Source organism: Magallana gigas, chromosome 2 (assembly GCF_963853765.1).
Source record: "Magallana gigas chromosome 2, xbMagGiga1.1, whole genome shotgun sequence".
Classification (NCBI taxonomy): domain Eukaryota; kingdom Metazoa; phylum Mollusca; class Bivalvia; order Ostreida; family Ostreidae; genus Magallana; species Magallana gigas.
In genome coordinates, this window is record NC_088854.1 from 1,443,939 (window position 1) to 1,588,117 (window position 144,179).

Genomic DNA, 144,179 nt, shown 5'->3' on the forward strand with positions numbered 1-144,179 from the left:
CATGTGTTACGTAATTAAGGATTTTTAGGGGTCAAAAGTCCAAAACTTTGCTCACCTATATCTCAAAAAGAAAAAATATTTTGAAATGCAGTATAAAAGAAAAGATGCTCAAAATGATGTCCTTAACAACATGCAGCCTAAAAAATTTGGTTCAGCGGCCCCAATAAGGAGATAAGGGACCTGCCCCTAAAACATTCTTTCTCAGATATCTCAAGAATGGTAACGGATTTCTGAACACTTGTTGAACAAAATGTCTTTATAATCATATGAACTTTCATTTGATACCATGAAAAAGGGGCTGGCCCCTAATATTAGGGACCTAGAGGGCTCTAAAGTCTTTTTCCTATAGTTCTTTACCGAGGGGTATTTCGTAATAGATTATAGAAGCAAATATGTTTATCTAACAGTTATGTAGCCTAACATTATAATGATTTTTCTCATGTGTTACGTAATTAAGGATTTTTAGGGGCAAAAGTCCAAAAATTTGATAACCTATACCTCAAAAAGAAAAAATATTTTGAAATGCAGTATAAAAGAAAAGATGCTCAAAATAATAAATTTTTACCTAATAACATGCAACCTTACAATTTTTGTTCAGCGGCCCCAATAAGGAGATAAGGTCCGGCCCCTAAAATATTCTTTCTGAAATATCTCAAGAACGGTGACGAATTTCTAAACACCTGAAACAAAATAGTATCAGGCACTTAAAATGAAGATCCTCTTTTCCTGTTTTAAATCATGTATAGCTGTTAAATAGCAAAATCAAGATCGAACATAAATCTCCATTTCTAAAATCAGACGGAAGACCTCCTCGTTGCTCGCAACGAGATCGTGTCTAGTTACATAATATTTTCCTTAATACCCAGTACAGGTACCAGTATGTATGTCTTTTCATACAGGTATGGTTATACATTGGAATTGTACACTGTAGTTTAGGGACCAAATATACCTTAAAATAACAAATCTCATATTACTTGTAAAAGATATTTCTTGATTTGCAAGCAAGTAGGATTTTTTACATTCTTTTAAATTATTACGTTCACGATATGTAAACTTTTTTCAATGACACATTTTTTTTTCTACCATAAACTGTCTCTAATATACATGTACAAAAATTAGTAGCTGCATATTAATGAATATGTTTTTATTATACATATGAATTTCATTTAAAGAAAACTTGGCAATTTCATAATTAAGCATTGATTCAGCAGGTCCTCATTACAAATGTAAGTGATATTTTTTGGACATTCTTTAAATATGTGCGCTTTGCTTGCCTTAGAACAAACTCTGAATTATTAAACATGCTTTTATTGTTTTGATTTAAAAACAAATTGTTTGCATTTTGTAATGATTTGTATTCATCTTATTTTTGTAAACAACCTTAAACTGTTGTCTTTGTACTGAGAAAAAAAAAGGTTGTATTGAAAACAAGGGAGTTAATGTAATTCAATAGAATGCAGGTTACACTTGGTTATTTGCTTATTACTCTAGTATAATTTTATTAGAATTAAAGAGTATTAATTTTGTATTAAGTTATCCACTACACAATTTTCTTGGACATGTATTTGTACCATACCTTATGTTTAGTTTTTTTTTTTGTTTTTTGTTTTGGGAGGGGGGGTTGTATCAGCCTTTCCCGTATTTTACATATATAATTGGGCACCAGACATCAGTATTCATATGTCCCCAGGTTTACATCAGATTTTTACATGGTGGTCCTGTTAAACTACTTCTCGATGTATGCATTTGGAACCTGATCTAGGTACAAATTTCCACAAGAATACCAATGTTATACTACAGTTGAACTTCAGTATCTCGAACACCGATATTTCGAATACAATGGATATGTCGAACTGATTTGTAAGTCCCAACCACTTAAACTTTAAGAAATTTACCCTCGATATCTCGAATACTTGGATATCTCGAAGTTTTTAACCTCTCCAATCTAGTTGGAGATAACGAGGTTTGACTGTATATGTTCTGATTTCTCAAACAGCTTTGATCAATTTAAAATCTTTTTTGTGATAGTTATACAGAGTTTTAAAATGATCAGGTTTAATGACAGGTTTACCATGTTAGCTTTTGTACAAACCATTTGATCTAAAATGTGATACTCTTATGTAGATGCGTATTTTCTACTAATAAAATTTATCAGCAATTAGAGTTTGTCTACCAGTTATTGATACATGAAAGAAAACTTATCATAATTGGATCAACAATTTTTGTAGCTTTCTTTGAGGTTTGATATATTTTTTTCATTTTTAACCAAAATAACCAGTACCTTTTCCCAAGACAACAGTACTATACTTAGAAAGTACTGCTGTGTCCGACACATGTCCGTGCATTTATTTTACATGTACATGTATCAAGATCAATTCTTGAATAGGACTTCATAGAATGAACGACAACAAAATTTGAGTTTGTGAAATATAATTATAAGAAACTACATTTGATCAGTCACAATTTATGAACAAATGCAGACATGCAGAAATTAAAAACAGAATTATTAGCATTAATAACAAAAAAATAGATTAAAATATTGAAGCATCAATATTTCACCACATCTTCAGGGTTGTCTCTAAAAATTGAAGTAGAGGGAAGAAATAAAAAGGAGGAGGGGTCTAGCGTATGGCTACATTGTGTTTGAAATGCAATAATAGCTGCGTAATTGCGTCATTTTACACGGGGGAATTCCACCTCCCACCCACCCCGGGTCTTGGAGACAACCCTGCATCTTTAATCATAACACATTTGCATGTTGAGTGGTTCAAGTGAACAATGTCTAGGTATCTCATGCAGACTGGAGAATTTTTCAGATGTTGCATGTTTCAGAGAAGTGTTTAGATGTTGCATGTTTCTGAGATGTGTTCAGATGTTGCATTTGTCTGAGAAGTGTTTAGATGTTGCATGTTTCTGAGAAGTGTTTAGATGTTGCATGTTTCTGAGATGTGTTCAGATGTTACATGTTTCTGAGAAGTGTTTAGATGTTGCATGTTTCTGAGATGTGTTTAGATGTTGCATGTTTCTGAGAAGTGTGTAGATGTTGCATGTTTCTGAGAAGTGTTTAGATGTTGCATGTTTCTGAGAAGTGTTTAGATGTTGCATGTTTCTGAGAAGTGTTTAGATGTTGCATGTGTCTGAAGCTCTTCCATGCTGGAAAATTCTTCAGTGCAGTGATCTACAAGACATCGCCATGGCAACCTGAGTCCTGAGTGTTGAGCCATATGCATTTGAAGAAAACTGTTTACACTGAAATGTCTTTGGCAAATATGACATGAGAATTTCTTGTCATGACATTTTATATGGTTGTTTAAGGTAGCCTCGCTTCCAAACTGTTTCTTGCAAATAAAACAAATAGGTGATGAATTTGCATGGTGCCTATGGATCTTCACATGCTCTTGGAATTTTACAGCTTTACTAAAACTAACACTGCACATCTGACACTGGTATTCACAGTGAATGTTTTTCTTGTGGTTAAGTTCATGTTTTGCCAACAGCTCCCTTGAGCGGTATGTCCGAGAACAAGTGGAGCACATAAATTTCTCCCTCTTTATAGAATGTGATTTTTTATGAAGATTTAAATTAGAGCAGGCAGAAAATGTTCTTGCACATTCATCACATTTGTAAGGTTTTTCCCCAGAATGAACTCTCATGTGAGTGTACAAATGGTCGCTGAATTTGTAGGTTTTCCCACAAGTGGGACACGTGTAGGGCCGGTCACTGGAGTGGGATCTCATGTGGCGACTCAGCTGGCTTTTCTGGATGAAACTCCTGTCACATTTCTGACAGACGTATTCTTTTTCACCTAAAACATTTGGACAGTTAAGTTAAATCTGAAACCAATAGGCTAGATTTATCTATACATCAATTCATTTTTTTATCAATTAAGTTTTCATGAAGCTATAAAAAGACATATTTTCATCTTGAAAGCATAAAAACTAAGACAATTCTGTTTAATTCATAGTGTAAAAATAACAGTATGACAATAGGTTCTGCTATACCTGTGTGTGATTTGTAGTGGGTGTCCAGGTGCGCCATCTGGGTGAAGGTCTTTCTACACTCAGTACACTGATAGGGTCTGACTCCTACAAGGAAACATGAATCATTTAATCTAATGCCCTTGAGTATCCAAAGAAGAATCTGATACAACTTTACCACTGCAAACGATGAGTCTCAATGAGATCACAATTCACCATTAATTACCTGTATGTATTCTTATGTGTCTCTTGAGATGACAGACTTGAGTAAATCCTTTTCCGCAGTCTTTACAGATGTGCTTTTTTTCGCCATGACAACGAACATGAAGATACAATGATCTAGGGTCTAGAAAACTCTTTGTACAATGCGGACAATTATATGCAGGATCTACTTCTGAAAGGTCTGCGACACTGCCAGAGGGGTCTGCCATGCTTCTACTGTAATACAGCATAACACTGGTATATCATAACATGTAAAAAGAGAGTATACATTACCTTGAGTTCAGCTCTAAATGTACATGAAAACACAGAAATAAACAGCATGTTAAAAGTTCACAAGGATATGAATTTTTTTTGAAATAGGAAACTGTCCGCAGCCATCGCTCACAATGAAATTCACATTAGGCCTATAACTGTGTCATGTGATATCACATAAAATATATGAATTTTGTTGTGAGCGAAAACTTTTTTAATTAAGGGCATATATTGAGACTTTGCAATCTTCTTAAGTTTAAATTAAAAACTTTATTTAGATAAAGAAAAATATCTTGAATGGTCGGTCATAATATGGTCCACACACCGGGCCCAGACTCTTGTGATTTAGAGTACCAGTTCAGTTTTCACGCAACTTCCCAACTTAAATTAATTCATATCGTAATCTTAATTCTATTCACATAACATTGTACCTTTGGTCAACTTTATACATATAACCATCACCATGCACATAAAATGCAACCACGTTCTGGATCTGTCAAAATGCCAACAATCAAAGTAACTTTTAGGCTTTTATTTTTCTACATGGTTACTCGTGTTCTAAAACGTTTTACAGATGGATGTAATTCTTGCAGTTCGATCCCGATATTAAAACGAGAGAGAGAAAGAGAAAGAGAGAGAGAGAGATTTAACTGTTAACTTTTATTAGACCTACCTGCATTGTTTATTTTTTATTTAAGACAGAAATCAGATTAAGGCTGTGGGGACGTTTTTATTCATAGCAAGTAACACAAAGTTAGAAAAAGTTGGTTTACACAAAAATAATAAATAGCGAGTAAGATTAAATTTCCCAACGTGACACTTTTTGATTGTTGGCAAAATCCTGAAGCACATTTTCTTTATATTTAAAATCAGATTTTAAAATCCATATCTATATGACTCAATATCAGCTGACCCAGATGATATTCAAATATATCAGCAATATTATATGAAAGGACACTTAATTTTTATATCTTAACATTTCTATATGTCTAATTCATTAAAATATTTGAAATCCGGTATTAGAAATATTAATTATAATGCATGTTATTTTGGTTTGATTGTTTAATCATGTACAGTACCGATCAGGCCCAACCGAACACCAGAGTAAACCCCAACACCGGGTTTACTTTTGGGGTTTACTCTGGGTTAAAAATTTACTTTTGAAAATTTGGGTCCACAGGCACTCGGGGTTTACTTTGGGTTTACTTGGAAAGTGCTTTTGAGGTCAACTGTACGGTGTGCAGCAGACGTACCCGTCTTTTATCTTAACATCCTTCTTGCCTGTATTTCCTGCCCCTTGTATATTCCGATTACACAGGTAGCGTCTGCTTTCAGGGGGGTGTGTGTGTGTGTGTGTGTGTGTGTATATATATATATATATATATATATATATATATATATATATATATATATATATATATATATATATATATATATATATATATATATATATATATATATATATATATATATATCTCTCTGACTGGGTTTACTCTCTGTGTCCACTCTGGGTTTACTTTTGGTTTACTCTGGGTCCTCTCTAGTAAACCCAGGGTTAAGTTGGGGTTTACTTTCTGTTAGGTTGGGTCCAATCGGCACTGTATATATATATGACTATGCATTTTATGTCCTCACGAATATCGACATTATTTTCATATAAACACGCCATGTAGCAGATGCAGTTCCTAATGTCATGTCCAGACCCAGGCTCTAGAAGCAAAGACACACTCCCACCCGCATCCATTTCAAAATTTCTAGTTTGTTGTAAATTTTTAAAATCTGAGGCTGACTTGCACTCATGCACTCTCTTCCTGTGAACATATGAAAATGAATGATACATTTTTAATTCTGCGATATTTTTTTTAAAATAGCATTTTTCGACTGAAATATATATATTTAAAAAAAAAAAAGAGAAGTTCCAGTACCCAAAAAACCAAAACGTCAAATATTAAAACGAGCTTTAAAATACGAATAAGTGTTAATTATGCACATTAAAAAACATTAACAAGAAATAAGTGTGCTAATGTGCCCTGGATTTTTTTTTTAAATATCTTTAATAGATAAAGATGGGGGATAAATATGTCCCAAGTGCCTGTGGGCAAAAAATGGGCACTCGTAAAAAATGATGCTTTGGAAAATGAGGAAATTTCCTCTACAAACACATTGTGTTTGCATTTTATTATGTTTTAATTTTTTTCAATTCCATTGACACATCTACCGAGGAGTTGGCGCGGGCAGTAAATATATGACTCAAAGATTACTCGATCATAGTTCGTCGATTCCATGGAGCACGGTGGTTAAAGTGTCTGCAAGTCTTTATAAAAAAAATTCCGTCGGTAAAAGGGAGATGAAATAGGATGTTTCAATAATTTCCTAATAGTCCTCGTATATAGATGTGAATTTTATTTTAAATAGGGCCTGATCAGGAAATGCATAATCGTATATGCGATAATATTGAAAAATTAAAGTGAGGAAAGGTATATTTTTCGACCTTTCCGTGTAACGTTGGTGATGTGTCATTTAAACTGGAGTCGAAAGTGGTGATTTATGATGCATGCATGTGTCTTTTGCGAACCGGGTGTTATGAATAACAATATATAAATGATCGTGTTATGTTATATTTAACAAAACACGTCTTATTGTGTCATCAACACACACTTGTAGTAATCTTGTACTTCATCGTGTGTGTGTGTGTGAGAGAGAGAGAGAGAGAGAGAGAGAGAGAGAGAAATAGATGAATGAATATCACTATCTCTTTAATCTTTTCTTAAAATTCAAAATTTTCCGTCAATTGTAATTGTGACTTTATTTTCTTATATATATAGCTGCATGATCGTCAAACCAGTTTTTATTTTTTTTTCTCCTAAATAATCATAATTAATCGCACATATAAACCTGTTTTGTTTAAAAAAGATCTTGTAATTCTTATGTTGGTGTTTAAGGGCATTTCCTTCATTCGTTAAAATGAATTCAAAGGAAATTTATTCATGTTAGTTCAATGCCCTTGGGGGCAACACAGACCGCTTCCGGAAACAAACATCTAAAATAGTTTAGGTATTATGTTATCATCCGGGATCTTCTGTGTCAAAGGTTACATATTCAAGATGTCGGCCTATGTCAACGAAGTGGAGAGGGTGTGTGTTGTTTTCTTTCTTTTATGCTGTTTATTTACAATATGATATAGAATTATGTGCATCTGTATGAAAGACAAATAAGAAATTCAACGATTTCCTCCGATTTCACTCGATGCTTCCTCTTTATGTTGAAATATTATCGAGTTAGTTTCGGGAGCGCCAGGCAGGTTTTCATTCGGCTCAGCAGGGATTATCAGAAGATTTCAGCTTTTGTATTTAGGTTCCTCGGACCAATTACGTAATGTACTGTTTGAGTTGCAAGTATTTAAGATTTTTACCCAGAGAGAGATACGTCTTTTAATGATATTATGGTACAGAGCGTTTTTCCTTCTGTAACAACACTCCTAGTTTTGACACCGTTAGATAAATGATGGTCTGATTTTTGTTTATATGACGTTGTATTCATTGATCAGTAGCTGAGTAATTCTGTAGACATTCAGCAAATTACACTATCAGACAGTCAGGGACTGATTTATCCACAATTTAAAATCTAGCAGTTATAAATAGCATGCATTTTATATCAATCAAATCTTGGCCATCAGATATTCCGAAAATCCTGCAGAATTCAGGTTTGGATAATTCTTGATAAAATTGTACAGAATGTCTTAGATATAATTATTATAGGTTTGAATATTCTTTGGATCAAGTACACACACACATATATATATATATATATATATATATATATATATATATATATATATATATATATATATATATATATATATATAATATATATATATATATATATATATATATATATATATATATATATATATATATATATATATATATATATATATATATATATATATATATATATATATATATATATATATATATATATATATATATATATATATATATATATATATATATATATAGTTTGTACATACAGTTTAAATCATCAAAACCCAATGTGTAAATTTAAGGATTTTCATTATTTCTATTCTTGACAAGAAATAGACAGGTACCATTAAACAGACTTAAACTCTAGTTCACTTAACAATTCCGTTTTGAATGTGGGCAAACAAAACCACAATTTTAATAATTAGCTTGTTGAGGTCATTTGTGTAATATACACATTCATGACAAAATAGCTTTTAAATGAAATAAGACATACTTGTAAATAGTTTGTTAAGTCAGCACATTTTTCTTTGCTGGACATCAGATGAACATGTCACTTTTAAAAGCTGCACTCTTAGATAAACAAATTTAAAATACATTTTAGAAACACTATCTAGTGGTTGCAGAATAAAAACATATCAGTACAATCAGAGACATACTATGCATGTATGTTAAATACAGTAATTCTGCTTTTCTCTATGAAAAGCTTAGTTAAATAAAAAAAAAACAGTCTCATATACAGCTGTATCCCCCCTCCCCCCAAATGAATGACAAGAAAGTAAAGAATAGCTATCAATTGAAGAACTGAAGCCACATTTTTATTTTTAGGGGTTTTTGATTTTTTTTTATCAGATAAAAATTCACACTTTGATAAAAGAAAGTATATGTACATATATTTCCAGCATAAATATGATAAAAGTCAAAGCTGCCCATTTTAAATGAATTGATGAATGTATATTATATATATTAGTTTTAGGTTGCCACATATCTAGATTAATATTTGATTTGTTGGAAGTTCTCTGAATGTAATTGCTTCCTCTATTTCATGGGAATATTAATTTTATACCAGGACAGACCTAAGAGAGCTTGGATATTTGTTCTGTAGTATGTGTGTTATGTCCTCTCAGTGTGGATAGGGAACTTAGATTTCCCTGTACATTTTACCTCCTTTTACTTTCAAACTGATCAACTTTGTACATTCAGTAGGATGATAGTCAATGATGTCAGGCTAGGCCAAGCTTACAGTATTCTCTGATTAGAGCAGTCATTTATATTTACATACCAATGATTAATCAATAACTTTCAAGTGTTTGATAAGTTAGTAATAGGTATTACACTCAGTACTTTAACAATCAACATGATACCATGATACACGTGTAAAGAGTGTAAATACTTAAAAAACGCTGCAGATAAGTACATGATACAATGACAGGGGAATTGTTCTCAATACTATACTCAAATGGTACTAGTAAAAATTACATTTTAGATAAGTAAGTTTAAGTAATGGGTCAATTGTGTTTTGTGCGTTCATTGTTTTTATTTTGACATATATATTCCAACATAAGTACCTTATAGAAAATACCAAAGTACGTAATCTTTACTTCTATATGAGATTGCTGTACTTACCATGAGCTATATTTTACACTGCATTGTAAGATTTGATTTTCTTTGTTTTGAAGGTTCACCATGTTCTTGGATTGTGATGGGTAACCTCATCAGGTGTGGGTGACAGGTGCCCCTATCCAGGGGGTCCTCTACATGTCTGTATATTTCAATTCTCTGTGATATAAAACTGTCCTCCTCAATGATGTCGTGCCATGACCTCATATAGAAGTCCGCGAGCTGAAATACTAGCAGGAAGTCGAGTTCGAAGTGGAAGCATTCTCTCTGATGAAGGATCACAGAAGGACAGCCCATCCTCTTCCAGAACATCCTCAGTAAACTCTTCCTCCTCCTCCTCTAACATGGAGGGATACTCCACTGCAGATTCTGCACTTAGAGGGAGATTGAATGTGTACGGGTCCAAAGTGAGTAAGATGAAGGAAAGATTCCAACAAGAGTCCAGGAAACCAGAAGAACCGAGATCCCTCTCCGCAGGCCGAGTCTCTGAGTCAGACCACTCGCCCGAGATCAAGCGCAAGAAGACAAGTGAGATGCAGTCCAGTGGGAGCCTGCAGGGAGAAAACAGCCAGCCAAGTCTACATGATGCTGCCAACCATGTCCAGAGGTTTATGTACACAAGGGCACTGTTCGCTAGAATGGAGGAGAAGAATCGTCCGCCTGTGGAACCGGTACAACTTACTAAGCCAAGGAAACTGTCCCCATCTCCTGCCGGCCCCCTATCTCCAGCCCTGTCCCCAGATCACAGTAAAAGTAGTTCCTCCAAGGATAACAACTGGCCCGCCCCGGATAAAAGTAGCAAGGAGGAACCTGGCCATGAAGTGGCAGCCACTGGTGTCAAGTCCAGGATTGAGCCCAAGAGTTCCTATTCAGCATTCAGTAATATGGCAGGTGGACTGCTGTGGAAACGTAGGCAGTATGAAAGTAGAGCCAATCCAGACTATGGAAAGAAAGACGACTCTGGGAGACAGAATGGAGAAACATTAAATGTGTTAAGTCGAGGATATGATAGAAATATGGATTCAAGAAAAATTATGTCTGAAGAAAACTTGTTGTCAAGTAGTTCAAAACAGGAGTTAAATGAAACAAGCACTCGTCGATCAAGATCAGATTCCCTGGAAACGGCCAACACATCCGAGCATTCTTCCTACGAAGGAGATAAAAGACCCGTAACCCTTCCCCGCAATTATAAACCTTCTGAAAGTGTTGTTATGAGACAGAAAAAGTTTGACAATGATACCAGAACGGACAGTGCCAAAAGACTAAGCAAAGAGGAGATTCAGGCTGCAATAAACAAAGCAGATTCCTACTTAACCCACAAAAAAGATTCAAACAATGACTTTCAGTCCAAGAGGCGGTCCTGGGAGCTGCGAGAACAGATGTCAGATATTTCTGAAGGAAGTCTGTATGGCTGGACCAAAAGCAAGAATCAGCGTTTGTCTAGGTCCACTGACTGTCTAGACAACAGGACCAGTGAACCTTCAGCTAGACACTCCGACTCAGAGAGAGGTCGTAGTTCAAAGTCTGCAGATCCTGTAACACGGGACAGGTCCTTGGATCTAGGGGACAGAGTTCCCGGTCTGACCTCTCCCTCCAGACAAATTCCAGGTGTGAAGCCCCCCATACCTAGCAAGCCAAGTGTGTTACTTACCGACGGCTCAGGTAGTGATTCATCTACTGGTGCTTCTACAGGTAGAAGACAGTCCCCTGTGCCCAAACGAACAGCCCCTCCCCCACCAAACAAAGCCCCACCATCCCTTCCCAGAACAACCCCAGCCTCATTGTCATCCTCTAGTGATAATGTGAGGGACTTGAAAAATCAAAAGAGTGAACCTGACAAGCCTTCCCCTGTCAGTGAAAGTTTTGAGATGATATCTGCAAATGAAACAAATTTAGATCCCCAAAGTGTGAATGACATTAGTGTACCCCATGTCAGTGACACAGACGGTGAGAGACCTTACCAAAATGTTGCCAGTTCAAAGTCAGGTCTTCTTGAATCTACATCTCAGCATAAATCAGAGAGAGAACAAAGGACTTTGTTGCCAAAAGACTCTGACCGAGAGATAGTGCCAAAAGAGGCGATGGTCGCTGAATCTGCCCAGTCACCATCTTCTGTGATATCAAGCAAAGGTGTAGACAGTGAGTCCGATCTCTATGAACCTGTGATTCCAAAGTGCCACTTGCCACCCCCTCCCCCCTATCCCAATCCCCCACCCCCACCATATCAGAGCCATGTGTCGCCACCTAATTCCTCCCCTCTCCCTTCAATGGTGGACCAGATCCCTGCATCGCATCACTACGAGAATGTGAAATCCTCCACCTACGCCAACGATGAGAATTCTCAGGAAGTAAGAAATGGGGAGACAACTCCGCCAGTCCAGAAGAGAACAGCTGAAGGATTAACAAACAACTCGGATAAATACACTAAAACAAGGTGAGTAACTCCATTACACACACATTTTAGGTTTGTCTTTTATCAGTGAAAGTTCTGAGCTATGCACAAAGCTCGTAGTGTAAGCCAGTTAAGTACGATGCTGACATAACTTATCAGTGGTTATATATTTTGTTAAACCTGTGCTTTTCAAGATAAATTGTTTATTTATTGGATGTGAAGTAGTACAGGGACAGACAAGATATTTGGATTGATTAAAATTATAGAAAAACAGAAATCTCATGAATACGCTTCTACTCACTAGAGAAATTGTTAAATCTAAGACTTCTTAGTCACATCAGAAAAGGTTTTCAAAGCAATGTTTTTCCTGGGTGAAAACTATTTTGTAACATGGGATTCGATGAAGGTGTTTTATTCTTGAGCACTTGTTTTAAACCTAATTGGTGATTAATAGTCTTTAATCAGACACTTGAACCCAAACACTTAGAGCAGCATTTCCCTCAGTCAGAACTTAGAGACCTATGGTTTTATTGGTTTGTTCCCGTTTTGCACACATTTGAAAATTAGGTGTCGAAAAAATGTGTGAGAAACGGGAATTTTACCATGTGAGTTAATTGCTTAATTGCTATAGTCTATATCACAGTTCCAGTGAGGGCAATTGACAATAAAATAAATAAAGCATATCTACTCGCAATTGATATTTACTTTTATTACATGTTACAATATAACTTGCATAAAAACACATTTACATATAATTGACATCCATCTTCTTGAATTTAATTTCAGACTTCAATTTGGTCACGAACAATTTCATTAATTTATTTCAAACTATTGTATATGTAGTGCTTTTCTTTATCTTGCTGTCTATATGAAGTACATGTACATGTAACAAGCTTGAAGAGAAAATGTATTTTAATGTTCAATTATTGCTTTTGCTGACATAAATGGAGGAAATGTGTTTGGTGAAAACGCTGTTAAATATTTTTCAGTTATGCTATGGCTTTAATAATCGAAGAAAATAGACAAATTGTATGATGATAAATCGGCAATTTTTAATGCTTCAAAAACTGTAAAGATATTTTCACAAAATCTATCAAATGTAGACCTACATGTAATTCATGCATGGTCAACCTTCTTCATTTTGAAGTTTATCGAATCCATATTAAAATTATTATTTTAGTCGGAATTTTTTGTGCTTCATGTATTTAGCTACTGATTTGAAAAACCAGAAAGTGACCCGCAATATATACTAAAGCGGTGGTGTCATAAGAACTACTGTCAAGTTGTAAAAAGAGACACGGAGTACCCCATGACTGTACGTGTAGTTTTCCCCTTCATCATTTAATTATACATCATATATATAATTATCCATTGAATCAGCTTCCAGTTGGCTTGGAACCAGAATTTTCCCTCAATATTCATTTAATTTTATATTTAAGATAAATGGACAAAAATGTAAAAGTAAAATCATCTAATCATTATCAGTGAGCAGAAATTAAAGACTAAAAATATCATTTTATTTATTTTATCAAATGAAAAAAATGCATGGTGAGTTATTAGTAATCAGACATAAAACACAACAAAATATCTATATTCTTTTTGCTAATTCATTGTAAGGCACTGATAAAACACAGGTTAAAGATCCAGGTAAATGCTTTGATTGGAAGCAGACTATAATTGCTATCACAACACAAATCACACCTATTGTTCTATACCCAATTATCAAATGTGTGCAAAATGGGAACACACTGTTTTACATGTATTGTGGCAATTAGGGGTCATAAGAAACTCTAGTTCAAACACATGGGTCAAATGATTGGCTGATCTGTTACCCTAGCAATAGGATAACCTGGGCTTTGTTCCAGTGTGATGTATGTACACACAGCAGGTTTATAGTACTAGTCTTATCACTTGTTTTACTCACGGCATTGTAATGGATGAGATTTTTATTTTCATCTTCCAAAAACAACATCCCAGGAACCGTCTGTGACTGGAAAGTTTATCGACTTCATCAGGTCGATTTTTGCTGATCGCTTATCTCTGTAGATATGTTCTTTTGTGATGACTAGATTTGTTTATCTGCTGGTTGGTGCAGTGTTCTTACAATGAACATGAAAAGGCAGTGTTGAATTTCATAAGGAAGATTTAGAGAGTGAAGATTGTACAATTTTTATGTAACAGTATGGCCCGCTATTGTATTGAAGACAGATGTGAACCCATCGAAGTCTGCTGCCAGGTTTGCAGTGTATCCGAATTCCTGGGGATCTTTGTTTTTACTTGACAGCATTCATTCATAAGTGCTGGAAAATTTGGTTAGAATTCACAGCTTGTAGTGTTGGAGGAAAGGGTTAGTGATGCAAGGGGAGTGTCGGGGTGATATCAAGAGGTGGTCTAAATGAGCAGGACTAACAGTAATATGATTATAATTGATAAACCAACTAGACTGACTTTGCTTCATATTCAGGAAAGAAAACGAAAGTAAGTGTCATCATGTGAGTCGCATACATTTCTTTTATGTATGTTAAAACAATTTCTGAATAATGTGTTAATTTTCTCTTAGCAACAATCGTTTTAATTGATGACAAATGAGAGGTGAATGAAATGTCTAATCTGGGTTAAAACTATGGTGTTCAAGGATCTCCAAGATTAACATGGCCTTTTTAAGGAAATTTTTCATACATGTACTTTTATCTGCGTAAGAACAAGACTTTATTTTTTGGTTAGCCTCTCTTGATTTTAGTCCCTGGTAAATCTTTACATGTTATTCTTTTTCTGTGACAGCTCAAGAAGTGGAGCCTATGTCGACCCCAAGACAGAGATTCCACCGCGAGAGGCGGGCGACGGACACGAAGAGCCGGACACTGTCCACTCCGACAGCCACGCTGGTCAGTATTCTCTCAGAGATCCCTGGTAAGCCAAGGGAAATCACTCAGACACAGGTTTATGTAAAGAGGAAAAATGTTACCTTTTTATTTTTGCCCCAAGTGTTTTTTTTATTCAATGTCAGTGAGTGGATTTAATATGAGGCTAAGTTAAAATAATCAGACTCTGATTTCCAGGGTATAAGAGGGAGGAAACGTTTTACATTTGTGATAAGTGAAAAATAACAGTTGAGTTTAAATAAGACTGTATACAGTATTACAAGGACTTTGTTATCGGAAAATAAAAGTCGATGTTTGCAGTGGAACCTCTGAATGATTGGTTTGGGAAGGGATTATGTAAGATTTGATCTGTAAAGTTTAGCAGAATAGTGCAATAAAGTTGAGCTTTTATTTACATAACATGCAATTACAAAGTGTATTCACTGGTTTGGGTGTTGAACTAAGGGGGTTGACCATAAACAATAAACATCATAAAACAAGTCGGGTCAGAGGCCCCCATGTGTGTTCACCTGTGTACCTCTGAGGGTCAGGTAATTAAGATTCTAGGTACACACATTCCTGGCCCAGCCATCAGCCATTTGTAATGATATACTTTGAACTGAATACAGGAACCGGCCTTCAGGTCTGCTACATGTACCGGCACTTAAGATAATTGATTACTGGATTTGTATGATATACCGGTGCCAGGACAGTTAACACATGTTCATATTAAAAGAATATCTGCTACATGGTTTTTAGTTTTCACTAAGAAGCAATGCAAAATATGATAGCCATGCACAGATAGAAGTAATTGACTCTTCACAAGGAACAGTTACAAACAACCTTCTCCTAATTGGTTTTAATTTGAAACTGTTTTGATGTTGTGGACTATTTCGTTTGTAGAATTCCATGAGTATGTGAGTGTTGCCCATGAGTTTATTGAAATCGAAGGATTGGACAGCACTGATGAATCCTCAGACGAAGAGCCTGTCTCTCATAAGAAAGCCACGCGAGTCAAGTTCAGCAGGGCACCCATCAAGGTACCAGTTAACAGCACTGACTCACAACGGAGTCTGCTGAGACAAAAAAAAGATTGACTCAAGCGCAGAGTTTTCTTGTGGAAAACTGTGTCAAAGTGTCAAACTTTTCTATTCAGTACTGAGATTATAAACTTGTGTTGAAAGAAAGGGAAATGAGGTCTATTGCCAGGTTCTAAAAACTTCAAGGCTGTGAATTTGTGGATATAAATTGTTCACTGCATCTTGAATGTGTTAAGCTTTTCAATTACTGTTAATATAAATTATTGATGTTTCCGTAATCTTAATGGTAGTGCAGATGTACAGATATCTTAAAGCCCTAAAATCTCAGAAGCAGGGAAATAGAATGAAGTCTGATTTACATATAGTAATAATTTTTTACTCATTTTCATTAGCTTTATGTAGCTATTGCACACTTTTTTCACAGAGATTGAAGTTCTCTGTTTACTCCTTTACATAAGCTACATGTATCACTGTTGTAGCTTTACATAAGCTACATGTATCACTGTTGTAGCTTTACATAAGCTACATGTATCACTGTTGTAGCTTTACATAAGCTACATGTATCACTGTTGTAGCTTTACATAAGCTACATGTATCACTGTTGTAGCTTTACATAAGCTACATGTCTCACTGTTGTAGCTTTTCCACACCTTTTCCACGGACGACTATGACCGTCGCAATGAGGATGTGGATCCAGTGGCAGCATCCGCGGAATATGAACTAGAGAAGCGTGTGGAAAAGATGGACGTTTTTCCTGTGGATCTCCTCAAAGGTAAATATGATTTTTCTCTTATTTTAACAATGTCTTTTCATTTAGACTGGAAAATAGTGCAAATTATGTTGGTCATAATGGGCTTTGTATATTAAAAATTCTCAGTGTTACTCATGTTTAAAATGTATTAGGTATTAATCAACTTGAGGTAATAATGACATTCAATATGTCAAATAAATTACAGAAATTTGTGAGGGCCACTCATATTGCTTTTGTGTAAAACGTTAGGAGAAAGAGTGATGATATATTAATTAAACAGCTTATTCTTTACAGCAAGGAATTGAAGTTTAATATGTTCATTATCAGATTATAAAGAGAATTTGAGTTAGAATAATGAAATAATATAGGGATACATGTACTTAAAATGTTAGACAAGATGAAGATTTGTCAAAAGCTTTAGAAATCAATTTGATAGTCAAAGAAACCGTAACTCAGACAAAGATCAGTGCTCTGGGAGGGAGAAATCTGTCGCTTAAATAGACACCTGATTTGTTTTACTTGATTATAAACTGCTCATTAAACAGACAGTTTGGCCTGATTTTTCTTGATCTTTGAATGTGTTAATCAGATAATTGACCTGTGTAAAGTTTCAGTCCAGGAAACTTCAAAAGTTCTGCTCTGTTTGATCAGGGTAACACAGGAAACAAGACCTAGAATTTATGTGTGTTGATAAAATCACAATATGTTAATGTAGTGTTTTGTTGATATTTTTAGATAACACTTGACATTAAAAATCTGATTCATTTATTGTAAATTTTAAATCAATGATTGAGATAAATTTAGATAGATTTCCAGTATTTTTCATGAAATATTTTCTCTACTCATAGTCTCTTGATGTGAACTTAATACACAGGTGTGTGTTCACATTTGTGGATGGTACTAATCCCATTATAAGGATTGTTTACCAAGGAAAAAATAAAATGTTTCCTGTTGTTTTGTGATGAATGAAGACTGTTATGTATCTTTAAATCAGAATTTAAGTAAAACAGACAGGCTTACTATATTATACTTTTTATACAAATGGATCAGTGTGTTGAGAATTAAAACCGAATGCTGGTATTGTGAATTAACAGGACCCGAGGGACTCGGCCTCAGCATCATTGGTATGGGAGTGGGGGCAGACGCTGGGCTGGAGAAACTAGGGATCTTCATCAAGACCCTGACCGAGGGAGGAGCCGCTCAGAGAGACAAAAGGTAGGGCATTTATTTACAGTACTGAGAGTGGGTGGGGGTGCTTGACCATGACCTTCTATAACGTTTATACATGGAGAAACAGAAAGTAGGGCGTTGATTTACAGTCTTAAAAGTTTAATTTATGGGGGGAGGGGATGGTCGACCTTGTGGTTACTGACAGTTGTATGGAGGGGTGTGTTTGTCCCTGACCTTGACCTTTTATGACCCTTTTACTGAAGAACAATGTTTTACTTCAAAACAGACTTGGTCTGTAGTTTATTGGTTTGTGAATATAAGACAGTCACGAGTATAGTGTTATGTCATGGAATATTGGATGGAAGTCTAGTTTCTAATGGATGGTGATGCTTACGTGAGAACTATAAACAGAAGGATGGTTACATATTACTGCAGAGTTGATGGATCTTATGCCATAGAGAAAGGAATTCACTTTGAGGATATTGTAAATATTCTGTAAACTCTGTGAGGTTTCATTCTTTTCTGAGGGAGATTTCCTCTCTCTCCCCATTATGTGCAAATATCTCGACTTTTCTTTGACATACTGTACATAACTTTCCTCCTCTATAGGTAGGGGGGTCTACTGTTCTCCAGTGAACCTTTCTTTGATAAATTGATATACATGTACTTCACATCAGATGAGATGAAAGACTCACTGTGTATAGCATGAAGGCCTATCTGAGGGCCAGTGTTTGTTTATCTAGGGAGATAGTTTTGATGGTGGAAATCATGACTAGATAATTCAGCAGCATTTAGCAGGGTAGTAGGAAGTATCTTGTTCTGCTCCGGGGGGAGCCAAGATATCATGCTACAGAACTAACATGATGTCCACATGTCTGTGTATTGAGACTAGTCAGAGATTTCAGTTTTCTCCGGGGGAGCCGTGATACGCTACAGAACTAACATGATGTCCACATGTCTGTGTATTGAGATTAGTCAGAGATTTCAGTTTTTACATTCCTATATAACTCTATAATAACCTATCAATACCAGTCAATTTCTTTTGTTTTATAAAGCAGTCAGTCTAGAATTTCTTGGATTGCATTCAACATATTTTTTTTGATCGGCTTCGGCCGATCACAGTTGTGTCTGTATGAGGCATCTGGCAAATTTTACTATTTGCGCACGCATTGCGCCTTGCACTACTTTATTTACTATACAATGACAGCTCCATGTAAATCTTTAAACACATGTAGATTACTGAAAATGTTATTCAAATGCGTTTGCCATTCAAATCATGTTTTTTTTTATATATGTGTTAGAATATTAATCGGAAGTGTAATTCGGCTACTAAAAGTAAAGTTTATTCATGTCGTGCTATTTCGGATATCAAAAAATTGTTGGGATATATCTTTTTTATCATGTTTATTGCATGAACCATAATCATATTACTGTGGAGTCATTAGATTTCGTGGTGGCTCAATTTTCGTGGAATTTGTGGTATCTCTTATCCACGAATTAACATCTTCCAAGAATTAATAGATTAGTGTATTAAAGTCAGATTTCCCTTTTCAAGTATAAGAGAATACAAGAAATTACCTCCCCAGGAATTTAAGCAATCCACGAAAATTGGCCCCCACAAATTTTATTGATTCCACAGTATGCTTTCGCATTACAGTAATGGAGCTGACCAATGATGCTACTTTAAAAGGATACATGGTTTGCTTTAGTGTATAAAAGAAATATGCGCATAGGAAAGTTTATAAAAGTTTAAGTTTGCAAAACTTTTGCAAGGGTTTATGATAAATATTTGATACCAAATTGCAACCTTTAGAGATCTTTAATCTGCATCACACCAGCTTCTGCCTGGGTGAGATTTATCAGCTGGGGGTGTCTCTCCTCATCAAATCACTGACATTACTGACCCATATTTTAGGCCTGCAGCACCAAGTTATGAACTTTTTATTTCCTCTGTAAGTAAACATTATTTTCTTCGTTAAGACCTGTTACAAACCAGTGAATTTATCACACGATAAATCACCTGAGGTATTTGTGCAGGTTGAATGATTGGGTAATTGGGAAGCTTTTATACCTAGTGTTTTCTATTCTTAGAATCATCAGGCGAATTATTGTCAGGAAATTCTATTTCTGTACTGTGCAATTTTTTAAAAGAAATATTCAACATACTTTTGGTGATTTTACCATGAATTTCAAATATGCTGGTATTTGAATGCAACAGAAGAAAAAAAAAGGTGTATCTTGCCATAAAAATCACTCGGGCTACTTTCTCATTTTGCTTGGTTATTTTTCTTCTTTGTTGAGTGCAGCTATTTGAAGTAGAGTGTTGAGGGAAGAAGTTTGTGATAATTCACACGATATGTAAACTTAGATTTGAACAGTGACTCAGAAATTAATGAATTTGCTGAAGGGCTGGGCAGGGTGGGCAATTAATGGCAGAACTTTGACTACTGCCTGTGTATAAGTTAGACAGCGTAGACATTCAGTACATGAACAAGGGTAAAAAAGATGAGATCTGTTGTCGGAGGGAAACATCCATGGCAGCTGTTTATCTGTGTATAAAGGGTTTCATCTGTTGGTACTAGAAGTGTGTGAGAGTTTTTAATGAGTTCCCAGGACACAATATTTCTGTCTGTCTGTAAGACATTCCTGATTATTACAAGCATCTGTGATTAACATGGACCCTACAAGATCCACATGTCTGTCGGGGCGACCAGGGGTTCCCCTATCCCTGTACTGCCATGTCTGACCGGCTCAGGGAGGGAAGCATTCTGTGTTATTTATGGGATGTTCCTGTAGCAGAGGAGTCTGTGTTTTCAGGAACTTATTCTCTATGTAAGTATAGAAAGATCAAATCTATTGACTGAATATTGTTGGTAAGGTTGCTTTGTTTAAAAAAAAGAAGAAGAGAATTTACAGGTGTTACAGTTGGTGAATTGTTGTGAAAGCTGGAATTTAATTATAGGACATACGTCTCAACAAATTCCTTTTTCAGTCTTCTCTTGCCAGGCAAATATTTCTTTTCCATTGAGAAAAGAACTTTTGTTTGAAGTGCTTCAAGATGTTAAAATGCATTGCAGAAGATAGATAAAAAGATGATATGGTTGTGTGCCACTAGTGGCACAATGCAAGGATCAGATATATGGAAAATAAATCTCTCTCTCAGCAGATGTTTCTGACTGCTGAAATTCTGACTTTGGAGGAGACTTAATCCTCTAGATGTTGGAATCTGTCTGAAACATTCCAGAAGGTGAATTTGTGTCTTATCTGTGTGTAACCGGCTTTATTTACCATTGCAGATTTCTCTGAGCAATGTGAATCCATACACTAGAATTTAGCATTGTTGTGTCCTTGATTTGACTGGGGCATGTAGAGTGGTTCCATTTCCTGACCCTTTGTCAAACAATTCTAAACTGTTTTTACAATATATGCAGATGCTGACAGCAATTTGTTGTAACTGAACTTGAGTTTTGATTTACACGTACCGGTACTAACCCCTCTTTTGCAATTCTGCATCACTTGATCCATGGCAACAGACAATGATTTAGAGATGGAATTCAGACCTTTGATTATAAATTTATCTCATGAAGTGAGTTTTTTTGGTAATGAGCTGCTTCTTGATAGCTAGACTTCTGTCTGCAGTGTTTGTTGTGACTGACTTGGTGACTGAATTGAAGATGACCTTCACCTTTTCATGTTTCATATCATACTTATATATTTACATTAAAAAAGTTTGTTGATCAATTTTACATTTACCAGTATGTAGGACACGTTTTAACTACAGTATTACCATGGTCAGGTTATTCACAGAGTAACTACATGTATCTGGTATTTGTATTGCACCACCTCCACTGCTTTACACTTGATTGTTGTTGCTTATTTTTAGAATCCAGGTAAACGACCAGATTATCGAGGTGGACGGGAAGAGTTTGGTGGGGGTGACCCAGGCCTACGCAGCCTCCGTACTCAGGAACACCAGCGGAAAAGTGCAGTAAGTTTCCTTCCTCGTAATCACCCACAGTCGCATGTCCTCGCTCTTAATCACCCACAGACTTGGCTCTTTAATTAGGCTAGGCACAATGCCCTATAGATGCACACTCCATGCTGATGAATTAATCAGTACCAGAACATTTTATTTGCAGTCCAACATACATTTCATTTTTTTGGCTTTGTTATCAATTGAAAGCTGCTGTCATTTGCTGTCATGTACTGACATGTAAGATTGCCAAAGGAATAATTAGATGTGAAAGAACATTGCAATATTTTGTATATTGCTAAAAAATCAAAATCACATGATGGGAATGAAAACATAGTGATGGAAGTAGGCGAATTGTGTGCAAAGCCTTCCACATGCATAAAAAATTAACAAACAAAAATCTGGCAGGAAAATGATGTTCCAATTGATTAATGCAGATAACATTATGCAATGCTGTATGAAGCATGTCCTAATTTTGTAAAACTCCTTTGATATGTGAAGTTTTATATTTCTTGTTCAACATGATTATGATGATTACAATTTCGTAAAAGTTGGTTAATATCAAAGGGGCATACTTCAGAACATGTTGTATCTGGTGATGAAGAGAATGCTAGTTTCAATAAGCCTGCTTAGTTTTAAAAAACTTCAACATCAGCATCAGTTCTCTGTGCCAGTAGAATCCTGTTTGGGGTTTTACCAGTGAACGGCTCTGTTATCGTGGTTTTGTTGTCTTTGAATCAGTAGTTGCACTGTCTTGGCTTACAGCTTTATCATTATATATCAAATAGTATGTGATTTCAAATTTAGAAAGCTTCTAAATTTAAAAAAATAAGAGATTTTTAACTATTGTATTGACTACTAATGCTCAGTTGTTAAATAGTTTTATTTCTAATTGAAGATTTATGATTGGACGAGAAAAAGATCCAAGTAGAAGTGAAGTGGCTCGCCTCATCCAGCAATCGTTAGAGCAGGATCGCAAGAGGGAGGAAATGAAGAAGATGGAACAGCAGAGACTCCATCGACAGCTGGAGGAACAGTTCCATCCCCGGGACGAGATCATGGAACACGACCACATGCGTCGAATGTCCGAGACCGAAACGGGGCGCGAGCTGGATGAGACGGATGAGGAGGATGAAGAAGAAGATGAGGACCAGGGTGTGGATGATGATAAGGTTTGATTATTAAATGTAGTTCGTGGATATGATAGAGACTGTAGTTTGTAGATGATGATGGAGACTGTATTTAGTGGATGACGAAAAAGATTTATAGCAAGTGGATGATAAGACCTGTAGTATGTGGATGATGGTGAGGTCTATAGTTAGTGGATGATGTTAAAGTGTGTAATAGGTGGATGATGATAAGGGTTGTATATATTTTATGATAAGGTCTGAAGTAAGTGGATGATACAGTTTGTTGCTGGTGGACAGTAATACATGAACCTATTGTCATTGGATGATTATAACTTTAGTGAGTAGAAGACGATAAGGTTTGTAGTTAGTGGATGAGGATATGGTCTTTAGTTTATTGGTGATAAAGACTGTATATGAATGATTATGATAAGTGGATGTTGATAAGGTCTGTAGTTACTAGATGGCTTTGCCAATAAGATCCACAGTAATAGATGAAAATATTATGCATAGTTTATTGAGAATGATATATCTACTGTTTATGGAAAATGTTGTCAGCATTGGATTTCAGTTTATCTTTGAAAATCAAAACAGTATTGTATATTGAATTTTGGAAATGAGAATCATGTTTTTGTAGAGTGTAAGGTGAAGGATTTGTAAATAAAAATGAAAATGGAACGTGAAAAAATCACATCTGATGCCACCACAATTTATAATGTAAAATACATAAACAATAAAACAATTTCTCTATACTTACATCAGGACATAGATGAATCGGAGAATGCGGACGATGACAATCAGAACAGCCAATCAGAGCAGGAGAATCTGGCAATGGACACCCTGGAGACAGCAGCAGGGGACAGCACTCCTGTGTTACTGCCCCCCGACCTGGAGGGTGAGAGTCCCACAGAGTCCCCGGACGAGAAGCCGCCCATGGAGGTGTTCGACCTCCAGGAGAGTAGCAGTGAGTCCATCTCCCCGGACATGGAGTCACACGCTCTGTTCATCAAACTCAAAGAGGTCAGTTCACTTTCTTGCTAGAAAACCTTACTTAAGGAGGTGCGTTTATGTCCGGGCTAGACAAACTCAAAAAGAGGTTATATCCTAAACACTGACCATCCACCTGTTCTGGGGTTGTTTTTTTTGGTTGACTGAATGGCATTAAGACTTGCACCTTCATCTTACATTCCCTTCTTTTCCTCTTGCTCTTGAAAAGTGATATAATCTCAGAAGTGTTAGATAGAAAGTTTTTTATTTTCTTAATGTTAACCATATGACTCTCTCTCTTCTATCACAATTAGGCTCAGTATAAGAACGCTGTTCATGAAGCGGAGTTGGCCAAAGTGAAAGCGCGGGTGATCTTGTTGGAGTCTGCCGAGAATCAGAAGAAGGAGACGGACAAGAAATGCGAGCAGATGGCCCACCGCCTGAGGGAGATGGAGAAGAAGTTGGAGAGTAATCGCAAGGAGATCAATCATTATCAGGTAAAGAACAGACCTAGGAATGCTCCTGTGTAGCTTTCTATTTTTTATCCATAACATAGAGTTATCTCTCTTTAAAATTACATGAAAGGTGTAAGATTATATGCTTTTGAAATATAATGTATTTTAGTCAACTTTTTTTTATTTAAGTATTACATAAATGTTTTTAAAGTTTATCATAAGTATATGATCATTCACTCTGTTTTTTAATTTCCATTGTAGGATTTGTTAGAAGGATCCCAAGGCCAGTACATAGCATTAGAACGCAAAATGAAGGTTGAATTTTCAGGTCTGGAGAAAAAGTATCACAAGGCCAAGAAATTGATAAAAGACTATCAACAGAGGTAAATTTCATTAAATGTCACATAAGAAATATTTATATTGCTTTGAAGATTCATGTATATTTTAACTATGTTTTGCAAATTAACTAAATCAAATTTTATAAATGATTGATAAAAATTCAAGTACCCTTACCTAGTCAAATGTTCACATGTATAAATCATTTTTACATTTGTCACTTCCTCCTTAATATATTTGACCTATCGGTAATTATTTATCAGAGAAAAAGACTTCATCCAGGAGAGAGAGTCGCTGTTACAGCAGCAGGCGGAGAAGGACCAGCAGTATGATGACCTGGTCCGCTCCCTCAAGGACCGGGTAAGTTCATCCACTACAATGTGTAGTGTGTACCCTACATTCCTTGTTTAATGCCAGTACAGAAAAACACAGTTATAGCGAACACAATTATAATGAATTGACGCTTTCAGCAAAGCGATATTCATTTACATTACTATATAATATGTACTGAACTTGATGGATATAATGAATTTCGCTTATAACAAAGTAAAATCACCCGTCCCTGGCACTTCGTTTCTGCAATTCCACATGTTTGTATCAAATCACGAGAATATGACATCCAACTTTTGTTATACATTCATAGTTCACAACTATAAGAAAAATGTTAGGAATATTTTAAACTCTGTAGTTCTCTAGATTTTACATTTATAAGAATTCCTCAAATGAAATTAAGAATCTTCAGTTATCAGTTGTAAGTTGAAAGACTATCTTTAAACCTCAAATATTTACTGGCACAGAATTATTTGCTGATATTTTTATTACATGTATGTACTGCATTCATTTAGATATACATTTGTGTTTATACCTGTTACAGATCTTTGAGCTGGAGATTTAGATATACATGTGTTTATACCTGTTACAGATCTTTGAGTTGGAGAAGGAGCTGGGGGAGGTACAGAGGGTGGCCGGTCTACCTGTCAACGTCCCCAGCAGTCATCACCCCCTCCCTTCCCCACCCCTACAGCCAAAACTCGTCCAAAGTACGTAGTTATAACACTCCATCACATTGTTCTGTTTCCTCTCTCCGTTGGCTTTGTGTATCTATATATGACATGGCTGTATCTATATATATGACATGGCTGTATCTTTTACAGAAGTTGAAGCCTCCCCATTAAACGAATCCATCTCTTCCTGTTCAGATACATCACCCACCAATAAGACAGGTAGCAAGGGGTTCTTATTATGATGTTAGGGCAAAAAATGGATATTTTTGAGGCATGCAAGGCTTATGAACTTTATTTCAGATATTCATTTGTATACCTCAGTCCTGTGTATGTTTAACAGTTGTCATTATAAGAGACAGTGTTGATAAGTCCTATGTATCTTTGTGTACAGAGAACGGCTTGGAGGATGATGATTCCTCTGTTGACAGCTTCAGAGGCGCGGTCCCCCAAACCTCACTGCTGGACACCTCGGCCAATCGCGACAAAGGTCAACTGGTCAGCTCGGCCAACAGAAACCGGCGACCTCCCACAAAACGTAACATCAAGGTAACTAGACAAATATATCTACCTGGAGCTCTAACAAAAATTAGGGGGTCTCTTTGCTCGTCATATTATGGCAATTTTATTGTTCTTCATGTGTAGACTTTATCTGATTGATTGGGGGCTTAGTTTTACTGATGTTGACTTGTGTGTTTGTAGCCTGGTGCTGAGGGAGAGCCCGTGGAAGAGGAGGCGAACGAGAGCGGTCTGGAGACGTGGATCAAGCATGACAGGTCAGTACTGTACCATACTGAAAGTGTCTAATATAGGTTATCTATAGTAATACATGTATATCTACATCACGTGAAAAAAGGTGTTAGAAATCTGTACAAATAATTGACCAAATTTTATGTAGGGTTCATTGTACATTTGTAAAACATCAAAATGACCTGTATCATCACCTGTATCATCACCTCAACATATTATTTCATGTTTACATTGTTTGTTGCTGGTCTATACCAGGACAATCAAATAATCAGATATTCCAGATTTAGTTAATGTTGATGAAGCTCATTTAGCATACTGGAAAGTAAAAGAAATCATGTGACTTAAAATAAGATAGCATGTCAAAAGTTTAGATTGAATCAGAAAACACCCACAGCATGTTGCCTGCTCTGCTACATGACATACACGCTGTATATTACATCAACTCTATACAGTCGGCATTTGATTCACCTTATACTATTAGATGATATACACATGAACGGAGATAGAGATTGTTGCTTTTGATATAATTTGATTTTCAGCATGTTAATTAGTTTTGATTCCAACATTTGCCTGCTGTTTCCGATATAAGCTGTTTTATTTATTGATTTATGTTTGCGAGATGTTGATTTCTATTTGCGAGATGTTGATTTATTTGCGAGATGTTGATTTATTTATGAGATGTTGATTTTGCTTTCAGTTTCAGTAGTAGTGAGGATGAGTTTTTGTAAGGCTTTCTGTATCTTTTATTTAGTGTATACTTATCACTCTGTACTCAATCAGTGGTGCCTAACGATTTCCTTTCTTCTCCGTCGTATAAATAAGTCTTTTTCTACATAAATTCTCTTCTAATCTTGTATCTGAGACTTCAACTTTGACAAACCAAAAGATGGATCTTTTCCTATATCAAAGACTTAATGATCTATTTTCTTGAATCTTCTATTGATATTGACCTTTTAGATGAAGTCATAATCTTAGTAAGATGTCTTCTTTTAACTGTTACGCACCACTGAACTTGTCTCAACTGGACAATGAAGTCTTACCTTACAGTAAATGCAAAGGACTAGTTTGGATCTTTAGACTCAGTTGAATTACAACCTTTACCCCCTGATTTCTGTCCAGTTGAGACCTGCCTGCTGTGAACTGGTTTTACTTTGTACGATTCTCACCCTAGTGGACTAGCTACATCAAGGCTAATGTGCATCCTCTGGTGCATGTGTTTTTATATGCATGAGAGTGATGGAAATGTTGACGTAAACTTTGAAATGTGTGATATAAATCGTAACATTTTAATGATATGCAGTGTCCTTAATTTTGATTGTGCATGATAAATATCATCTTGTCATTGTCATGCTTTTAGATAAGTCATTATACCCACTGTATCATTCACAAATACAAATCATTCTCACATCATTAATATTCATTCATACAAAAATGTATTGACCAAATGAACATCATTTAATATAATTGAAGCATAATTCTGGAGATTTTTGAAAAGCCAATATTCATCCTTGCTTTGATCAGTCCAGACTAGACTCTGTCATCAGCCATTTGTTTTATAGCGACAGCACAGTCAAGAAAAGTGACGCGAAAAAGAGAAAAGCTCAGCAGAAGAATTTATTACAGCCCCCCAATATCCCGCCCCCTCCTCCCCCTCCCCAGGGGCCAGACAGTGACTCGGTCAGTGACCAGTCCCACTCCAGGTAGGTCACCGCACGTGCCCACTGCCACATCACCGGCTTAGAACTGATGTCCCTCAGGAAATCTAATGGCCACCTGTAGTGCATTAATTGACAGTATGATAGTCAGTATCCCTAACACAGTGTATACCCAGCCTGTGTGTAGTGCAGTTATACTAATTAATAGTTCCCTGATTATTGATGACTAACAAGTGATTAATACACCTGTCTATGTAATTACCTGAGTGCAGACCTGTACAAATTATATTTGCAGTAGTTGTCATTAATTAACAGTAGTTGTGTCTGATTGGTTAAGACAGCCATCCACTCCTTTGGCACTTTTGTGCAGATGTTTAACGTTGATCTCCAATGTCATTCTCCATCAGACACTAATCAGAATGTATCTATCATATTTCATATTTATATGTATATCATACTTTTTTTCATCATACTGCTGTACTCATCACATTTATTTGTATATTACATGATATGTAGTTAGTATTTGTACTCCTCAGTGGATATTGTCAGTATACCTACGTACTGTGCTCTGTATATTCAGGATCGACCATCACTGTAACTTTATAGTGTGTATCATATACAACCTGTAGATGTTTACTGTATATCTGGCTTGTTACAGACTTCTGTATCTTATCTTGTTAGCATACATGTACCTAGCATGACAGAGTCCATCATTTACCATTCTAGCACATTAATTCCTCAACTTTATATTCAGCATTTTGTACTGGTATTATACATGTGTATTGAATATAATTGAACTTATTGTTTGTGACTCACTTTTCAAAATCATGCTATAAATAAGATCTAAGGCTTTGTCATTCCTTCTATAAGTTGTTCCATGTTAAGGGTATGCTGGTCATTCGGTATTCAGATGCGCTATTGTTTTATAGGCAGGACAGCGAGAATGACGACTCGTCCTCCACAGTATCTCAGACATCCTACGATCCGTCTCAGCCCATGTTTAAAAACATGCACTCAGAAATCCCCGACTCGGTGCCCGAGATGGTTGAGACGCCGTCCATAGGGAGCACCGGGAAGAGTAAAGGTGAGAGGGGTAACGTTAGGACTGGGTCACGCTTACCTGTGTGTTTTTGTACCTGTACTAAGGCATGTGTCAAACGAGCTGCAGCATTGTAGCTCTTTTTCATTCTTTTTTATTGGAAGTTTCCAGTTAACGTTAGCCAAAGAAAGTAAAAAATGGAATAAGGCTACAATTTTGCAGCTATTGTCAAGTTATTCTTTTGAATATCAATTTAAAGATCTTTTAACAAAGTGTAAGATGTAATGGTAATCAATGGATCTATATAATTATCTTCATACTGATTAAGATTACTATGAATGAATTCAGTGCATGACAGTGCATTATAATCCTTGGATGACTGTTATTATCAGCACAGCACACCTTTTTGTTGCTCTAATGCATGCTGTGTGACAATCAGTAAAACTGTAAAAGAGGTAAAAACAAAATTGAACATCTCAGATCCATCAACATTTTATCTAAACAAATTTCTTAAAATCATTTGCTCATCAATTTATTCATATGAGTTAGATCCAGAATTGTTTCACCAATAATCCACACTTTTACAGTAACTTATTAACATGTTTGATATTTTGTTCTTTTCTTTGCATGAACAGTTTTGTACACGTATGGGTTGGCATGCCTATTTTTATTTATTTCAATTCTTTGTTGCTTTGGAATTGTTTGGTTTCAATATATTTTGATAATAACTTCCCAAAAAGAAAAAAGTTGAAAAAACTTCAAACTTAAGATAAAAATATTCAGTAGATAATAATAGTAATAATAATAGTTTATTTCCAATTTTGGGCTCAAAGGGCATACAAGATTACAGATATTAGATAGAAATGCCCTTAAATAATAGATTCAACATATAAAAATAGTCCATACACATACATGAACTTGTAACAGCCGGGCAAATGTACATCAGTATGTCAAAACATATGAACAGTGTGCATATAATATAAAGTCATAAAGGTAATTTATACAAATATAAAGATAGTATCATGATTTGTATAAGTAATTCACCGGTCATTTAGATCTCAAAGTATTCTGTCTTTTTTTGAAAGCATTGATCAGAAATTCACTTAACTTTGTAATTATTATTTTGTCTTCATTCAACATTAACCAGATAAATTCAATAGATAACCTATAGATTTGAATATGGCCTCACAAAAAAATAACACTTTTTATTTCCAAAATTCTAATGTCAAATATCAAACTAAACTTGTTACCTTTCTAAATTTTAACCAATAATATTATTATGATTGAACATTTGGCTATTTCATGTAAATTTTACCTTTAAATGCATATATAAATTACATATTTGGGGTCAAAATGTGCATGGTTCCCCGGGGTTTGATACCATCCCTCACCAGTTTGCATGAAGAATGAAATGGCATGCCTGATATAACATGAACCAGTGGTTGATGAGAGGAAGGTTAACAGAATGCATTAAGTGGGTCACGGCGTGTTGATTGGTCCCGTGACAGGGGTCACACAGTAGTAACAGGATGATGTGGGAGGGGCAGCTATACATCTCAGTGTATGTCTCTTTCACTAGGACTAGGCTTGTCCAAACTGTTAAAATTTGGTAAGACGGGAGGTAGTGCTGACAACTCAGGTGTGGTTTTGTTGTCCAATCGTTCACTTAATAAGGATCATGTGACCTCAGGAGATGAAGGGGGCATAACTCTGATATCTAAACGTCCCCTGGACATGTCAACAGATTCATTGGATGGTAAGTTCTATAGATTCCTTGTGAGAGAGAGAGAGAGAGAGAGAGAGAGAGAGAGAGAGAGAGAGAGAGAGAGAAGAACTTGTGAATTGTGAACTATTTGAGGTGTGTTGTTTTGATAGCACTGTTTTGGTGTGTCTTGTGTATGCAGTAATGTATATGTACTGTGTCTTATTTTTCTTTGCTGGCTAACAGTGAGGAGCCCGTCTCCCAAATCTGTACCAGGTAGGCTCCAACATGCACACCCCTCACCACCCACCCCCTCCTTATTCAATGTCAATGTGTCCACTTTACCCTGAATTACACTAACCTGTCACCATATTGAGTAGCAGTTTTGTTCAGAGCATAGCGTATTGGGTGCATTAATTTGTATCAGTGTTACATGTGTAAAGCTGTATCTCAATGCATGAACATAAACTGTAGGCTTAAATTTATACTGTCTAATAGAAACAGGTTTGTGATACGTACAATATCAATGTATTCTTACTAACACGCGTGTTAGAAATAATCTTACAGAGGGGAGAGGGGTTTTTTGTTCAGTACCAAGAACAGTAAGTATAGACTTCAGAGACTTCAGGAGAAATGGGATTCTTTAAATAATTATCACTCTAACACCTACAACTTTTAAATTTCCTCAACATAAACATTTCATGAAATCCCAGGGGCTTATTAGCAATGAAAAATTGTTTGCCCATAAAGTGTGAATAAGGCTTCATTTCACTTTCCCCATGTAAAGGAATCAGTTTTAGAGATTTTGATACATTGACACTTTTTTGCAAGACTGACGTAGAAAGCCGTGTTTCAGGTGCTAGCACAACCAGCGAGATTTCTTCCTCCTACATGGTGCAAGAATACGATGATGAAGACGGGAAAAAGACTTTCTTTTCTCTGAACATCACGGGAACTCCGGCCAACGATGTATGTATTTGTAAATGACTGCTCAGTGCTATAAATAGCAAGTATAATTCTGCTCGAATGTAACACTTCAGGGTCAATACTTATGAGATTTTCGTTCATCTCTATACCAATGTAGAAGCTAACTAAATGAAACTTTAAGAATGTTAATCAAGATTAATTAATTTGTTAGATATTGTAGATTGGCTATAAATGTATACCTTTTATGTGGTTGTTTAGGTAAATGTTTAATATAAACTTGGATGGAAGGATTGGATCAATTATATATTTATGTCCTGTTTTCCAATAATATTCCTGGGCATCAATTTTCATGGACTTACTGAAAATCAGTTAAAGGATACATAATTTTATGGCCAATAATCCCATCAATATTAGACATTAAGTTTTAATGAACATATGATTTTGACATGGATTAAGTCGACACAATCCACAATAATTGTATTTAACAAATATTAATGAAACCACAGTAATTAATTAAAGTTTAATGTTCATATAACTAACCTTGCTCAATGCTGTGATGTAGGAGAAGCCGTCCAGTCGACGACCGGTCAACCAGTTCCAGTCCGGATCCATCACAGAGTGGTCCGTGGAGAACGTGGCCCACTGGCTGATGATCTTGGAGCTGGAGAAGTACATCCCGCTGTTTGCCGAGAAAAACATTACAGGACCACAACTCATCCAACTGGACGGAACCAAGTTAAAGGTATAGGCCTCATTTGCCATTAAGTTCTTTATTGAAGTCAAGTGTTTTACTGAACTGAGTGTCTAAAATGCGGTCCTAAATACAGATTTTGTTGTTTTTTTTTCCCCGAATTTGCAAGCACACTTTTATTTTATTCATTTACTGATAAAAAATTAGCAATGTGCAATGTTAAATGAGATGCGCGAGGCCTGAGAACCATGGAATTAATTTTTGATGGCCTAACTAATCTTGGATTTAAAACTTTTCTTTGAAATGTTGCTTATTATGGCTTGTTTAAGCAGCCTTAATCGTTGACATTTTATCCTCATTGCAGACTATGGGCATTGCAAATGGTAAAGATAGAGACTTGTTGAAAAAGAAAATCAAAGAAATCAAGACAGGAGTGGAGAAAGAAAAGAAAATTCAGGAGAAAGAGAGGAAAGCCAAAGAAAAAGAACAGAAGAAACAACTCCTGAAGAAGAAGTGAGGGCAGCCCCTCAGGGACTGAGTGACTGTGTCCAACATTGACAGTGACCGGGCGTTCTACACAGTAGGTGTGTGGTATTACATTGACAGTGACCGGGCGTTCTACACAGTAGGTGTGTGGTATTCCAGCAGAAGCTATGTATAGGAGACTGGTTTATTTTGTCAAATTTACAAACATTTACATTGTAAGGTTGGTACTCCAAGAGGATAGAGTGTTCATGGGGGCTATAGGTCAGTTTACAGTCATCTATCCTGTGTACTATGTTAATAGTTGATTTTTTTTACAAACTACAAGCCTGTCGGGGTTTGTGTGTGACAGAACGTTGTTTATGCCGTCACAAAATGTCTGCTCAGCCAGAGAGCCAGAGATACATACGAGGGTTGTTGTTGATGTTTTATTGTTGTGATTCTAAGAATGAAATTTTATGTAGAGTTTACTTTGTATTATATTACTGGTTGAAATATTATCATTTTATTTCCATATAAACATGTATCGTATATACAGTAGGATGGTAGCGCTGTATCATTTTTTTCTGTCATGTATTTTATGATAACTGCCATCCCGATTGTCTCCCTTGTTTTTAAAGTGTCACATGACTACAGGAAGCTGTGAGGTTTCCTGCCTGGTTGTAGCAGGGTATATGTCTATACATGCATGTTGTGTCAGAACATTTGTCTCAAGAGCTGAAAGGGCCCTATCCTGTGTGATTCAATTATCTTTACTGGTACCATATCACCTAGGCCTAACCCCCGTAGTTCTAGAAGATATATACCCCATGGTTGTTACCACATATACACGTTTACCCCACCATATCCCCCTGTATGCCAGAGGTTGTTTTGTGTATCAGATGTGTCCACTATATACAATCTATTTGTATCAGATATCTATATTATATTATCATATTGTCACAGACAATACCAAATAAACATTCCAGAAACACACTAGCTCCAGCCATCCTCTCAGCTATTGTCAATGCAATGCTACACAAGGATTTTATCTGTTTGCAAAATTCATTCTACACACCTGAATTACAAGTCTTCAGCATTATTGCAATGTTTACATTGAAGAGAAAAGGGGAGACACTGACTCATTGTAAGTTTCTTTTACTATTGGGAATAGGCCGCAAAGATAGAATTATTATCAAAAATTGTCATAAAAAACAAACTCAATTTTTTTCAAATTTGTTTTCCATATCTTTAGTTTGTGATCCTTATTTTTATTTCAATTACTGTTTGTTTACATGTGTTTAATCCTTTATGTTGTGAATCATTTGTCATTTTCGTTTATTTTATTTTTGTGAAGGAAACTTAAGAGTTGTCCTTCCATTACTCAGTTATTTTGAGTTCTGACAAATGGTTTGCTCCGTCATATTAGGGTTACATTTTGCCATATTTTCATTGAGAAGGACATTTTTGGGACCATGTTTTGAGGAAGTTGAAGTAAGAAAGACATTATAAAAGTTTAAATGCTGTATCAAAGATTTGAAGTATACTGAAGTGCTCCCACATTTCTGTTAACAAGTGATGGACATTCATTCAACTGGATATTAACACTGAGCAAGTATTGTAACATTGAGGACCATGTGAAGTTAAATGGCTTTTTTTATTCTGCATTACAAGTTAATGAGAAAAGTGTTCAGAATATTACTGTGTAGTGAGGGTGACTTTGTTGTAAGAGTCGCCAAACTTTTCCAATCCGTGTCTTCATCCAGACAAATGTCTCGGTTCATTGAAGCAGGTCGCCCCGATCGGTGCTTCTCCTAGACTTATTGGTGCATACAATTGTCGCTGGAAATTTATTTTGGTAGATTATGATATTTATATACACTGTGTTTATACACCATACTTATTATACATTGTATTCATTTTCTTTTCTACTGATGGTTGTGTATTATCATGTATTTCACATTTTTTTAAGCAGTTAAGATGATATCGGTTTTGCTTTCCCTACAATTTATAATGCTAATGAGAGAGTATAGTCTTTCTAAGATCGAAGTAAGGAGTTTGTGAGCTACACTCAGTAAGAGAATCGTGTTTTGGTGTATATTCTTATTCAATTATCTACTCAGTAGTGCTTTATCTTTGAAGTGATCTTTCAGTTTATTTTTGTGTATAAAATTTATTCTCGTTTAGAGATGATACTAACTTAAAAGCTTGGACACACAAGCTATATACTGTGTATGTATACTCAATCTGAAATTTCTAACATCAAATACCTAGGCTCTGATTATCTACTGCTTTAAAGTTTAGATTGTCACAAAAGTAAACCATGTCTATACTTCACCAAATTAAACAACTTATTATGTACATGTATATATATTTTCTGTTATCAAAGCCACCTGAAATACATTTATCCATATTTTCTTCTCACTTGAGTTTCTCTGAATCTGACCGGTGTGTTTATAATACAGCACTGTGAGAACAATGCTTTATTTGGAATTATTTTATTAAGTGTTTCGGTTGTTAGATGTTGCCTGACGGCCTGGAAGAGTTTAAAACAGAAAGTACCTTAAGATAACTGAAAAAAAAGTTTTTGAAAATTTTAAAGATATCTGACTTTAATAATAAATTTTTTTTTTCAAAAAGTAGGAAATAATTAAATTAGGTGAACGAATTATTTTGCATTGGTGTGATGTGAGTGACAGTGCTGTATTGTGAACATGCTGGCAAGTTTCTGACTCTATATAGACCTCTGTGATTATCACTTTGTATCATCGTAGTGAAGAGCACATGTATTAACACTCGTATCATTCACTTCTTGTTGTTACAAGTCATCGGGGGAATCTGTCGTTACTGTAAAACTAAAGAACAAAAAAAATATTCTCAAGCAGGATTCGTCGTTTGTCCAAACTGTTGTTGATATGTACGAGATGCAATATACAATCCTTTAATTCATGGAGAGATTTTTTTTTTCTATTTCATAAACATTTTGTCAGCTTGGTAATTCTGTGAACAAAAAAAATCTGTGCAATTTCATTAGTTCTTTTTTTTAATGAATCATTCTGAATTCGACAACAAAACTAGTTTTATAAATGTCTGACGTATGAGAGGTGTCATTTAATGTGATGAAGAATAAATATATTTATACAAGTACACACAATGCTTGTGTTGTTTTCTAACATAAATGGCCGATTCTTGGTCTTCACCAAGTGGTCATCAGCAGGTGTTATATTTGAGCAGACCGCCATTGCAGTAAAAAGTATAAGACGATGTCGGATATACTGTGAAATCATTAAAATTTGTGGAGACTAACTTTGAAGGATTGACAATTTTTCAAAGGTTCATAGAAAACTAATGTGTCTATATTTATATGATTTAATGAGTTAATACTGCTTGTCTTAATTCACCATGTAAATGATTGGAAGATAGGGCCCTCAAAATCCACAAAAAAAACTTAGCCACCAAGAACTGTAATGATTGGTCAGTATTTATAGCTCATAAAATCAAAACCTAGTCTATTCAAGGAAAAAGAAATATCTACAATGTATGAATGCACTTATCAGTATTTCTCTCTTCAAAATTTAAAGTGTTGTTTGTAAAGTAACAAGATTCCGACAGACAGTTTTATTGAATAAAGTTACTACATCAAAGAAGGCAAGATTATGAGATCAAATTTATTTTCAATGTACAAAGTAATGCATTTAGAACATGCAGGTAAATGTACCTGAACATTTTTGCATACAAAAATTTCTTCTAGTACATTCATGTTTATTGATTTAATAAAGGAATTGTCAAAATTGCATTTAAGTATTAACTTGCACATACAGTCATACTTCATTATCTCGAACTAGATGGGACTGTTTAAAAACTTTGAGATATCTGAGTATTTGAGATATCAAGGGTAATATACTTAAAAACAAGTGGTTGGGACTTAAAAATAACTTCGACATATCCATTGTATTCGAGATATCAGTGTTCGAGATATCAAAGTTCAACTGTACATGTAAAATTTTAGAATTCAAATCAACACATTTTATTGCATAATAAATCATGATAAACCTGTTGAGCGATGATTACAGGTATAAACACAACTCTTGGTTCCACTGGACTGACTGACTAGTACTATATCAACCTGACTATAAATTGCTCTTACATGTATGTTATACATAATGTACAATTAACTCAAAGCTTGGCTTCTTAAAACTTACAAATAAACTACAATAAACAAAATCTTGTTAACAAAATATCGCTGATGATCAGAACATAGCTAAACCCATCAGCTGGGACACAAGGTCTCATTTAAAGAGGGCGTACAGCACCCAGTAACTGTTCTCCAACGTTTTGGTGATCTGACTAGGAGAGGTAATTGCGTTCTTGTCCTCGTTGAGTTGGAACCCGAGGGATTCCGCCAGGTCTCTACCCACAGTGCCTTTTGTGAGGACCTTGGGGAAGTCGGGAAGCACTATGGCAGTCTCTCCACTGATGGCCTGGGAACACTGAAAAGTTATCACCAAGTGAAATCAATAAGCACCTGTAATCATGATTCTTAGTTATTTACATTTTCAACTGTCTTTGTCTGTGATAACATTACAAATCAATTTTAAAGTCCAATATATTTCATCAAAGATGAGCGACATAAAATGGGCGTGTCTTAGAGCATAACTCAAAAACAGTATTGGCTGTGCTGCATAGTAATACATAGCATGTGCTACACGAAAAATTTGGTTTTGAAATGTTGTTTTAAAGGGTAGAAATTGTAAATAATGTAAATATAAGTAATAAGGAATCATTCTTTGAGTATTATGAGGTGATAATTTCATTCGCAGCATGGTCAAATCTATCATAAAGCCATTCCGGATCTATTGAATTTAATGTTCTAAATTTAATGTTTTAAGTACTAACACTTACCATGTTATAAATAATTCCTTATTCCTTAAGTACTAACTCTTACCACGTTATAAAAACGGATACATAAGTATTGCAGAACATATTAAAATGTCCTGCATTAGATTACTAAATAATTTTTCTAATTTTGATAATCAAATACCGGTATTAAGAATTGGATGTTTTCTGCTTGGACTTGTTCTGTACTTTAGAAAGGAAATTAATTTATTGTACGTTTCTTTCAAGATATTGAAGGAAAACTCACAATTTCTACTAGGGATATCCCAGCCTCTTTGTCACATGACAGAAGTTGCTGTAGTTCTCGTTTGTCAAATTCGTCCAGTGCACCAAATACATAGGCACAGGCTGTTAGAACACTGCTGGGGGCCAGTGGGTACTGTAGCTTGTCATCCTACAGGGAGAACCACACACAGGTTATAAACATAATAGGATCCAGAACACGGCTTCATTTGATGTTTAAAATAACATTTGTAAATGAAGAAAAAATCCTGATTTACCTTAATGACAAATCCACAAGGTGTGAGAATTGTTCTGTAAACTGTTTCTTCAAAAGAACCATTTTTTATCCATTCTGAATATGAAGCTTCTTTTAAACTCTCAGCTTCAACATCACTTAACTACAAAAGTTGTAAAAGAAAGCAAAGGTCATTTAAAACCCTCTATGCTAAGAAGTTACACTCAACAGAAGATAAAGCTTATTAGAGATAATTTTGTATTTTCGTTCCTCACCAGGTTTTCGATTCGCTTGATTTCTGCTTGGTTGCCCATGACTGTCTTCAAGGCACCAATCAGGCTGCCTCTCTCCGACTCTGACATCGTCACCACGGGATTCAAAATGTCTGCCACCATTTTATGTCCTTTGTCAGTTTCCTTGTCAGGATCTGAGTTATTTTATTCAATTCAGTCAACTAACATCATCAACACACTGAAAAATCTTCCCCATTACTACTTCTTTCTACGTGTAGTCCTATGCAATGAGTGCAGAAGCAAAGTTCTCTTACCTACTGTGTCGGCATAGTCCCTCATCAGAATCCCTTGGAAACCTCCCTGGCCCCTGGGTAAGGTCATGGGGGTTATGGCCCCATCTTTGGCCCTGACCTTGAGTTCCCAGACTTTGTAAGCTACGGGAGTTCCTGCAGGGACAACGATGTCGCCCGTTTTATCGTAGTGGACTTTCTCATCAATGTCGCCTGGAACCACCTTCACCTACAGAGGAACAAGATCAGGTGTATGTTGCAGTCTACAAGGATCAACTATGTATCCTCAAGGTTTTTAAGAACTTGTGCTTAATTCCTTTTGTTGACTTAACAATCAAATATATTCATATCTGAATTTAAAATCAATCCCTCAATGTTAAAACTTGTTCTCAATTTGTCAACAATAATACAGTAAAACACGCTTATAACGAAGTCCCAGGGACGGCCAATTTAACTTCGTTATAAGCGTAATTCATTATATCCGTCAAGTTTACAACATGAAATAGAGACTTGGGGAATAAAATTCACTTCGCTGTAAGCGTCAATTCATTATAAGCGTGTTCGCTATAACCGTGTTTTACTGTACATGGCCATTTGCTTACATGGAGGTTCAAAGACAATCAGGACTCGCTGTAACAGACAAAACAAACCTTTTTTTCCTGAATCAGGACTCGCTGTAACAGACAGAACGAACCTTTCCCTGAATCAGGACTCGCTGTAACAGAAAAAACGAACCTTTCCCCGAATCAGGACTCGCTGTAACAGACAGAACGAACCTTTTCCTGAATCAAGATTTGCTGTAACAGACAAAACGAACCTTTCCCGGAATCAAGACTCGCTGTAACAGACAGAAAGAACCTTTCCCTGAATCAGAACTCGCTGTAACAGACAGAACGAACCTTTCCATGAATCAAGACTCGCTGTAACAGACAAAATGAACCTTTCCCTGAATCAAGACTCGCTGAAACAGACAGAACGAACCTTTCCCTGAATCAAGACTCGCTGTAACAGACAAAACGAACCTTTCCCTGAATCAAGACTCGCTGTAACAGACAGAACGAACCTTTCCCTGAATCAAGACTCGCTGTAACAGACAAAACGAACCTTTCCCTGAATCAAGACTTGCTGTAACAGGCAGAAAGAACCTATTCCTGAATAAGAACTCGCTGTAACAGACAGAACGAACCTTTCCCTGAATCAAGACTTGCTGTAACAGGCAGAAAGAACCTATTCCTGAATCAGAACTCGCTGTAACAGACAGAACGAACCTTTCCATGAATCAAGACTCGCTGTAACAGACAAAATGAACCTTTCCTGAATCAGAACTCGCTGTAACAGACAAAACGAACCTTTCCCTGAATCAGGACTTGCTGTAACAGACAAAACAAACCTTTCCCTGAATCAAGACTCGCTGTAACAGACAGAACAAACCTTTTCCTGAATCAGGACTCGCTGTAACAGACAAAACAAACCTTTCCCTGAATCAGGACTCGCTGTAACAGACAAAACGAACCTTTTCGTTGACATCCAGGTCTTCGTCCACCGTCTTCACGCGTTTGATTTCGGCGTCTTTCTGGACGAGGTAGAGGTCCTTGACGAGACACAGACTGATAGACTGTTGGGTACTCTCCACAACCTGACGTACCACCGTGTTAGTCATGTCCAGTCTCCTGGAATAAGGACCACAGTGGGGAATTGTAGGTGTGTGTTTACAGTAATGGACAATATTGTTGCCCTCTTGAGGGCTTTTATTTTTCAATTGAACATGAACTGCTATTTCATTGGGGTCAAGGGACAAAGATATTCGACAATTTTTGAAAGCTTTGTCAAGACCTATTTTCTTGGACAACTTATCCAGTAAGAAAGATAACTCCTGTATATAATATACAGTACATTATTATCCTAGTTTATCAAAAAGTATATTCTATAGATAAATCCACCTACAGTGGTTATTTTATATTATGAATGGATTTTGTGAGCATGCAGATATAAGTCTTGTTGCTGAATAATCTAAATTAATAAGAAGTTTTTATATTTTTCTAGGAGATCAACATTTTATTGTTATACATTATGTATAAAATTTAAATGAGTTTGAATATCATAAATTATTTTGCATGGTAGAAGTTATTCAAAGCAGTGAGAGATGAGAAAATGTATGCATGCTTAAAGGCATTAGAACATTTCTAGAAAAATAGTGGAGGAAAGTAAGGTATGCGCCATACAGAACAGAATGATACGCCTCGTACAGAATTCAAACTTCCATCCCTCTGGTAAGATGATGATGAAATAGTTTCTCTTAAAATTCTTATTTACCAATACTGTACATGTATTATGCAATTTAATGAACGATGATGAATAAAGCTTGCTAAGTTACCTTTAATTATTCCAACATCCAGAAGGATCCTAACATCCTAATATTGCAGCAAAAATTGAACAATATAAATGGCTAAAATTCACACATGCAGTCAGTCACTCAGCAAAAAGCACTGCCTAATAGTGTACTTATGGAAAGCATCTATTTCTAATAATTTGTTAGTACCACTTTCTAGTTTATAAGTATTTTAAATTAAAATAACTAACAGTAAAGAGATTGTGAGAATCTTTTTGTTAAAAACATATAAGCGTAGCCATTGAATTTTAAGTAGCTTGGTGGTAAACAAATTACCTGTGACCATCAAATCTAACTTAAATTTTAAAAAACGATTTCCTATTAAAGCTATGAATTTTTATTTAGTAAAGAAAAAAATCAATATTTTATCTTTCAAGTTTGAATGTTTACCTATATCGTTATACAGAGCTCTACTTATTAAGGAGATTTACATAGCAGCCATGACCATCCAGCCCCGACTTTTAAATCCACATATTTTTAATGATTATTTATAAACAGAGTTACCTGCCCTTCAGTGCCTCCAGCAAAGCTTCAGAGTCCAGACTTTTCTCCTGGATGGTTCCGAGTCGAGATGAAATGGTGACGGAATCCGAAGCAGATAGCGATGCATCCATTAGTTCCCTCATCAGCTGGATCCCGAGCTTTCCGTCCAGGGAATACTTTGTCTCCGGATTGAACTGGCAAAATTCCTTCGTCTTACTTGGAACATCCAGCACAACATGGCTGTTCTGTAGCAAGGACTGGAGCTACATTATATCAAAGAATACAGTTTGAGTTGTTTTGTTGGAACAAGTTCTACCTAAGGTTTATGGTTACAGTTCTCAACGAGCTTCCTAAATAATCTTTACTATTCAAAAATATCAACACTGTACTCTATTCCAACAGGAAAAAATCCTAATCTTCTAAATATATGAATAAACTTCAATGACGTAGTTGACAATTACATGAAAATCCAGGACTGTGTGCTTGACTTTCTCCCAGAACAGATAGCTTCGCTTAGTCTTCCTCAGCACGATCTTGAGGAGGTCCAGATCCTGAGCCGCATCCATACTCTGGGCGGGGATCATGGTGTCCGGCCCCATGGCATGGACAAACTTCTGACACACCACTGGGAACATCGCGCGTGAAGATTTCACCTCCCCACTAAATGATACCAAAACAATACAATACATGCAGTCAACCAAATTATCTTCTCTGAATCAATTTAATTATCTTTAATCATATTTAATTTGATTGACTTTGCATCAAAATCTGAGATCTTTGATAATTGATGCTCCTCCATCTAATGGCTACTTATGAGTCTTATGTGGCAATATACTTATTAATAAGCAATATACCTCCTCATGCTTTGATGTGACAAGACAGCTAAAAGAAGACTTGGTATCAGGAAAGGGGTGGGAACAATGACATTAAAATTAGAATCAGATCACTGATTTTTATGATTATGTAAATATCAAGGATCTAATTCTGATCAACCCGGGAGTAAGTAATAATAGTACCTAGGTAAGTAAAGAAACTGTTTGTTTACCCACATGCTAACACTGTGTCTGCCAATATACTTTCCACAAGTCAGGAATTTAACAGGTTACTGCCCCTCAACATGTATTTATATTCACAGGTTAGTGCCCTTTTGTTGGCTTTTTCATTGGCAACACTTCAACAGCATTACAGAACAAGCAATGCTTATTCCCAAATATCGGTAGCTAATTTTCTGATAGAAAAAATCTTTCATTTGCAGATTTTGATTAATCACCATGCAGTTTTGATCCATAAATATGTAAACAAAACAGGAACAAAATGTCATTATATGCATACTGTGCATGGATCCAACAAAATCACTATATAAAATAAATATAACTAAAGAAAAAGGGCAGGGTAAATACAAACAAAACTTACCGCATTTATTCCTATAAACAGCTGATAAATATTTACATGTTAACCATGTTAACTTACATGTACAAATTCCATGTACTATAACGGTCAAAAATCACGTCAACAACATACTTTAATGTAAAATGATTAAGCAACTTTTGTCAAACTTAAATAAGTGAATTTAGTTATATAATTTACTTACTTGTGTTGAATAAAGTGATCACACTGCTTAGTTTATCAAATCGAAAGTAAATTGTGTGTAGATTTAGTTCCGGCGTCGCATTATCGAACAGTTCCGCATTACATCGCCGCGCGGTTGAACTCGGGGTGACTCACGTCAGAACCCCCCCCCCGGAAAACCGTGTATATCCAAAAAATAAATTCTATATGTTATGTATGTTTAAGACTTCTTTCACCATATGGCGAAGATTTTTTTTTTGCATTCAATCAAATAAATAAACATACGTGTACTGTAACTTAATTTTTACAAACGCTTTTTTTTTAGATATGGCCAGAAATTAGTCCTGACTTTTACCCCATTTCTTTTGTAACCAGTAACAAGGCACTGTTTTTTGGTGACAAAGGTAACATACATGACAAAACTGATTATTTTCTTTCTGCTGGATGGTTTAATTTCATCCAGTAACAATGGTTACAGCTGTATTATATTGGTGACAAAAGGTAACAGAGGTGACAAGCCTTTTTCTGTTTAGCAGGGGGTCTTATTTCATTTGGTTACAATGGTTACAATGGTAACAGCTATAGTCCATTGGTGACAAGAGGTAACAGAGGCGACAAGCCTTTTCTTTTTAACAGAGGTTCTTATTTTATTTGGTTACAATGGTTACAGCTATATTCTCTTGGTGACATAGGGTAACAGTGGTGACAGTCATTTTCATGATTTACAAGGGATCTTTTTTAAATTGGTAACATTGGTTACAATGGTTACCTAACCCTAACCTAACCCTAAACTAACCCTAATCCTAACCCTAAACTAACCCTAACTCCTAACCCTAAACTAACCATAACCATAAACTAACCCCTAACCCTAAACCTAACCCTAACCCAAACATAACTCTGTTTTGTAACCAATGTAACCAGTAACCACTGTAACATGTCACAAGTACATCAAAGTTAGAAAATAATTCATAATCAAACATTGTTACCGATGTAACCAAAGTTACTGGTTACAAATAAAAAGGGGTAAAAGTCAGGACTAATTTCTGGCCATATATGCTTTTTTTCGCAAGAAAAAAATGTAACTTTCGCGATATATTTTCAAAACTTACGCAAGTGAATTATAATAAATGTTAAATTTTCGCGAATTAATCGGTCGCTTGTTCGATTCACGTAACATTTTCATTCTTGACGACAAAAGAATAAAAAAGACAGCTGAATATTTTATTTTTGCATATGCGTGAGTTGTATCGTACACGTGCCTCCAAAATATACAGTTTAAATCTACAAAACAATTACTGATTCCATTCGCATAACTTTGTTTATGCTAAAACATAGATGCAGTGCGTCTGTATATGAAGTAATTACTAATTAAATTACCAAAAATAGCTTATATACAAAGTTACACATACTTATTTATTTGATGTTCGTTCTCTGACTTTATGACACTTACACATATATTAAAATATTAGTAAAACATCTCAATTTTAAAATCAGTACCAAATTACCAATGTTTTGAATATATTTCCTATGCTTTTTAAAATATATCGATTTTTAAAAAAGAAAACGGGCAATTCCTTTTCAAACACGAGAGGTGTGTATCTTATGAAAAAAGTGCTCCAGTAGCAACTTTTAGACAGGACTACTTTATACAATTTACTATAAATTTAAAAAATTATAATAATCTTTATATAATCATTCATATAAGAAAATGAAGAAGAAAAAAATAATCCTCTTGAGCAAACCGTCCCGAATGCTTATGAAGAAATCAAAAGAAAAACGGATTTATTATTACAATATTTACCATCATATATCGGTAAATGAAGTCTGTGGTCTATTAATGAAATACTCATATTCGTCCAACCCAATATTCATTCTAAAAGAGGGGATTAAATTAATATTAACAATAATTAAAAGAAAACCCGATTTAAACTAAAAACGAACCAGTCCTCATATTCAAAACAAATGTTTCTGTTGACAGTACGATATTAAAAAAAACAGTTTCGCGTTTATTCCCGAAAGCTACGCATTATTTTGAGAAGTATCGCATAATTCCGTATAAATCACATGTTTATTTGCAAAACATACACGTATATTCGTGAAAAATTCGCGAAAATTATGCATTTATTCGCGAAAGTTTCGTGCTGAATCAATATTAAGGTTTTCGTTTATCGAAATATTATTCACCGAAAATAAGCTCAATTAATTGGCTTTTCTTAACATAAACTACCTAGAACCAAAATAGTGGGACGCAAGTCACCATATTTATTACATTTACCTAACAAATATATAAAAACCAAGAATTTTGTCTGTCAAACAATCAGTGGTGCACTATATACTGCTTGTTTATAATGCTAGCAAACCATTCATGTTACGTACATGTAGCTATATAACCTATCTTTGCTCAATAAAGTTGCCAGCTTTCACTCCTGTATAATCACAGATCTACATGTTAGGGAAGTCCAATACAAGGTCCCGATGGACCATATTTTGTATTTCTAAAAATTTCTAACCTTTCACAAATCATGACTTAAATGTCGTTTTACCAATTTTCACACAAGTTTATGTCCATTTCATTAGCGTTTGAGACAAATCGCGTGTACATGAGCCTTTTACCAAAAAATGTTCATTCAGGCAAACACAACAAAATATAATAAACACACTGGATGAATTGATAGTTTATTCAACTTGAATATAGTGTTCATTTCTACAGTAGTATTTTAAATCACTGCTTTTATCTACGTCATACTTTCAATTATTTATAACAAACAGTACAAGTTAATCCACATTAACAGTATAAAAGTCAACATTAATAAGTAAAAACACATACATCCAAATCACACACACATACACACTGATACATGTATAGTGTGTGTTGTCTGATGCAGTTTGAAAATTGATTAAATCAAGGAAGGCAGTTAAAAAATAGTGTCACAGCGCTGGTAGACATCAGTGCATGGAATTCTAATCTAGTTCATTCACAGTTGGAGTTTTCAGCTTGGATCATAGAATTTTTCAGGAAAGTTCTGTAATTCCTGTCCGATGCGCTTCTCGATGAGGGGCAACATCAGCTGATTATAATCCACAGTCCCACTCACAAAAACCTGTCGTCCGGTCTTCTTTGCTGCATTACAAATCAAAAATTATTTCAAGATTCTCTTAATATGGTACACTTTAAAAAATGAATGGCATAGAATGTCTACATAACAGATAATAAATTTCCCAAGAAAAGTAAAAACTTTCATTCTGATTAAAATTAGATCTTAAATTCGCTCATGTAGCCATAGGTAGCTACATTGTGTAGTAGTGATCTTTAATTGTGAGCAGATCCAAAATTCAGATTTCAATCAGCTTGAAAAACTTTTGTTCACTTATATTTATCTGTGAGATATCTCATTGTTCAAAGTACTTAATTAATACCTAGTCGCTGTGCTATAGTGAGACAGTGGGAGTCAGACGGACCAAGGAGAACTGATCCAGAGGGTACACTGCTCTGAAAACCAGAAAATAGCATATTTTATAACCGCTTTCAAAATGTACATCCCAACAAAATATAACAAATAGCTTCAAGTGCTTATAAAAAAGACTGAGGCAAGTATCTGGTAAAAGATCAAGTTGAAATCTATGTCATTCTTCTTAAGAAAAGAAACTGAAGTGCTAAAGATATATTAACAGGCGTAGTGAACACGATCAAATGAGGACTATGCTTGTCCAGTTATCCAGTACTACCACAGATGCTCGTGTATTTTATAGTATAGCAACGGTCTCATAGTAAGAAAACAAAAAGTTCGTGACGAGCCCATGTGATGTTACCAAAAAGAATATATCGGTACCACAACAGCTAAAATTTACTTACAAATTTGGTTGGCATGGCTACTGTTACATTTCCCAGTTTATTAGAAGAACCTATCCACACATAAAAACTGTCTTTTAACTTCAATACTTGAAAATTCACAACAGTGTCCATAATTTTGTCAGAAAACACATGGTATTTTAACTGAGGTTCAATCATGCTGGACATGGTGATAAACCGAAAGTAAACATTTGTATACCAAACCCGACCTAATTTAGACCGAAGAGAAAGTAAGTTAGCAATAGAATTATTTGGGGAACGTTTTGGTTGTTTAAATGTGCAACTAAATGTATGATTTCACAAATTACAATTAATTTAAGAAATGAGTAATAATTATACTCATCCAGACTTGCTAGAAACAAGTAACGAAGTAACTGTAGTCCGAATTTCCTTAAATGGTTAAAATGCATAGGGGGAATCGTCTGCTGCAGTAAAGTACACAATGTATCTTTAGCACAGCATTACAACATTTGTTGTACTAGAAAATGTTTAATGACCCTGCATTCTGTGTAATTGTTGTTCACCAGAATATAAGGACATGCTGAACTTAAAACATTGACATAGTCATATCCAGCAGTAGCTTCAACTATTTGGCATACTGTGTATACTCTCTTCTCATTATATCGCCGTTGTATCGCGGTATGTTCTAAAAAATAGGATTCCCATTTTTCTCCGCGATTTTCCACAAGGAGTTCATGCACAAACTTCAGGATGAGTGCAAAGAATGTAATTGTCAAATATATCGGCAAATAAATTTTTTCTCACAAATAAAAATTTTCCGGAGAGAAAGCAAGTTCAAAAGTCCACAATGTATCTGATGAAAAAAAATAAAATAAAATATAAAATAGAATGTATATTTCATTCCCTAACCAGTTTAATGACTTTGCTTTCATGAAGAATCATATTTCATTTTTAAAAAATAAAAACTGTCCGTTATAACTGAACCAGGCTTCCAGATTCCCAATGCCGCGATACAATGGAACTCTCTACTTTTGAAGGTGTATAAGACTTGTGATTTAAAAATAGCACACAAAATAAACTACGTAAATTGGGAAATTGATGTTCCTCAGAAAAGTTAGTCTAATACAAGCTTTTTGAACAGCACTAATGACATGTGAAAATGATAAGTTGGTATATCTTTTTTTAGGGAAAAAATTAAGTACCGCGATATTATGAGACACCAGTATATAGCAGTGTCTGTGTAAGTTAATCTTGTTAACTATAATAGTGACTATTGTTAAGCAATTAATCCTGTGTGATAGTGTGTAATTAATACTGTCACACTTCTTTACCTATAGTCTGTCCCAATTAGATATTTATGCTGCACAAAATATTTGAACCATATTTTAATTAATTAAAAATACACATACCTTTGACAGAAGTGCAATTAAAATCGATGAAAGGGAAAATTCCCAAGATAACTTCATTCACACATTCATTTTTCCCTCGTAAAAATTCACAGGAAAGAAAACAGATTTCGTACAGAGATTTATAATGGGGAATGTTGACATCTTTTCTCCATTCAGAAGTACTCAGGACACATCGCGCAATTTTTCAACGTTTAATCATCCGGGCGTCTTCATCTCCTTGGCAATGGAAAAACCCCCGAAGACTTTTTATTTTTAGCCGTGTATTGATACCCGACAAGCTAGAAGGGGTGTTTCAAAGGGGAAATCTTAGTTATGATATAACATTAATTGAAAAACAACTTCAAATGCTGCTTCTAAATGCAAAAACTGATTCAGAAGGAAATCAAGTCATTAAGAAATTTCTTGATACCAAGTATTCTTTACTCGACATTTTTGAAGTAAATTGAAATAAATGCTTCAGTTGCCTTAGAAATTCTCGTAAATACTTCAACAATCTTGGATGATAGATTAGGTGTGCTAATTAAATTTACACATCTATCAACAGTTATCATATTGGTTGTAACGTAATTTAAAACAAAATTTCTGTAAAGGTGTTTTATAGATTCTGAATTGTTGAGGCAAAAAAAACTATCTACAAGTTGCTTCCGAAACAATCCAAAAGATTCCAGTTACCTGTCAGATATCCCTTATAAATTGAAAATGGAAACGATTAAATTTTTTGCTGTCTATCACAATTAAATAATCTGATCTGATGGTAGGATAACTTTGAAACTGATTTTGATTTACAAATTGTATCATCACTAACTCCTGGTAATATCAAAGTTCTTATTGTACACCCAGTTGTTTTTGTTGTGGGTAATAGGTAGGCCTAAAAGGCTCAGTACTGCCATGCTCCTACTAAACCAGGTAGTGGGTTAACCATTCAGATCAGTCGGTAGAGAATTGGTTTTTAACTGGAGGGTCTCGAGTTTGAGCCTACTTGTGGCCATTCTTCATATTCTGTTACATATATTTAATTAAAAGTAAGAAATATTTGCTATTAATTATTCTGTTGTAACATCATGTTTACATATTACAACAATAGACATGAACTTGAATCTTCTGGTATGTTTGTACACCAATGCATGCCAAAATGATTAACACAATTATCACATTTGTATCTACTGTTTGTTTTTATAAATGCAATATAATGCAGAATCTGTCATATATGAAGATGTAAATTCATTTCCTGGTAGATAATACTCATAATTTTAGGAGAATTAACCACCTGTGTTGTCTCAATATGTTTTTGCTAATTGTCTTTCCAGAATAGGGAGGATAATTGAGTGTCCTTGCAGCGGGTCAGGGTCCATATCCCCTGTTAGTCCGCTCTAAATATAACCATGGACCTCGAGGGACTAGGAGTGGACTTTGATTTGGCTGAAGTTGGTTGTCAAGGAAAGTTTGTACCAGTTCCAAAAAGAAAGAACAATGAAGGTTTTCCCAGGAAAACAGTAAGTCTGACAGGCAGCCATAACTGTCACCCACATAGATATTAGCCATGTATCAATGGAACCATTAAGCATTAATCGGCAGCTCCTGGCATGTCTTTTTTGTTAATGCTCTTGTTGAACTGAATGTAGGTCTTTGCTTGCATTAATTAAATGGCTGACAATGATCTGGACTGATTGTAGCTCCCCGCGGGTCTGCCACCCATCCTGCCATCCTGGGGGGAAGAGCTTGAGGACTATCTGACCTGTATAGAGCAGGTGCCCGTCCATGACCTCAACAGTGCACAAAGGTCAATGTAACATGAATCATTTCCTTAAACGATAATACTAGTTTATGTTACATTAAGATGGCTGTAGGCTTCACTGGTGATGATGATTTTAAGCATAGTTGTCAGGACTTGTGTACCGAATTTCTCACTCTATTTAAAATTTCATCAGTGAATATTAAAATGTTTTTCTGAGAAAATGTTAAAAATTTCTAGCAATTTGCAATTTTACATTGATTGCTGTAAATGTTTATGATAATGTAAAATATAAAAGACTGATAGTAATTAATGAAATAAAGGGGATAATGCATCAATTCTATTTAGATTCTGGCCAAGAGAACCACACCCGGAGAACCTGTACCATGCAGAAGTGTCTGGAGTTCAAACCACGATCCAGGTGGATAGAAACCCCACCACTGGGGAATTGCTAGGATACAAGGAGGTAGGGTTATATTTATAATCTTAGACTGATGCTCCTGAGGAAAAATGGGTGAGATTGAAGATGTTGGTGATTTAAGGTTTCTTTGACAAACTTTCTACAAAGCTTTGGGGATGTTTTCTCAAAGAATTATTTTGTTTTTAAGGAATATCTGGAGAGTACATCCGAGGGTAAAACTTCTCTATCCCTCAGGAGACCCCCGGGCCCTGCCGGTCAGGATGTCAGGGGGAGCAGTGCCAACTTCCCCTTTCTGCCTGGTGAGTCAAAGTCCAGTTTAATCTTACAGGTCTATACTTAAGAGGGATCAGTGGTTGTAGTCATTTTTAGACCATATTGATCTTCTTTAAAAGGAGAGCTCTATGTATGAATACTGTATAGAAAAATTCCCAAATTTAAAATGTCAAATATAGGGACTTTTTCTTTACTTAATAACAGTTAATAGTTAAAAGACATTATATCTGAGAATATAAGGAAGATTGATGGCTAATTAGTTGACCACCTATCGTCATTAACACATAAAAAATCTCGATATTTGACAGGTGGTATGGAAGAAGTAGAGACCATGCTCTCTGAAGACAAAACAGAATTTTTGGATTTTGAAAAAGGTGATACCAACTTATTTTGTACAATGTATATGAATTTCAGCAATAATATCAGATTTTCAGTTTGTATTATATTTTACCCTAGAATCAGTTTGTTATTCAGATTTAATGTTTTCCCTCCTTTTGACAGATTTGTTATCAGTGGCACCAGGTATGATGGAGGGTATGACCTTTAATGACCTTGACATTGCACCCAAACAGAAGGAACCCACTTTGTTGAATCTAGCCGACCTGATGTCTGCTGCTGATCTTGATGAATTTAACCTTGGAGATGATGAGGACGAAGGGGAATCCAAGAATGAAGACCATGATCAAGGTCATATCCTCGGTGAGGTCAAACTGGAAAAAAGTGAAAGTCTGGAAAACCTTGTAAAGGTAAGACCAGTAGGACCAACAGACCAAGGTTATGCTTCATACATAAACCAGTACAGTGTGTTGTGTAGTATGCAGTAGACCAAGGTTATGCTTCATACATAAACCAGTACAGTGTGTTGTGTAGTATGCAGTAGACCAAGGTTATGCTTCATACATAAACCAGTACAGTGTGTTGTGTAGTATGCAGTAGACCAAGGTTATGCTTCATACATAAACCAGTACAGTGTGTTGTGTAGTATGCAGTAGACCAAGGTTATGCTTCATACATAAACCAGTGCAGTGTGTTGTGTAGTATGCAGTAGACCAAGGTTATGCTTCATACATAAACCAGTACAGTGTGTTGTGTAGTATGCAGTAGACCAAGGTTATGCTTCATACATAAACCAGTACAGTGTGTTGTGTAGTATGCAGTAGACCAAGGTTATGCTTCATACATAAACCAGTACAGTGTGTTGTGTAGTATGCAGTAGACCAAGGTTATGCTTCATACATAAACCAGTGCAGTGTGTTGTGTAGTATGCAGTATTAAAGATGCTTATTGACCATGTTTATTTTGTTACTTTAGATTGATGAAGACAGGGAGACTGAGCGAGGGGTGAGGGTGGGGGGTGAGGGGAGGCGGGAGGAGTGGGCTGTCAAGGTGGATGTGGACCACCCTGTGGCAGACTTCCACCAGAGGATCCCAGACATGGCCTACAAGGTGACATAGGCTTACTGAACTAGACCAATCACAGCTTAAGTGTGCAATTTATGTACTCTTGAACTTTTAGATATTTAAAAATTAAATTGATACAACTGGCTCTAATTTTCAGAATCAAAATGAGTGATTGGAAACATTTACTCATATATTTTTAATGAAGTCTAAAAACAAGACACATTTACTCATTAATATAAATGCTAATATTCATTCAATGTTTGCTGTTGTATCATTCAGTTAATTTCATTCAATTAATATTCCCATTTGTAGTGGGAGTTTGAGTTGGACGTGTTCCAGAAGCAAGCCATCCTTCACCTGGAAAACCACGAGAGTGTGTTTGTTGCGGCCCACACCTCTGCTGGAAAAACTGTGGTAGCCGAGTATGCCATTGCCCTCTCCATGAAGCACATGACCAGGTGAGTACGCCATAGGCCTCTCTACAAAGCACATGACCAGGTGAGTACGCCATAGGCCTCTCTATGAAGCATATGATCAGGTGAGTATGCCATACCTCTCTCTACAAAGCACATGACCAGTTGAGTATGCCATTGCCCTCTCTATGAATCACATGACCAGGTGAGTACGCCATAGCCTACTCTATGAAGCACCTGACTAGGTGTGTATGCCATAGCTCTATCTTAATGAAGCACATATTGCAAGTCATTATACATTTGCATAGTTCATCTTAGAATTGCATGAACAGTAATTGTACATGATTGTGTATGTTTGTGTTTTAAAAATGTGGGATTGTTTTTTTCTGTCCTACCCCCCTCTCAGGAACAAACTGCATTAAAATACAATTTTTTGTCTCAGGGTTTTCAGAAGTGGTCAAGGAGAGTATTTTACACTTATGCTTGTTCTAGAATGGGGTACATACACATTGTAAACACTTTTGTCTGTTTAGGAATGGTGTACACATTGTAAATACTTTTATCTGTTTTAAGGACAGTGTACACATCCCCTATCAAGGCTCTGTCCAATCAGAAATACAGAGAATTCAAGCAGACTTTTGGAGAGGTGGGACTAATTACAGGAGATGTCCAGATTAACCAGACCGCATCCTGTCTCATCATGACCACAGAAATTCTCAGGTACTATCAAACTGGATTTTGTGCAAATGAGCATGTACAGTTTTGTATAATTAGACGACCTAGTACACGTTTTCTTGAGTATATTTCAGTTTCTGTACATACAGTGTATGTAATGAATTTGTCTGAAGAACTAGATTACTGATTGAATTTATTTTATTCAGACAAATAACCTTGTAACCTTATTTGTATGAATAATCTGCTATTTAGGAAAGTATGTATCTTTAGGTTAAGAATATTTTTTGTTGTGAACACAGCTTGTTGTTTTATGTGTGGAGATATTTGCTTACTTTTTTAGATCGATGCTGTACAATGGATCGGATGTTATAAGAGATCTAGAGTGGGTGATCTTTGATGAGGTCCATTACATTAATGATGCAGAGGTAATCACTCTCAAACACAAAGTCAAACAATAATCAAAACTATAAACAAAATAATAGCCATGTCAATGATCCCCTACAGCTTAAAAGGTGAAGTATTCTCCCTCGTGTCCCTTTCAATAGTTTTCCAACCTTACTTACTGAAGATAAACTGTTACTTACTTGAATATCTAATTGCGCAATTTCTGACTATTATTGTTTACTGTCAATTTTGACTCTTCTTGGGATGTTATCATTAAATTTTGCTGTTTACTATTATCATTTACTCTTTTTGTTTACTGTTGTATTTTGCAGTTGTTTACTAGGATTGTTGTTTATTGTTATATTTACTGTTGTTGTTTATTGTTTTATGTTGTTTATTTGTTGTTTACTTTTATTGGTGACTGTTGTTGTTAATTGTAAAAGTTGTTGTTTACTGCTGTTGTTTATTGTTGTGGTTTACTGTTTACTGTTTTGTTTTGTTTTTTACTGTTATTGTTTACTGTTGTTGTTTACTGTTATTGTTTACTGTTGTTGTTTACTGTTATTGTTTACTGTTATTGCTCACTGTTGTTGTTTACTGTTATTGCTCACTGTTATTGTTTACTGTTATTGTTTACTGTTATTGTTGACTGTTATTGCTCACTGTTACAGAGAGGTGTGGTGTGGGAGGAGGTACTCATCATGTTACCGCAGCATGTCCATATTATCCTTCTGAGTGCGACTGTACCCAACACACTTGAGTTTGCAGACTGGATTGGGTAAACACTCAACATATCACCACACATGTTACAGTTTGTAATAATAAACAGTTATCTAAGTTAGCATATGTAAGTTATTTGGTGCATATCAGGATGTACCATTTGCATGACATTTAGCAGCAGAAGTAGCTTTCCGCCAAAATGGCTACAGAGAATAAACAGCCAAGAAAAAAGAAAAACACCTTAACAGTATATCACTCCTACAAGATTTATGACTTTGTTTGTTTGTATATAGTATAGTATAGTATAGCGGCTGCTGGTTTGTAGGCGGACGAAGAAGAAGAAGATCTTTGTGATCTCCACCCTGAAGCGGCCCGTTCCTCTGGAGCACCACCTGTACACCGGCACCACCGGCAAGACCAGCAATGAACTGTTCCTCATTGTGGACGGCAAGAAAAACTTCCTCACCAGTGGGTAAGATCTTGAGCTACTGGGGTACAGTACTTGGTTATGATACTGAAAAAAGGTCATAAACACAAAATCAATGAACAAATTGTGGACAAGAAAAACTTCCTCACAAGTGGGTAAGACATAGGGTAACTTAAGTAGGTCAGATCTACCTGTATGTCTGATTATAACACACATTCTTGTTGACTGAACAATATATGGACAACATAGGAAATACATGTACTAGTATCAGGATTCAATGTACTTAATTTTATGTGAGTGATATAAACTATTGACTGAGATAAAAAGTCTAACAACTTCACAGCTGTTAAATGGTTAATGTCCCAAGGATATTCATCCATGTACATATACATGTACATGCAAACAAAAGATTTCTTTTATAGTCTTTCCGTATAAAAGTATGATGGTACAATAAAATGGTGATAATTGTTCAACAAGGATTAGAAAGTCAAGTGGTTAGGACATGTAAGCATGAAGGAATTACTCAGAGCTGTCCTGTAAGCATGAAGGAATAACTCAGAGCTGTCCTGTAAGCATGAAGGAATTACTCAGAGCTGTCCTGTAAGCATGAAGGAATTACTCAGAGCTGTCCTGTAAGCATGAAGGAATTACTCAGAGCTGTCCTGTAAGCATGAAGGAATTACTCAGAGCTGTCCTGTAAGCATGAAGGAATTACTCAGAGCTGTCCTGTAAGCATGAAGGAATTACTCAGAGCTGTCCTGTAAGCATGAAGGAATTACTCAGAGCTGTCCTGTAAGCATGAAGGAATTACTCAGAGCTGTCCTGTAAGCATGAAGGAATTACTCAGAGCTGTCCTGTAAGCATGAAGGAATTACTCAGAGCTGTCCTGAAGGAATTACTCAGAGCTGTCCTGAAGGAATTACTCAGAGCGGTCCTGAAAAATTTCTGCTTGTCTTCCTTAAAAATTTATAGTATCAACACATCCAGTGAATTACATATATGGACAGTCTGTTGCTTAGAAATATTTATTTACAAATATTTTGATCTACACATGTACCGGTATTTGTTAAGGATGAAACTGCCATTAACTGATATATTGTCTTCATATATTTTTAAAGATACAATAAGGCACTGGAAGCAAAGAAAGAAAAAAGCAAGTCTTCACAAGGGTTTGGACCCAAAGGAACAAGGGGAGGTCACCCGAATAAGGTAATAATCAATAAAAGAAAGTAAAGTAAATGTGATCAATGCATTCTTCAGGACAATTGATAAACAAGAATAATAAATGAGAAAGAAAGCATCCATTAGTTAGCTTCATTCATAAACATGAGGCTCAATGTATAATTTATATTCATACATGTATTCAAGTCTAGATGTATTCATGCTCTTGAATGCTTGATATCAACATTTCAGGACAAGAATATCTGGATATCGGTGATTGACATGCTCAAAAAGAAGGATAAACTACCGGCTGTGGCGTTCACATTTTCTAAGAAGAAGATTGATGAGAATGCTCAGAACTTGCTGAGTAAGGACCTGACGACGGCCAGCGAGAAGAGCGAGATTCACATCTTCTTCCACAGCGCTATAAAGAAGCTGAAGCCCCCCGACCAAAAGCTACCACAGGTCATTCTGATTCCATCTAGCTGATGTTTTATTTTGATCCAATCTTACCTTATGTTTTTTCTATGTGAGATTCCGTATTGAAAATGATTGTAAAAAAATAAATACTCATGCACACAGTGTACTTGGTTGACGTAACATAATGATCAGAATTTAATAATCTTACCTGTCACCAATGATTTTTATTGTTTTGCCAGATGTGCATGTATGTGATCTTTGTCTGATTCCTGTTCTCAGGTTCTACAAATGGAGTCCCTCCTGAAGAATGGTATAGGAGTGCACCACAGTGGAATACTGCCCATCCTTAAGGAAGTGGTGGAGATGCTGTTCCAGAGAGCTCTAGTCAAAGTAAGACTCCTTCCTACGCTAGACCCCTGGGTAATAACACGTAGGTAGACTCACTTTTGATCTAACTTTGAAAAAAACCCACTATTATGGAAAAGTGATAATGAGATTAAAAGTGAGATTTAAGTTTTATTGCCCTGGGCAGTTTCTTCTCCAATGACCAGCTACTCTTGTGTTATAGCTTTATTGTTTTGACTTTAGTGTAAACTATTATCAGAGGAGCAGAAAATATGGTAGGTAACTTTCTTTATTTCAAATATGAAACCTTTTTTAATAACTTTTTAGATTCTCTTTTCCACTGAGACGTTTGCGATGGGAGTTAACATGCCGGCCCGTACTGTGGTGTTTGACAGCATCAGAAAGAACGACGGGACATGTTTCCGGGACCTGCTGCCCGGGGAGTACATCCAGATGGCAGGTCGGGCCGGGCGGCGAGGGCTGGACACCACCGGCACAGTCATCATCCTGTGTAAGGGCGACGTACCGGAGATGTCCGACCTACACAAAATGATGCTGGTGGGTCACTCTCTCTCTGTCTTTTATCTCTCACTAAGATAGTTAAACTCTAGATATAAGGTAAACTTTTTACCTGTTATTTCCTTTCAGTTGTGTTTTGTATTTGTATATCAATTTTTTCTTTCACTTATATCTCTCAATTTTTTCTTTTGTTATATCCCTATGTTTTTTACTTTTACTCACATCTCATACAGTGAGATGTGCATGCCTCTGTAGGGGATGTTGCTTTATATTGTAGGGGAAGCCCACCAAGTTGGAGTCACAGTTCCGGCTGACTTACTCCATGATCCTGAATCTGCTGCGCGTGGAACAGCTGAGGGTGGAGGACATGATGAAGCGGAGTTTCTCCGAGTTCCACCACCAGAAGGATGTCAGCAAACACAAGGTCACCATCGACCAGCTCCACAAACAGATCGCGCAGATCCGTCCAATAGAGTGCTACCTCTGCTCTGTGGACCTGGAGAAGTACCATGAGAGCTGTAGAGATTACCAGTGCCTAAGGAGGAAATTACAGGTAGGCAGAACAACTGTTGAGTGGTTGAATGATAGGGAGGGAGTTGGTCAATCAAACATTGGACGTTTTTTTCTCTTCCTTAGGAGGTAGTATTGTCTCATCCTGCAGCCATAAAAGCCCTAACAGCAGGAAGAGTCATTGTCATTAGCAATAGTTTCCATAGCAACCAACTGGGGATCATTTTGAACTCTACAATGGCAGCTAACAATGAGCGGGTTTTCACTTGTCTTGTATTGTGTGATAAAAATAAATCTGTGAAATCACAAACAGAGAAAGTGCCAGGCAGTGAGGAGGTCACTCCTGTCACAAATACAGACCTCTTTTTGCCTGAGGCCCCGTGTGGCCATGACCTTGTACAGGTCAAGGCCAAGGACATCAGTACAGTGACAGTGAAGAGTATACGTGTGGAGGCCAACAAAATAATGGACGACATCAAGAAACGACAGATGCCCAGATTCAAGTAGGATGACAATAATAGTTAGCTTCATTCATAAACATGAATAATAATAATTATTCAAATAATCACATTCATTCAACAAATATTATTGTGCCTTTTAAAACTTCTCATTTTCCACATCTTTAAGATCACACAAAGTCATTGTGCTTTAATATTAATTTTAAGGTACCGGTAAGTCTTTTTGGTTACAAACTTCACAGCTCATATTGTCCAACACATGTTAATATACATGTACAAGATACATGTATTAAATTAAATCTAATGTGTTTTCATGATTTTTATTCACAAATAAATTGTATTCATATTATTGATGTATGTAATACATGTACGGTATATTTATTTTAACACATTATACCTGGGTATATTTCTTACAAAGAGATGACCCTCCTGGTAAATCTGTCACAACTGCTACCCAGGAATTGCTACGCATGGTTGAATCCAACATCCACGGTCTGGCGGGGCTGGACCCGGTCAAGGACCTTCACCTTCGTGACATTGACCTTGTGGAGCAGTTCAGGTCTCTACAACTGATAGAGGACAGCTTTAGGGGCTACCAGTGTATCAACTGCCCACACTTCACTGAACACGTAATTATACAAACAACTCAGCTGTGTGTTAATATCCTGCTATTTGTGACTTTGATGAATACTAACACAAACACATACTGTTAGTTAAAAGGTTTGTTACTGACAGTCTCTTAAAAAATATTGGGTTCATCATAGATGGCTAGGATCAGTCTCACCATTTATGAGAGATTGGTAAACCAAATATTTTTTGTAGAGAATATAACAAGTGTCACAGTAATATGTGATTCATTTCCTCATACTGGATACATTAGTGACATACCAGGTAATGGCTATATATTGTCGGAGATAAATTCTGAGCTGCTGGACAATGAAACATAGCTGACAGTCACACGTCATGTTTATAGAGTGCAGCATTTCATATAAGGAGAATTAAATATCACTATATGTTTGCTTTAACCATATCTTAATATTTTGAAATTGTTCTTGAAATAAGTTAAACTTACAAATAATAATTTGTTTGCTTTAGTTTAGAGAACATGACAGAAATGTGAAACTGAAGGAGGAGTACAAGCACCTAAAGTTCTTGTTGTCAGACGAAAGTCTGATGCTCCTGCCGGAGTATGAACAGCGGGTCCAGGTAAGGCTGTCAGGCTCTGTTATATCATACTTTACCTGTCTTCTGTCTCAAAGCCCTGTTTGATATGAGGTCTTTCTTTAAAAGCATCAGTTACCTTTTCAGCATCTCACCTCTATTCTGTCATTATTTAATCAAATAAATGGAATATTTTTCTTGTGAGTTATTGTCATAGAGCCATAGCCCCTAGGGTAAAGTTAATGTCTGTTGCTTCCTTGTACAAAATCAACTCACTGGTCATCTTATGTCCCAGCGTTGCAAAGTTACAGTAAAACATGGTTATGGCGAACATGCTTATAATGAATTGACGCTTACAGATAAGTGATTTTCATTCCATGAGACTTTATTACATGTTGTGAACTTGACGGATATAACTAATCACACGTATAACAGAGTAAAATCGCCCATCCCTGGCACTTTGTTATAAGCGTGTTTTACTGTATTTCATTTCCCCTTATGTAATGTCACAGTTATGTAACAGGATCGTTGATGCATTACCATTCTCTATCTGGTCAGTGAACAGTGATGTTCACCCTATGCTGCAAAGAATGGAATCCTGAATTATATCATCATAATTATGTTTATAGGGATGCACCATTAAATCATACATGCACACTTCACAAATTATTCTTCATTAATATTCATTTATCAACAAAGATTATTCTTATAATTTAGGTTTTGAAGCACCTGAATTACATAGATGAGAACAATGCTGTGCAGTTGAAGGGTCGAGTTGCCTGTGAGATAAGCAACCACGAGATCATGATCACGGAGCTGGTGTTTGAGAACATCCTGACCGAGCTCCACCCCACTGAAATTGCGGCCCTTCTCTCCTGTGTTGTGTTTGAACAGAAGAATTGTAGCGAGCCCAAACTTGCTCCAGAACTTGTCAAGGTAAGACTGGCAAACATTGAATGTGTGTAAACAACCTTAAAAAATGGCCTTCTAACTCTGACTCAAGACTTTCTAATTGACCAGTTTAACATAAATCATTTTTTTTTTTCGTTTAAACATAAATTCATTAGTAATAAACCTCTCTACTTGGAGTAGATATATTAAAGTATGATTGCAGCATACTGTGGAATCATTAGATTTCGTGGTGGCTCAATTTTCGTGGAATTCGTGGTTACCTCTCATCCATGAAATAACATCCTCCACGAATTGATAAATTAGGGCAATAAAGTCATATTTCCTTTTGAAGATTTATAAGAATACACGAAATTACGCCCCCACAAACCTATAAAATTTAAGCAGTTCACAAAAATTGGCCCCCACGAAATTTAATGATTCTACAGTATGTCTTAATGTTTGATTCCATAATTTTAATGTAGGGAAAAGACTCCATACTGTTCATTGCTCAGAAGATCACTGCCCACCAGCGGCGATGTGGAATGAACCTAGTTGGAGACTACGAGGACGAGTTTAAGTTTGGCCTAATGGAGGTTGTGTTTGAATGGGCTCGGGGTCTGGTAAGTGTTAACTGATGAAAGATGTGTTAGAATAGTCATGTGGTCTGGTAAATGTTAACTGATGGAGGTTGTGTTTGAATAGGCCCCTGGTCTGGTGTTAACTGATAGAAGTTAAGTTTGAAAGGGCTAAGTGATGGAGGTTATATTAAATGGGCTCATGGTCTGGTGTTAACTGATAGAGGTTATGTTTGAATGGGCTCCTGGTCTGGTGTTAACTGATAGAGGTTATGTTTGAATGGGCTCCTGGTCTGGTATTAATGAGGATGTGCGGCCATCTTGTACATTTGAAGATAAGAATGTAAATATTTCTTGAACTGGCTTGTTTCTGCCCGAAACTGGCCAAAATGTTGCCAAAAATAATAAGCAATAAATACGAAATCCTACATGTCATTTTGTTTGAAAGTAAACAGACAAGAGCAGGAAAATGCCTTTTTAATCCCTCGAAAAAGCTGTCAAACTGCGCAGCTACAGACTTATTTTGAAGATTAAAAAATTTGAAAAAAATATGAATGCTGATGGTATGGTAAGTGTTAACTGATGGAGGTTGTGTTTGAATGGGTTCGTGGACTGGTATGTGTTAACTGATGGAGGTTGTGTTTGAATGGCTCGTGGACTGGTATGTGTTAACTGATGGAGGTTGTGTTTGAATGGGCTCGTGGACTGGTATGTGTTAACTGATGGAGGTTGTGTTTGAATAGGCTCGTGGACTGGTATGTGTTAACTGATGGAGGTTGTGTTTGAATGGGCTCGTGGACTGGTATGTGTTAACTGATGGAGGTTGTGTTTGAATGGGCTCGTGGACTGGTATGTGTTAACTGATGGAGGTTGTGTTTGAATAGGCTCGTGGACTGGTATGTGTTAACTGATGGAGGTTGTGTTTGAATGGGCTCGTGGACTGGTATGTGTTAACTGATGGAGGTTGTGTTTGAATGGGCTCGTGGACTGGTATGTGTTAACTGATGGAGGTTGTGTTTGAATGGGCTCGTGGACTGGTATGTGTTAACTGATGGAGGTTGTGTTTGAATGGGCTCGTGGACTGGTATGTGTTAACTGATGGAGGTTGTTTAAATATATTGGGATACTTTGTACTGCATTTCTTCAGAGATTTAAACTTTGTAATGGGATTCACTGAGATTGAATGCAGTACATAATATGTCAATAAACAAACCAGTGTGATTATGTTTACAGCTTTTCAATTTTTGATGTTCTTGCTTTTGTTTACTTTTTACCGGGTCTAATATTATAAAATGACAACCTGCTATTTGAACAAATAAGACATCTCAGAATCTCATTGTTGTCTGTTGCAGCCCTTTGCCGAGATCACGGGTTTGACTGATGTACAGGAGGGAATCATAGTGAGATGTATTCAGAGATTGCACGAGACGTTGCGAGATGTCAGGAATGCGGCTCGTATCATAGGCGACCCTGTCCTGTATCGTAAGATGGAAGAGGCCTCACAGATGATCAAACGAGACATTGTATTTGCAGCATCGCTCTACACGCAATAAACATTGACATTGCTTTGCAATTTTTATCTTTTGTGTCCTTTTTTTTCACTAAAAGTGGAATATGTGCATTTAGGTGTCATCATCAGTCTGTTCATCGGTTACTGGTAGTGCGATTTCACCTAATGCTGCGTTAAAGACAAATGTGTTTATGATTTTTCAAAGGCTGCCTATTTAGAATGCATTCAGCATTATAAAAAAAATTTCAAATTACAATTGACTGTACAAAACTTTTGTAAAACAAATCCCTTTCCACTTCATTTTAAAACAAAGAATATTCCATGTGAATACAAAGAATCTGTTGTAGAAAGAAAGAAGCACTCTATTTTCATAATATGATCAACATGTCTTGGATGACTCAAATAGATTATTAAAAATAAAGAAGAGATCAATGGTTCTTGTTTTATTTCATATATATATATATATATATGCAGTGGAGCAAATCTGCAGCAATAACAAGACATTGACCTGACTGCCACAAACTGCCATCAAATCAAGTACTCCCATGCATGGTTCAATGTCTTGAGATTATTTTTTCTTTCTTTTTTTACCAACACAGAATGAGAAATAAGACCAAAACTAGAGGTACCTGATATACTGGGAGAAAAGTTCTCTCTAGTACAGATTCCTCTAAATATGTCTCATCCCACATCCATGTTTTACAGTTATTCATATCAAAGAGGACTCTGTTAATGGTTTGAGAACAACTATACAATGGTTTTTTTTTTCAGAGTCCATTAAACAAACATGAACAATGACTGTACGAGAAGTTACAGCCAGGCATTATTATACAAAACATACAGAATATTAAACATCCTTATAGCACTTTTCAATTTCAACATAGCATTAACACATGAGGCTTACAACAAAGTTTGGAAAATTCATCCTAGTAGAAATGTCTTGTATTCCTAACAAAGGAACACTGCACCATTCTCACCAGAGCACACACTCGTACACACACGGTTACACACACTCACAAGTGTATGTACAATTCTGAAGCCAAGGTATACACCAGTACCTGGCAGCTTCCAAAAATCACACAGTCTGCTTGTGTAGTCACAGAAAAAAAAAATTAAAACAGAGATTTAATATGACATAAATATGAGAATATATTAAATATATATATTATATTGTATAAAACGGGTTTTTAGACTAAAAAAATAAGCCTGTTCTCCTGGCCATCAAATTCCCATATGAGTAAAAGGATATCAACATTTAATTCTATATAATTTTGTATCATCATGAATAAAGAGGAATGGTCATCTTGGTCACATGACCCGATAAGAATTGGGTCACATGACTTAGCGTTAATCAGATCACATGATCAATCGTCAACAAGGTACATAGTATATGTATATAATTAGGAGTAATTTAAAGGAGGTCAAAATAGCTGCTGTTAAAATCTTTTAAATATAATTTTCTCTTCAAAAACCAATTTTTCTAAAATAGTGAATTAAGCTATAGAAGTGCAAAACCCAATTTTTTAAATCTGCACATGTATATATACTTTTATGTAAAACTCTACATATTACACTTGCCATTTTGATTACAAATGTGTATGCATGTGAAAAAGAAATTTTGGTGAGACTTTTCTTTTTTTAAAACTTGTGTTGAACATTTATGAAAAGGTGTTTTCAGGAACAATGACTTTTGAGCAACTTTTATAAAATAAATGTTCTTTGATTGTCAAACTTCAGTGAACTACATGTATTAGGAAAAGTAATGGTAACAGTTATCAATCAAGTCTTAGTAGTATACTAGTCAAGCTGAGATTGGAATAATTTTAAATTGTCTAGGATAGTTTTGCACAAATTGATGCATGTATTAAAAAAATCATTAAAAATGTTTTTTTATTCATATTGATATTTATAAAATTTGTAAGATAAATGGGTAAAAATAATATCAAATAATAATTTTCTCTTAAAAATAAATAAATTTCATTTTTATTTCATATTCACGTAAAAGTTCTAATTATAAAATTCAGAAAGATTATCTAAAGGTGTTGATAAAATGCTTTTCCCTCCCCATAAGACACTGAGTGACTGTGGAGACGGTGACTGAGGGTTTATTGCTATTGCTATACAGCTATCACTGACCGCCTCAGTCCTCTACCCCCAGGCCATCAGCAGCCAGGAAACAAATGCCCTATATAAACATAATACAATGGCGTAAAATAAAAACACAATGGGTCCGTAGCCCATGCATCAGACACCACTTGTACGCTGGGATAACCTTGACCTGACCTTTATTTTTAATTTAACAGAAAAACATGATGTATACTAAGATATACTGTCTCAAGTTGTGGACAAACAAACAGAAGAAAACAGAATTATTCTTGCCCTTTGAACCAAGAGCGTCACACACTGTTATTATGAATGTAATGATGAGGCTATAGATCACATATGCATTAACAAAATGTTAGGTTAAGTGAAACGCTCTAATATCAAGCAACCAATAATATTCATCTTTCTATGAAGATAAATACAGAAGTACAAGAGAGGCGTGTGTTTACCAAGTCATTAACAAAAGATTACAAACATGTACTGCCAGTTCAATGAAGGCATTATATGTACATTCTGTAACTGATATAAATGCACACAACAAATTCATTCTCATACAACAGTTCTTAAAAATCAACATTTCCACAAAAAATTGTTCATACACACAATTGTATGTAAAATAGCACTGAATGATCTCTGACGTTCCTCAAACTGAGAACAATGTACAGAAATAAACAATTAAAGTATACGATAACAAAACAGAGGAAATCATGGCACAAGCTTGTTAAAAATGATTATCGCATTTTGTATTTTGAACAGTACATAGCAGAACACTGCCACAGTTTACACAGAGTATAACTCTTATCTGTAGTCTTTATGTAAACTTCATTTCCCTGATAAAAAAAATAAAACTCAACAACCTATAGATAGAATTCCTACAGCTCTCTCTCTCTCTCTCTCTGTAGACTGTTTCCATCTCAGTACAATAAGCGTGTTTTACCAGCAACAATTTTTTCATACACCTATTATACAAAATTTAAAATGTGTCTAATTATTTCTTCTTAGAATGTAGCATTTCTATCAACAGTGTTTGATCGGGAATTTCTCCATTTAAATGTTTGTAGTATAGAAACTCTTCAGCATGCATACTGATCAAGCGGACTTCAGGAAGTCTCAACAGAACTTGACCAAACTTATCCTTGAGGTGCGGATAAAAATTGACGCAGTACTCCATTAGAGCCGAGTTTACTTTTTCTTGAGAGTTCTCCACTGCTTGGCGATTTTCCAGACCAGGTACATCTGAAGTGAGAGAAGTCTAGGAATAACAACAATGACATTACATAGAGGGTTCTCATTTAATAACTTTTCTAGATGTAGATAGAAAAAATATATCTTAAGGATCCTCAACACTTTTTGGAAAAAGTAACGCATACCAACTCATGATGCCATTAATTTTAGAGGAATGGAGTTCTAGCATGTGTTTGACTTGAAAATGACAGAAAAAAGATTCCAATTTGGGGAAAGATCAACTTTTAAAAATTTCTTGCCATTCATAAAAATAAAATTTCCTTCTGTATTCAAATTTGGGACCTGCTGGTCAGTTGACAGAAGCTATATTCATTGTGCTACAGAGATAGACAACCAAACTTAGGGATAAAAACAGTTTCCAAAAAGATTGAAATCACCATGTTGTGAGATACTGTCCTAAAAAATAAAAGTAAGGGGGTGTCGAGGATCCTTTAGACTCGACATGTTTAAACACCAGTGAACAAGCTACCAGACCAAATAAGCTTAAAAATATTCAGCCTAGCTCACCAGTATATAATCTTACAAAGAATAAAAAAGAAATCATATAATGCTTGTTGAATTCAAAATCAGGAAATATATTTTTTCAATGAAAAGAGGTTCTGGTGACTTTAGTGAGTTCTATGACAATAATTCCTGCTTTTTGATTCCTTCCGTAACAGCCTTCCTTTTTCCATAAAACTTGAGAATTTCCTACTTACCTATCAATAACCCACGCAAATCATTAATGCACACACTAACATGTATGACAATTCACTTGTAATAATTAATTCACTTTTTGATTTGAAAAAATCCTTCCCTATTCAGAACTGCAGAGAAAATCCTGCTTACTCAATATAAATAACACATATCATAAATATATGGACTCAAGACTACTCAAATGTCACAATTAGTTTACTTTTTGATACCAAAATCCTGTATCCTTTCTTATCTGAGCCTTATAGTATAGATTTCTTACCAGGGTTTAACAGTATAAGGAATTTTAGGCACAGATATTCGTTGACATCAATTTTCAGTTCTTTCATTTTCCGCACCAAGTCAAAGATACTTTCTTTGGCGGCTGACAGTCCAAGTTTGTCCAAACAATCCAAAGTTAGCTTCTTGCCATTTAACTAAAAGGAAATGGTTCACAACAATATTACTTTATTAATCTGTTTTGACATGAATTGACAAATCCAAATCAAAGTTTTATATTTCAATGAACTTTAATTTATTGGTTTCAAGCGAAAATCATGGCAAACAAATAAACTATTTTTTGGCTTTAAAGGCCAAACATTTTTACCGGGGGGTAAATCTCAGGTGAGAGTGGGGCCTAATTTCTAGAGGTGTGAAACCTCCCGGGCTTGCAGTATACCTGAGGTTGTGAACTCTTTTAAGCAATACATGAAGCTAATTAATACACAGGAAATCAACAATTAGTAAGAATTTATTTAGTCACATACATTAAAAGTGATTCAAATATAGACTATGTATTTTCAATTACTGAATAATTAATTTTCATTATCACTTTGTTAAAAATTCAATTTTTATTTCCCCCTTTTAATACATGAGGAAAGGTATCAAAGATAATGTTGTTAATTGCTAGTAAACAGAAATCTGTGGACCTGGCCAGATCACGCTCGGACAATCAGATCAAACTGGGTGCTATTGTTTCAAACTGATTGACAAGCGGCATCATTTTGAAGTTTGTACAGGTGAAAAAGGGGGCGTTTGTAAAATATTTGGCCTTTAAAGCTGAAACTGTGGGATACAAATTGGGCCAAACTAAAATTATTGTTTGTTTAGAATCGCCGCATTGAAAATTTTTTTAGCAAAAAATAAAGAACTTTTATTCTATATAAAGATTTTTTATTTTTTACCAATTTTTAATTAGTTAATCTTCAACTTTGAAAAATATAAACAAAAATTTCCTCCTTCCCTTCTGGGTCTACAAATCTCCAGGCAGCAATTCCAAACAAACATTTTTTTAAGAATGGCCATAGCCAGTTTTTCTGCTTTAAAGCTGAAATCATGGCAAATAAATCAGCATGGAAGAGTGATCCAGTCTAATTAGGCTCTGTGTGTTTAAATGATCATAATTAAATGGACATACCAGAGTGACCTCCCCTGACCAAGTTTCCCTGACCAGCCGATGGACCAGGTCCAGTATCAGAATCTCACTCCAACAGTTCTGTAGGAGCTTCATCTGGTCCTCCACCTGTAAATAAGTCAAAACTTATAGAACCAGAATAAGATATACATGTATTATCTTTAAACTACTTATTGTGGACTAAAAGTAAATATGTTCTATAATTGTTAAGTCATTCTCTACGTATCGTTTTTTGTATCATGGCTAACATTTTATCAGTTTATTTTCAACATTGCAAAATTTATTGCAAAAATCATCACAAAAATACCTAGTTATATTTGTAAATGTGTTCTGAAATACTAATCTTCACAAACACTTGATGGGAAACACACTGCAATCTTAACAAATGTCCCATTTTACCGACACATAAATATCAATCATTGACTGTAGCTGATATGACCTTGACCTGATATACATGTACAGGTTTGTCCCTGACCTTTGAGTTTATCAAGCATTTTATGTACTGCAAGACAAGGGTAAAATTAGCAGTTTGAGTTAAACCTCAAATAGGAGACAATTGTTTATAAGCACTTTCATTGGATGCTACACTGGCAATTAACTACCAAACTCTCCAACTTACTGTCAATAAAATACAATTTTTTTCCATCTGTAATGCTTATTTTTTCCTTTTGCACAGTTTTTTTAATCACTGTTGCCACAAAGTGGTTGAACCAAGAAATAAACCCATTGCTAATAAAGTTGGACTAAAGTATATACCCTGCCTCATCTTGCAGATCATGTATCTAAAAGAGCAAAAACTAAAGAGATCCGACTATAAGTCAGGTAGATATTTACCTTTAAATCTTTGAAGAAAAATGAAGTCCTCGCCCACTCCACCATCAAAAATAGAAGCTGATCTGACAACTTACAAAGCATGTTGATTAGAACACTAGGTTGTAAAATGTCTTCATGACCAAATTCATTTTGTACAAAGGATGTCAGTTTTTGTTTTATTTCATTCTCGTCAGCCATGGATGCTTTCACATCCAGAATCAGCTGAGGCACAATTGGCACGATAGGGGGCGCCACCGGAGAGAGCGGCGACATCTGTGTTGGACTGTGATGGTTGTAATGGTGATTGACATGTGACGAGGATGAATATTGATTGCGCATTGCTGACACGACAGAATGATGGTAGTTTGGAGGCATGGTGTAGACCTGAGATGGAGAGTTGGTGGAAGTGGGCAGAGCTTGAGAGGCGCCCCCCGAGTTGGACAGACGACTCAGGTCCTGGGGGGGTGAGTCCGGCATTCCCGGGGAGGGCATGCCAGACAGTGGGGGTGAGTGCATTGCGTATCCCACGTTGCCCTCTGAGGACAGCTGATGGAGCATGCTGGGATCAGGCTTAATGTCTTGATCTCCCATCATGCCCATTCCGCCGGAGAACCGAGCATGACATGTGGCGATTAGTTGTTGCTGCTGTCGGAGAGCTTGCTGCTTCAGGGCGCGGTCCCGCTTGTACATCGGACCAAACTTGTTTCTTCCTCCCCGCATTCGGTCTTGCCTGACAGCTATAAATAATGAACAGGACAAGCGATAACCACCCATATCTAACTCGGATAATGCTTTATCTCAAACAACAATTAATATTAAATGCACCAAAAAGTCTGTATTAAGCTACACCTTCCATAATTTCATATAAATATTTCCTTCCCTTTAAATTAACAGAAACTATAAAGATTAAAACAATTCACAAATCAAATAGGATAACAAACAAGATCCCTTATATAATTATGATTATGATATACATACTAGTAAATGACAAAATCAGATGTAAAATTCAACTTTCATTCCGTAATCAGACAATGATGTAACATCTATATGACAAAGATCATACAGGGATGTTAACACCAATATGAAATAGATCATACAGGGATGTTAACATCTGATCATACAGGGATGTTAACACCAGATCAATCAGGGATGTTAACACCTGATCATACAGGGATGTTAACATCTGATCAGACAGGGATGTTAACATCTGATCAGACAGGGATGTTAACACCAATATGACATAGATCATACAGGGATGTTAACATCTGATCAGACAGGGATGTTAACATCTGATCATACAGGGATGTTAACACCTGATCAATCAGGGATGTTAACATCTGATCAGACAGGGATGTTAACACCAATATGACATAGATCATACAGGGATGTTAACACCTGATCATACAGGGATGTTAACACCTGATCATACAGGGATGTTAACACCAATATGACATAGATCATACAGGGATGATAACACCTGATCATACAGGGATGTTAACACCTGGTTGACCTACCTTCCAGCTTCATTCCCACACTGAGACACTTCTGGAATCGACAGTACGGGCACCGCTTCCTCTGACTCTTGTCAATGTGACAGTTTCTGTTGTCCACACAGGAGTATACCTTCTTGTTTTGTACGGTTCTTTTGAAGAAACCTGCAATTAATAAAGAGTTAAAGATTTTCATCTGACAAGTTTACCATAATTCTGATACTGACATGGGAAAGAAAAATACATGTATCATTTTTCAGACCTGGGAATTTTCCCCTCCAAAATCTATCATTTTTTATATCAAATTAAAGGTTTAGAGCACATACAAGCATGTAAAGAGATGCTTCAATTTAAGCAATAACAATTTTTTTTCCAAATGCTTGTTACAAATTCTTGGAAAAAATTAACCATAAATACTATCTACAAGGAAAGATAACTCTACCCAGTACATGTGTACACCTTTTGTACACTTTTTGAGCCATCAATTTACAAAGTAAAAGATATTTACTTTCACATACTAACATACTTAAGGTGGCTCACTACATCTTGAAAATTTTTTCTCAAATCATCAGAAAATTACTTGATTATGATAGATATAATGATGGATAAGAAGTATTTAAGTGTAATAGGCAAAAAATGTGCAATTTCAGATGAAAAATTACATTTTGAAAATTTAATTCAGTAAACATGAACAAAAGCTCTAGGTGGATTCGAACTCATGATCTGCAGTTCAGAAGCTCACTACTTTAACCACTGAGCTACGATGATATACAACCAAATCGAACGATATAAACAGTTTAACAAAACATTTAAATCACCATCTTGTGAAGTAGTGTCTTAAAAGGTGTAAGTCTAGGTGTAGTGAGGTACCTTAATATGTATCAACGTAATTTTTCATGGCCATATGTATTCAAAATTTCTTAAAACAACTAATATTGTAATATTCAGTAGTTTATCCTAATTACTTGACTCTACACAGAAGTAAGTCTTAGTCATTAAATTATTCTTGTAATCTAATGAAATTTAGATTTCTGTATTAATGTCTTAAGTTCTAGGCCCATCATCACTTTTTTTTTAGGATCACATACCTGCAGTGTAATACTAATTTTTCTTACCTTTACAACTTTCACAGGTAAGAAGTCCATAGTGATATCCCGAGACCTTGTCCCCACACACGGGGCACAGCTCCTCAAAGGCGTACTTCACGTCCGGGGGGTACTGCATCTCCCCCCCACTCCCCGAAGCTGAAACAGAGAGATAAGTCAAATTAATACAACATGTATAGAGTCAACTATTATGTATAGCAATTCCACACACTTGATTAGGAAACCTCTCCAAGAAATCAACACAGAGCAAAACAACTTACCAGGCATCAAACACACAGTATGTAATCAGTTCTAACAAAGGGGGACTGTTCTGGAATCACATGTCTTTAAGGATGTTACTTAGACAAGACTTTTTCAACATTTTTATACACATGTGGGCAAGGGAAACCTCAATTTTTTAACTTTTCACTGAACTTGCTTATTCCATTTAGGAGCATTCAAAAGCAAAAATTCATGATCAAGGACAGTTATATCAATTATTACCAGAGTGGGGAATATTCACACTGAATAAAATGTTAACAAAGGTGTGGCATTATAAAATCTTCATCGAGTTCATCAGACCAGAGGCCGGGTACTATCATCTGTGTACACAATACATGTACAGATATAAATAAGCCAGGTACTATCAATGATTATCTGTGTACACAAACACATGTACATATATCAATAAACTTGAAGGCCTAACCTAAGATAAAATAAGATATATTAAATAATGCTATTTTAAAATAAAAGGAATGGTGTTCTTCTGGGTCCACTGACGTATCACCAGGCAACAATATAATGGACAGGATTAGGATTTTACTTATTTGTTATGTAACTAATCATTCTGCATATCATTTTGTTGTTAACTGGCTTAAATGTACATCCTACTCACAAAAACCATTTTAAAAGTCTTGTATTAAGGTGGTGGCCTTCAGAAGTAAAATTTCCAACGGTCAAAACCCTTCAAGAAATTGTCTTCATTCTTCATTAAAAAACCCTGCTCATTTTCCCACTAAATGTGACATATTGTCATACTTAAGATGCCTTGTAATTATAATATGCCTAGAACGAAGTAATACTAGGGACGATTATTCCCTAGAGGTCGGTCATATTCCTATATTGTAATAATAGGGACGATTATTCCCTAGAGGTCTGCCATATTCCTATATTGACTTGTGAGCTGGTGATTTATGTCTGTGATATAACCAGCTTGCATTTCTCAAACTCTTGTGATCTACATATTAAAGAGTTTGAAAATAATTCAATTACCATGTATATGTCATTCTTTAGGGCATCTCAAGCCCGCACATAGTGTGACATTATTTAATATTCATGCTTTGTGTGAACTCGGTGCAGTAAAACAGATAAAAATGAATTTCTATCTTATAAAACCTAAATATAATCCAAAGTTTATACTGCAATATCCAGGAATTTGTACGAATTAACACAAAAATAATTCATTTAATGGCTTTAAATCCCGCAAACGCCTAAGAGTTCTATGAACATGTTTCACCTGACCGATTATCACGTTTAATTTCAGACAAGCCGTTAGAAGAGTTTGGCAACATGTAACACAGTACTGAACTCTGTTATACAGCATGAAGTCATCCTAACATTAACTTGATTAACCTGACTGAACAAGAAGTTCTCCCTACGTACATATTGAATTTGTTCTTTACAAGTTTGGAGATTTATATAGCTGATCAGATGACCCCAATACAGTCGACTATGAAGAGCTGTGTCTTATCACATGACAATCTTATACCTTCACCTGACTACACTATTAAACACTCTCCTTCTACAACTGCTTACAGGGAAATATTCTGTTACAAACGCTACTACAGTAGACCCCCGTTATATCAGGTTGCAGAGGAGTACACCAAACATTTGTTATGTCTTTGGTGACCTGATTCTGTAAACCATCTATAAATAACATGTATATTGTCTCATTTATACACATATCTTTCCATAATTTAACTTTCTAATAAATAATTCTACACATTGAATTTTTGAATTTATTAATGAAATTTGCATTATAAAGAAATAAATTGCATCAATTTTCATTCTTAGGGTAGTTGAGATAAACGTCATGCCAGCCAGATTCTTTGGTAATAACAGTAGTTATTTAAGCAGTGACCAAAAATACAGAAATTCATTGTAATTCACGACAAGACCTGGCATTTAGAAGCATAATGAGTCTAGATTAAAGATTTCACAAAAGTCTTTACAACATCTGGCTTAGATGAGCTGTGCGGCTAGAGGAGCAGCATGTAGGCTACAAATGATTCTCCATCTCATTACTTAATTTCTACACACATACAATGGTCTGCTGATGTGAATACACAATCCCGTGTTGTTAGGGATCAGACAACAGATCAGCATCAACCACCATGTTGGTTATATTGACCGGTATGTCACCTCAGTAGGTCCGATTATATGGACTGGCCGGTATATTGCCTCAACAAAAAATTCACTATTTATCATATCTGTGCGTAAAAGTAACAAACATTGAACTGCAAACAATCCAAATATTTAATTTACAACAAATGACAAAACCAGAAATCTTAGTTTGATTTTATAAAATCAATTCATATCAACCTTACATAGCAATAATGATGATAATACAAAAACATCCTCCTCTTCAAGAAATAGAAACACATTGAATACAGACATCCCGCCCCCTACAATCCAACCCACCCCCCACCCTCCCCCACAACCCTACCCTCCCAAGACCAATTCAACAAATCACTTCTTTTTAAACCCAACAAAATTTGTCTTCTTGATATTTTTAACCTCATACTACAATGAAATGCTAGAGCCTGGACTTTTTACTACAAGAACACAAGTATAAATCTCTGTGGAGGGCGCGGGACTGCTAGGTCTATTTATCAACAGACATACTCTGGCCCGGGGACACACTGAATATTAAGACCCTGTTACTACACAGACATCATATGTGTTGTACGAAATCTACAGCACACCTACATAGTAAATATCTACCATTTACAATTAACAACTTGAACAACAAAATAATAATGCCAAGAAACTGCTGAAAAAAATATGTGCATGCACTATCTGTAAACCAGCGTGTCCCAGTACGTGTCAACACAGCCATTCTCCTCACAGAGTGTCATATGATTTCATATTGTGCTTAAAACATGAATATTAAAATGGTTTCTCAAAGCTTGATGGCCAGTGATATTTGTTGCCCTATGTCAATATAGGTCTTTTCCTGGTCAATTCTTTTCTTCCATGGTCAATTCCAACATGAATATAAATATGTACAGATCAAGGGAAGGGGTAGCCAGGGGTAGGAGCCCCCCTCCTATTAGTAAAACAAGTCACTAAACGTAAGTCTTGGACCAACCCCTCTTCCCCCTTTGAAAAAATTTCTGGATCTACGCACATTTATCACAATTTACAATTAATGAGATAGTTGCTACATGTACATAAGCCTGTGACAAAATTATAGCACAAAAATTTGATATAGCCTTCCAGGTATAGACTAATGGCTGTAGCTTGATAAAAAAACATTACAAGATATGCATGTACAAGCAATAAACAACACAAATATCGTGTGACACCATGTCATCAGCACTATTAACTAGAGAACCGTGAATCAATGAAAACCATGATAACCTCTATACATGTATGCATATCCACATTATAGTGCTTAAATGCTGTAGTCCCTTCTATGGGGGGCATGTAGTTTAACACTGTCATGTAAACTAGAATGCACAATACTACCGACTGCCAGACCATGTCGTCCGACTGTAGGTATGTTTACCACATAAACATCACAATACACTCACTGTGACCCGTTTAATGAAAAGCTACCTGCTGACTGAGCTGAATAAAAACTAAGTCGCCTGTACGACCCAGATCTGAGTTAGTGAAGTGTTTGGACATAGAAGTTTAATTAATACATACTGGTGGAAGGGTCTGCGCAGTCTAAATCACTCATAAGTCATTTGGCAAACAGAATGAAACTACAAGTATAACATGGCTGAGGTTCAATAAACTCTAGTGCATAATTAGGTCATACTCCATTCACAGGAGAGCTGTTTCAAGGGGAATAATCAGTAACTATTGAAAAATAAAAATACAAATGTACAAGATTTTTCTATGCATATGCTGCCTTGAATCAGATAATCAGCATTTCTTTGTACATGAACATATGTACCAGTATGCATACAAAAAAAGTGCAGAGTCTGTGACAATATTTTCATTTTCAGAATAATTCAAATGAACAATTAAATTATTGCACCATGGGATCATCACTGTTTATGATACATGTAGCACATACATTGCAAGCGCATTCAGTACTTTTCAAGATCTCAACAACATTACAATAAATATATATTAAAATTAAAACAAATACTTCAAATAAGCATTGACTGCAAATAAAATACAATCATTTCAGGCAGTGTTTACAAAATGGGATCTTAAGAATCATTATAAATGTTAATCACGATAGATCCAAATGCAATTATTTTTTTTCATATCAAAACTTTTGTGACTATTTAGATATCCTCTTACCCATCTAACCATCTTTATATAAAGAAGTAATGATGGGACAAAAAAGTTCTTTATTCTTTTTTAAATATAAATTCACAAAAGTTTTATTAAATATGTAGGATGACACATAAATCTCCCAAGAAATTACAGTTACAACCTTGAGTTGTGAATGCGAGCGAGGTCTTTACTCATCTGTAAGTTAGCTAGTACCTGACCTTACTCATCTGAGATTTTTACCTGTAAGGTTACCTGGTCTTATAAGCATGCTTTTTTCCATTTAAAGTGAAGCCTGCAGTCCAATCTAAAGGACGTTAAACTTAGTTTCAGAATGATTATCCAGATTTAAACAAACAAACACAGATTTCATGCCACTGTCGATGTGTCAACAAATCTTGTAAAAAAAGAAACTCGAAGCTCCAAATGGTTGTTTTGTATTTCTGCATTCATGCAGCCTTTTCATATTCCCTTCTTTAAATACGGGCTTTCCTGAAGCAATAACCAATTAAAGCTGTTTTGCATGTCAGTAACATTTTAAATTAAGTCATTCAATCTAGGCCAAAAAAGCTTTTTTCACTCTTAGAATTAAGAACCTTAGAAAATCAAGTGTTCTATGAAACCAGAAAGATGGCTCAGATAAAGACAACTAAATTAACTTGAAATTGAATAGTCCTGTCCTAACAAAACTTCAGGTTTTCCATTAGGCACTTAACACAAATGTCCAATAGGTACATATACCCCCATATTTCAATTCATACCCCATACACACACAGTAGAGACAGGGTATAGCACATTACCTAGCATTCAAAATTCAACCAACCACTTGTGTACATACTCGTAGAGATATATATCAAAGTTTGCAGTAAAAATAAAAATATTAAATTCTGGGAAAATAAATTTCCCATGTTTTGCTGTAATAAAATTCTGTGATTGCTAATTCCTGAAGCAACAACCTTGTGTGGAGTGAGGCTCTGGACAGCTGTGTACACCTGTGGGACAATGGAAACAGGTGTCCTCATAATCTGGGTCAGTGGAGGAATCCCACCAAAACATCTCCATATTACATAACAGCTCCACATCCATGTTCAATTTAAAAACAACTTGACAGCTCGGTCATCAGACGGCAAAATCAAATCATCAACACAATCGGTTTGTACACAATCAAACTATAAAGTGAATTGTCATTTATCTCCCTCAAAAAGAATGAAACAATGGAGAACACATGAGGTTAACAAGATATTGAATCTAGTGACCGATGTATCAAGAGTTTAAGTTTCAACCCCCCAAACCACAAAACCGCATTCTGCATTATGAAGCTCCCACTTGACAAGATGTTTCCTCTCTCAGACACTGACTCTACAATGGAGTTCATTATTTGGTTGTATACCTGCTATGAAATTAGTACTTTAATTAGACCTACAATATGCAGTTGTTTAGGAGAAATAGACAGTCCTTTCATTGAAAATCACTAGATTATGGCCAGGTTTTACAGGGTATCATTACTGGATTTCTTTTAATACATGTTTTACTTGTAAAGTATGAAATGTCACAAAAAAGAGTCCAACCAACACTAACTAGAAAAAATAACCTACCCCTAATTAATTAATTAATAATTTAATATCTTCTACAATCCACTACCCATCCAGCTATAAAAGTCATCAAGTGTATACCCGTGTATTATACTATATATATCGAATAATTCTGATTCTTTATTTAAACAATTGACAAGAGAAACAAACAAAAATGTCTCACTTTGAATCAGTATAAATCATATTGAAATAGATTCTTGAGAGGATGTAAAACAACAGTATCCTACAACAGTGGAAAGAGGCAACCAAAACTCCACTCACTCTAGAAAATTCTTAACTAAATTGAAGAAGATTAGACTTTTATAACAGAATCTAATTGTTCTAGTAATCCGTTCTCATAAAAAGACACATGCAGCTATTACTTAATGTAAAAGCACATATTTTTGTTGGGTCAAATTTTCGTTGTTTTTTAACCAAATAAAATTCCATTGGTATTTAATTTCATCATATCGTAATATCTTTATATTCATTAATACTTTAATTAAAAATTCGTCATGGTTTTAATTTCGTTGATTTATACTGCCAACAAAAATAACCAAATTAAAATTCTCAATGAATATTACTGCTTCTACAGTATATATAAGTGTTTTAAAATTTGCAAATAAACGTCACTGCATATCTCAGGCCATGATTGAAAAATTTAACATCCATTTTGTTGATAATGTGAAAAAGCTTGTAATAAGCTTCAGTTCTTAATTACAGTCATGCAGAGACGCCAATTCTTGCACATTAAAAAAAATACAATAATTACTGTAAATGGTGCTATAAATAATTTGTAGAGTCCATCTGTGAATCCTCTACATCTTGTTTGAGATAAACATGAACCGTGTGGACACAAACCTTGAATATTGAACATTTGCAGGCTTAGCTAAAAGGGAAAATGTTGACCCCTCTCTGACTGTGTAACGTTTATCTTAAGTAAACAGAGATCAGCTGATTGCTGAATGAACAAAAAAACAACCCAGTTTTGACAAAAGCAATCCCTAACAACAAAAATTGAAGAAAATCAATAGAAACAGTATGCATCATAACATTCATTCAAATTAATATTGCATTTTCTCAATTAATCGAAATTTACGACAGAACAGAGCACGTGCTTCGCACCCCCGTTTGGAGCCCCCCAGCCTGCGAGAACCACATGTCAACAGACTACTGGTAGGCCGGTATTGGTCAAACATGTCCGAGAAAATGCAAAAATATTTGCTGACGCGACAGTCCCTGATTATCATTGTAATATACAGGTCCAAATTAATGTCATTAACACACATAAGCACAAACTTTTCATTGATAAATCTACTGCAAGCGACAAGTTCCAAGCGGTGGAAATTTTTACCTTCATCTTGAGGCGAAGAACACCCTGGCTCGGAATTATTCAAATTAGCGCTGACTATGGAATTGTCATCGGTATCCAACTTTTCTGAGTGTTGGATCATACTGATATCAATATTTCCACATCAACTAGCCGGCTGTCAAATCGAGTACATTTAACCAAGAGCACTGGAAACCCCGACAGACCACAATTTCCCTACGAATTTCACAGGTGCCCGGTCTCATTCGCGAGGGCCCAATTACGCATGCGTCAGGCCTTAACTAGGACAGCTATTCCTTGCTTTATTGTAAACATGGTGCTCTTGAGGGGAATCTCTCCTTTCAAAATTATATCTTTAATATATACTGTTAAAACACACCTTTGATATCGATAAGAATATAAAAATTTACTTGCTGCACTTCACAGTCGGTTCTATTTAGCCTACTGAACATGTAAGAGCAATTTTTCTGTCACACAGCTGACATAAATTAGAGTTATCTTTCTTGTTCCGTTATGAGTCATTGATATTGACGCGGTGTCATTATCATCATCATAATCATCATCTTCATCGAGAAAATACTCTTTCAAAAACCGCCCATTGTCTGATGCAAGAATTCAAAAATAAAAATGTTCTTTTTTTGTTTGTTTGTTGTTTTTGTGTGTTTTTTTGTGTGTTTTTTTTTTTTAGGTCTGACGTTATATTTGATATGAACTGTCATTTGAAATATATCGCACCCTCGCGCAGAAACTCGCACGACGAACACCAACAGGTAAAGTTCATAAAACCCAAAACTCAGCAAGTATTCAACATCATCCCTTCTTTGTAAAATTACACAATAAATCATCTCTCCCAGGTGAAAAATTAAATTAAGTTTTAAAAAATCGCTTTCTTCAATATCAGAGTTAGAAGCTGGGACTAAGAGAATCTCGAGAATGAACTGAACCTCCAATATGGATTATGACCCATTTCGCACCTTAGAGCTATTAACATTCAACATGCGTCGTTGCCAGCATTTGATGACAGTCGAGATTTCATGCCTTTACGTCACAGTGCATATGAAACCTACACTGTCAGTAAAAAGCATATCGACTCGGGCGGTTAATTCAGCAGATTGATATAAAAGATAGGAACTCGATGTCAATACCGACATTTTTCATTTATTATAATATTTGACCATGTTATTAAGTTACATAATAATTTGCATTTCACATAAATCAACTTTTTTTATTAAATGGAAGCGCCCAATGCTTGTTATATACTGTATGCGGCACTCTACATACATCTGATTCCAATTCAGGTGGAGCAAATATAGCGTGCATTAATCTGTATATATACAAGTAAAACTATTAAATAAATGTAAAATGTTGCGCTATACACCACTTTCTGACATATATGTATTTTATCAATTTACGTATGTTGAAAAATTCACTCTCATGTAAACCTTGTAAATCACAGCTATATAGGCACCAGTTTCTGCGATAAAATTCAATAACACTGTATAATAAAAATGTTATTATCATATAACACTGTATAATAATAATGTTATTATCATATAACACTGTATAATAATAATGTTATTATCATTCTTTATCAGAGACCAGGTGCACGTGTTGTAGAGATATCCAGCAGAAATCACCGTGTTCTATAATCAAAAAACATCCAGAGAAGGCAACGAAACGAATGGCATGCTTTTATATCAGTGACCCCCCCCCCCCCCCCCCAATCGTCTCAACAAAACCCGTGGCTTGAGACGATGCCCCCCCCCCCAATAACCCCATCTTTTATCATGAATTCAAATAGTATCGAAAAATCAAAAAATAGGAAGATCAATGTATTAATTAAACGCTGATCCACCCTCCGTCCAATACATACCCAGGCGAGTGCACACAAAAAAAAGAAATGTGAGAAACATAAAAAATAAAGTAGGAGCGGATCAAGATACCTTTCTGACAGAATGGGGTGCTCTAACCAATGTACTAGTATTTAACCCCCCCCCCCCCCAAAAAAAAATAAAGAATTGGAGGGGTGGTGGTAATGATGAAATGTACTAGCATCAATGAGTGTGCAGGGGGGGGGGGGGGGGTTCAATGTCGTACTGGCGTACAAACATCGCACAAAACCATACATAAGAACAATCCGAGATACTGTAATGTTGGTATATGATAATAATTTAATTAACATTACTTGACAATACTACGGAGACACAGAGCCTGGCAATGGTATGACCTTCTCACAGTCTGGGTAAGGAGGAAAACTACAAGTATTTAGATAATATTCCCTGTCGAATTTGGCCATAGGAACTATCACATAGAGCCTTGTTCAGGGTCAAAATTTGAGAATTTAGTGTCACACAATATGCATGTACTTTTTTTATTTTGGTTAGCCAAAAAAAAAAAATTATTTTTCTACGTACAATATATTTTCTCATTAATTAACTGCAACAAAAATGTGTCATCATAATGACTTACCTAGCGTACTAACCTTTCTCGAACAAAATATACCTTTTACTTTGTGTTTAAAACTTTTTATATATATGTACTTTAACACGTGCATACGAGACACCGGCAATGCTTGTGTCAATATGATAGCAAAATCTCCAGGATATGACTACACATCTGTTCTGTGTGTATTCAAATTATTTTCTATGTACGTCTCATAACATCTTGACAAATGCTTTTATAAACTTTCAAATTAATTTTACCCTTTTTGTACAAAAAATAACTACAGAAATATCTTGTGAAATAATCTAATAATTGTCCCATTATGGCGACATCTTTAACCGCATTAACAAAAACTTTTTTAAGTACTAGATTTACGAGATACATTTTTTGAGATAGTATCATTTTTTGTAATAATAATATATACAATGTAACACTAAAAACCATTGCTTTTTAAATTAGAAATTATGGATTACGAATATCCATTGTTGACAAAATAATAAGATACTAGCATTCAAAGCTGTATGTACATTTAGACAAATAGGAAACATCGAAATCTAAATGGTAATTATATATATAGAAATTTTCATATATGCATTTATATATTTTTAGAGACTGTACTTACCAATGAAAACATTCAAATAAGCATTCAATTTTATGGCAAATGTATGCGAATTATTCTATAAATGCTATCCCGGTGTTTTATAAATCTTTTTGATAAAAACTAATCTAATATAAATTAACGTGTCTGTAACAAGAAGAGGATTGTAAAGATTTTAGATCCTGTGTCCAAGAATCATATACAAATGAAAGAAAGTTGTATACTGTTTTAAAATTAGAATGATTGAAAAAGCATATACATTTGATATAAATGGTAAACTGGTTAAGTATTTCAAAATTCTCAAATGTGGAATTTTCATCATCTATTTGATGCAAGTAAACAATGTTTAATAATGCTTGAATAGTATATTTCATCATTATCCAATTCACATTCAATACAATTTACATACCAATAATTTTTAATGTAATTATTTCAATCTGCTTTCATCAATATTATGCTAAAATGATTAAAACTGCCACCCAAATTTCAGTTTTAAGTAATGTTGAATCTGCATAATTTAACTCTTTTTTAGAAAAAATAATCCTCAAATAAATTAATCCACAAGAGTTATCCTTCATATATCATATGAATTTTTTTTATAAAAAATTATTTTTAAAGAAAAGAAGTTTTTGGATAGTTTTTTTTTTTGCAAGAGAGCTTTATTTTTTTATTTACAACTATATTTTCTCAATTGTAATTTATGAAAAATGCATTAGCAAAGATTGTGTTTAAATTTTAAAATATGATATAAATACATTGTTTTAATGTGAAAATGATCAAAGACTTCAAATATTTTCCCTTACATACAGGTAGTTATTTTTTTTTCAGTTGACATGCATATAATATAACGGAAAAAATAAAGGAAAAAATAAATTAAGGAAAAAGAAATTAAGAAAAAGAGATTCGTGGTTAAATTTGTAAATTGCTGGAAAAAAATGAAGCAATTTTTAAAATATGTATCTTATATTGGGCCGTTAGGAGGTCGCTATCTTCAACAGAACGCAAAAAAGTATCAATTTCGTAAGATTCGCCTAAATGAATAAGAAAAAGAGAGGTGAGTACCTTCAGTCCCCACCCGCGTTGCTACCCACCCCGTGTTCTTCCCTACCCCGCGTTCCTACCCACCCCGTGTTCTTCCCCACCCTGCGTTCCTCCCCACCCCGCGTTCTTCCCCACCCCGCGTTCCTTGAGCAAAGAGGAAGGAGTAACTGTTTCTTCTGTATAAACCAAAAATCATGATACATTTTGGACTGTATTTTCATAGAAATCGAGGATGTTAATAAAATCATTGTTGCCTAATATTGAAGATGCAAAATCTTAAACTTCTGACAAATATAAAAAAGAAAAAAAGAAAAATATGTTTCCGTTGGCTTGAAAATAATTTGTTGCTTATACAGATTTTGACATCTTATTAATGTCTCAATGAATGGACCTTTCTGCAAACAATAAAATAATCCCTGCATTCGAAAAATTCCTTTCTTGACACATTAAAAATTTCTCAAATATTTTATATTCTAAAATCTATATAAGAGTAACTTTGAGATTAATTTACTGTATAGCCTAAATTGTATCTAAAGATAATGCAGATTAACCATTTTTAAAGTAAAACTGTTCGAAAAAAAATGCATAGCATTCTTTGTTTCAATTGATCATTATTTCATACCGACTAGGCCCTTTTTACTTTCTATTTTATTTCAAATGCTTTTAGAAACTTTAAAAGCCCAAGAAGCCAGTTTACAAATAAAAACGACCCCCATTTTCCGCCTGGGTGTCATCCCACTATTGTTGGGGGAGAAACGTGTACTCTTCAGAGATGGATCCGGGCCTGATAAAGTTGGAGAAAACAAAAAGACACGGTTTTTTTGAGCTTTTTTTTTTATTGTTCTGTTTTTAAAAATATTTTTGGTGCCTTCTTTATAGCAGAGAAGTCACAATGAGGAAAACTCAATATTTCGCGAAAAACTTTCTTATTTTAGTATCATCTTTTTTTAATTTTTAAAAAATATTTTACGAATGATTTAAAGCAAATAATAACAAAATTTATTTGAATAATAAAATACATTTAAGTGTAGGAGTTTTCTGAAAGAAAACTTGAAAAAATTGTTTCCGTATTTAGAAAAAATTCACTATCTCTTGAGGCATATGTAAATCAGCAATTAAAATAAGAAATATTACAACTGATGCTACTATAAAATACAACAAATTCTTTACATAGTCTTAGCGACGGCTTGTCAATTTTGTTAAATGTGTTGATTTCTATCTCTTTCTCAGAGCCACGTGGAGCCATATTTAATAGAATTCAGAAAAAGAAGGGTTGAAAAGAAGAAAATCTGTCGCCACAAGCTTGTATATCAACAGTCGGTCCAAATCATGAGCTTTTTCATAGGTAAGAGGAGAGGTGGGACCGTGTAAAGATTTATAGCCATCTGTCTGACAGTAAATTTCAATTTTCCAAAATTTATAGTCAGATGTAACGAGCCTTATATAGAAGTATTACCACTGAGCACCATTAGAATGAATTCATGAAACACGGACCATTCATGTTTCAATGTTTGGTGAATGTGAGGGCAGGGAGGGGGGTATCATGTATGTTGGAGTACCTTAACCTGTCCTATATATTATTGTCAAACATTTCAAATTCTTTAAACTAAGTTGTCGAGAAACCAAATAGATTTAAAACCCTTTGAAGTTGGACAGCTACACAATGAAAACAATTTACAAATGCATGTAACAGTTAAAATTCTGCTCATCGCTGACTGAGATTGTAATAACGAGGCAAATTAGACAGCTTTTACCACAGAAGTGTTTTAATGTAATGCACTGCGAGGGTTAAAGTAAAGATTTTCAAGAATAATGTCCACAAAAACCTTCTATATTAGTCCGATTTGAAGTCTACAAAAATTACAAAGGAAATACGACCGTTCGCCATTTTTTGATGCGGAAAATCGTTTGTTTGTCGATAAATGGTGAAATGCCTTTAACTGCAGCAATTATCTATTTAATTCAATTCTGAGCTTGCAGGCTATCTGACTGTTAATGTTTTCTAGGCGCTATCAAATCAATGTGGTCCTCTTCATCAATTACAGAAATGCGACAACTTATTGTCCGCATCACGTTGTTGAATCCGATATCTCCATATACTAGCAGGAAACTGGGTATTTTTTTGGTTGAGAAAGAAAATAATGAATTTTTTTTCAAACTAATAGAGCAACTGCAACGACAGGAAAGCATATTTCAAAGACTTGAGAGAAACAAACATGGGATCAAAGCCAGAAAGGCCAACTGCTTCAGATTGAAGAGATTGGCTCCTTTGAATAGGAGCTAAAATGTCAAAATAAGCTCGGCCTTATGTGGGGGAATCTTAAATTGTACTGTCGGAAAGATTCAAACGGATTTCAAAATGCGAAAATAGCTGAAAACTAAAATTACCGAGTCACCCTTAAGAAACTGAAATTTGCACTCGATTGAATGGTGTAACATTACTTTCATCTTGTAGATAAAAATCGGCAAGAGCGAGAGCTAGAGTTTCACGGATTTTAATTGACAATCAGTGAGAAGACAACACAAGGGGGCACATTTTCACTTGGGTCCTGCATTGTTTGTTTTCATTCATTATGAGATGTTGATAACATCAAAGGCCCCAGTAGAAACGGTTAGGTAATCCAGTGCTTCATTCACTTGTTTTACCTCTTGTAACCAAATTTAGTTTTGGATATAAAGAGGAAATTTGGACCAGAGAATACATGTTCAAGAGATCAAGTAGAATTTTAGCAAGCCTCTGTCCGTTCTTGGTTTGTTCGTGGGACGTAACATCCACTGTAGTGTAAAGAGCATTCAACCTCGACCCAGCCGCTGAAACCATGATATTACTTATCCATTGACTCTCTATCAATTGATAATCGCTGTCAAAATATTTCCTAGAATTCTGTAAATTACTACGCGCTAAAAGGCATTGAAGTTATGAAGTACTAATCAAACGGGGAATGTGCAATTAACACATATAAGTGATCGGAACAGAGTAACATATGCTGTATCTCAGATATATCCCCGGGGACAGGTAGTCAGGTGCACCTAGACAATTACACAGGGACCCCGGTAAGTGGAGGTAACACACTGCACGTGGTGGTCCGTGGACAGGCCGGCCCTCCCAACAGGGGGAGAGAGCTGGAGGTGCCACGCCCCTCCACTGAGGTGGCTCCGGGTAGGGTTACAGGGAGCATAGACTTACACTTTGTCCACAGATTAAACGAAAAGATTAAAGAGATTAGAGCCCGATAAGCGGGTGTGAAGCCGTCTGCCACAACCTCCCTGTTTGCTCGTGCTCGCTCTCGTTTAAAATCAGTTCCTGTCTCCCTTGTCTTCTGTTTGTACTATTGGCCACTTAACAGGGGTACAGTAAGATGCAAATTGATGAGTGTAAATCAGGCCGCTACTTGGATATAGAGAGACCCTTGTTGATCAATCTCCTGAGAATGGATGGCACGAGGAGATGAATCGGATACATTTAAATCTATACCTTGATATCTTCGCTGATAGAGCAAAGGGCTTGATAAGGAATAATTGGTAACATAAGTCCCGAAATGCTATCCAGGGTATTGATGGGTGGAATTCAACAGAAAAGAGAGGGGCTACAATTTCAAATAATGTTTCAGTTGTTTCATGTTTTCAACTGAAAAGAGCCGACAGGATTGACCTCTTACTATTCCTGACATATACGAGCGAGCCCGGTCCTTTCGTATATGCATTCACTTCAGTCCTTGTTTGCTGTAAGACAAATGATTTACACAGCTAAAGGTCACACGAGTGTCCTCAATGACTTAAGGAACCCAAATATACTGGTATATATTATTCAACGTTGCTTCCTAGAATACATATTTTATAATTCTGAGAAATGCGCGTAAATCAGGGATGCGACCTGGAAATGAACTTCGTGGTTAATTTATACCAAGTTTGGGCGATATCTGAAATGGATGTGGGGAAAACAAGGGTATCTCCAAACTATAAAGATCAGAACGCAAGTCCATAAACGGTCCAACGGTCACAGCTTTCGCTCGAATACGAATCTCTTATTCCTCAATGAGCAAAATCAGTCCGATTAATATTTTTGCACAATTATGGTAAAAGAGTTTGAACCGCGTTCTGTGGTACGATATATATGAATAGATATGTCCCCCTGTCTACATCTATATGTACATCCCTGGTTAACCTGAGTACCAGAATGTGTTTTTTTACATTTTAGCAGCAAGAGTCGTTAAAGATATGGGTAGCACTTTCTTTGTCATTCATTTATCTTCAAACAGTTGCGTTATTCAGCATCCGCTTGTACACGGCATATAAAGAAAAGAAACCGCCTTCTCTGTGGTCTATTTCAAGAGGTGAAAACGAATTAAGACCAACAATTATCTCAGAAATCCACAATGGCTTATATTACCCCATTAAATTTGATTATGAAAACTTCCATCGCTTAAAAAAGCTGGAAGAGGACACCATCAGAACATACATTTGAATAATTTCACATGGAAGCTTACCCGCCATTGTCACTACTTCATCTTCAATGGCATATTATCAGAAATGAATTTGTCAACTTGACATAACGTGATCATAAAACACATTAAGAAAACGAAACTTGGGTGAGTAAATCATGGGATAGAAATGCAAGTTTTATGAAGTGACGAGTTTACATCATTTAGGCGTTAATAACACAGAAAAGACTGAGTGAAATCTTCGTCCAGGTCAGGAGACAAGCCAGACGGGAAAGGAGGGGGAACGTTTCAATTTATCATTAAATTAAATTCAAACAAGGGGATGCAATTTAAACACCTATGAATTCAAGCCTTGAGGTATTATGAATACAGAAGGAAAATATCTCCGTCAGGACATGGGAGGAATGAATAGCTAGTTACGTGAAACGAATCTAATATCATTTAACTTTACATATATCTTGTAAATATTCTCGATTAACTCGATCCATGAATTTGATGATTATAAAAATGATATAATCATTGAAAAAAATAAAGTGTTCCAATTTCTCTTAGAAATAATGATAAATTTTTATTTGCCTTTGAAAGAGAAACTTTTGTGCCGTGAGTGCCCGTTGACCTGCTATGCACCAAAAGTATTAACGTTTTACTAGTCATAAAAACTGCTTATAGGCGTTTGACAGAGGAAGAAAAGGCAAATGAAACCGTGTGTCAGCAACTACATGATTTAAAGGCATCGGGAATTAGCGACTTCACATTATTTCATTGGACAAAGCAACAGCAGTCATTCGACAAAACGGCTCAAGATGTAATTCAAGAATATGAGATAAAATGTGATATTTGTGTTTTTTGTTCTATGCAAGCAATACGATTCAAACGGCGGTTATTGAATAAAACATACAAGGGTATATATCTGACATCAACTCACAGATAAATGCAATAAATACAAAGGAAAATGCGTACCCGGGAAAATGGCCTCAGCACACCATGGGCAATGAAATAAATTGATGAAAACTGTTATCTTATTCTAAAAAAATCTTTGTAATAAACCCATAAAAATATCACTATAGAATGATAGTTTTGAGGGTCTTTAAATTAAACATGATAAAAATCTCGTTAACTGAACATGTTCGTCCATATGACATATCATCAAAGGTAGCAACGGTAAAATTCAGTGAAAATTGTAATTATCGCTGATGAAGTATGCAGGTCACGTGACACCACCAATGGACTGTGAAGGTATGTTATGCCTTTTGAGGATAATTACCAATTTTCCATTCCTTTATTGTGAACACACCGTGTTAGAGCTACACAAATATAAAAAATAATTTAAAACGCCGCGTAGAAATCGTGTTTATGAATCTCAACAAGATAAATTGTCCGGTAATTTACCTGCCTTATAGGGACCGCGAACTGACCGGGAAAACCTTTGTGTGGGGGGATACCCCATTCAGAAGCTGAGGAAATTAGTTGTGCAAAAGGATTCTTTTGAAAAAGACATCACATCATTAAGCCATTATACACGTTTAAACACAGATGCTTCTAAAAAATGAATAGGTATTGAAAACATCAGCTGTTGAAAATATGACGATAAATACACTTTAAATGAGGAGACTCTATCCGAAAAACGAGCTCGATATTTTAAAGAAGGAAGACAGATATAAAAGATGAACATCATTTCCCCCCACTGGGTATACCACCGAAAGGAAACATGAGGGTATTCTCAGATAATTCTATTTTTGATAGTTTTCCTTATATACATAATGTTTCTTTTCATGGACAATAATGACAATTTACAGGAAACGTTTTCTTCTTTTATTCAAATTTCAATGAGTGGTTCTGACGATTATATAAAAGTACGTTGTTTATTGAGACTGGATCGCCCTATGCCTCTGTATTACGGAATGCATCTACCGGTATGCCAGACAAGAATATTAAATCGTAATACAGCTATCATGAAACGTGTTCGAATGAAATGACAGCATGGCACCAACCAACGGCCCCACGGATCTAGGCCAGGCAGAATTGAAGACCTAATTGGGAAATAATTTCACGATTTACATAAATATGTAATACTAAATGTTTAGATTAGGGTAAGCGGTAAATACTGGTCTCAGTAGTTAGCCTAACCTCATCATCGAAGCATTAATGGTCGCTTCTAAATATTCATTCTGCAAGTTGCCTGCAGATTATGAGATGCAAAATAGATAATCTAATGAAATGCAAACTAGATAATCTGCAATTTTTCCGTAACTAAAGGATATATAAATCAATCAGATTGGGTCCACGTGAATACATTTTCTTTACTTATGCTGTAGGGAGACAATTTTCGCACATGACACATTAAACAAGATGATATTGTTACGGGTCCAATTATTACACACCCCAGTCGTTAATGACACTTTACGGATTAGGGGGACCAGGTTCATGTTTATTAATTATTAAAGACAGATCACCGTAGACAACGCCGTGCCCTTGCCTAGAAATGTCACGGAGATACAGACGTATATTAAAAAAGACCTACATAAAAACGGGGCGATATGATCCGTTTTATGGGGCTAATGGACCATTTCGTTAATTGTTAACACTGTGTATTACACATTGTTATCCCACCAACCTCCAGGCCGGACAGGATCAAACCCAGACTTCACAGAAAGAAATTGGAACTTTTTTTTTCGATAATCACTTTTTTTTATGTTTAACTATACAATTCTAGGTCTAGTGAAAATCATAAGATACAGTTTTAAATGGACTAAAATGCACTGTGGGGACTAGTGGAGAAAATGCAAGTGCTTTTGGTTTCTGAATTTTGCAAAGAGTTTTTTTTTCTCTGGAAACATTAGTGAAGAATTAGACTTTCGATTGTTTAGAGACTGTATTTTGCGTTACTTTTCTCCATTGATGCCTATAAATTGTTATTTATTCCTTTGGTCTATAGAGAATAATCTGACTAATCTTTAAAGACAAAATTGACTAATCATTCAGGACAATCTGACTAACTTTGAGGGCTGCCTGACTGAATTTTTTAGGACAATCTGACTAATTTTTAAAGACAACCTGATTTATCTTCAGACATCCTTACACACTTTTTAGGGCAATCTGACTAATGTATAAGGAAAAACTCAATAGTCTTTGAGAATCTGACTAATATATGAGGAGAATCTTAATAATCTTTGAGATTAATCTCACTATTTTTCAAGGACAATCTGACTTATCTTCAAGAATGATTTAACTAATCTTCAAGGATAATCTAACTGACCTTTAAGGATGTATTCTACAACGACAGCGTCCTCTTCTTTGCATGCAATGGCGTCCAGTGTCAATGACGTCATAGGAAAACTGGTCATATATTCAGGCATATTACCGGGTCCTGCAAGAAAACCCTGAAATTTAATAAAAATCAAAGTCTTTTTGCGACGGGTGTTCTATAAAGTATATACTCACATTGAAACAAGGATTACACAACGATTTGGAAAAACTACGTTTCTGCAAAACGTTTTTGCACTTAAGGTAAATATGATTGACCTTTTCTGGGATGCAACACTATTCATTTTCTGATTCAGTACGCACAAAGTGAGAGGATTGCTACGTTTGTAAAAAGGTTAAACAAAAAATCTTATTGCTCCCTAATGCAATTCTTTCAAACCCAAGCTTACGTAAGTCTTACTAGAAGAATTTTAAATAAGTGAAGGAATGACTTAACAGTTTGTACAGCACATTAAATTAAACAATGTAAAACTTACTTCTCTGAGATTCATCTAGAATCCAGCGTCATTTGTAAATAAATAAAACAGATTTCAGCGCCAATGTAAATAACGTAAAACCCTGTATAAATTGTCCAATGTTTTATCAATATTCAGGTGACGTCACAGTCAAATAAGGGTACATAGACAGTGATTGAGGCCTCACTATCTCGGCGATCGAAAGCGTCGAGATGTTGACAGACAGTTAGCAAGCCACCTCCCCCATGATTTAAATACCTTTGGAATTTTAAAACACGTTATAAAAAATCAATGAATACTTCACTGCTATTTTTACACTTCTGCTCCGTTGGTGGTGATTAGAATTTATGCTGGTTGTATGAAATGTATAATTAATTTACCGCCCCAATATTGAATAAACTTATAAGCAAATTATAAAGGCGAACTTGACGGATTAGCTGTCTAACGCTGTTACTGTTTTATCTTTTTTTTTTAAATTCGTTTGCATGAATATTAACTTAAACGCACTCGGATGTACATGAGAAACAATATATATGCATGGATATAATTTTGTGTTTTCATGCGTATCCGAGACACATGTCATAATTTTTCAAAATGATAATGCTACTACAAAAGTAAAGATTTTAATTCATTAGGAAAAACAATCATAGAAATTAGAAATTTTCATATTTTTTCTTATCACAAATACACAAATATCTATTTCAATTTATTCTGAAATATTAATTATAAGGTTTCTCACACATTTAATTATAACAGGAGAATTAACAATAGAAATGTTTAATCAAGTTGTCAAAAAGTCGCGCCTGGAATAAAGAGAAATCCAGACCAAACTACCATTAACATTTATGATTATTATTCATAAAGAGAAGCAAGTTATCTCGACCAAACTACCAGGGCATAAGCAACAAATTGTCAGAAATAATGTCATGCTATCAATCAATCAATCATTCTTTTAAAAGCGTGACTTAATATAAACTATTGCAACAATTTTAATTTACAAGTATACATTTATTTTTTTAATTTACGATAACAACAGATTTAAAAGTGAATTTATAGCATATTGGTTTTAAGACACATTAAATTATTTACCGCGAAGAAAAAATGTAACAGGTTTTTGTATTCTTCGACATTTGGCATGGTTTTTAATTTGCATGATTAAAGCAGTTGAATTTAGTGGCCTTTTTTTTCAAACCTGCACTATATAATCTATTATTTCAAAAGGCATTAGAACGACCCGTAGTGTCTAACCATGTAAAATACGCCAGTCTTAACATTCAAAACTAATTTTAAAAAAAATAAATAAATCAGAGAGAATTATAAAACAGCTTTAACTCGTAAAGATGATGTAATTTAACTCATATTAGAGTTTTAGAGCGCCTAAAACGTATCGGATTTATTGCAAGAAATACATACAGTGTATGTAGAGACAGAATTACAAAGACTCCTAATTTTTAAAAGGTTTTCTCCCTATTATGTTGTATTTGATCATTTTAACCGTTGATATGTGAATCTAGTTTTTAAAATAATATCATACATTACAGTCCGAAGACGCGGCCTTATATATATATGTTTTAGAATGAACAGTGAAATAAAGGTCCGAAGGGCCGGGTGTGACAGTAATATGTTATATAAATTACAATCTGTACATGTATTATTCGAATACATGTCACTTAATAAATAATATACTTACTTACTTCACAGTCTGAATAAAAAAAAAGAGTGATATTTCTTTTAATAAATTGTAATGTAAAAATTTTGGTTTGTTGATTTATTTTTCTTTTTAAATCATCACTTATGGCAGACAGAATTCTATATTATCAAAACTATTGTGTTTAAAAGTATCACATCATATTTTCTTATTTTGAAATAAAATATGATATATATTGTAGTTCTTTGGTTTTTTTTTTGTTTTTTCCCCTTATTTTTCTTTCTTTGTTCTTAACCCTACATGAATTCCAACTTCTAAAATGCTGCAATAACAGTTTCATATTATATTATGAACTTATATTCTGTAACTATTATTTTTATATAATTCAAATGAAACTGAATTATTAGTTGTAACTTTGATCCTTGGACTAAAATAGTCATAGCCTGATGTCCAATCCTATTATATATATTTATTTGCATAATTAAATATATTGTTGAATTAAGTTCTAATAACACAATGTCTTTACACTTATACATTTAAGTAAGCCGGATGGTCAAAATATTATCCATCAAATCTGCTTTAGAATTTTAAAGATAACATTTTTGCCCATTAACTATTATTTTGTAAGTTTTACACAAACCCAAAAATTGCAGCTTCAAAATTTAATTTTTTTCCAATATATATATTTTATACAGAACCTTTTGTCTAATGGTGATCAATATATAGTATTTGAATGGCCTCGACAATGCATCCCTTTTAAATACAATTAAAATAGCTTTAATTTCAATGATATGTAAGCTAGATTATCTTATCCAAAGGATATGATCTTTATAATCAAACAATTCTACCTCCTTTTAAAAAAAAAAGAAATATTCACATTCCATATACAAAATATTTGTGGTTTTTCTTTAATTAATGATATTTTATGGCTCTGGATAATGTATTAACATTTAGAATCCTTGCATGGATTTGTTTGTAGCTCATTGACCATCAAGCTTCCTTAAATACAATACAAAAAAAACAATATAGATAAAACAGTACAAAACAATAAAATACACAAAATAATAAATTAATATTACAATAAACAAAATAATACAACACACAAGATTATACCATTAAAAAAAAAATACAACGCAAATCGCGTCCAGAAAATGCTAGCAGCCGATCACGTTGTAGTTTCTTTCCAATATCCGATCTGAAGTTTCTGATTATTCGACGAGAAAATCAATTCTCTAAATTAAAGACATATTGTTATATGTTAAGCAATAAAATATTAGTTCAACGATGTTAAACATAGATTGAAAGTCAATAAAATAAATCAAATTAAATCGGGTATGTCTGATCAATCCATAGGAGTTTAAATATAGTTTTGCGCTCTCTTTTACCTTTTAAAAGTCGTAATAAGACGACTGAGCGACACTTTTTGAAGGAAGTATGAATACCTATAGGATGTACATGATAAATCGTTCCTTTATGACAGCTGTATGACACTTTACATCAGAACACGAGCATGTTTTATAAAACAAATTCAATAATCATGGAAAGCAGATCCAAGATAAAAAATCAACCTCATGAAATTAACTAGACCATCTGAGCTGTGGGCCTGATTTACATAACCAGGCATTTAGTGAAGGCAGAGAGGTGGGCCCGGAGTAGGGCAAGGAATCAGAAAAATCCTCGTTTTCAGCTTCATTCCTCCGAATCCACGTGCGCGAAGAAAAAGGCCAATCAGTAATAAGCCATAAATAATTTTCTGATCTTAATGAAACAATTAAGATGCGGCATACGTCGCTATAGACTCGCGTCCCACTTTTCTTGAACTGGTCAATTCGTATTTGGAATTTTCTCTGTGACCTTTTTGTTTCATTACGTCACACGAAGAATCATTATGCACAACACGAAAACTCCGAGGTAAAACGCAAAGATACATGAAACTGAGCCCTTTCCTAAAAGTTCATCATCAAATTACAAACGAGAGAAGACAACTGAGCTGGGATGATATGGAGACGGTTGACACACCTCATGTGACTACATGCGTTGTTGGACCAGGTGCTATCACAACTTCGTATCGGGTTGACGTAAATTACTCGTGAACAGAACAAACCATTGGATGCATTTCAAAAGCAGTTTGCATCGCATTTACCTACTCACAGGTAGAATACGGGCGGTAACTTTCATCTATAAGGTTTTTTGGGTTTTTTTTTTTTAAATCGTGTTAAACATCTGCATTAATTTCACATTTTCATCCTTTGACAACCTAAAAAAATCTTTTAAGTATTCATAAAAAATATGATAAAGATGAGAAGCAAGCCATTAACATTAATTAGTATTAACCTGCTCCACACTATAATGGCACGGTGTGAGATCTGTACTAGAACCTTACAATTATTTCTCAAAGAGTTCCCCTGTCAGCATCAGTTTTACCGGACAAAACCAGTACTAGAGCAGTAATGGCTTCTTCTTACGCAGACCCAGGTTCCTACGTACGTCAATTGCAAACAATATGCAGATTGCACGTGGACTTTTTTATGCTTTTCCACCTGTGAGATTTGAAAATTAAGTGCATTTTTCTGTGCGTTATAGTGCCTGACGTTCAGTTTCCTGACAAATTTTCAACTCATAGGTTAAGCGGCCCTCAAACTTCTTTCTTAGGACTACTGTACTCCCACAGTTTACCCACGACATGTATTTCCTCGTCACAGAAGTTGACCCAAGTATACAAACAGTCATTTATTTATAAAACAGTGATAATTTATTCAGTTATGTTCTAGTCTTGTTTTCCTTTTCATTGAAAATCAAATGAAGTCAAACTGCTTTTGAGCATGGTTGAATTTTTATTTTAAAATTGAAATTTTTATGCACGATATGTTAAAAACTCCTTACAATGGATCACACGAGACAGACTCAAAGTACAAACAAACAAAAGTGCCAGGTCTGATCTGAAAGTTTCGTCTTATTGAAAGTCAGGCGTAAACTGAACAATGATCTGTAATAGGATATGTTCCGTTGTGATGGGCGGCCATTGACAGCCGATAAACGGTCTTTTTCAGAGCGACTGTACCTATCTTCTGGTGAACAACGATTAGCTCAAAAGAGAGGACCCGAATGATTCACGCAGGCGATATGTGCATTGTCCGCTGATAAATCTTGGGGTGACAACAAGAATGCAGGGGTGAGAGAAAACGCGTGTAATTTCAACAATTATCACTCTAATTATGCCTCAAAATAAGCCTTTTAAATTTTGTAACGTTCCATTTTTATCATTTTCTATAATTTTTTAGCATTTAAAAACGGAGAAAGCGGGGCCAATTCTTCCAAGTAATAAGTTTTTAAACTTCGATTTCTGTAATTGAAGATACGGTGAGACAGAGAAAAATCCAGCAGATCCATGGAAGGAATATCAAAGTATGTCATCTACAGCGGACCGTGGTAGTATGACGAATGACTAGCCGGCAGACCCTAGGATGAGCTGTACTAATTATGATATCAGATCATCAGATGATCACGTTCGAATCATATTCCACCGTGAGATAATTGAGCTTTTGAAAATGATGTTTTTAAAATTGTATCATTAACTCAAAACGCTCTATATTCAGTTTCATGTAATAATTTGGGAACATTGCAGTGAAGTTAAAACAGTTAACCTGCAAAATATCATTTGTAACTTTATATTTTCAAAATTAGCTACTCATGGTGTAATTTTGAATGATATATTACAAGCAATCTTTTTGAAGTTGTATCATTTCCTTTCCAATTTGTTTTAACTCATAGTTATGAAATTCTTATTGTAAATCATAATTGTCCTTTTATTAAAAATGAGAAGATTATGTACAAATGGTCTCCTCTTTCACATAAGTAGCATTCCCTCATATTTCAAATTTACATAACTTCTTTTTTAATTTTGTGCACGTCATAGTGACTGTGGGGGAAACTTTAAAACTGAAAAAATAATTAAAATGGAGAAATGTTCAATAATTCAAGCTGTATTTAAAGCATCCTTCAGATATCTGATTAATCAAACGGTTAACCTTTTGTTTTGTTTACGTAATCCAAATCTACATTTTGTGGATAGAATATTATCTAACCTAATTAAAGCAGCATTGTATGATTGATTGTGTATAGGTGTCCTAGTGGAATAATTGCATACATACATCAGCAGTAGATGAATTAACACAACTCCCTCCCAATGCTATGTACTTAGGCTAACACTAGGCCGGGAAACTAGAACATGGGCATGGAATCATGGTCCCATCTGCCGGAACCCCCGACCGATTTGTACCAACCGTCATATCCTCCAATTGTAAAGTTGTAATTGGTGTATATGAACATATGTTATACTGTTCTATACAAAACTTCTTTTAGAACCATTTTAACAAGAGCTTGGACTTTGTGTAGTTGTGTCAAACAGCAATGTGACGTAGGTCTGTCTATTTCATTATCCAATCAGCGATGGCTCTTTGAAATCAACAAGATGTTTCTGGCTTTTGAGCTAGACTACGCAATCCGTGCACATTTCGCTTGAAACCAGCGTCATTTTTAACTTGTTTTGACGCAAGAAATAGATAGTTACGTCCTACCGAAAGTCCAAGGTCTTGTTAAAATGGTTCTAAATCTACGAATCTTGAATTTTTGTATTACATCTTATGTGATTTGTACATCTTTATTCTATGAGACAATTTTAGACCATTGTAAAAATTAATGGTATTTCTCAATCTGTATTTTTGAAAATTGTGAAATATATCATTTTCATAATAAATTGCTTAAATGTATGTCCCTAGATGAACCTTGATTTGAGATTCAACAATATACATATTTGGTCTGAAGAGAACATTATGCTTGACAAAATTAAAAAAACAAAAATAAACCAGAAATACTTGATTAATGAAGGACAAAATCGAGATATGAGAATTAATCTTAAAGTTTTGATGCACCGAGCGGCGATTTGACGATCACTTTGTGGATCATTTTACACTGGTAGTAATTTATTAATGGAATTCTTAACTTTAGTTTTAATTATTTGAATTCCTACCTACCACAATGATTTGTGATAAAGTCATTTCATAAATCTACTCTGAAATGTGTCGACGTCTTAATCAACTAAAGGTCTATGAACTTTAGCTTGTTTAGACTCTTTTAACAGCAAAAACAGTGGAATTTCGCAAAAGAGAACACTTTCTTGCGTGCTTAATTACAAGAAACCAAAAAAAAAATCAGTTCTAAACTGAATATGAAATATCTAAGTAACAGAAAATATTTTTCCGAATTGTGAAACAAAGATCCACATCTGCTCTTATGAAGTCGGATAGTATCCAACTGGCCTTCTGATACTGGTTTTAAACAAACATGTCTAGGAGGACATCACAATATGGACAGTAAATGGCAAAAGCAGATTGAGTTAAACTACAGGGGGTAGTAATAAGATATTTCATACACCCAACTATCATTGCCATGTGGGGGCAGTCGATAGTAGCAACATTCTAACGAGTTTTAAATCTGGCAGGTTTTGTAAGTTACGCTAGACAGTTAAAAAAGGCACCAATTAAAAAAAAACTTTAATCTGGAAATGCGTAAATAAGAATTATTTTGTCGTTTCATTTTCTATTTAATGATCTTCCCCCTCGATATTGTTCATCTTGAAGGGTGAAGAAAAATTTGATTTTAAATGACGAGACCCCAATTCAACCAATTAGCGTGTCAATTCGGTTTTTAAGGCAGCGTACTGAATAAAGGTGCGAAATGTGTACAGGACTATGCCAGAAAGTTTACGTTACTTATTGAACTGACTTCAAGATGAACTGAATAGCGAACTGATATGATGTCGAAAATGAAAGTTATCTAATGCGGATCAAACGTGTGCCAAGCTTATCAAACTCTGCCTCGGGTAGATGCCCACTGATAAGGGCCATGGGTCAAACATTTCTCCTACAAAATGTTTGGTGATGGTGGCTTTATAAAGTCATTCTGATTTATTAAGAAAAATCAGAGCCCAGCCCACACAAGACATCAAAATGCCATGTAACGGAAGTCAACAGAAAATACTTTTCTACTCATTATGAACGAACTGCTGCTTGTCAATTTGAATGATTTCAAGTCAAAACTAATTAAATACGCGTTGAGCGGGAGCATTTTCAGATTAAAATAGTAAATGAATTGAAAGTGCCAATCGGTCTGACATTTGACAAACAAACCATGATTAGTGTTATACGATTTTAGGACCGTGAATAAATATATCGACTTTTATGTATTACGATAATTTTTGTGGTAAGTAATCCTCGCCATTGGCGGCAATAAATAATGTTAAATCACCATGATTTTAAACAAAGTTTCTTAAAAATCGACTTGATTTAAGCATTGCATAATATATTTAAAAATGTGAAAATGATAGAACTTTAATTTAATAAAAAATTTAAGAATAAATCGTTAGATTTATCAGGCTTTATAAAACCTACAACAAATATTGATTCAAAATTACCAACAACTTGAATATAACATATCAAACATCTGCTTCTTAAATGGTGGTATTATTTAGCTCTACAAATAGCTATCGTCTCATGTATGTATTAAAATCCTCAAACTAATTCTGAACTTTAAAACGAGTGTTCTTTTTATATAATGATAATGACCATGAACACGAGCTAAATGCGATGTGTAAAGACATGAAGTGATTGAATGTATTATCAGCTCTCGAGAGATAAAAAACTTGAAACACGTTAAAGAGTGTCTTCTTCACTAGAAACACTTCAGACAATCACCGATCTCACAAATCTATGTGATTTTAGGATTTTTTCAGCCAGTGTTGTGCTGTCATCAACAAAAATGTCGATTTTTTCTAACCAATGATGTTAATTATGTTCGATAACCAAAAATCATAGTTTTTTTTTCGCGAAGGACATTGCTGTGACAAAATTCAATCAATCATTAACAATACTCATGTATGGCCAAAAATCCAATTCAAACAATTATTGAATAATTAAGCAACCGTTGATTATCTAGTCTGAGATTTTACACATGATTAAAAATGATTTGCTATAACTATACCGGACGTGCAATGTTTTGTATTTGCGATAAAATATATTTAAAATTTCAACTAAAAAAATTGATGTTAAAAACTATACAGTTGTTATGTGTGTAAACAATATTAAAGAACTCTGTGAATTGGAAAATCTTCTACAATTTATGCAACAATGTAAAAAAATAAAAATAAATTATGTAACGAATGTCACACTGTTTTACAAATAAATTATCAAAACTCTTTTGTTCATTCTACACTATCAAATCTTAATTGTCTTTAAGATGATGATTTTACCAATTACTACACCATGCTATGCCTTGATGCTGATAACTGTATATAATGATTGACCTCATGTACCATTCCATGGTGTGAGCGAAATAAACTGAATTGAATTGAAATTGGGGATGTATTGCTGTCGTTTTGTTTGTCCTAATATTTTTGGGGTACATTAAATTTTATTGAATGTCTCCTGGTGTAAGGCAAATGTTCCTTCGCCGTTGTTCTGTTTTGTCAGAAATGTGGTATCCATTTCACTTTAATATAAAACTCATCCCACTTTCTGTCTGATAAACAAGATCCCTAGATAATCAGACTTCTGTATAAATTAATAATTAATTAGAATTCGTGTACTCTTGTCCTGTCTTGCCTCTTTCTTGATCTTTATACACTTACAGCTCTAGCTATTTTTACAAATGTAAGCAATCTCCTTAACTGTCAACCCAATTACAGTCGCTTTTGGAAACATCCTGTATATTAAACAATTCAAAAACTCCCTAAACCAATCCAATTAAAAGTTTAAAAAAGATTTACAAAACAAATTAAATAAAAGTATGATATGGATGCCTCAACATGATGATTTATTCCACCAAGAAGACACATCAAAATAAAAACGGATCCTTTCAAAGCAAATTATGTAACACCTCTCAGTAACATCTCAAATAAAGCTAGAAGTGGCCGGGATTGGGGGTGCCTTAGGTTGGAGTGTTTCTGCAGTGGGTGCTTCTAATCTCCACTACCCTGCCTTTACCACCTGCAGTCTAGGACTCTACCCATGGATGGTCCGGGCGGCTTGCCGGGCTTTGAAGTTTAACACAGTACCACGCACAACTCTCACGTACTCTCGCATGCTTAATTGATAAAATAAAAAATTAAATACTTGATACCCTTTTGACGTTAAAAAGTGGAATATATCAAATCCAGTTATCACGGCTTATTATCATGACGACACTTGTTAGCAAATTCATATGGAGTTGAATTTTAATCTACAGAAAGAGATTTTCAACATCAAAGCTCTAGATGGGCTTAATCGGTTTCTTTGAATGTTAGGAGGGCCCCTAGTAATTGTTTTGTAACTTGTGTTCTTTGGGCATTCCCCACTGGCAGTCAAACGCGGCCCTCTCCAGGCGAGTAAAGGAAGACGGAATCGTTGTATTCCTCAATTAGAATATGCTTCACAATTAATCACTTATAGGGGTTTTAAGTGCACTTCATTTTAATCTAAAAAAAAGTTTTTTGGTAAATTCGGATACGTCCTTATGTGTTATTTTCTGCATAGTGTCATTCCGGATTTTAACAGGCGTTAATTGAAGGAAAAAAAAGAAACAAAAAATCCAAAAAATAATCAGCTATAAAGCATATTTTCATGCAACAGAATTGATTTTTGAACTATTAGCCCACTAGAAATGTTTTATGTGCTACCAACTTGTGTGAAGTTAACCGAATTATTAGGAAATATATAATTGATATGAAATGTTCCAAATGCGCCTAGGGAAACCTTCATTCTGGTTGACGGTAGGAAGTGTACGCAATTTGAAATGAGAATTTTGCACTTCCGTTGTTGCCAGATCATATTTTTTCACCTTTAAGACTACCAGTAATTTGCTGTAATTTGTCTTCAATTTTCTGAATGAGATGAAAGTAAACTATTAATTTATTATTTCTGCTTAGAGTGGGTTGTCACGTGGGTCTAGTAAAAAGTCAAACGCGCCATGTTACCATGGCAACCCCAAAACTAAATACCAGTATCCTGTCAAACACGCGTTCTTGGGCTTTACATTTCAAAGCATAATCTTTAATTTTCTTTAAAAAAAAAGTGCATTCAGAATTTTTCAGTTCTTGATGTTTACAATAAATAATCTAACGTGCCGTAGAAATACTTTTAAAAAAATTCTTAATAAACTGCTGGAGAAAGTTGAGTTAAAGGTGCAAGAATGAGTCACGGTAGGGGACCATAAATATCACGTGTCGTCTCCGACAGCAGGGACCGGCCATTGTTCTGGGCTCAGAGAGCATTGATGCAAGAGAAAAAAAAGAACCGAATTATTCTATGTAATAGAAGGAACACAGATTTGCACCGAATTTTCCTCATTGTTGTTGTGTTATCTATCGAGTGTGTGAGGAGTCCAACTTTCCCCTGTCGACACTTTGTAGATAACATTAAATACTATATAAGTTTCAGATTTCACAAAAAGATTTTGTTTTTAGCTTTCTCACTAAAGAGGATTCTTTCACAATAATTTACATTCTTTTGTAATTACACACAGAAGAAAATTGCGGTGGTTAAATCACTCTTTGTATACAACACCTTCCAACTTTTTTAAAGGTATTTTGTAAAGAAGCAAAAAATGATAATATTTACACAAACCTTAAGTAAAGCTTTTTAAGTTTGACGATGATACTTGTCTCAGAGAACTGAATGTTAATTCCAAATAAAGATGAAATCGATACAGATCAAACGAATTTCAATATTTCATCGCCTAAAATAATTTTTTTTACATTGAATTTAATACGGTTTAGTTTGAAAGGAAGAAAACTCCCCAAAAATTGGGAACGTAACAAAAAATATCTATATCTTTATTAACAAATCAAAAATTAAATCCAAACGACTTATTAGATTGGTGACATTTAATGCTTGAGGTGACCATATGAGATAAATATCCAAGAGCAGCGTTAACGACATGCCTGATCCAAATGGTCAATATCATCGAGATCTTAAAAGCGATTAGACCCGAGTGCAACTGAATATCATAATCCCTCCAAATGGAAGATGATTAGCATATAAATGTGGACGTAAACGACCACCCCAAAGGTTTCTCCGATATTTAAAGTGTCACATTGGAAGAAAGAAAATTAAAATAAGCTTCCTCAAAAAGATTGTTTCAGTGAGATATGTGGCTCTTTTTGGCGCGTTAGTTGTGTCTGTGAGGGTCAGAGATGTAGCATATTGTTCCGTTAGTCCCTGATACTACCGGCAGACCTGAGGGGGTAAATACACGGAGACTAAAGCGCTGGAATTGTATCTATCCAATGATATCGGACCCAATAGCCAGCCCCTAGTCTTGTTGTCATAAAAACGATGCTCAAGCGCAGGTTAAGACTTTGGATTAACGGATTTGGATAATTTCAGGATGATCCTTTTGACATCAGTTGAACGAAGGGGTGATTCATCATGACATGACAGATATATTTAAACAAGTTGCATGTTTGTAAAAAGTCATCACAATGAAAATAAACATAACCATTTTTAACTCAAAATAAATTTGAGTCTATTTATTTCTCATTTAATTGTTTTCATAAAATTTTATTCCTAAAGAATAAAGAGTCATAACGCTAATGGTAGGCAATTTCGCTAACATTATTCATAACTTTTTTAAATGCGATTCTTTTCACTATTAAAAGTTACACAATTTCATTTAATACGTGTAGCATTTGTATATATATATTAAAAGTAAATACATGTGAATTTCAACAGAATTTTTATTTGACGAACATAAAAATCACGGGGTTTGCATAGAGCATATGCACATATACTTGATATTGAGGTACAAATGCCGAACGAATGACATACTTTTAATTGAAAAAAATCATTCTTAAATTTGTCCAATTAAAATAAATTTTCACTAACTTTATCATAAATAATGAGAAGTTATCATATACAATATGATAATACATATTTTCTATTGCATTTGCAAGTGTTTATAGGCGATTCTAATCGCTCATTATTATGATAATTATATGCCTTAACTTTCAAAATTACATTCTTAAGAAAAATTAAAAATATTCAAATATGCAAACTATGAATACATTGAGGTTAGCAAAAACACAAATGGCCAGAACACGAAAAATGAGAAATTAAGAAATATAAAGATACTAATGCTTTCTATGTTGCCTGTTTTCAGCGCCATATCTGACAGTAAGTATACACATAGCATACCCCTCAAGAGGGAGGCAGTGATTAGTATTGATTTAAATAAAATTGGTGGATCTACACCATAATGTGTTAACAAGTATCTTACCTCTACCAACAAACGAACAAGAATCTATTCTATGCATCTGAGCTCACTCGATTTTTAGGAAGTATTCTACTGGTTCGTCATTTCATTTCAAGTGATGAATGTTATGTTCTGGACTTTTTCTTGTATTGCAAATTAAGAACAAATATCATTATGTCATCTTAAAAAAACTTAATCTGAGAAAATGCATTAAAATACTAAAGTGAGATTAAGGCCATGAATATGGAACATAATATGGGTCCTTTGCCTGCCTCTGCTTAATATGCTAAAAGATGCGACTCGTAAATACTATACATAATTTTTTACGAGAAAATCGTAATGAAGGAAGCTTTATGACCGTATAAAAGTCAAAGGCGCCACGCGACATCTGAAAGATGGCTTTCTGCGAGGAGGGTGAACTTTACCTGACATATCCTCCCTCATCAATGTAAAATACCGCATCCACAGTGTGTTGACGTGTGCAAGATTTATGATGCATGAAACACTCGTATTAACAAAAAATTAAATTTGATGCGGCTTAGACCATTTCTAATGCGCCCGAACAATACCTTTAATCTGCTTGTCTGTAACAAATGCGTGTTAATGGCGGGGAGGTCAGAAATATAAGAATCTGTGAACATAAATCTTAGCATGACAATCCTACCCAAGTCAGAATTTGACTTTTTCAATTTCATGTTCCTATTGTCAATAATAAAATTGAACATAGGCTCTATGTACAGGCGTGGTAAATAAGACTCATGGTTTCAATCAGAGATTGACTTACAAGATGAGTCTTCATTTTTTTGCTTTACTATATGATAGGGCGAGTTATAACTTCAACATTTCGTATTGGGTTGTGAAATGGACAGAGGTGGTTGATATAACAAAGATAATAGAGGATATGACGTTTTGTAGTCATTGTGAAAATCGTACACAGTCCCACCTACAAAAAGCAAAGTCATCGCGCTGAAGGGTGAAATTAAGTATTTCAACATCATCTTTCATTAACAAATGCTACACAAGTGATTTTGTTAAGGTAAATTTCTATCGATGTTTCTAACCATTTTCAAAACATTAAAATGAACCGACCAATACCTTTGGCCGTTTTGTGAAATCATTTCTTTTTTCATTTTTAGAAAAATATCATTACCTTACATTCGAAATGTTCAGTGAATTTTTTGAAAAGAAGTTGAATTCAAACCATTTTCAATAAACTGACAAAGCAACTAACATTGGTCACGTATATAACAAAAGTTTGTTTGGACTTTTGTAAGACGAGCGAAAATTGCTTTATTATGCTTTTTAGGGAAAGATAAACACTAATAACTCTGTTTCTTATATCATAACCATACATTGTATGTCCCAAATCTTCTGCAAAGGTAAGCATAACGATCATTGTACAAGATAGTTTAGGTCTTTTATGTAAATTAAATTCCAAATTATAACTTACAAAAAAGTTAACAATTTGTAAAAACAAACAGATGCATGGTTTTTTAGAAAGTAGGATGAAGAGCCTTATAGTTTAAACATGAATGCAGTACTGTGGGTGAAGTGATTTGGTCCGTATGTCTATGGTCACCAGAAGACCACGAAAAGACACACTAGCACTGTCAAGAACATAACTAATTGATATACGTAGAAAAGAGTCAAATCTTGTTTGCCTCCAAAGTATTGAAATACAGATAGAAATTATCAATGTAACCGATTTAGTTTTTATGCAAGAACAAACATTAGTACATGTCTTGAAACGTTATAGCTTTAATTATATTACTTTCATAGATATAAGAAGAAAGAGAGAAACGATGTAGTTACCTAAATATATTTTTAACAGAGTTTATATAATATAATGATTATTTCAAGATTAATTTTTTTTATAGAAATACAGTGGATAAACGATGCATTTTATCAAAAGATGTGATTTGTTAATATATAATGTCCGATTTAATGGATCTAGACGTTAGGCTGATTACTGGCTACAAACAAAAGCACATTCCGTCAAAATGGACATTATGTTTGGTAATACATGTAACCAATACTAGTTTTTAAAGCATGCGTGCGAATCAAATTATCTGTTTATCATGAACTAGTAGACCAGTGATGGATCGGCCGTAGTTAGGAGACAAACAGTACCCCTTCATTCCTATAGCAGTGATGGATGACTGTGTTAGAGATACAAAACGGACAATTCTGTAACCCATAATCTCCCCACTGGAATTGTTTAGATAAATGACCGGCCTAACTGTTTCCATGGTCTTGTTACACAAACACACAAATATCAGGTTTGTTTTATGTTTGGAGGAGACAATCTATGAATTTGATCGAAGCTCCAATCATGTATGACAAAATTTATCTCACTAAGTTGTTTTAAGATTGTGCGACAAAGTAACTTGCAGCCTTCATGCCCATTTAAGACTGTAATGATCTCCTTTGAAGAACTCTATATTAAAATATTGAAAAATACCCAGATTTAAAATGTAAAATTTCCTTTACTTAATAACAGCTTAAAGGTAAACAAATCAAATCTGAAAGTTTCTGGTAGATCTAATGGTTAATTTGTTGACCAACGGGCCTGCTTAGAATCTTTCAGTTTTTTGTTGGGGTAATAAACAAAGATTAAAACTGAGTCATGTTTGTGAACGAATAAAACATAATTCTATATTTACTATAATAAATAGTTCCTTAATTGAATAGATATCAACTAAAAACCTAAGTAGTTATACAACTCTATAACACCATTTATTGGAACACAACACAACCATGAACACCCTGTCATCCAACTGTAGCATAGTCTCGTTGCTGTTGATCTAGTGAGTGCTCGAAAAAAACCCACCAAAATGTCATTAACTGTAACTGCAATATATCTATTGCAATAAAAGATTTGACAGAAATCAAACACGCATTTTTGAAAAGTCGAATATCTTTGACTAGGCAAACCTTCTTTCTAGCAATGATGTGTAAACTATTTCCCTCGCATATTGCAGGGAAAACATGCACTGACTTTGTTACAAACACGAAGAGACTCAAGCAATCTCAGGTTACGTTATTTAATATGTGTATGATTAAAAGAAAACCTTTGAATTGGCTTAACTATTAAATCATTCCCCTGATAAAATTGATCGCTTTTCAGAAAAGAACAGCCAAAAACGATTCATTAAAAAGTTGTGCTATGTGAAATAGAACCAGCTGATTTCATATTCCGCGAAATAGGATATGCCGTAATCCCTCCATTTAGTTACTGTACAGACAAGGTATTTATTTGGGGACGTTTGTTGGGGTGATAGGGCCTTAGTGAGGACAATTGGCCAGCATTACCTGAGGATTATAACGTGATTATTAAGAATTGGGATATTTAAGAATGAAATAAATATTTCACACTTTGTCATAAGTGAAAAATAGCGAAAAATTAAACATCTAATAAAAATATTATCTGAATAAAAAACGAATAAGTGCCAACCTCCATATACAAATGAATCAAGTTTCTCCGATTAATTTCCAGATGTAAATAACCTATTGTCCATAAAAGGGCAATTATACAGGCTATCTCCAAAAGTTATCAGCGTATTTGTATCGGGTCCTGGGAAGAGAACCCACGAGGATTCACACTTTTGTGACAGCGGTGATGCCATGCATCAGGAATGTTTAATGTTGGAATACCTACTCTCTGACTCTCTGACTGCACCGTTTGAAAAACGAAATAAAAACCTCAACTTTCATACCAACCGAATTGCGTAGATATTTCATACAGCATCAAATGTATGCAATTAAATATGCTAAATATGCGTAACATGTACGCGCATAATTTTCGCGCATGTAACATTTTTTAATGTTACCCGTTGCCAAGTGCGTTGCTAACGCTGAGGGTAATAGTAAATATTATTAACTGCGTCTTAACCAATCAGATTTCAGTATCTAACATGAAAGTATAACAATACAAATTATGCAATATCTGAATCAACAAGGTTGAAACTTCAAAACAATGTATTATATTATATATCACTTAAAGACGATTAAGTGTTACAATGATAATATAATAACATTATTACAAAAACTTGATTATTTCATCGATGTAACAGGATATTCTTATCATTAGAATAGTAATCATTGCAAACACGTTTTTACGGAATCATTACAAAATGTTAAGTATTACAATAAAATTACAATTGGCATCAGAATTTTTTTTTTTTAGAGAATATATTAACATGGTATACAACTTCGGGGTGATGTGTATTGCTATATGATTACATTTTTGTAAATGTCATTACAGGTTTGGGTTGATAATTACAATAAAATTGTTGTAACTACTGTAAGACTGGGTTTTAAGTTACAAAAACTATTACAATAATTATATGTCCTTAAATCATCTATTGGTATCTTTATCTCTAGGAGGCTGAGAATTAAATCATATATTACAGTGTATATCATTATGACGAGTTTATATCACAGTATTATGGAATTGATGGTGGAGTATCATTCCCATGCTATCGTATTGAATATAACAAGGAGATGAATTATCACAGAGTTGGTACAGTACACATCATTGCAAAGAGGTTAGTATTACAATGATATAATATCATTACAATTAGACTGTGTATGTCAATACTTTAAATGTGCAAACTGTCACATAACAGTTATTCTACGGAATACCGGTATATTATTACAAGAAGTTTACATATTACAGTTACATTATGGAATACCGGAATAATATTATAACAAGGTAACGCATTTGTCATAATACGGAATACTGGTATATTATTCCTACAAGGTTACATATTGCAGTCATATTACGTCATACCGGTATATTATTATAACAAGGTAACGTATTTGTCATAATACGGAATAACAGTATATTATTCCTACAAGGTTACATATTGCAGTCATATTACGGAATACCGGTATGTAATTACAACAAAGTTACATATTACAGTCAAATTAAGGAATACCGGTATATCATTGCAACAAGGTTATATATTACAGTCATATTACGGAATACCGGTATGTTTTTACAACAAGGTTACATATTACAGTCAAATTACGGAATACCGGTATGTTATTACAACAAGGTTACATATTACAGTCAAATTACGGAATACCGGTATATCATTACAACAAGGTTATATATTACAGTCATATAAAGGAATACCGGTATATCATTGCTATAAGGTTACGTATTTCAGACATATTACGGAATACCGGAATATCATTACAAGACTTTGAGGTTGTGTATGGGAATGATATTGCAAATGATATATCATAATTGACTTGTTATACACCCTCTAAACTGGCAGCAAATGTATCATCTTAAAGAACAGGTGTTTGAAAACCTCAGTAATTTATCTTATGACAAGATGTCTGGGAGTGGATGCCGTTGCATCCATACGTATTTTTGCGGGCACCTGTTACTACGTCAGAGTATGTAAAGTATTCTATAGGGTACTTTGTATTGTCCCAGATAGGAAATTGTACACATTACAGAAGGTTGACCGACAAGTGTAACATAAAGATGTTATCTCAGAGTTCTACTATGTTAACAAGCTTTGTAGATCTACAATAAAGCCATTGGAGACAAGCAAAAGCACCCTCTCCATTTGTACTTTCAGAAATGTATAATTAAATTAGAGATAAGAGGAAGCTGCGCCATGTTTTACCGCCAATCGGAAGCCGATACTTCCGATAATGAACAATGTAAAAATTAATTTACACACTTTTCATCTTGTCATCATTTAAGCCTGATTAAACGATATCTCTGAAAGCGAAGCCGATTGTTCTTTATCGGAACAATTAAAAGCTTTCAGCCCCCAGCCGATCTTTCATGTGAAATTTTATAGTTATAAGCTATAAGTCTGGGGGTGATTTTTTTTGGTCAAAAAGAAAAATCACAGAACAAATGCGCTATTATGTTATGCAGAGAGACCATACCTATATCTATACCTATACCTATACCCGTGTTGATCAGAGACCATACCTATACCCGTGTTGATCAGAGACCATACCTTTACCCGTGTTGATCAGAGACCATACCTATACCCGTGTTGATCAGAGACCATACCTATACCCGTGTTGATCAGAGACCATACCTATACCCGTGTTGATCAATGATAGATGACCTTTACAAACTACTTACGCCCCTTTATCAACTATTATGAAAATTTGCAAATCATCACTTTTACTTTTGTAGTTGGCACTTGTTTATTCCTTTGTGATTCTTACATGTAAAAAGCGCAACATGAAATTGACGCTACATGTATCTCTGTGGTGCCGTGATACTACGGAAAGCAGGTGCGTTGTTTTAGAGGAATGATTTGACTTTCTTACCTATTCCACCGTATTCGCCGGTCTCCATGTCCGTAATTTACATGAATGCATTTTTGGAGCACAACACATGAAATTCTTCTCTCATTGTGACGTCATCATTTTATCTGGCAAATATTCCGAACTAAGGCAGTGCTTTCTATAAATGGGTCACCAGAGCGACATGAGTCTATTATCTGTTATATATTTATAAATTTTACCATTAATCGGAAGGGGCGATAGTGTCGTGTGCAAGGTCTTCATGATAATTTTTCTCAAAATCCTAAATGATAATCCATTTTAGATGCAAAATGTATCACGCACATATAATTGGAATCTAAATTAATCAGTTGATAAATCCCCACCCCTCTCCCTAAACACAAACGAAACCAAACAGATACAGCAGATGCCATGACCACTATGACGTCATTTCCTAATAGAAGCAGCTATGCAATAAGTATATCTTCTATAAACTTGCAATAAACATCGGGCGGTTTATGTTAGTTCATTTATTTGTAAACTATTGTTTGTATTCCATATTTCAATAAGAATACCCCCACGTTTTATAGCACAGCTAATTTATTTTTGACTTGTTCAGATTGACTTAAAAACAAGCTATCTGCGCTCGCTCATAAACTCATAAAAAATCAAATTATCGTTGAAAAAGTTTCATTGTTTTTTGTTTTACAATGTCTTTAGGACACAATGTACATTATAGGAATGAGAATGTTTTTTTTACGGAATACTAGTAGATAACGAGAGAGCAAACGCGGGCAGGGTCAGGCGCTACCCGCAGAAGTAAAAACCAAATAAGTGAATGGATGGAAGCTCTAGATCTGTGGCACTGACCTGCTCAGGTGGGATTCAGGTAGACCTGTCTTTTGGGGCCGCCGCCGAGTTGACAGTCGGTTCTCAGTACAAATAGTGTATCTGAGGTCACCGGGAGAGGTGCTGGTCACTATACACCTGTGTACTGTTGTTACACCAGTACATCTAGGTCATCACAGACATCATGGATGTAGCTAAGATGTCGTCCCAGCAAAGATTCAGGACTGTGTTGTAAAAAAGAACTTACGACAAAATTAATGAATGCTAATTAATTACAAATAAATCAATTATTTTCTGATGCCTGTAAAATATAATTATATAAATCAGAATAGTTGTCAATAGATGGTTTTATAAAAGTTTATTCCATGATACTGAACATATTTATAATTTTGTCGTAAGTTCTTTCGTAAAACGCAGTCCTGATGTACACGCCAAGAACACATAAAATATGGTGTCATAAAATAATGACTTCTTTGACTGCTTTATATACTTACGTCATCATACTGGATGTAGAAATAAATCAGGAACACACACAGTAGCGTTTGTTCGCGGGTACTGTTTACATTACTGTAAACCAGTTTTTATTCGCGGTGACTTTATTTTGCGATTAACTGCCGATAAACTGGTTTGCGACGACCAATGTTCGCGGCCAAGCCTTATCCAGACCTGTATTGTTATAAAAACTATAGACAAAGGATTGGTTTGCGGCGAGAAATATTCGCGACGACAAGGCTCTCGCTAACATCGCGAAAATTTCTCGCACGCGAATTAAAGTTGGTTTACAGTATTTTCTTTCATTACGGTCGATTGAGAAAGATTTCCTGAATATATATGTCATATACGGACTTGTTAGTCAAACGTTGAAGATGTCTTTTCGTAAAGATGGAAAGTAAAACGACAAAGACACTTAAACCTTTCCCTCAGTTTTCAAAAAAAGAAAACTCCCCAAAATTATAGGAATGTATATAAATAAATCTTTGATAAATTACGTGTTCACTGTGGGAAAAATTAGCCTTTATGGCTTTATCAAAAGAAAATTTGAAATGTCGTTTATTAAACAATCTAATATATTCAAATAGACTGAAAATTCTTTTTAAAAAATATTTAATTTTTATATTATTATACTTTTGTCGAATTGTGTATGTACATGAGAAATTCTTTATCAAAAGAACATCCAGCACTACAAAGAAAAGCCCCGTTGTGATTGCTCAAAGCAAAACCTATCCCGTATCTACATACTTATTAATTATCTCTAACAGGAAATTCATTATATTGATAATTATAAAATAATTTGAATCGAATACTTTGTTTCAGACAGTGAATGATGTTTGAATATTCATACGTTAGTCGGTCAAGGTAATCATTGAAGGCTCTTTCCGTGATTTGCCCGTGTAAAGACAATCATGAATGAACCTATCTATCTGGTGACATACAAATGATTTCCTTTGTATATTCCACAGAGATAAAATGCTTATTAGCCAGATACGGGCATTTGTCTGATCTAGAATGACTTGTCTTTTATAAAACTGGCTTCTTCTATGAAGAACAATCTCTGTTTTGGATAAATACAATGGATAAATACAATGGATAAATACAATGGATAAATACAATGGATAAATACAATGGATAAATACAATGGATAAATACAATGCCGTTTATCTTCTATTCTTTGATTTATGCTTAAGGAAAGAATTAAATGTAAATATGCCTTCGTTAATTTTAAGTATGCGTGACAACCAAATTATAATCGTATTCAAATATTGAGCCCAAAAGTAAAGAAGGGCATGCAAATCAGAAAAAAATTTCAAATTATCTAAATATAAGACATCGTTCATATTGATTTATACAATTATTCAGTCAATAGATTATGAATAGCATATTTTAGAGAAATTAGAGGATTCGGGGTCATAAATCGAATAAAATGGTCTCCACTAAACGTCAGGTCATTGACTTTGTACTGTCAAAGGATAGTCTGCTAAAATACACGCTAGTGCGTTCACAGGGGTCAACGGAACATATCGCAGGGTTTCTGCACTAGTTTATTTACATAATATATGCACTGGTTTATTCACATAAGGTATTCATTGGTTTATTCACATAAGGTATGCATGTTTAATGCTGTATGGTGTTGTTTTTGACTTATATGCAGGATTTTGTTTATGAGAACTGATGAAGGCTGGTAGCAAGGCTAGGGTAATTGATTTGATAGAAAAATAATAAATTCATTTCCTCTGCCCAATATTGCAATATATACTCAAATAGAATCGTTTAATACCTTTCATATCATAACATGCTTTAGACTGGTACATTCACGTCACATTTTGAGGCTGGTACCCAATTAGTACATGTTTGAGGCTGGTACCCAATTAGAATATGTTTGAAACTGGTATCCTTAACACATTATCATACCGATGCGCCATATTTTGAATAACCTACTCTCTTTATCGAACTAGTTTAATCGTTTCGTCAAAAGTCCGGCTTGGTTTAATATTTGATAAAACCGAGTCGTTTTTGTTTTGAATACATAGGCCTACCGCTAAATAGAGGATGCTCTAGATCTTCGACCAAATCTTTTTGCGTCCAAGGTCAAAAAATCAAAGTATTAAGAGAGTCACAAAGACCACAGTCAGTCTTCTATTTGTTAAGAATTTCACTTATAAATGAAGAGTTTCTGTCAATTTCTATTATTGAAAAAGGCACCAAATTCAATCTTCTACTGATTAAACCACCAAAAATATATTTTCATGGAAGGCAATGGTAAAATTTTGATAAGTTTACATCGGATCCATGATTGTAGAATAGAACTGACATAACCCAACCGTACTGAATCATTCGCTGACTGACGAAGAAAGTCTGCTACTTTTCAAAAAGATATAGGGTTATGGTCGTACCCATCAGTGAATCATATGCTGTAAGGACAAATATAACGATATAATTAATGACTTCATAACCCTGGCGGACAGAAGAGACTTCCTGTTGAATAATCCAAACTCAGATGATACCTCGCCCTGCATGCAAATCAACCGATACATAAAGCTATTCCTGCTGACAAATGTGCACAGGTTTGTACATGTACATGCATTTATGCATAAAATTTTGATGGAGATAATACAATATATTCTCACACCAAGATGCAATAGTATTTTTCTTATCTATAAAATGTTATGAAACATACTTCTAGAAAAAATAATATAATGTATGGATTTTTAATGAAACATTAATGAATCATTATAAATATAAATTCCAAATCATTAAATATAAGCATGATACACATAATCCGTCAGAGCTGAGAAGTGAGAGGAGGCAAACGTCACGCGAGAGCCAGGGACAGGCTGAGGCAATAGTCACGCGCGACTGAAGGGGACAGGGGAAGCAATAGTCATGCGCGATTGACGGGGACAGTGGGAGGCAACAATCACGCGCAACTGAAGGGGACAGGCGAGGTAATAGTCACGCGCGACTGACAGGGACAAAATGAAGCAATAGTCTCGCGCGACTGACGGAGAAAAAGGGAGGCAATAATCACGCGCAACTGACGGGGACAGAAGGAGGCAATAGTCACGCGCTACTGCCGGGGGGCAGGGGGAGGCAATAGTCTCGCGCGACTGCCAGGGACAGACGGAGGCAAACGTCACGCACGAGTGTTGGGGACAGTTGTGAAATGTAACACGGTCACATGGACATTGATTTGCCGGAGATAAGACCATGTTTAATCACTACAAATGCGAAACTACGGCTACAGTCAGCGCACTGTTTTGTAAGGTGGTAGGAGGAGATACATCTACATCTACCATTCTGTTCATCAACATGAATTGACCAAAAGCTTTACACATGGGTCAGAAAGTGTTTCAGTGCCTCTCTTGTTAATGTAGAAAATAATCAAACACAGATCTACTGTTTCTCTTTGTTGTTTTTAAATTATTTTTGGGACTCATTGTATTGTTTTGCATATTTTTACATTCTCAATTAATAGAAATATTATACCTATCAATAAGATGATTCAAATATAAGCTTAAAGTTTGTACCTATACAGAATATTCGTCGTTATCCTTTCTGGGTCTCCAACAAGTTTTAAGTACTTACATTAGCATTACTCAATAATTTTGTTTAAGCACAAGAAAATCGGCCGATTTCCTCGCGTGCACAACCGAGTCTTTCTCATAGACATGTTCTCACGTAGCCTGCTTTGAGTGAATTATACCCAGGATGAATGAACACACTGGCCCTTTCACTTGTTTTATTGTCGCGCTTTAACTTCCGTTTAAGAGATTAACCCCATGTTTATGTATTGATGCGCTTGTCAGTTTTAGAAAAGGCTTCACAAATACACGCCCAATTATTATCAATAAATTATAATCCAAGAATGAATACAAAATTTGACGGAATAAAATTGGGGGAAAAGAATAGTTCAAATATGAGGAATCAACATCCTAAATTTAACTACTTTCATTTAATTTATTCCAAAAGGCTGAAGTCATCCTTAAATGTAATTATGCTCATTCCAATGAATAAAAAGTTAAAGAGAGGGGTCTATTAAGAGGAAACCGATATCCCGTAATTAATGACAAAAATATGAAAGAGAATATTTCATGACAGCCGCAGGTTTAGCTCGCTTGTCCGCCTTGTTGTAAAAGAAAAAAAAATGCATAACGTTTGTTGATACGAATAGAACTATTCTACATAATAAAATTTCCACTTGAATTCAGGTTGTTTGATCGTCTATTGATAAGATAAAATAGGAAGAATATGATGCGGCATTTAGACATCTGTGAAAAAGAGATTACACGATTATACGCGCTGATTGTCTGACCATTCTTATAATGACATAAGGTGTTGGATCCCAGACTACAGGAGAATTAGGATAATCTTTGGAAGTGGTTTCTATGCGGTGTTGTGGCAATTAAAAAGAGAAAGGAGAGAAAACGACCCGAAATCTAGCATCTGCTAATGCACATCAAATACCCGGCGCTCTAAAGGCGTGTCTTTTCACAAAGGGAGTTTTCTTCATCTGCTTGTTCCTATGTACGGGTAATACAATTGTTTTGTAGAGAGTCCATACAACAGTATCGCTTAGTTGACCATCAGTAATGATATGTTGATCAATGGCCAAGAACGTGCAGTCTGTTTGATACAGAAAATTGTGATTTTTCCTAAAACTAACTTTGTATTGCTCATGTTTTTATTAGAAGCAAACTCATAAAATCGTTACTTTTATTAAAGAGAATAAATGCATTGTATCTAACGCTACATATACCGCATATTTTACAATAAAATGATCTTCAGTCCTTCTTAAATTCAGTCTTTCATTGGAAAATCAGTGTTTTTGGGATTTGATTTTAATCAACTCTCCTATGCAAATACTCTCTTGCAAAACGGAAGTGAAACAGTGTTTGGACCTAAGCACAAATCATCACCGCTGACAAGATTTACTTGAGGATAATCGGTATATTCAGAAACATTGTTTTTCACAGACACGTATTTATAAATACCTTAATTGAAATTAGTCAGGTTTCAAATGGTACGAACAATATAGATATATTTTGTAGTCGTATATATTCCTACGCCAGAGTTCAATTAGACTGGTTCGCTGTCTTTGATTACCAAAGCGCCATTTTTACAGCGGTTGGAAACAGGGCAGACTATCCAATATAAAGATAGAACCAATACTGGCGTATACAAAATTATTCGTTTGTCAAAAAATTGCTTGGATACAATTTTTCAGAAAACTTACATATTACAGAACATGATTCATATGGGTTTTTCGTCTATAGATTTGAATTATTGTAGGAAAAGCCCGAGGATTCATATTACACACATGTGCGTAATTATTCAAACACAGCTAAGAAACTACTTGCAAATTACATATATCGCTTATTTCAAAATCAACAATAATTAATAAAACCAACTGCCGTCTGTACTCCAGTACTTTGATTTTGTACATGTATATATGCTGTCTGGAGGAATCAAAGAAGGACAACTCGTATTGAGAAATCAACAGCTACGCAGAGATAAATGAAAAGGTCAAGGCACATTGTGTTAAAAACAACGATACTTACAGGTTATACGATCATCAGGCTGAATGAAAATACTCACCCCCCCCCCCCAAAAAAAAAAAAAAACAAAAAAAACAAAAACCAAACCAAACCAAACCAAACCCCACAGCACCCATCAAGCAGAATCACTAAGGACCAAGTCATTCGTAATTCACGAGTTATTCATTTTAAATGTATTTTACCAATTGGATACATTTTTGTGTTAAATTGTCTCTTTAATTTGAAGTTATATGATATTGATTGATTTTTTCTTTTATTTGATAGTCAAAGGGGTAAAAAGGAAGCGAACATAGTAGAAACGTTAACAATTACAACATGCCCAACTGACTCGAAGCTTATAACAATGATTAATGCTTAGCAGCACGGACAGAATGGGGGGAAATTATTTTATTTATAGAATTAAATAATCATGATATGGTTTCCGTTGCATCATGATTTTATGTATGATTTAATTACATAATAAATATTAAAATATTTATATTATTATTAAATAATAATAAATCAGATGGAAAATAAAGTTTTATTAATAAAAATAAATTAGAAACTTTGTTCAATCTAATTCTATTGATATATCATGCTTTTTTACATGCAAGTTTGTTTTGATGCAAAGCATAAATAAATGAACAAAATGCTGTGTATCTATCAATGCACCAGCATAGAAACTGAAGAAAAAACATGAATTAAGCAAATGGACATTCAAACAAGAAGCACATGATGTGTGTATAAAATCAAATGTGTGTTTAATCAAACAACAAAAGGTTGAATGAAGTAAGTTATTATACATGTATTTACAATATCATGATGTAAATTACCATGAAAATACAAATGTACAAAGAATTTAGCAAACGCATAACATCGATAAAGAAATATAAAATGGTTTGAGTAACAAATATAAACTATGCGACCAGCACAAGCAAAGCAAAAACTATACATAGAACGGAAGGAATGTAATGCAAAAGGAAACAATAAAAAAAAACGGCAGGTCATGCGGAAACATACATAAATATCTGACGTTTGAACAGAGTAAAGGGCAATGATTTGTACATATCATCAAAAATGATTCCAAGATAACTTTGTTCATTAATCACAGTATCACATCAAACTTTGGCTGCCTGGTGAACAGAATGAGGACGGTCAAGTTTACCATCATAGATTAGTTATTATGACGTCACTACAACAGCCCGGAAGTGCTATGAGGATTCATTATGAACGTTGTATGTTTCTGCTTCGTCCTCCAAAGGAGTTCTAGATTGTTTTTCCGTTGATTGAAAATTCTAATAAATAAAAGTTCATATATATGCAATATTGACTTTCACTAAGATTTAAATGTTTTTCATATTCATCTTTTATTTATTTTGCAATACAGAGTAACCTTTGAACTATTGAACACTCACATGGGTTTCTAGGTCCCTGCGATCTCCTATCATATATACATGCGGATCCTCGCCGCTACGTGATGTACGAATAGAACCAACACTATGCATGCTCATGCTTCTACTCTTCTCGGGTTCCACGTGTAAGAAAATTCGAACGATTTGCTCCGCGTTAGTACTGGCTCTGACGTCATCATTGTCCTGATAGAGGGGGTTGTGGGTGGCCTTGGAGTAAAAGTTCTCTTTGGCCCCCTTGTTGTGTTCCAGCTGATCCAGATGACAGAGGGAGCTCTGGTTACTATAAGACACGGTACTGTAAAAGTCAACCGAAATTTTCTTTTATATTTTGGCCCCGACATAAGTTAAGAATAGTTATACAAGATGTTTAATTATTTATCCGACATAATAATTGTTTGGCGTTTTGTGCTTTGTCTAGAATTTTCTGATGTCTATGAAGAGCTTCAGTTTAAGGCCTTTGCCAGGTGCTCACATCAAAGGAGAGCAAAGCAAAAAATTTAGCCTCCAATACTTAATCTCTTGAGGAAAGAACGTTAACTCTGTTTTTTAAGTCTATGCGACTCCATCTGGAGGAGGAACTCTGAGACGGCAAAAGTTAGGCTTTATTTAAGCGAACAGGAAGAAAGAGTTTCAATATCTAAGGAATGAGTTCAATAGTAGAGCATAAAATTTTTTAATGGGGGAGGTGTTTAACTTTATTACTTATGATTTCATTTCCTTCCAGCGAGTGTACATGTAAAGGTTAAGCTATATATTTGATTTTCTAATAATGAGAGGTTGTAGATTTACAAAATTGAAGTGTAACGTCACGTGGTTTGATACGTTTTTGAGTTTCCAGGAAGTCTTATTGTAACTCGAAGAGTTGTTTAAATGATGTGAACTAACTGTTAGCCAATAAAATAAACAACAAAATTGCAAAATTGCAACAAAATATTTAGATTTTTTCATGTAATTACGATCAAAATCTGACGACTGGACAACAACTCCCCTACCTTTTCAACTGTTTCTTCTGCTCGTGAATTTTCCTGCAGACACAGATGACGGCCACCGTGATAAACAGGAAGAGGCCGCCCCCCACGCCGGCGGTGACCCCGATCAGCGTCAGGTTGTCCGACTCCCCGCCAATAGGCTCCACGGAGTCCAGCTCTTTGGTCTTCTCACACTTGTCTCCGTAATACACTAGCTTGGAGTTCTTGAATTGTTTACAACTGAAAAATAAGGATGACATTAACATGGACTTGTATCTGTTGTTTTATACAATTCCATGGACTAAAACGGATATCAAGATGGAAAAATATTATACTTCATCCCATTCATATCAATTCTATAAACAAATTAAAAAAAAAATTATTTAACTACAAAACCTCCCATCGTTTGCCTACCTTTAACACTTGCTAGCATTTTTGCAGATAATAAAACTTGAGTGAGATACATTTACACTTACTAGCACTTTGGTAGCTTTGTGTCGGCGTCCACTAAACAGGAACCATGAGGGCCACACCGGAAGCCGGTACACTGGTTCACGCACATCGCCCCTCCCTCCCTGAAGTCACAGAAGTAGCCGTCCAGGGGACATGCGCAGGCCGCCTTCCTCTCGGTCGAAAGTACAGCTAAACAGAGACATGTACAGTCATATACTAGTATTGGTAGAAATGTTAACCATATACGTAACCTTTGAGTAAAACTAAACTGATACACAGTCATGAAACGAGATTTACCCGAGATGTCTTGTTTTGAAGCATCTGTATTAGTTTTGACGGTATTGACGGGGAATCCGGAGAAGACCGGTTCATTGGGAGTCCATTTCGTGGCCTTACTAAGAAGATGGTCCTTGACGGAGCGAACTTTATCATCCGTGGACAAAGCCTCCCCAGACAAACCCACAGTATAGTTGACGCGGATACTGCCGTAGCTACAAGGTAATTAACACTCAATCAGTTGAACGTATTCAACATTTATAACCAATTGTTAAAACTCTACTTAATAAAGTAACTGTACCTGAATCCATTGATTACAACCATTAGAAAGCCAGGAGTATCCTTGAACCGTTCTGTAAGCTGAATTAGAAAATGAATTTTGTTTTTGACAATCAATAAATGACATGGATATACATGTATCTTAATCAATAAAGTAATGGGAAATCTTGACCTTAGGTCTTGATTAAATATCCAGTGGAGCCTTTTTGACTCTCGATACGTAATAAAGGTATAGGGAGTCAACTATAGCCTCTAATCTTTGGTCCTCATGAACTTTCTTTGACGAGAGAGAGAGAGAGAGAGAGAGAGAGAGAGAAAGAGAGAGCTATGAACAAACAATCTAGTTTTTTAAAGTTTTGATACTTGTTTTTAAACTGTAATTTTAATACAATAAAATCCGATGACACGTACCACCTTCAAAACCATTTTCCCAGTCTCTTTGTAGGTTGTACTTGATGGATCCAGCAGTTTGTCGTCAAAATTCTTATCGATGTACACGGCAAAGGAAACTACCACCATTCCTGAATGTAACAAGATGTCATTCAGCAGGGACTCGTTACTTACCATCTTCTTATTTCTTATAAATATATGGACCTATACATTAGTGTTTATGCTAAGCAACAGGACTTGTCATTTGTCATGTTTTTGTTGTTTTCATATTTTTACAAGTTCATGCTGTCGTAATATTACAAACCCAGTTTTGGCTTGTTGAATTCCTCTGAAGACTTTGATGTTGTTGGTAGAATTGTTGAGACGGTTGTAACATCTGACACACGTGTTTGTGATGTAATAAATGACGTTTCTGGGTAAGTGACGTGTGTGACTTGTGACACACTCATCTGTGACGTCTCTGTTTGAGCGGTGGTTGTGACGATTTGTTCCTGTGACGTAACAGACTCAGTGCGCGTTGTGACGTCTGTCGTTAGAAGGCTAGAGGAGGACATTGTTGTGGTTGTCACTGTAGTTTTCTCCGTCGGTAAAGTTTCTATTGCTGTTGTTTGCCTTTCACTAGTTTCCGTTGTTTGAGCTGTCAGAAGACAATTGGAAACGTAAACATTATCCCAAAATATAACTAAACTCTACAAATAATTATAAAACATGACACAATTCATCATTTAATACACATAATCAATGTTTGCGATGTAATAATGATTGTTTTGTGCACTTAATAAAAATTCGTTTATTCAATGGTAATGTATTTCAGAAGACATAACGAATGAGTGACTTTGAATTATCTTTTGTACTTAGTTGTCGTTCTTACTCACTTGACGGATTGGTCGCTTCAGGCTTCCTTGTCGACAATGTTGTCAAAATAGTTGCTGCAAATTTAGAATAAAGGAAAGTGCTGAAGCTGATATTATACGCCAAAAAGGAATCTTGACAATTTTAAATGTTATTAAGATAGTAACGTACTTTCACATGGCGATAAATCTGTACATGGCCGTGTATTTGTCGTGTTTCCCTCACAAGGTTTCCCGCCATTTTCTGGAGCAGGGCTGTTACATTCCCTGGTAGACGTTTGGGAACCAAATCCACAGGTGGCGCTGCAGGAGGAATATGGTTTCCATGGCGACCATCCACCATCAACTGTAAGAATTTGATTTCATATATCATTTTCTAACCAAAGAGATATTCCATTTTTAGTTATTGTGTTCTTGTTAATCTGTTGGATTTTACATTTAAAATAGGACAATTATACATTCAGAAAAACATTTGATGGGTTTACGCTCCATCCCCCAAAGTTCATTTAACCATGGATTATCTGTGTTCAGTCTGTCTAAAAATAATTCGTCAGCGAAGGGTACATCCCTTTGCTATTTATAAATGTACATGCATAACAATCCTTCAAACACTTTGAATTACTTACCAAGAATGATGCTAAAAATGCACATTGATTGTCCGTATGAAATTACCTGGACACAGGGGCTGATTTGGACACACCCGAGTGTCGTTGTTGTTTCCTGTACAGGGTTGGCCGCCAAATTGTTGGGAGGGGTTTGTGCAGGTCCTGGTAGATGTTTGATAGCCCACCCCACAGGTCGTGGTACACGGTGTGTAGGGGCTCCAACTTGTCCAGCCTCCGTTCACTACAAAAGGGATTTTCAATATACAATTTGGTGTCAGAAATCACAAACAGGAAGATTTTCCCACAACTTGTTGTCAGATATCACAAAAAGTGATATTAACAAACAAGACATTGTCTGATACAAATTAGTCACGTTCAGCATCTTCCGGCTTTTCATTCACAATTTACGATGGTATATGATTTTATCCAACAAGTGTCATGCTTGCTATCCCGAGTTTTGGCAATGCACAACGAGTTGGATAAAAACCGAAGGTCGAGATTCTTTTCATTCCATGTTAAGCCCAGTTTAATAATTAAGGAAATCCCTGTTCTAATGACTTTTAATACATTCGATTTTTTAAAACGTCATTTCAATATTAAAATGTACAAATTCATTGTAACGTCATAGCAGTGTATAACTTTTCATAACATTTATAATAATTTATTATATCCACCGCATATTGAGGGAAACGTTAAACAATTCTGTTAGGTATTTACAAAAAAGACATTGAAAATAAGTATTATGTACAATAGTTGTTGTCTAAGGGCTTAAAGTTAACAGCTGAATATAAATACTAGATTTATTGTCCGTGGGCTTTCTATCAAATTAACATCGGAACCATTGTTTTAGGGTAACAACACAATAATTGAAGGTTGACACGAGAAACACTAAATGAAAGTTATGTTGAAAGAAGTGAATACAGACGCAGGAGTAATTGTCTGAGGTTTTGTACCATACACAGTGAGTAAAGATGGTAATACCTTACACGATTTTTTAAACACATGAATCCACAGAAATAATTTCTCTAGAAATTTGCCTTTGGAGATTTTTTGCCGAAAATTATTTCGTTTTCCCTGTAGAGATACTTCTTAATAACTTGTACATTCGGAGATATTTCGATCTACAGCAAACAATGGTTGCCCTAATTAAGATTGCTTCCTCTTAATCAAACTCCATTACTCACCTGGGCATTCCTTAAGTAAACATGATGTAGATTCATACACGGCACCGGGACAGTTCCGACCCCCGTTGACTGGGGCAGGGTTCGAGCATGACCGGATTCTGATTTTAGACCCGCGACCACACGTGACCGAACACTCACTTCCGGTGGTGACCCAGGCACTCCATCCACCGTCCACTGTGGCAAAGTAACGTGAAAAGTACGTGATAAACTTTGCTCATGTTAGGTAGAGTCAGAATTTCAGATAATAACATAGTATGTGTGATGAAAGACGCATTGGTGCATTGTCCGTGAAATAGATCACGGATACAAAGTATTTTACGCTAAAAAAATGCAAAAAAAGATGTAAGAAAAAAACGCTTCAAGCAGTCATATAAGATAAGTGGCTTAAGCAAATCTCAAGCATGAGGCAGAAGCTGATGGCCATATTGCAGAAAAATCAAGCGCTTAATGAAAATACTCTGTACCAGGGCACTGCTTAGCGCTGCAGCCGATAACCTCGCTTGCGTTTCCCGCGCAATCTAATCCTCCATATTTTGGCGCAGGATTGTTACAAACTCTGGTTCTATTTTTAGTACCGTGACCGCAGTTCACGGAACACTCTGAATAAGCTGACCAATTACTCCACTGTCCGTCTACTGTTGGAATAGAATACCCAGACCACTGAACAGATTACATGTTACAGGTTTCATCTCAAATAGAGGTTCATTATGTTATAATGGTCAAAAAGCATGTTTTAGTCATATAATTAGCTTCAGTTCATAATATCATCCCGAGAGTCTAGTAATAGTAAGATACACATACATAATTATAACCCATATGATATAGTTACACATAACTAAATTTAAAACTATAGCAGCTATATTTATAAGCAAAACCTTAGCTATATTTCAGCTTTAATTGTAGTTACATGTACATAAAAAAACCAACATCTAAATAGCAACAGTACCAATCTACACGTTGGCAAAATAAACAAATCTCTACTTTCGATATATATTTCAGCTTCAATTTTAGCAATATTTATATGAAAAAATTACAATACACACATCAGTAAACTATACACATCTCTACAAAACATATATTTTCAGTTGTTGCAAAACCTAAACTCAGCAAGAGCAACATCTAAATACAAAAGCTATGTCAATGCACACATTTGCCAAAATAAACATTATTCATGCTTGATAAAATTGTTGTTAGTAAACTGGAAAACCCAAACGAAGCGAGAGCACAAGTTCTATGATTCCAGACTGAGCACTTACTTGCACAGAGAGGAAGGTCTCTACACAGCTGGGTATCTGTAGCGTTCCCCACACACGGCTTCCCTCCATTTTGTGGAGCTGGGTTGTTACAGCGCCGGGTAGAAGTGTGGGAAGCTTCGCCACAGGTGGCCGTGCAGGCGGAAAACGGTTTCCAAGGCGACCAGCCACCGTCCACTGTTAAAGAAAAAATAGTGTGATATTTTTACCATAATTTTACGAAAAATCATTGTAATCGGATGTTGATACTGTTGTCAATTTCGCTGCTGATTCTAGATTAACTTTAATTCCTAACGTTTTAATGACACTAAAGAGGCCGGTTCTAATTATTTTCAACCTAACTCTTTAAATGACACTTCTATATTTTAAAAATAATGTAAATTTACAATCAAAATTCGATCATACACAATACTATCTTTGAAAGGGAGTTAACACAATTTGTTTCTAATTTTACTACATAGGATACTCAGGAGTACAATTACAATGCACCAGATTTTTACATACCTCAAATAGGTTTATTTATCCCTACGAATATCTTTGAATGGAAGCTTATCATATATGCGAAAATTCACTAAAAAGGGAATTAACAATCTGATTTGGTTTGGATAATATCTCAAATTTTTTTCCCATGCCCGCCCCGTATTGCAATAATGTAGTGTATATGGATGGAGATAGCTCATCTTAGTTTGGTCTTCTTTTAGGCACTGTCGACAAATTCTGAGTGAAATGCCTACGGGTAGACTTAGTTTATTATCGTAAACGATAGTTAGCGAAATAAGAATTTTAACAAGTTCGCTTTGATTTGATTGACCTTAATTTTGTATATTATGTATTCTTTATGAAGGGCATTAAGCAATGCTTTTGGATTTGCAAAAGCTGCTCTCAGCAAATTCAAAACTCTAAATAGAATACATAGCTAAATGAAATACGTTTGGTGTATCGATGTGGGTAAAAACCTTTTTTAAGCTTCATTCATTGTCTACAGTCATTTAAACTTTAAATGGCATTAAATTGTACAAAGTTCAAATGTAACGTCAAGCGGATTTATCCGTTGTTGACGTTAGTTAAACTGTGACTTAGGCAACATTCTTTATACGATATAAAACTGCCAATCAAAGATCGCGTTCGACCAGAATTAAGTATTAGAATACTATTATATTAACGTAACGGTAATGTGTTGTTGGTTTTTTTATGAGCTTTTTTGTATCAATGTCTAAAAAGCTAATTAAAAAACACATAACAGTTACGTTAATACAAGTATTAAAAGTCTCAAACTTAATCTCAAAATATTATAAACTTGTTAGAAAAATCTTATGAATTTATAAAATAAAACCAAAAGTATGGGTCTATGATGTAAAAGAGATGTGGCAAGAAATACACTAATTTTAAGCAAAAACTGAAGTTTATTTTTTCTTGACTTTTATGAAATATCAGATTAATTTGCCAATATATGCCGGTAGAAACATAAAAAACTGTTAAAATGTGTGTTTGAAACAACTCGAAGATATCCCAAAGCAAAAACTATTTGAAAATTTGGTCTGCACGGAAAATAAGGAACTTCAAGGAAAAATTATGGTACTCAAAAACAACAATTCATAAAAAATGTTCATTTCCTTCTTAAACCATCCGCCTCAAAATGTAGTCCTCTACTAATATGTACTTTTCCCTTAATTATTTTATTCAATATAGTTTATTTGGCATTGTAAAATATGAATTAACAAGTACAATTAATACCATATATGATGCATAATTTCCAGACTAGAAGTGACCCAAAATGGCTACCCAAAATCAGGATCGAACCCTTTTAAATAATTCAATACTTTTTAAAATTTTGATGTTACATCCACAAAACTACCTTTGAAAGAAAAAAAATCTGAATAAAGTCAAGAGCATTCGAATTAGACTCGGCCTTGTTGAGTGAGTGACAGAGGGTCACCAACAGTTGCATCTTGTCAATTTTGCAGTTTTTAAATCCTTTGTGAATTTACTCATTAAAAATGTCTAAACTAAATCTTGTCTAATAAAAAAATTCTTTCGTTGACGGTCATTTAAAATGACATTATTTGACATGACAGATGGAACAGTCGCACAGTACCTGGACACGGTCCTTTATTACAGGTGTGTCTTTCGAACATCGATCCTTTGCATTCCTTTCCTCCATTCTGCGGTGTTGGGTTAGTACAGGTGCGGAGTCGGAATATTGACCCTGACCCACAGGTGACAGAACAGGCGTTGGAGTCTGCCCAGGATGACCAACCACCATCCACGGTCAGTAGGGCAGAATCTGAAATATGTATTTGTAAGAGTAAAAAATTAAAAACAAGTATACTAGCGGAAAAAAGAAACTGTGCATTATGAAATTTAGTATAATTTTCTTATATCGAATGTTTGTATTTATAAAATTTAAACAATTGATATTATTATACTTTCATGTTAAATAATGAAATCTGATTGGTTTAGACGCAGTCAATAATCCGTTCTATTACCCTCGGTGTTAGTTACACACTTAGCAACGGGTAACACTATATAAATAGTGCCTGTTTGGGAGGGTAACAGTTGAAATTGACACCCCGAGAACACCATTGTCAACCGACGCGAAGCGGAGGTTGACAATGGTTTTCGAGGGTGTCAATTTCAACTGTTATCCTCCCAAACAGGCACTATCTATTTTATTATACTGAATGTCTTAATATTAGAGAAAATGTTACTGCTTTTATACAGAAATGAAGTGAATTATACGGCGAACCGTACGCGCATAATTTACGCGCATGTAACAATTTGTTGTGTTACCCGTTGCCAAGTGTGTTGCTAACGCTGAGGGTAATAGAACGGATTATCAATTGCGTCTAAACCAATCAGATTTCAGTATTTAACATGAAAGTATATTAAAACGAATTGTTACATGCGCGCACGGTTCGCCGTAGAATTTATGTCATTTCTATATTAAAAATTCTCTAAAATTAAGACATTCAGTATAATAAAATAAATAGTGCCTGTTTGGGAGGGTAACATTTGAAATTGACACCCCGAGGAAACCATTGTCAACCGACGCGAAGGGGTGTCAATTTCAACTGTTTCCCTCCAAAACAGGCACTATTTATATAAAGGTAATGTTTTTGACAATATCGGATGGTAACCGTCCGGGTGCACGGACTTTTTCATGGTTAGTGAGCACCTGTTGTTTATTGAAGAATTTGTACGCACGAGTTTTACGGGCCAATACTGTTTGGAATAAGAACTGTAAAGGATTTGTTTAAACTTTTTTTGTTAAGGAAATCACTTTAGTTTCAACAAAATTTACCCCTATGTCATGGCACGACTCAACGAAAACCAACGTAATCGTGCTGTTGGGATGCTGCAAGCTGGAATGGCACAAAATACTGTAGCAAGACACTTTGTGGAGTTCATCGGAACACCATCCAGTCATTATGGAGACGTTTTCAACAATCTGGCAACACTCAAGATCGACTGCGCTCTGGGCGACCTCGTGTGACGTCACGTCAACATGACAACCACATTAGACTTGTGCATCTGAGAAATCGTTTCCAGACAGGAAGTTTGACTGCCCGTAGCATTCCAGGGCGATTAGTCCAAGAACAGTGCATAATCGTCTTCGCGAGCAAAACATCAGACAAAGACGTCCAGCGGTGCGCCCAGTACTGCTTCAACGTCATCGTATCGCCAGACTAGCGTGGTGCACACGACATCTGCGATTCAGAATACAGGACTGGGCCAATATTCTGTTCACTGATGAATCCAGATTTCATTGGATAGCAGTGGCGGCCGTTGTAGAGTGTATCGTCGCGTTTGGGAGAGTTACCAGGATGCTTGTGTTATGCAACGTCGACAATTAGGTGGAGGTAGCATTATGGTGTTGGGTGGAATATCAGCACGTGGAAGGACCCCTCTACAAATTGTCAATGGAAATCTCACCGGCGTACGCTATCGAGATGAAATTATTCAGCGTCATGTGATACCCTTCATAAAGAGACATCAAAGTCGCATCACTCTGCAGCAAGACAACGCAAGGCCACACGTTGCACGTGTAGTCAGGGACTTGTTTGTTCAACAGAATGTCGATGTCTTGCCTTGGCCAGCTGTTTTCCCCGATTTGTCGCCGATCGAGCACGTCTGGAATGAAATGGAAGTTTACGCTGTTTACCAAATCAGCCAGTGACATTGGCTGATTTAAGCCAGGCTTTAACCAACATCTGGAACAACATTCCTCAAGCATTTCTGAACACTTTAGTGGCATCAATGAGGCGTCGCTGTCAAGCATGCGTGAACGCAAATGGTGGTCACACGCGTTATTAATTTTGTTAATTCAATATCAAATAATAGTGACTTTCGAGTGTGCTGAAATTGACGTTATTCGACGGTGACATTAATGTGTTATGAGATGTTGTTACGAATAAATGTGTTAAGAGTATTACAAAAAATAAAAAATGTTCATTGTAATTATTAAATGTTTTTCCATAAATTAAGTAATGCACAGTTTCTTTTTTCCGCTAGTATACCATATGTACCTTATGCATGATTTAAAAATAATAATTTAGCTTTAAGCCGGGACCCAAAGCGGCCATTGCTGTTTTTGGGTTGTAACGATCCATGATTTACAAATCTTTACCTAACTAAAACAGATAACCTTTGGGGGTATTATCGATTCCGATTCTTTATAACAGGCATCAAATTTCCTTAAAATGGGCCATTTACTTTTCTTCAAAATAAATTGCACACATTTGGACATTGGACTGTAATTTCCCCTTTCCTTCGTTTCAGTTAAAGTGGCAGTAGCCCTAACGATTTCCACCGAGGATCAAAATTTGTCTTGATTGTGTAGAACTGGTGTATAAGTCTCGAGAAATAGTTCTTCAAAAGTCATCTTTTTTAACATATTATAATATTGGACACACTTCCTAATGATTGTATTATACTAAGTTTGCGATAATTATATGAAAGATAACGTTTGACAGCGAGTGTCCGGGTTGAGTTTAATCATAGCTTCAAAGGATGAAATACAGGTAATTGATTGTTTTTATCCTATTATTTTAGAAAATATAGCATTACTAAAGTTCCCTATTAGACCTTATCAGCAATAACATATCCCACAGATAACACTAAATACTTATTGTTGAAAACATTTTAAATATTGCTTGTAACATTTCGACAAAAAGACCTAGAGGGTCTTAACCCCGATTGGAACTAAATCCCAGCCTAACACAGGATGTGTTTATATGTTTTGGTGAATTCGTTATTTGAAGCTCTGGTCTTCTTTATCAGTGACCCGGCTGTATTATAAGGTCGTCATTGATATCATTCTCTCTGCTGACATTAAATATTTCCTTTGCTATACCTGTCCAGGTGTAGTCCAACAGGTCACATTTTACTGATAAAAATGATAATCGAGAAATGTATTGGTTTAATAAGGGTTGGAATTTTAATTTATCGACGTCGTTTTGAAAATCATTATACATGTAATATATTCCTCCAATAATCAATAACTCATCAAAAAATTGCTTACATTTTTGGGCTTGCTATTAAGAGTAGACTGTGGTATTAAATACAATAAAAAGCCCACCCTAAAACATCAGTTGATCGGGTGAGCTTTTCATTTAACGCTTAATATAGTGCAAAGAAGAATAAAAGGTAGCGTTAATCAACCCAGTGTATAAGAGTATGTTTGTAGCTACTGATATAATTTAAGTCATGCCTTAAAATTCATTTTTCTTAAATACAGTAAAGAAATACACATTTTGATCTAAATGTTTTTGTTAAAAGCTGAAGAAATTTTTAAACCGATTGAGTATGAATTCTTCACTCACCTGTGGTTTGTTGAAACGATTCTTTGAACAATAAGACAATCAGTACATACATTTCTGTAAGAAAACAAAATAAACTTAATCATTGTGAAGAAAATAAACATTGTTATTACCAAAACAAAGCTGACACAAAAAGGCAACACATGTTAAATGTAAACAACTACGTGTATTGAAAACACAATAACGTTAACAGAAAAGTAACTTACGAGGGCTGTTAGGAAATTATTTAGACATTTACTCTTATTTCCGTGGGACAAATGATAAACCCTTGAAATTTCACCAAAATGTACACAAGGATAGAGTTTATCAATATAAAGTTTCTTGTCCATGGCATAATTAGATCATTACTGGTATATTGTAGTATTGGCCAACTTGCCTTCGCCCAGTTATCCGGAGCAACCGAAAACTTCTCATCGTTTGTTTACATTTCAAGATGGAAACATATGTATATTATCTTTATTCTTGATTTTTTGTGCAAACAATCGAGTTTTTTTTAACCGAATGCCAGTATATCGTGATATGTCACCTACAGTCATTCACATATTTTAGAACTGTTGACTAAATAAGTGTGTAAAAAGTATTTGATTTTAGTCCCTTTGTCTTATTCCTAATTAAACAATCAGTAAAAAAAACAATAAACTAAAGCCCTTTCTTTCTTGCCATCGTATAGTTTTTGTTTAAGCATTTAGGGTGGCCTAAAAAGGTCTTTTTTCGAGATTTCCACCCATTTGGTGTACATTCGCAGCGCCGCTATGACGTCATAATTCAATACACCGTCGTTATCAGATTTCTATTGCTTGGTAAATATATCTGTACCATATCCGTATTTCAGCTCGAATACTTGTCAAATTTGATGAAAAGTCAGTCACAATGAATAGCAAAATAAACATATATATTTTGATTCTTTTATCATAAAATATAAGTTGCCGGACACTTAAAAAGAAGATGTTTCAGTTTAAACTAAAAATTCGTTAGTCTGCGCCGGGTACCCCGACCACCGATTTGTTTATCTACCGTTGTAAACAAAATATCAAATATTTTCAAAGTTGTACTTTGTTCAATTATTTGTTGGGGTTTTTAAATGTTTATGCCGATTTTCACCAAAATTCGTTCCTTATAAAGGAAAATATCTACGGAGTCTCAATAATTTCCAAACAAACCTCGTAATTGCTTCTTTATGAAATGTTCAGAAAGAAAAATAATAAAGTATTGAATGCTATTGGCAGCTCATTAATAGTCAAGCGATTTAACCAACTGTTCAATTGTTTTATGTTTGCTATCAATAGATAGGTATAGGCAGACGTCATCACCCTGACTGACACCAGTACAAGTACTTGAGTCTGTAAAGGGTGTAGAGACACCCAAAACAGACAGTTTCATTTCATAATGTAAAGATGCTTATAAGGTATTATTTCTAATATATGTGGTTTTTAAAAAAAATATTTTAAAGCCGAAAAGAAATCGTCAAATCCATAATTCTGTTCGTTATAGTAATAAAAAATGTGATAATTGGATAAGGAAGCTAGTCTACCCCTTCCCGACCAAAAAATAGATTGAATCTACACACTAATCAACAATATATATGTCCAATCCACTTGTTTTAACAAATTCTTATTAGTTTTAAAATGAGACCGGCAAAGATTCGTTTTTAAAAATATACGTATTCAAGAACATTTGTCTTCAGATTTTCAATATTATGCCCCCAATATTATTTACATAACCTCTCCATGGGGTTCCTGTAAAACGAAAGGTGTGTATTGACATTTATTGCGAGGATTGTAAGCGTGGTATTGGCTATAAAGGATCCGAAAAGTGGGAACAATGAACTATTTTGCTGAATTTGTTAAGCATGGATCAATATATACAAAAATGCTATACATGTGTGTTTATTATGCAGTTTCATAAGCTTAATTTAACTATCTTCAGTTTTTAACTTAATGAATGTATTTTTCAAAACTATTTACCCTATATCATACCTTCGTGTACCAGGATATTTACATTGGATGAACTAATCTGTGGTATTTAAACATTAATTGTCCTTTTGTTTGATCATTATCTATTCATTGATAACGTAATAAACACTTCGAAATAACATAGTTGATATAAGTGAAAATATAATTAATTGAGGAAACTTTACAGGCTTCTTACTAATGCCCATATTACAACAATGAAAGACAATACACTAGGAATAGTTGTTTTAGAATAAATTCTGACATTTTGATGTTTTAGTGCTCTTTCTTTTAAATTTGTTTAACGTATGTATGATCATCGTTCTGACAAACTAAGACACATAGTATTAAACCAATCGACATTTATATGAGAGGTGGCAAAAACAAAAGGAAATAGTCACTGATATCGCAAATTTTTTTTTTTCAAAATCTAAGAAATATTGTCATTCATATGACTGCATTTCACATATATTTTAATACGTTTGTGAACCCCCCATAAAAAATCCACTTACTAACTGTCCAAGACATGGTCACTTCCTTCCACCTACTCTCTGTTTGATTTGTGTAATCCTCGGGGGTTCTCGTTGCTCATGCGCTATCTCCAAAACTGAATGAAATAAGCCTGTTCCCATGAGATAAGTTACCCACATGCCGGGTCACGTGTCCAGCTTGAAAAAAAAATGACAGGTAATAATTTTTCACTTATTTCATGAATAAGCGTTTTATGAAAAGCAAGATAAAGGAGTAGCTATTTTGAATCCTTGATCCTCTAAAGGTGGTATTGCTGTCAATTAAAATGAAATGTTTTCAGATTAACCAGCGAATTGTTAAACTATTGTAATGTATTTTCTAATTATAAAACTGAATTTATTTTGAACATAAGAGAATACTGAAATTTATTCCATATATTGTGATGTTTTTACCTATGAAAATATTAAGTAACTTTTTTTTATAATATTCATAAAAGCCATTATGACGAAAGCATATTTTACTTTATTAAATATTTATTTTTCAAACATTGTTTGAGTTTATTATTTTTTAAAAATAAGATCAAATACAAAACGGAAACATACTTCTGATATTATGTGTTTCCGACCCTACCCAGCTTTGAAGGGGGACGCTTAAGATGGACTGTTATCCGTAGATAAGTCTTCACTTTTAAAACTCTCAACGTTCTTTCTACGACATCCCAAACTCTGCACCCGAGCTATGCTTTTGTGGCCCTGTGACAATATAAGCCATATTAACACTTTCATGTTTGTGCTGGACAACTAACGAGGATAAAGAATGCCCATTTATCTCCAGCTTTTATTTAAGGATGTAACTTTTTATTTGGTTTGTCCATATCTGTGTGAGTTGTTGACACGAAAGTGTAAGTTTTCATAAACTCTTGTTGACAACTAAGGGCGGGGCAATTGAAAGGGATCAAATTGAGAATGGTTGAAACAAAAGAGTAATTCTTCTCTCGGATTCAACCTGCAAATACCAGTAAAATAAAAAAAAGTAGGTATTATTCAAACGTCTGTTTGTATGTTGCATATAAAACGTATTTTTAAAAAAAATTAGATATACCTTGGTTAAATAATTAATCTGAATTTTTTTTCCAAATAATAAAACCGCATAACATTACTAAACATATCAAAAATACACCATTTACCAATCCATCTGCTTGTTTATAAGAAATACAAAATGATATCAATGGATAATCAGTGTGTTTCGGTTTTTATTGATTAGACAAGATATTATCTTACTACACGTTGATTCATACCTAATATTGAAACATAAATCGTAAATTTTTCATGCAAATTTAGCACACAGCAGTGGAAAACATCACCATTATTATTTGTTTTACCAACGCATGTAAGGTATTCATTAAATTTACTCTGAAAGAAGAATCATTTTTTAAAACTTATTTTTGGCCGCATCGTTAACAAACATTTCGTGGAAACAGCCGTCACAGTGATGGCCCCCGATAACAGTTGATAACTCTATTGACTGAGAGGTCGGTATGGTGTCTTCTGGAGCACACACCTTCACAAAGATCAACCCGTGCATATATTTCAATATGGTGGTAATGGAGATGTATTTTAAGCTTCGTGGTCTGTTTAACTGAATTGTACGATGATAAAGAACCGATAGAATTTTGTTAAAAATACAAGGAAGATTCCCCAGTATCTAGAAGAAGAAAAATGTAACTTATTCTGCATCTAATTTTATTCGATCATTTGTCAGTCACCTATTTAAATTATTAGATAATTCACTCAACAATGACAACAATTTCTTTTCTTGGTCCTACTTAGTAAAAAGTGACAATTGAAATAAACGTTTGTACCATTTCTTTATCTTAGATTGGGCTGTACCTTAAAATTAGAAAATTCAAGCAACGCAATGCAATTGAACGAGTAATAGTTTCAAATATTTCAGCGCTTTAGGACTTGTCACTTCATCAATTACGAATAAACACCAAATAACGTTGTAAAGTATCTTTAAATGTATTTTTATTTTATAAAAAAAGCAATACAAAGAATAAATAAATAACCTCGGATTGTAATGAATCAAGAAATACAAAAATATTAAAACTATACTTGCATTCCAAAAAACACAATTCAAATTATAACCCTAAAAAACCCTTACTTTGCTAATAATCAAAATATGGGTTCTTATCATTTGCATTTTTTTTCTCTATCTGTGAAATTGCTTTTAACATTTCTTCGTACTGTTAAAAGGAAAATTAACGCCCCCGTTTTTTTTGCCTCTTTCAATATATACACACACTTGTTATATTCTGTCATATGCTTTGACATTATATGTTACAAATTATATCCGAGTGACCTTATGATAAGGTCACTTAATCTGGGTTCAGATACTGGAATTACTTAGTTGCATTCACAGAAGAAGAAAGCAGGCATAGTTATATTAAGAAGAAGGTGAGTCTAAAATCAACCGGCGCCATTTTTAGAGAGAGAGAGAGATAGAGAGAGAGAGAGAGAAGTGTCTACTAGTAAAATACGATACAAATGTAAGTCTTCAAGTCTTAGTCTCGTCGTCTTAACATGAGTAAACATTCATTTTATTGTTAACAAAAATTGTTTTCAATCTTTACTTTGTCTGAGCATAAAAGGATAATTCAACATTAATTTAATCTATATTGACGTGATTATTTCAAAACCATGTTTAAAAGTACTTAAATCCTAAGTAAAGGCTATTTAATCTATTATAATAGCTATGTACTATATCTCTAACTCTCTTTACAGCTATGCATGTGATTGTATGAAATATTATGGCATTTCTATGATTTAGATGACCCACTTTAATTTACCAAAATGAACTGTACTAGGACAACTTTAAAATACATCTAATTCAATTCTAAAGTCCTCGACAATTTATCAATTTATTCTTATTGGTATTAATTCATAGACACATTTCGTGGAAAATCGCAATCATTAACCTTTGATAACACGTGATAAAAATTATGATGATTGTGTCTTAACATCATCTTCTAAAGTCCACACCTTTGTAAAGACAGGTGTATCTGCGTGATGTGTTAAAAGAGTACCTATCAAACGGTATGACCTTACTATGTTTGCATATTGGCGTAATGACAGAAAATGACAAGATTATGTAATCTTTGACCCAATGTGCTTCAGAATGTTTTTATTGTACATTCCTCAGATGTTTTAGTCCATATTTAAACGTTTTAATGCAAATTAACTAATAAAATACATAACCGAGTTTCCGTCCATTGATTGCATATAACATCATGAACTGATTGTTCTTTATAACACAATTTAATGACACTATCATTGTTTGCACTTTAATAAAGTAAATTGTTCAGTAGTAAGGACATATATTGTTCTAAAAAAAGAAATATCTTCAGATACCACAGAATATTTTATACATGGAGTGCACACAATACAGCATTTTTATCATTATGATATAATAAGTGAACTTTGGTAAAAGAAAACGAAAGAAGAAGACGCATTTAATATTACTAGTACACGGCAGGTATATGATCGAAATATATTTTATAGATATTGTTTAAGATATTTGACTAACATCAATATTGTTTTCATTTTTTATAATAAGTAATATTAAATTTGACAATATTCATTTAAGAGACATGATTATTTTCTATTTCTAAATGGCCATCGTAATGTTTACACTGCTTTTCTTTATTTTCTGTTTCGCTGAGAAAACAAACCAATGAAATGTATATCTTTCCTGAATACCTTATTCATTACCTTCGGCTAACTTTTTCTAATTCTTTGGTAATTGCTTTTCATATTTAAAGTTAAATTCCTCTGCCAGGAGTTATCATCTACAGGTTTTCACTATAGTATGTAAGTATGATACCCCAGACAGTACAGACCTACCATAAGTCGCTCTTTTGTGTGTCAGGATTCTTTAAAGCGACTTGGGTACGATTTGAGATCTAAATTTTATGTTCTAATTTTAAGTAAAAAATGGATAGCTTGTGCATTTTGAATGATTGACCAACATTTGAAAGTTAGAAGTCAATTTACAGGCGAGATACAGAAGTAAGAATTTATTCTGATGTAAACAAAGCTCGAGTCTTATATTTGCTTACAAATTATGTTACGTGAGGAATTTAACATTCTTTGACAAAAAGACTTATGGCAAACAAGATATACTAATTCAATGTGTTCATAAATAATACGCCATCAACATTTGATTTAACTTACACCAATACAGCACATGTAAACATAATAAGACTTCAGTTGTGTTTACAAAAACAATTTCAAGTTCTGTATCTTACCTGTTACTTGATATTTGACTTTCAAATTTTGAGGAAGCATAAACATTACTTACATCAAACATTGTAGACATTAAAAATAGAAAAATGAAAAGAACTATATATGATTTTAGTCAAATTTGGCCCCCATACATTGCTAATTTTCAAGTGATTCAGGTACATTAAATTGTTTAGGTATTTTATAAAAGAGTTGACATAAAATATGTTTTTCACCTATTTATTTGATTAAATACGCACTCACTGGCAGTATATGATGTCAGAAGTGACGCTTTTTTTTTTAATTCAATCAAAAACAATCAAAAATTGACATTTTTCTGATCTTTTTTCGAATCGGAAATATAGAGCGACTCTTTGAACAAGAACGAACTTTTTGTCACTTATAAGTATTGGAAAGATACATCTTTGGTGAAAATATTTTATTTGTTCAAGTAGTCGCTCAATGTTTCCTTAACGAAAAACTGCTTCAAAACAAGCCGTTTTATGCTAAAAATGCGAAAATGGCGGGAAAAGGTAAATTTTGTGATGTCATATTTTTAAATTTTGGGCACTAAAATCAAAATGAAAATTATGAAAGAACTTCAAATGTATATTTGTTCAAATAAAACAAAGAATTAGAGTAAAATGACAATGTTAATTTAAGGGGGCCATTTTAGGCTCAAACCATATATAGTCCTTTAATAATTTTGATTTCAAATCGTGTATAAGTTCCTTTAAAATTTCTAACTATACAACTTTGTGATATTTAAGTCAGGAAACCAGAAAGCCATGGTGGTGTCATTGTGATGACCTTCGCATTGTGCTATTGTCCTTACAGCAAAATGGATTGTTTGAATCAAATTGCTATTAAAGACATTATGCTTCAGGAAATTTGTGTCCCCAAAAAGGTCGGCTTCAGTCTTTTTGATGAATACTCTTTATCATAGGTTTATTGTTGATAGTTTTAATACTTTACAATACATTGGAGGAATCTTCGAAGGATTAATACTTATTAATATTCATAATTTAAAACTATCTAATTAGAATTGGTCGCATATTTATCAAAACTGAAGTAACATATATGATAAACTTTACAACAAGACAGTTGTATATTCGACAAATATCCTTTTTAGAACTACTACTTATTATTTATAATGCTTAAGAAATGCATTTCGAATGATCAAATGAAATTTGAGAGTCATTCGTAGAGTTATAAGCAAGATACAGGGCTTGCAATTATTTGTCTTGTAAACAAGGCTCGTGCCCTGCTTTTGTTTACATATGTTTAATATACTAGTAAAACACCCTTTTAAAGCTGATTTGTCTATCTTTTTATTTATTTTTAGCATAATTAAACAGTTCCTAATGTTTAACACATTCATTTTATATCTAAAATTGTAATTTTCACTTCAACATTCAAAATGTAAACAGAAGCTTTGTTTACATAGCAAAGAATTTCAAGCTCTGTAACTCGCCTATAACTCAACAAATTATGGTTACCTATTAAAATGCCCCAATGAAGCATTAAAATTAAACATTAAAATCAGATAAATAATTTTTGACCAAAATCGTGACCATGCCCCTTTAAGGATAAGACAGGATCGGAACTACATTGAGAAGTGTTGCACAAAATTTTAATTAAATGATTTGTGGCCTTCAACTTGTTTAAATGTTATTAACAAGTATTTAATTCGTGGAAAAAATGTGATCTAACCGACTTCTACATGGAATGCGATGTTCATATCTGCACAAGATGCACCTTTTAACATATGATAACCCTGTGTACATACTGTTGACTTTAACAAATAATTCTTATACACGCACCCTGAAGTTATATTTTTTTACAATTAGATAAAATACTTATAACGAAAGCGTAAACACTGTTTTATTTTACCCGTGACTTCTTATATTTAGATGAGATCGTATAGATCAGCCACGTTAAGGTTAATTAATGTTATGCATAGCATTGAAGAAAATGGATGATTGCGCGGTAATTCCTTTGATTTAAGTTCATGAGAACGTTTCAGTGAAAAGTGTATCGAATTTTATGCACCAGTGTGAACTTGAAAGTATTATGTAGGACTATGGTAGTAAGAGAACTTGAAGGTATTCGGTAGATCTCAAGTAGTAAGAGAACCTGAAGGTATTCTATAGGACTCCGGTAGTAAGAGAACCCGAAAGTATTCTGTAGGACTATAATAGTAGGAGAATCTGAAGTATTCAGTAGGACTGTAGTAGTAGGATAACCTGAAATTTTTCTGAAGAACTCTGGCGGTAAGAGAACCTTAAAGTATTCTGTATTCTCTGGTCGTAATAGAAAACGAAGGTATTTTGTAGGACTCCGGTAGTAAGAGAACCTAAAAATATTTTGTAGGAATCCGGTAGTAGGAGAACCTGAAAGTATTACATGTATGTAGGACTCTGGTAGTAAGAGAACCTGAAGGTATTTTGAATAACTCCGGTAGTAAGAGAAACTGAAGGTATTCTGTAGGACTCTTGTAGTAAGAGAACCTGAAAATATTTTGTAGGACTCCGGTAGTAAGAGAGAACCTGAAAGTATTCTGTAGGACTCTGGTAGTAAGAGAACCTGAAGGTATTCTGAATAACTCCGGTAGTAAGAGGACCCGAAGGTATTCTGTAGGACTATGGTAGTAGGAGAACCTGAAGGTATTCTGAATAAGAACCTTTAGGTTTTCTGTAGGTATCTGGTAGTAAGAGAACCCAAAGGTATTCTGTGGGCCTTCCGTAAGACATCACCTGCCACCTTTGATATAGAAATGATTCCAGATTTACGATCACATAGAAGCGTTTTGTAGAAAATTCAACCTAGGTGTAATATTTAAATGATTAATAAAGACATTTTAAGACATTTGGAATTATTAAGTTGCCGTTTCTGTGCTATACATAAACATCGAACTATCAACATCGGTCAATGGGGTCAATTTGCCTTTTCGGCCACACCCAACACGTTACCGATCACCAGTTATGAGTTACAAGTATGCCTTTTAAAATTACTTTCTAATACAAAGAAAAATAACCAAAGAAAACGATCTTACATCATAATTGGTATAATTAATCACGAGGTATCAAAAGCCCTAGAACTCGCCTAGAGAATATCATTGTCACTATACTAAGGGCTCAGTTTATTTAAACATGCATCAAATTCACCGACCAAGCGTCGGTTAAAAACTGAGCTATTTTATCGCAATCTGGCACATATTTGTTTGCCTACAGTCTCACAGCTAATCAATACTGATTTATAAATTTGAAAGACAAAATATTCATACAAACATTTATTATCCAAGGTTTTTGTCCAATGATTAAATGCATATATGATATATTCTACAATTCTGTAAATTCTGTTATTTACATTCTAATTTTTTTTAACCCGGAACTTGAAAACCCCTGCTTAACTGTATATTAACATAAAAATAAATTCGTTTTCTTAATGATAATAGTGAATGTCAGCGATGTATGACATTTAAGTGGACGAGTCCATACGTACCTAAGTTGTCCTGTAATGATTCAAGAAAAATGTGTGGAACAGGGACACACCTTATTTTGTTTACGTCATACCAGGTATGCACATTACCGTCGGCTAATTTCCTAATATTTGGACTCAATATAAGACGTTCCTAAAGGACTGTATACAGAGCTGTTGTGGCAACATGTCGACAGAGACTTAGTTGTTCTCTCAGAGTACGACAAAAAATCTAGATGTTGGCAACGAGTGCATTTTATGTAAACAGTTATGGATGTACGGTATTAGTGAATTATGCATTGGTTTCATGGCTTTTGATATTAGATGGTGTTCAATACATTAAAATTGTTACATGTTAATAATATTAAAGGGTTTATTTACCAACATGACATTCACATTACTAAAGTATTCAAGTCTAAAAAAAACCTCTGTTCCTTTTTCTTTTTATTTTTTATAGAGGTATTTTGCAAAATGAATCATTTGGTCAAATTTTATTTTCTTAAATACGAAAAGCAATGTTTTATTGTTTTGTTTTTCTTATAAACAAATATACTCCTTGTTTTTCAGGACACACCATGTTAAAAACAGTGTACTAGTTAAAGGGTTATTCTTACTCATCAAATTGTCTCAATCATTTCACAGGATCTAAGTATATCATTGAACACAACATAATCACTAACATTTCACTAGATATTTTAAATCGACAGACTTGTTCCTCGTTGCATTTATACAAATGTGAACGTTTGTGCATTGTTTTTTTTAATTTCTTTTTCAATTACATTATACTCGTAAATGTACTTGTTTAATCAAATATATGTTTTATAACAGATACAACATTCAATTTAAAACATTGCTTTATTTATAAAAAAGCATGAATCAGAGAAGGTTGTGAAAGTTTATCAAAAATGTTTCAAAAAAATTATAAATACACTTGTACTAAAAAATATGAAAATCCAAACCAAATGGGTATGCGAGATATTTTTTCAAGTTTTAAAAATTGATAATAAAATGAAACGTAAAAAAGTTTTTACTTCATTTTTTTTTCCAAATGATTATTTATTGGACAATGTCGTATAAATGTAAAAACACTTAACACAGGCTCTTCATAACTTTATCTATAATATTTAACGTGTTGTGTTTTGAAAAAAGTTCATTCATTAAAACCGTTATATTAAACTAAATTAAACCAATGAATACACTTGCTTGTAAAATATACATACACATGATAAGAAAAGCTGGGGTATTAATATGAAGGTTATAACTTATTCAGATTTTATATTTACATAATCATACATTTTTTGCAAGAATTTTTTATCTGAATTGTATGACATATATTGCAAAATCCAAAGTAAATGTATTTTTATGAAGTTAAATGCTTATATAGAATTGTTTCTACTATTCACAAAAAACATAAAAATACTTTCAATAAATTAAATGTGAGTTGAGTAGAACATATATGACTACAAAGATGTCAAAAGGATTGAACAAAAGTTCTAAAACTAATATAGTCCTATCCTTGTTACATACATATACTTGACAATGCCATACAGTTAACATTTATAACAATTGTGGTGCATGTAGTGATACAACAATACTTGCATTAAATGATGTAATACTGTAAAAAGCATGCAAATACATGAAGATAATGTAATTTTAAAAACATAATTAAATTAAATCTTACACACCTTTGTATAAATGTGTGAACTGCTTTAAATATTTTCACATTTTTATCATTAGACAAAGTTTTATCGTCCCAAAGTGTTAAATAAGGAATAAGGAATCATTCTTTGAGTATTATGAGGTGATAATTTTGGTCGGGGCGTGATCAAATCCAATAAAGCCCAAAGGGCTTTATGATAGATTTGATCACGCCCCGACCGAAATTATCACCTCATAATATTTAAAGAATGATTCCTTATTACTTATATTTATATAATTTTAGGCCGTTGTACGATTAAATATTTAAAAATAAATAAACAAACCCCACTGGCGCCTCGATTTGGCGTCATTTGTATTATGAGTTATATAGTACAAAATCGATACGTAGTGTTATCACAGACAAAGACACTGGATAATGTAAATATTTGTACTTCAGTTACATTAGAAATCTCAACGATGAAAAATTAAACATAGAGGGTTTTCTTACTAATGAATAAACTTTAACATAAGACTGAATGACATCATCAATATTTTATATTAGTTGTTTGGCTATACATTTTTGGAAAACCAGTTAAGCATTTTAAATATAATTCCAGAAATTTTGAAAGATATATTTTAATGAGCGATGATACATATTTTATGAAATAGTATTAAAATATCTTGCGTACCGAGTTTTTTTTATTTAACAAACATTCAAAGATATGTCCTTAAGTAATCTTTTCGTTTCTTTTCAGTAACCTTTCGAGTTAAGAAACGACAGTTTCATCTTGTAGGGGTTAAAATAGAATGACACATTTATTTTTTATGGATATTTCGAGGAAAAACAGCAGTCAATAACCTTCTATAGTGCTCATTGACGTATTGATTCTGATGTCTCCATGTCATCATCTGAAGAACACTCCTAAACAAAGGAGTATTACGTGCATAACTACATACTGTAATGTACATACATAGTGATGCAGCCTTTCACAACATGAGCTTAAATTTTGACAACACATTTTTCTATTGAAATTAATTTGTAGTTTTATTTATCCGTAGATTTATTCTTTATTTCTCCATCATTGCGTTTGTTTTATCAATATTTTATGCATCCTAAAATTAATAAATTGTGTTTCAAGCAAAACTATTGAAAACATTGAATTGTTAAATATTGTTATTTATTACATACTTAGTAATAAACACAGGTTTTTGGCATATGTGATACAAATGACATCACACAACTCATATCGGCCTCCAGGGCTGATACAGGTTATCAGCCCGAAGGCTGATACGGATCCGTATCACACCCCTTGCGGAACGCCTCTGCCTTTTTCCGTTTCGGCATTTGTGCATGTTTACAGACGAAAAATGAAACATTTCTAGCAGTCGACATTTTTAAATGAAGTTAAAAACTTTAGTTTTTGAGCATTTAATTTTAAAACACGAGGAAATTCCGGTTCTGTAAAACAATAAGATCTCATATTTTTATTTAATACATGTACAGACTGCTTTCAAATAATATTTAAAATCAATTTGTTCAAGTTGATGCCTTTTTACATAATTTATTACTAAGTATGTAATCAATATAATAATAAATACCCTTTTTCCAGATCACAGCCTTCGGCCCT

General features: G+C 34.7%; 7 protein-coding genes and 1 long non-coding RNA gene across 20 annotated transcripts; 3 read left to right on the forward strand and 5 right to left on the reverse strand.

The window, feature by feature from the left end:
• Positions 1-2,413: 2,413 nt before the first annotated feature.
• Positions 2,414-5,001, reverse strand: LOC105320317 (zinc finger protein 235). The gene is made up of 4 exons (XM_011418217.4): positions 4,883-5,001; positions 4,204-4,415; positions 4,002-4,085; positions 2,414-3,805 (listed from the first exon to the last, which is right to left on the reverse strand). Exons 1-4 carry the CDS (start codon positions 4,900-4,902, stop codon positions 3,093-3,095), a joined length of 1,029 nt encoding a protein of 342 aa, XP_011416519.2. The 5' UTR covers positions 4,903-5,001; the 3' UTR covers positions 2,414-3,092.
• A 2,495-nt stretch (positions 5,002-7,496) lies between these two features.
• LOC105336190 (neurabin-1) lies at positions 7,497-36,149 on the forward strand. 7 transcript variants are annotated; one of them, XR_010710595.1, is made up of 25 exons: positions 7,497-7,585; positions 9,892-12,266; positions 15,006-15,109; positions 15,989-16,125; positions 16,765-16,897; positions 17,971-18,091; positions 21,930-22,034; positions 22,918-23,191; positions 23,909-24,166; positions 24,448-24,630; positions 24,850-24,971; positions 25,188-25,284; positions 25,847-25,964; positions 26,079-26,147; positions 26,320-26,474; positions 26,628-26,701; positions 27,373-27,399; positions 28,235-28,375; positions 29,260-29,414; positions 30,949-31,125; positions 31,318-31,347; positions 31,928-32,040; positions 32,561-32,740; positions 33,054-33,273; positions 33,319-36,149. XR_010710595.1 is itself a non-coding variant. In XM_066074442.1 (24 exons), the coding sequence occupies exons 2-24, from the start codon at positions 10,030-10,032 to the stop codon at positions 33,204-33,206; spliced, it is 5,163 nt and encodes a 1,720-aa protein (XP_065930514.1). In that variant the 5' UTR covers positions 7,566-7,587; positions 9,892-10,029; the 3' UTR covers positions 33,207-36,149. The 7 variants fall into 7 exon arrangements, 6 of the variants coding, with proteins under 6 accessions (XP_065930515.1, XP_065930516.1, XP_034300416.2 ...); XM_066074442.1 differs by having other exon boundaries at positions 7,566-7,587; positions 33,054-36,149; XM_066074443.1 differs by lacking the exon at positions 31,318-31,347 and having other exon boundaries at positions 33,054-36,149.
• Positions 36,150-36,866: 717 nt separating this feature from the next.
• Positions 36,867-43,618, reverse strand: LOC105336191 (uncharacterized). Of its 2 annotated transcripts, none has more exons than XM_034444524.2 (9): positions 43,313-43,332; positions 42,361-42,559; positions 41,921-42,162; positions 40,541-40,697; positions 39,052-39,256; positions 38,780-38,931; positions 38,548-38,667; positions 38,295-38,441; positions 36,867-37,641 (listed from the first exon to the last, which is right to left on the reverse strand). In XM_034444524.2, exons 1-9 carry the CDS (start codon positions 43,315-43,317, stop codon positions 37,441-37,443), a joined length of 1,428 nt encoding a protein of 475 aa, XP_034300415.2. In that variant the 5' UTR covers positions 43,318-43,332; the 3' UTR covers positions 36,867-37,440. The 2 variants fall into 2 exon arrangements, with proteins under 2 accessions (XP_034300415.2, XP_065930519.1); XM_066074447.1 differs by lacking the exon at positions 43,313-43,332 and adding an exon at positions 43,491-43,618 and having other exon boundaries at positions 36,868-37,641.
• Positions 43,619-46,131: 2,513 nt separating this feature from the next.
• Positions 46,132-47,511, reverse strand: LOC117681170 (proteasome assembly chaperone 4-like). Its single transcript, XM_034444531.2, has 3 exons — positions 47,322-47,511; positions 46,886-46,958; positions 46,132-46,589 (listed from the first exon to the last, which is right to left on the reverse strand). Exons 1-3 carry the CDS (start codon positions 47,484-47,486, stop codon positions 46,459-46,461), a joined length of 369 nt encoding a protein of 122 aa, XP_034300422.2. The 5' UTR covers positions 47,487-47,511; the 3' UTR covers positions 46,132-46,458.
• LOC117680483 (superkiller complex protein 2) lies at positions 47,507-63,118 on the forward strand. The gene is made up of 24 exons (XM_066074440.1): positions 47,507-47,548; positions 49,996-50,181; positions 50,362-50,468; positions 50,769-50,886; positions 51,029-51,140; positions 51,423-51,488; positions 51,616-51,860; positions 52,426-52,560; positions 52,828-52,973; positions 53,502-53,648; positions 53,944-54,028; positions 54,659-54,765; positions 55,033-55,179; positions 56,253-56,343; positions 56,548-56,760; positions 56,995-57,105; positions 57,388-57,618; positions 57,857-58,132; positions 58,216-58,592; positions 58,966-59,176; positions 59,643-59,753; positions 60,426-60,644; positions 61,082-61,219; positions 62,527-63,118. The coding sequence occupies exons 2-24, from the start codon at positions 50,071-50,073 to the stop codon at positions 62,725-62,727; spliced, it is 3,705 nt and encodes a 1,234-aa protein (XP_065930512.1). The 5' UTR covers positions 47,507-47,548; positions 49,996-50,070; the 3' UTR covers positions 62,728-63,118.
• On the reverse strand, positions 63,113-91,323 carry LOC117680435 (steroidogenic factor 1). 5 transcript variants are annotated; one of them, XM_034444527.2, is made up of 8 exons: positions 91,186-91,323; positions 90,702-90,825; positions 71,537-71,665; positions 70,446-70,586; positions 68,953-69,668; positions 68,122-68,226; positions 66,988-67,141; positions 63,113-66,023 (listed from the first exon to the last, which is right to left on the reverse strand). In XM_034444527.2, the coding sequence occupies exons 1-8, from the start codon at positions 91,198-91,200 to the stop codon at positions 65,776-65,778; spliced, it is 1,632 nt and encodes a 543-aa protein (XP_034300418.1). In that variant the 5' UTR covers positions 91,201-91,323; the 3' UTR covers positions 63,113-65,775. The 5 variants fall into 5 exon arrangements, with proteins under 5 accessions (XP_034300418.1, XP_034300420.1, XP_034300419.1 ...); XM_034444529.2 differs by having other exon boundaries at positions 90,702-90,812; positions 91,186-91,321; XM_034444528.2 differs by lacking the exons at positions 90,702-90,825; positions 91,186-91,323 and adding an exon at positions 78,947-79,194.
• Positions 91,324-95,723: 4,400 nt separating this feature from the next.
• LOC136272084 (uncharacterized) lies at positions 95,724-97,581 on the forward strand. Its single transcript, XR_010709987.1, has 2 exons — positions 95,724-95,984; positions 96,168-97,581. It is a non-coding gene; the product is annotated as an uncharacterized lncRNA (long non-coding RNA).
• Positions 97,582-117,853: 20,272 nt separating this feature from the next.
• Positions 117,854-133,905, reverse strand: LOC105336195 (uncharacterized). 2 transcript variants are annotated; one of them, XM_020070593.3, is made up of 18 exons: positions 133,756-133,905; positions 133,195-133,350; positions 130,737-130,790; positions 127,010-127,198; positions 124,918-125,091; positions 124,126-124,296; positions 123,662-123,835; positions 122,545-122,718; positions 122,045-122,218; positions 121,897-121,950; positions 121,326-121,658; positions 121,043-121,152; positions 120,654-120,712; positions 120,374-120,567; positions 120,100-120,265; positions 119,648-119,863; positions 118,659-118,950; positions 117,854-118,538 (listed from the first exon to the last, which is right to left on the reverse strand). In XM_020070593.3, exons 2-18 carry the CDS (start codon positions 133,208-133,210, stop codon positions 118,455-118,457), a joined length of 2,634 nt encoding a protein of 877 aa, XP_019926152.3. In that variant the 5' UTR covers positions 133,211-133,350; positions 133,756-133,905; the 3' UTR covers positions 117,854-118,454. The 2 variants fall into 2 exon arrangements, with proteins under 2 accessions (XP_019926152.3, XP_019926153.3); XM_020070594.3 differs by lacking the exon at positions 124,126-124,296 and having other exon boundaries at positions 133,756-133,904.
• Positions 133,906-144,179: the final 10,274 nt, after the last annotated feature.

Bases quoted from the DNA above. Each gene is read 5' to 3' on its own strand.
- LOC117681170 (XM_034444531.2), bottom strand. From the start codon at position 47,486: ATGTCCAGCATGATTGAACCTCAGTTAAAATACCATGTGTTTTCTGAC. The intron at 46,959-47,321 runs GTAAGTAAATTT...TCTGGTTTTCAG, and splicing joins TAGCCATGCCAACCAAATTT to AGCAGTGTACCCTCTGGATC. The intron at 46,590-46,885 runs GTATTAATTAAG...TTTGTAATGCAG, and splicing joins CACTATAGCACAGCGACTAG to CAAAGAAGACCGGACGACAG.
- LOC105336191 (XM_034444524.2), bottom strand. The intron at 40,698-41,920 runs GTAACTCTGTTT...TCCTTATTCCAG, and splicing joins CTGGAGGCACTGAAGGGCAG to GAGACTGGACATGACTAACA. The intron at 38,932-39,051 runs GTAAGAGAACTT...AAAATAACTCAG, and splicing joins GGACTATGCCGACACAGTAG to ATCCTGACAAGGAAACTGAC.
- LOC105320317 (XM_011418217.4), bottom strand. From the start codon at position 4,902: ATGTATAAAGTTGACCAAAG. The intron at 4,086-4,203 runs GTAATTAATGGT...GTTTCCTTGTAG, and splicing joins ACACATAAGAATACATACAG to GAGTCAGACCCTATCAGTGT. The intron at 3,806-4,001 runs GTATAGCAGAAC...CAAATGTTTTAG, and splicing joins CCACTACAAATCACACACAG to GTGAAAAAGAATACGTCTGT.
- LOC117680435 (XM_034444527.2), bottom strand. The intron at 70,587-71,536 runs GTAAGAAAAATT...TATTAATTGCAG, and splicing joins TACCTGTGAAAGTTGTAAAG to GTTTCTTCAAAAGAACCGTA. The intron at 68,227-68,952 runs GTAAATATCTAC...ACTTATTTACAG, and splicing joins TTTTCTTCAAAGATTTAAAG to GTGGAGGACCAGATGAAGCT.
- LOC105336190 (XM_066074442.1), top strand. From the start codon at position 10,030: ATGACCTCATATAGAAGTCCGCGAGCTGAAATACTAGCAGGAAGTCGA. The intron at 16,898-17,970 runs GTAAATATGATT...GTGAATTAACAG, and splicing joins TCCTGTGGATCTCCTCAAAG to GACCCGAGGGACTCGGCCTC. The intron at 25,965-26,078 runs GTACGTAGTTAT...TATCTTTTACAG, and splicing joins ACAGCCAAAACTCGTCCAAA to AAGTTGAAGCCTCCCCATTA.
- LOC117680483 (XM_066074440.1), top strand. From the start codon at position 50,071: ATGGACCTCGAGGGACTAGGAGTGGACTTTGATTTGGCTGAAGTTGGT. The intron at 58,133-58,215 runs GTAGGCAGAACA...TCTCTTCCTTAG, and splicing joins GCCTAAGGAGGAAATTACAG to GAGGTAGTATTGTCTCATCC. The intron at 61,220-62,526 runs GTAAGTGTTAAC...TGTCTGTTGCAG, and splicing joins TTGAATGGGCTCGGGGTCTG to CCCTTTGCCGAGATCACGGG.
- LOC105336195 (XM_020070593.3), bottom strand. The intron at 121,659-121,896 runs GTGAGTAAGAAC...GTCTTCTGACAG, and splicing joins TGAAGCGACCAATCCGTCAA to CTCAAACAACGGAAACTAGT. The intron at 119,864-120,099 runs GTAAGTGTAAAT...CTTATTTTTCAG, and splicing joins ACAAAGCTACCAAAGTGCTA to TTGTAAACAATTCAAGAACT.